The sequence below is a fragment of the Vigna angularis genome, chromosome 9 (genome assembly GCF_016808095.1).
Source record: "Vigna angularis cultivar LongXiaoDou No.4 chromosome 9, ASM1680809v1, whole genome shotgun sequence".
Lineage (NCBI taxonomy): Eukaryota > Viridiplantae > Streptophyta > Magnoliopsida > Fabales > Fabaceae > Vigna > Vigna angularis.
The window spans coordinates 3,306,693-3,419,923 of record NC_068978.1 but is presented as its reverse complement, the minus strand read 5'-3'; the positions used below and the strand labels follow the sequence as shown (position 1 = coordinate 3,419,923).

General features: G+C 30.7%; 15 protein-coding genes across 15 annotated transcripts in view; 2 read left to right on the top strand and 13 right to left on the bottom strand.

The window, feature by feature from the left end:
- Window positions 1-11,502: 11,502 nt before the first annotated feature.
- On the bottom strand, window positions 11,503-12,426 carry LOC108347099 (auxin-binding protein ABP19a). Its single transcript, XM_017586224.2, has one exon. It carries the CDS (start codon window positions 12,315-12,317, stop codon window positions 11,697-11,699), a length of 621 nt encoding a protein of 206 aa, XP_017441713.1. The 5' UTR covers window positions 12,318-12,426; the 3' UTR covers window positions 11,503-11,696.
- Window positions 12,427-18,826: 6,400 nt separating this feature from the next.
- Window positions 18,827-19,650, bottom strand: LOC128194071 (auxin-binding protein ABP19a-like). The gene has a single exon (XM_052868725.1). The coding sequence runs from the start codon at window positions 19,544-19,546 to the stop codon at window positions 18,926-18,928; it is 621 nt and encodes a 206-aa protein (XP_052724685.1). The 5' UTR covers window positions 19,547-19,650; the 3' UTR covers window positions 18,827-18,925.
- A 3,211-nt stretch (window positions 19,651-22,861) lies between these two features.
- LOC128194045 (germin-like protein 8-13) lies at window positions 22,862-23,491 on the bottom strand. The gene has a single exon (XM_052868625.1). The coding sequence runs from the start codon at window positions 23,489-23,491 to the stop codon at window positions 22,862-22,864; it is 630 nt and encodes a 209-aa protein (XP_052724585.1).
- A 6,816-nt stretch (window positions 23,492-30,307) lies between these two features.
- On the bottom strand, window positions 30,308-31,165 carry LOC128194037 (germin-like protein subfamily 3 member 1). The gene has a single exon (XM_052868604.1). The coding sequence runs from the start codon at window positions 31,140-31,142 to the stop codon at window positions 30,501-30,503; it is 642 nt and encodes a 213-aa protein (XP_052724564.1). The 5' UTR covers window positions 31,143-31,165; the 3' UTR covers window positions 30,308-30,500.
- Window positions 31,166-37,467: 6,302 nt separating this feature from the next.
- LOC128194041 (germin-like protein subfamily 3 member 1) lies at window positions 37,468-38,302 on the top strand. The gene has a single exon (XM_052868614.1). It carries the CDS (start codon window positions 37,491-37,493, stop codon window positions 38,130-38,132), a length of 642 nt encoding a protein of 213 aa, XP_052724574.1. The 5' UTR covers window positions 37,468-37,490; the 3' UTR covers window positions 38,133-38,302.
- A 5,314-nt stretch (window positions 38,303-43,616) lies between these two features.
- On the bottom strand, window positions 43,617-44,408 carry LOC128194062 (auxin-binding protein ABP19a-like). Its single transcript, XM_052868688.1, has one exon. It carries the CDS (start codon window positions 44,379-44,381, stop codon window positions 43,755-43,757), a length of 627 nt encoding a protein of 208 aa, XP_052724648.1. The 5' UTR covers window positions 44,382-44,408; the 3' UTR covers window positions 43,617-43,754.
- A 6,697-nt stretch (window positions 44,409-51,105) lies between these two features.
- On the bottom strand, window positions 51,106-51,981 carry LOC128194058 (auxin-binding protein ABP19a-like). The gene has a single exon (XM_052868657.1). The coding sequence runs from the start codon at window positions 51,938-51,940 to the stop codon at window positions 51,314-51,316; it is 627 nt and encodes a 208-aa protein (XP_052724617.1). The 5' UTR covers window positions 51,941-51,981; the 3' UTR covers window positions 51,106-51,313.
- An 8,758-nt stretch (window positions 51,982-60,739) lies between these two features.
- LOC108347233 (auxin-binding protein ABP19a) lies at window positions 60,740-61,563 on the bottom strand. The gene has a single exon (XM_017586399.1). It carries the CDS (start codon window positions 61,457-61,459, stop codon window positions 60,839-60,841), a length of 621 nt encoding a protein of 206 aa, XP_017441888.1. The 5' UTR covers window positions 61,460-61,563; the 3' UTR covers window positions 60,740-60,838.
- Window positions 61,564-64,774: 3,211 nt separating this feature from the next.
- Window positions 64,775-65,404, bottom strand: LOC108318680 (germin-like protein 8-13). The gene has a single exon (XM_017556171.1). The coding sequence runs from the start codon at window positions 65,402-65,404 to the stop codon at window positions 64,775-64,777; it is 630 nt and encodes a 209-aa protein (XP_017411660.1).
- Window positions 65,405-72,230: 6,826 nt separating this feature from the next.
- LOC128194036 (germin-like protein subfamily 3 member 1) lies at window positions 72,231-73,088 on the bottom strand. Its single transcript, XM_052868603.1, has one exon. It carries the CDS (start codon window positions 73,063-73,065, stop codon window positions 72,424-72,426), a length of 642 nt encoding a protein of 213 aa, XP_052724563.1. The 5' UTR covers window positions 73,066-73,088; the 3' UTR covers window positions 72,231-72,423.
- Window positions 73,089-79,390: 6,302 nt separating this feature from the next.
- On the top strand, window positions 79,391-80,248 carry LOC108318813 (germin-like protein subfamily 3 member 1). Its single transcript, XM_017556059.2, has one exon. It carries the CDS (start codon window positions 79,414-79,416, stop codon window positions 80,053-80,055), a length of 642 nt encoding a protein of 213 aa, XP_017411548.2. The 5' UTR covers window positions 79,391-79,413; the 3' UTR covers window positions 80,056-80,248.
- Window positions 80,249-85,541: 5,293 nt separating this feature from the next.
- LOC108323594 (auxin-binding protein ABP19a-like) lies at window positions 85,542-86,333 on the bottom strand. Its single transcript, XM_017556072.2, has one exon. The coding sequence runs from the start codon at window positions 86,304-86,306 to the stop codon at window positions 85,680-85,682; it is 627 nt and encodes a 208-aa protein (XP_017411561.2). The 5' UTR covers window positions 86,307-86,333; the 3' UTR covers window positions 85,542-85,679.
- Window positions 86,334-93,030: 6,697 nt separating this feature from the next.
- LOC128194057 (auxin-binding protein ABP19a-like) lies at window positions 93,031-93,906 on the bottom strand. The gene has a single exon (XM_052868654.1). The coding sequence runs from the start codon at window positions 93,863-93,865 to the stop codon at window positions 93,239-93,241; it is 627 nt and encodes a 208-aa protein (XP_052724614.1). The 5' UTR covers window positions 93,866-93,906; the 3' UTR covers window positions 93,031-93,238.
- A 14,768-nt stretch (window positions 93,907-108,674) lies between these two features.
- Window positions 108,675-109,624, bottom strand: LOC108319324 (auxin-binding protein ABP19a). Its single transcript, XM_017550425.2, has one exon. It carries the CDS (start codon window positions 109,605-109,607, stop codon window positions 108,981-108,983), a length of 627 nt encoding a protein of 208 aa, XP_017405914.1. The 5' UTR covers window positions 109,608-109,624; the 3' UTR covers window positions 108,675-108,980.
- A 3,255-nt stretch (window positions 109,625-112,879) lies between these two features.
- Window positions 112,880-113,231, bottom strand: part of LOC108319323 (auxin-binding protein ABP19a) — a 980-nt gene continuing 628 nt past the window's right edge. Inside the window, exon 1 of the mRNA XM_017550424.1 lies at window positions 112,880-113,231. This exon is cut by the window's right edge and continues 628 nt beyond it. Coding sequence (XP_017405913.1) covers window positions 113,182-113,231 — 50 coding nt within the window. The 3' untranslated portion in view covers window positions 112,880-113,181.

The following is a 113,231-nucleotide window of genomic DNA, read 5'->3' as shown; positions in this document are numbered from 1 at the left end:
TTTCAAAATAAAAGATTTTCTTCAAAAAAAAATGATGTCAATCCTAATCGAGTTCACTTTTCAAAAATCCAAAATAATTTATAATAATTTTCAAACAAACTTAGAAACCTTTTTTTAGATAAAGAACTCCCGTGATATGTGATTGTCCATCATAAATGGATATATGTAGGAGCAAAGTTAATATTTGTCGGTTCATAAAACAAAAAAAATATTTTTTTGTTTCTTAATAGTTTCTTTATATTATTTTTTTTAGGAAAAATTAAACATTTTGAAAATCCACATCCACTTTATACATTTAATTAAAGGTACTGTCTTTGGGCAGGTGCCATAGGGTACTAACACCTTCCTTACGCGTAACCGATTCCCGAACTTAAAATCTAGTTTTCGCAGATATGTCTTATTTTATGATTTTTCATAGTTTTTTCATAATTAAATTATGGTGGCGACTCTCAAAATATTTTTTTCAAACCCATTTATTTTTCGATTCGCCGTCCCGTCGCGATCTTGGTTGCGACACCGGCAACTAACTACTTAGCGGAATTTTATTTTTTTTCACAAATTTCTTATAAATAAATAAATTATAATATATTCATAACATGTAACTATTTATAAAACAAGTATCATTTTATAGATTGATCTACATTCAGTTATAGAAGGATTCATGATCATTTTTTTCTATAATACAATTTTTATTACTGTAATTTTCTCTAACCTATTTACTAATAAATATTATTTCATAAGAAAAAAAATTACACTAGAAACAAAAAAGTATTTTTACAAGATATTACTTTATTTTATAAAATACATAAATTTCAATTAAATATAATTGTTTTGAAATTTAATTTTAATTTTTTAACGGCTAAAATTTAATGAAAGTAATTAAATAATATTAACGAAATACAAAAATTTAATATAACGATATCAGTTTATTGAATGAATTACCATTTTCAATATTTATCCATATTTTAATTATTTTTTTAATAATCTAAAGTTTAATACTCTAAAATATTAATTAATTTTTGTATACATAAAATAAATAATAAAACATATATTTACATAATTTTTTCTTTCATTACTTTTCAAGTATAATAATCATTTTAAAAAATATTAATACAAATATTATATTTATTAATTATTAAAATATCAATAAAAATAATAACACCTTAGATTTTCAATTAAAAGAAATAAAAAATTAAATACATTTCTATTATTTATTGATCTTATAGAAAATACTAAAAAAAATCTATGGTTTCATTCAAATTACATTTGAAATAAATGTTTAAATATGGTTGGTTATGTTATTTAGAATGTACAGTAAATAGAAGTCAAAGCTGTAAATTTAAAAATAATGAATGGTATAAATATATATTTTATCATTTATTGTGTAATTATTTAAAACATTTAATTATTATTTTAAATAATCAAAATTAATATTATTAAAAAAATAAATTTTAGATTGTTAAAAGTTAGTTGAAATATAAATAAATATTATAAAAGTTAACTATATTAATAAATTAAAATAATATTTTCATTAATAATATTTTTTTTGTAATGTGTTCATTTATAAGTAAGAAAAATTTCATAGTATTCCTTTTTATATGAAAAAAGTTATGAAATATGAAGATGAAAAAGAAAATATAACTATTAAATATGAAGATAAAATAGAAAATTCTTAAAAAATATTAATGATTTTTCGAAAAAGAAAATTAAGTGTATTTATTTGCTAATTAATCTTAATAGTCAATTTAAAATAAAATAAAAAATCAAAATAAGAATATATAATTTTATTTATTTGATGTAAAAGTGTTAAAATAGACCATTCGATCTGGTGTAGTCCGTCCGATCATATATTGGTCACTTAAACCATGAGTGAAATTTTATTCTATTTCTATATAAAGAATTAAATCTACACCTATTTATTTGTTAGAGTTATAACATATAAATATACTATAAGTCTTAGTTGAATTTGTGATCATAATAGCGTTATTAATTAGGTGACAATTTACCACGTGACAATTGATCACATGCAGCTTTTATAATTGTGGAATATAGAAGATAAATTTTGAATTAAGTCAATATAAGTATTAAATGAAAATTCATATAAAGGAAGGGTAAAAAAAAGGAAAGGTGGAAGGGTTCAACTCGGTTAACAATCGAAAAAAAAGTCACGATTTTTTTTAATTAAAAAAAATCGAAGCAATAAATCTAACAAAAATAATAATAATTTGATTTTTACCATGGTTCTGTTAGGACATGACACCAGTTTTCAAAACAATCAAAATTAGAGAATTGTCCATAAGACTGTCAACTAAATATCAACCTGCAACGTCGGGATTCTATGATAAAGATTTTGTAGAGAACTGAAGTCATAGACTTTGCATAAAGTTCTATTAGTTGAAAAGTATGAAATTATTAGTTTCATAAGACTCTATGATAATGATTCTACAAATAATCGATGTTATAAACCTTGTTCTAACATTAAATTTGAAAAGTATGGTTATCAACACCTTTTTAGGTCTCGATTTTAATTTAACCGAGGCTTAAAGCAACGCATGGATTCAATTTTTGATGAAACTAAAGCGTAATAGGCACACTAAAAGCCTTTTTGTCCTATTGAATAATAAAACAATGGACGAAAATATTACACGATTTTGGTTTTAGTCTCTACTCGAAATTTTGATGGTTTTTAATTCTCACAGTATTAAAACTATTAGTATTAATCCTTAAAAATGAACGGCGTCAACTTTTAGTTGATCTGGCAAACGGCGAGACCACGTCTTCTTCTTAAGTATCTGTCACGTTGCTTCTTCGTCATCTCAGTTGGGGGCAACGCTGAGTTCTTCTTTTTCGTCATCTGAGATTAACCAATTCACCAAAGGCTCCCTATCATCCTTCTCGTCAATCCTCAACGCCACTTTCAACTCCTTCAACCCTTGTGCTGCAAATTCGAACCTTCCACTCCTCAACGCTTCCTTCACACTTTCTAACATCTTGTTCAACCCCACAACGATTCCAACCAGCCCTAGGAGCTCCTTCTTCACCTTTAGCTCCTCTTTCTTCACCTTCATTTCCGACACAACCTCGCGCACCTCGACATCGATCGGTTGGTCGGAGAGGAGTCGGATAATGGCGGTGACGTCGTCGAAGACCTCGCGAGTCTGTGAAACGGCATCGTTGCAAAGAAAGAAGAGGCGCGCGAAGTCTTCACGGTGTGAGACGAGGTAGGACTGGACCTGAGAGCGGATCTGGAGGGACTGCGACTCGAGGCGCTGGATCAGGAGGTGCAGATCGGGCGCTAATAGAGGGGAGGTTGGGTCCGAGAGGTCCTGCGCCGAGAGAAGGTCGCGGAAGTTGATATTGTCGAAGAGAGACTCCATCGATGGTGCTAGCACGGTGGCGAAGATGGCGGAGACTGCTAACGTGCGCTTGGAGTGCGTGTTTGTGTGGAGGGTGTTAGCTTGATAGGTGCGTTTGGACTTGATGGACTTTTGGTTTCAGCTCTGCGTGACATTGGTTAATCTGAGATGACGAAAAAGAAGAATTCAGCTTTGCACCAACTGAGATGACGAAGAAGCAACGTGGCAAATACTTAAGAAGAAGACGTGGTCTTGCCGTTTGCCAGATGAACTAAAAGTTGACTCCGTCCATTTTTAAGGATTAATACTAATAGTTTCAATACTATGAGGACTAAAAACCATCAAAGTTTCGAGTAAGGAATAAAACCAAAATCGTGTGATACTTAAGAGACGAAAAACATATTTAACCCTAAAACAATATAAAAATTGATTTTGAGTATCATTTATTGTACAAACTTTAATGGTAACATTATTAAAATTAAAAAGGATAAACATTGTTTAAGTATGATTTGACGTGGGGTGTGTTCACTTGAATGAGTATATCTGAGAGGGAGTGGATGAATTTAAAGAAATTGGAGAATAAATTGTGTTGTTTTGTTTTAAGGGATTTGAAGATAATTAAAAGTGAATTTGAAAATAAAATTTGTGAAATATTTGACTTTTTATAGTAGATTAAAAAAGTGTTTTAAATGATATAATATGAAGATACCTAATTGTCGTTTGTGGTAAAAATAATATGAAATGATATTTTAGAGTTATGTATTTTTTGAAATTTTTTATTACAAATAATAATGTAAAAATTTAATAAATAATTAGTACAATAATTTCATAAATATATAATGTTTGGGAAAACCCTAAACATTCAATAATTGTTTAGATGACTAAAATGGAACCAGTTATTGGTGGCTGTAATCGGTTACAGTCCACCAACTCAGATCATGCAATCCATTATATGGATGGAATTAGATACCAGAGTTTGGAATCGATTACAGTGGACCATGCAAATAACCTCAAAACTCCATCAAGCTACCAATGTCAATCGGTTGATCTGAAATGGGATACACTGATACTTAAAAATATAAAGCACTGAATTCGAGGTCAGGCTGCCTCCTCAGAAAAGGCAAGGTAAGAAATGAAATACTTTTTTTCCTCCCCTCTCTCCAATGCACAGTCCAAACATATAAGCTGATGACTCAAAATATTCTCCCGAATAGGTGGCACACAGGCCAAATAACATAATAACAAATCCTAACCAACTCTTTCTAGAACAATGGAAAACCAACAGTATTGGACAAAAAGGTCAAACAGACGTAATCCACTAATGATGAATGAAATCATCCCAACTCAACGGTTTCTTAGACACCCTCTTGGGCCTAGAATCAGCTCCCTTACCAACTTGTGTATCAATACCTTCCCCTTCGACAAGGACCTTGTCCTCAAGGTCATAAATCAGTTTGAGTTCGTCCCACTTCTCCCAAGAAGTATCATCCGGAGACAGCCCGTGCCATTGAACCAAGGCCATATGCGTAGGGGTGCCATCTATGGGCACTGTTTTCAAATCCAGAATTGCTAGAGGGGTGATCAAGGGACTGCTATCCACTAAGTCAGGCGGAAAGAGGTCAAACTGAGTAGGAATTGGCCCTTCATGACGTTTCAGCATTGAACAGTGAAAAACGTTGTGTATTTTGGATGATGAAGGGAGCTCTAGTCTGTAAGCCACAGGTCCGATGCGTTCAATAACTTTATAAGGACCATAAAAGCGCTTGGCTAGCTTATGATACTTGTGACCAGAAATGGAAACCTGCTTATATGGCTGAAGTTTCAAATAAACCCATGTCTTTTCTTCAAAAACCACTTCCCTACGTTTCGAATCTGCTTGTTTCTTCATGCGACTTTGTGCCTTAAGCAAATTGCGACGTAAAAGGGACAAAATCTCTTCGCGAGAAGAAAGGACAGCATCACAACCTGCATTTGATGAAGTACCTTCTATGTATGATGGCAAGGATGGGGGTGGCTTTCCATAGACCACTTCAAACGGAGTCACTCCTGACCCAAAATGCCAAGAAGTGTTGTAATGGTACTCTGCCCATGGAAGATACTTGAACCAAAGACTTGGCTTTTGATGAACAAAGGCACGCAGATATTGCTCAATAGTACGATTCATAACCTCCGTTTGCCCATCCGTTTGAGGATGATATGAGGAACTCATCCGAAGGAGCGTTCCACTGAACTTGAATAAATAAGACCAAAACCGGCTAATGAAAACTGGGTCTCTATCAGAAACGATGCTCTTTGGCAACCCATGATGTTTACACACCATAGAGACAAACAACTCTACCACCTTGTAAGCTGTAAAGCCTGAATTAAGTGCCTCCAAATGGACTGACTTCGAAAATCGGTCTACTACTACCAATAACACCGTGTAACCGTTAGATGGCGGAAGTCCGGTCACAAAATCTAGTGAGATATCCTCCCACACTCTGGAAGGAATAGGTAAAGGATGCAAGAGTCCCCCAGGTCTTGCTATGCTATACTTGGTCTGCTGGCAAGCGACGCACTGAGAAACAAACGCCTTAGTGTCCTTAGCCATGGATCCCCAAAAAAAATTAGTGCTGATCCTCTTCAAAGTTTTGCTGACCCCCGCATGACCCCCAACAGGAGTCTCATGGAATTCTCGTAACAGTAAGGGAATAAATTTGGACTGATTACTGATCCAAATCTTTCCACGATACAGAAGCAAATCGCCAATCCAACGAAAAAGAGGATAAGAGGAGGGATTCGATAGTACTTTATCCTTCATAAGAATGAATTCAGAGTCCAATAATCGTGATTTCTTCAACTCATTTAAGAACACAAACTGTGGGGTAGAGAGCATATGTAACTCACCCTGAAGTGGACAATCGGATCGCGAAAGTGCATCCGCCACCACGTTCAATCTCCCCGGTTTGTACTGCATCTCGTAGTCATAACCCAGCAACTTTACAAGATAGTGTTGTTGTTCCGGGGTCTGAATGACTTGCGTCAAGAGCTCTTTCAAACTTCTCTGATCAGTTTGAATGATGAAAAAATGTCCCAACAAATACTGTCGCCATCGTTTCACTGCACTAGTGATGGCGTAGAGCTCTCGGACGTACGCGGAGGACTTAGACAATCGAGGACAGAACACCTTGCTAAAGTAAGAAATTGGTCGATTGGCTTGAGTCAAAACTGCACCCATGGCTGTCCCTGATGCATCTGTTTGGACATAAAAAGTCTTATCAAAATCCGGCAAAGCTAAGACTGTGATGTTGGTCATGGTAGATTTCAGAGAGTCGAAAGCCTTCTGAGCATGGGTAGACCACTGAAATTGCCCCTTTTTAAGTAGATCGGTAAGAGGTTGGGCTATGGCTGCATAATGACGAACAAATTTTTGGTAAAAACCGGTCAAACCCAAAAACCCACGTAGCCCTTTGGTGTAGGTAGGAACTGGCCATTTAACCATAGCCTCAATTTTTCCAGGATCGGGAGACACTCCCCCATTAGAAACTATATGCCCCAAGTATGCAATCTGTGTCTGAAAGAAGGAACACTTGTGAGGTTGCAAGAAGAAACTATTACTTGCCAAAATCTCGAATACCTGGCGCAGATGAGTCAAGTGTTGATCAAAGTCAGCACTGAATACCAAAATATCATCAAAGAAGACAATAACTGTTCTACGCAATAGAGGCCTGAAAATATCATTCATGGTAGATTGGAATGTTGTCGGGGCGTTGCACAATCCGAATGGCATTACACAATATTCGTAATGTCCATCGTGAGTCCGGAAGGCTGTCTTGGGAATATCAGAGGGTTGAAGGCGAATTTGATGGAAACCTGAAGTCAAATCCAATTTCGAAAAGCATCGAGCAGAACCCAATTCATCCAACAACTCCTCTACCGTAGGAAGTGGGAAACGGTCCTTGACCGTAATGGCATTCAAAGCGCGGTAATCCACACACATACGCCAAGTCCATCTTTCTTCTTCAGAAGGAGAACCGGAGAAGAAAATGGACTTGAACTTGGCTGAATCCAACCAGAGGCAATCATTTTGGAAACCTGTCTTTCAATCTCAAGTTTCTGAAAATGCGGATATTTGTAAGGTCGAACATTGACTGGTTGTGAATTAGGGAGCAACGGAATTGCATGATCAGTATTTCGGGGTGGAGGCAGTGAAGAGGGTTCAAAGAAAAGTGATGTGAAGGAAGAAAGTAAATCACGTACTTTAGGATTAGGATGATCTGGAAGTGTGTTTGGAGTAGAAGAAGGCCTTACCACCAATGAGAAAAACTGGGCTGTTGGATCTGCTCGAGCAACCCGTTTGAGTTGATGCAGGGAAAGAGAGGCGGGCTACGGTCCAGAATCTCCCTTAAGCTCAATAATGGATTGGTTGAATACAAACTTCATAGTGAGTGTTTGATAGTCCATTAAGATGGGCCCTAATTGCTTTAACCATTGGGCCCCAAGAACCACATCGGATCCGCCCATATCAAGCACGTAAAGAGCAATGTGGAACGAATGCCCTTGGATCAATAACTCCACTGAAGGACAAACCTGTGTACACGCCAGTTCTTCCCCACTTCCAACCAAGACCTTAAGGGGGGCAGTAGGGGATTGGGCCAAGCCCAAACGAGTAGCTACTTCTTTTTGGATGAAATTGTATGTGCTACCCCCGTCTACCAACACACGGATCGGGTGAGCTGCAATGTGTCCCGTTAATCGGAGTGTCTCTGGAGCTCCAGTACCCGATAAAGAATGTAAGCTGATTTGGGCTGGAGGGTCCAACAAGTCCACAGGTGAGGTATCCAATTCAGGGTCCCGATCTGAAAATGGTGGATCCGGAAGGGAGCCACTGACTGGATCATCTTCCTCAGAAATAAAAAGGAAGAAACGAGCTGGGCACCGATGCGACCGTGAATACTTCTGATTGCAATTAAAGCACAACCCCTTCTCGCGGCGGTCTGCCATCTCAGCTTTAGTTAATTGGCGGTAACGAGTCTTGGGGGTAGGAGTAGGCAATAAGGGAGGAAAAGCTCTTGGTGGTTGTTGCGGTGGAGCGACGGTAACGGTGCGGGTCAACGGGGGAGAGTACCAAGAGTTGAGTGGCCTAGGTCGCTGCACCCTGGAGATATCCAACAACATCTCCTCTTGTAACCAGGCCAAGCCCACCGCCGTGGACATCGATTGAGGTTGTTGTGCCACCACCTCACGTTGGATCTCCGGCTTAAGACCGGAGAGGAAGCAACTCAGAAAGGAAAGACGGCGACAAACCCGTGACGCGATTCACGGTGGCTTCGAACTCAGTGAGGTAAGAAGAAACAGAGGAAGTTTGGGACAGCTTAAAGAGCTTACCTCTAGGATCTTCAAACGCAGTGGGGGCGAATCTGGCTTCCAAAGCTTGTAAGAGGTGAGGCCATGCGAGGATCTGACCATTCCGATACATCCACTGGAACCAAGCTAAGGCAGCACCATCAAGGTAGAAGGAAGCCACGGTAATGCGTTCTTCTTCCAGAGTATTGTGATACTCGAAGAATTGAGAGATCTTGAATATCCACCCTACTCTGGATCTGTACCATCGAAGCGGGAAACATCTAGTTTCAAGAAGTGGCGTTGAGAAGAGGTATTATCGAAGGAGTGAGGATGGCGAGGGGAAGAAGAAGTGGAATAGAAGTAAAATGTTTAAATGGGAAAAGAAGAAACGTGAAAGTGAATGTTGTTTTGGTTTAGCAAAGACATGTAGCAATGACACATGCAAGGATATGTAAATTCTTTTGGGGCAAAATATACATTTCAAACACAATCCCTTCAAATCACGCTTCTGAATCACTCAAACCGAATACCATTTAATTTCAAAATTCATCTATGCAAATTAACGTAAACAATAAATTCACTTAAAGCGAACACAATGTAAAAGTGGCATATTTGAAAACCTTTTAAATATTAACTATTTTTTCTTCATCTTTTGTTTTAGGTATATATTCTTTGGTAGACATTATTGATATCTTTCAATTTTCCTAGAGTCGTGTGCATATGTATATGACGTGTCTATTAAAAATAACAACATACACACACATATATATATATATATATATATTTTTTTAAATTGGATGCTTGAAAATAACAATATACATTGGATGCTTGAAATTTTTAAATACTAATAGAAATATTTTTATTAGAGTGTCATTAAAAAACAAAATCTTCACGTTTAAATTGAACTAATTAAATTTGTGTGCAGTAAAAAGAAAATTAGACATTAGAAATGGGCTATGTGCAATTTGAAGTATTTTCTTTATCTTTTTAAAAGTGATATTTTAGTTTCTGATTTTGGACAACGTTAAAATTTTGTTCGTTTGGCAAACGATACTCCACTTAGACTGCCACGTGTTTAATTTTATTTTTTAAATTAAAATTAACTTTTTCATAAAAATCAACAATGCTTTTTACCCTTAAAAAAAGGTTTTTTTTAAGAGTAAAAAAACCTTTAAATGGATATTTAAGCAAAAACCTCACTAGACAAGAGGAACCACCACCAACAATCTAAACATTCACATAACACGACCCCACTCGACAAAGTAGGACAAAGTATATTATTGGAAAATTAAATGGATATTTAAGCAAAAAAAAATTCTACTCTTTTTATCAACGAATAAATCCAATGACAATAACCATTTTAAATTATTAATTCTACATGATAAAGGAAGGAAAAGTGAAAGTTGTGAATCGTAGTGATGAAAGTGTTGACAAATGGTGTGTTTGTGATTAGAGCGTGAATGAAATTTCGGAGGTGAAGATGATGGAGAAGATGAGTGAGTTGGATGACTGTCGTGAGGATGACAGAGTGTTGGGTGAAAAATAAAGATGATGGGTGTTGAAAATGAAGATATAAAGATAATGAACAAAAAGATGAAAATGATGAAAAGGGAAAGGGAAGGTGGTGTTGATGGAGAGAAAGAAGATGAAAATGTTGATGGTGGAAACAGGGTGAAGAAAGAAAATAAAAAACCTTAGATAAAGAAACATTTCTTTTTAAGGTTAAAATACATTGTTAAATATAAGTTTAATTAAAAAAATAAATACATGACAACACGTGTCACTATACCTTATTATTTAAGCAGAATGTCATTTATTATTATGTAAGTGAATTTTAAGTTTAAAATCAGAAAATAAAACATTAAATTTCAAAAGATGAAGATTAAAATATAAAAGTAGAAAAATGAATTGGAGGGAAGATATCAAATTTTTATAAAAGTAAATAATCATGTATAATACCATTTTTGGGTGTATCGAAAGGAGACTCACCTGAGAAGACAGAAACACCGATAACTCAATTATATAAGAGATTAACACCACTCTTTCCAAAATCTTAAGGTAATGAATTAACGAGTCTTTTATATTTATATAATTTTCTACTTTTCATTTTTATTTAACGTCAGATTCATACTTGGATTCTTTTGGTGGTGGAGAAAATTAGGACCTACAAAAGTGATCCAAAACAAACTGACAGACCTTGCATCACGTCATCATATGACTGTATTAATAGAGACAATCAACGTATTGAATATTCCTTATATGGAATGTTGTGTGAGAGAGATAGTTACCGATGGGATTTTCGTTCATACATAATTACAAATATAAACAAATTCAGACAGATAAATGATTAAGAATCCGATTCGTGATTGCACACTTGCATTTGTTTAATGATGGAGAATAGAAAACAAAAAAATGAAGCACTAGGAAAAAAAATGTCTTAGGTGAGAAAGTACAATTTCCAATTCTCCGTTAGATGAAATTTACAATATATAATGTTTTAATTTGTAATTAGGATTGTTTCTATTTAATTTCTTTCATATTTTTAATAATAATAATAATAATCATATATTTAAATAGATGTACTTGAGAACCTAATAACAAGTTTTTTTTCCAAGTAGGATTTCTTATTTAAATTCGTTTTTATAAACACAAACTTCGTAAAAAAATTAATTGTCAGACCAAAAGCCAACACACTCTCTTTCGACTCTAATCACTGTGTGAACATATTTAACTTTTCAAATCTGAAAATTTCTTTAAATTGAATTACAGCCAGCTTTTATGTTGACATGCAAAAATTGATAAAATCGTAAGAAGTAAGGAATTGAAATAAAACGAAGAGTTGATAAATTTTTACGATCCGCTGGAATTATTTTTCACGATCAAAAGTCAAACTCAAATCATAAAGTTTCGGATCAAACATAAACATAAAAACAACACTCATAAAAACACATTTATTGTACTTGGACGATTAATTGGTAGAAAAAACACCAGTGGTGGGTTGATTCATAAGCATTCCTAGCCTCTGCCACCAAAACGTCCCTTAACCTTCTTCACTTGGGCAACGTCAAGGAAAGTAGTTTGTGCAATCACGTCAGAAGGTAAGCTATTACCAAACAACAAAAGGTCAAGTAGTTGTGCTCCAGGGTTGGCGCTACTGAAAGCCAGAAATGCAGTGGCTTTTCCCTTTCCAGAGTTCACTTGAAAATGCAGTTGTCCTTGTGGGAAAACCATTACATCTCCTGGTTTTAGTGTCTTCGTATAAACTGCAAATGGTGTCATAAAACCAGCAGTGATTTGACCTTCCACCATTATCAAAAGTTCAGTAGCTCCAGGGTGTGTGTGCATTGGGATTGATCCACCTTTCGCTATGTCTAACCGTGCTGCGGAAACACCAAGACCATTCACACCTGGAAAATCAGTGACAAATGCAGATGTTAATGCAGCATTGAAAGTGTTTGTGGTATTTCCCGCTACCAAGCCAGAGAACACAAAGTCATCCACCGTCACTGTCTTAGGTGGTTTGCACTGATAGCCTGAAGGGCCATCTGGGCCCTTTAGGTCTGCTACACAGAAATCGTTGACAGCCGCATCGGAAGTGCATGATAGAAGAGCCAAGACGACAAAAATGTAAATCATCTTTTTATCTTGAAACTTCGATAAAGGGATTTGGTGTGAAGGTAACGTCGGAAAAGCTAGCTATTTATAGCCCTATTCGTATACTGGACGACCAACTTTGCATATGCAGTAACCAAGAACGAGTTCAATTTTATAATATATATATATATATATATATATATATGTGTATATATATATATATATATATATATATATATGTATGTATTTGCCCAACGTTTGTGCTTCTGTATGACTTCTCTCTTATGTATCAGTTTTACATTACTTTTTTGGTATTAACATATAATAAAGATGGATACGCCTCTTGTTTAAAAATATACATTTACACTGTATATATTTTTGTGGAGATATACATTATTAGGAGAGCGTTTACAATTTTTTTTGACAATATTTTAATATTAATTGGTTCATATTAGTGTTCATAATTATTATTATTATTGATTGTAATTTTAGACCAATTTACATCCAAACTATTTAGGTGATAACAGTGTATTAACATAACCGACAATATCTAAGTACGATAGCGAATATTAGGTTAAAATATGTAAGTGATGCAGGAATACTACATGATTGTTAAAATTATGTAGGATGAAAATAATTGTAGTTTGTATTTGAGTACTACTAGCTGTAGCAGAGTTACAAATTTACTGTTATGTTTTAAAAAGGATTAGTATACCCATCTGATAACACATATCTTCCAAATATTACAGAGGATATCGTGTGTTGTCTTTTTCCCTGAAAAAGATAAAACATTTCAGTTTTTCTTTAGTTTTAGGTTGCACGCAAAACTCGAGAGTTCTGATTTTATCTGCGTTGTTTATGATATTCATATTTGTATTTAAGAAAAAGACAAGTTTTTATTAATACTAAAACAGTAATGTTGAAGGAATTGGACAAGAATTGTGAACCCTTGAACATTGCTACCACATCACTCTTCTCATTATTGCAGCTTAATGATCACACACACAAGCTGGCGCCATCTCATCGCTCAGAACTTATTTTGTGTTTCCTTGGAATTTTGTGAGAAAGGAAATAAACATTTCCATAGTTTTGGCTTAAAATAATAGTGCAGTGTTTCCAATGGGAATCAAAATATGATTGATATTTTTCCCTCGATCATACCGTGCTTCATGTGTTCTGCTGTCATTCTCATTCCCCCACACCATTTCTATAACTTTCAAATTTCATCTTTATCATTTATGTCTCGTTCGTATTTATAACTTAAATTAGTGAGTAAATATAATTATCTAAAACACCAAATTCCTCATAAAACAGTATTTGAATTTATTTTCTTTGCTACATGTACGATTTACTTACTACTGAGTTAACACTCCACCAAAGTTATGAAAGTTATGATTCAATATAAATAAATAAATAATAGAGAATGATGCATACACAATATTAGGTGTTGGCACCTATAAAAAAACTAATATATTGACACGAGAAAGGTACAACAACATTTAAGTATTTAATATATACCTAGAGAAAGAATAAAAATTATAAATTTATAAACTATATACATGGATGCAATAAGAAGAAAAATAAAAGTATACAATAAGTTTAGATAAAATTAAAATGTATATACATCAACTCTAAAAATAATACTAGTTGACATATGGTAAAGAGAGATGAAAAAAATTATAAATAGAATGATAGTAAAATAGTAATAATCTAACATCAATGTAACATCAATGGTGTGCAGGTAAATCAGAAATGGGTAGGTCTTTAGAACCACTTGAAAGAATGATTTTTGGAATAGTAATTTATTGTTTTGAGAAATTCAAGATTTAAGTAAGGTAAAATCACGTAATGGTATTCTAAAAGTGATGATAGTTTAAAAATAGTAAAATTCACTTATTTTAATATTAAATAGTTTAGTTATAAATAGTTTTTTTATAAACGAGTTTCATTATTTTTAAAATGTACTATCTTTTTAAAAATTATTCTTTTAGAGTTCTCTACCTTTTTTTAAGTTGTGTTTGTAGTATAAATTTGGTATTTCTATGATTTATAGACGTTTTAGTGAAATTGATATGACTGGGTAAATGTTTTGTATGTTAAATTGATGTTTTGATAATATGGTGTTGTGTACAATTGGTGTGGTGAAATGGTGATGTTGGATACTCTTATAATTGTGTATGATAATGATGTTTCATTGTTTAAAACTGAATTCAAATGGTTGTTGAAAATATTGATTAAGTCACTTGGGTTCAAGCTTAAAAAGAGGGGGTTTTGGTCAATGAAATTGAGAAATGGATATGGAAGTGTTATAGTAACTGATTTGGTACTGTCATGATGTAAATTATGACTTATTTGAAGGGCTAGATGGTTGGAAACTATTATGTAGCAAAGGAAGAGTTTGTAGTTGAAGTTTTCAAGTGTTTTTGGTGTAAAAAAGAGGTTTTGAGTAGTGAGATTTTGGAATAATGAGTATAAACTGTTTTGGAAGGTTAGATGTCTATTATTATATCTATTAGGACTTGTTTAGGAGCTAAAACCAGTAAAATCTGTTATGAAAGTGTTCATAGCTTCATAAGTTAAGTTTTTAGTCTATTTTAGAGGCTTTAAGGGTTGAAAATGAGAAGTAGGATAGCTGGAACAAGTATAAGGTTTTAGAGAGTGCTAACAAGTGTATCTAGACTTGTTTATACAACTTCTAAACTGATATGAATGTTTAAAAGTGTAGAAATGAAATTGAGTAGCTTGTAAGAGTGAATTTGGGGTTTTAAAGTGTCAAATTGAGTTGTAGCAGTGTTTTCAGAGTTTTCTCAAGGTTTGGAGGGTCTTAGGGGTCTTTAAAAGTTGTGGGGTAAGTGTAGGAAGTGATCTGGAAAAGTATGATATCTTTTGATAGTGTTGAGCTCTCAAATTAGGTGTTGAGTGCCCACTTCTAGAGGCACCAACACTGAGTGCTACTAGGCAGTATAACACCAAGTTTCGGGGGGGTTTTCAGGGTTCTACATGTCTGTTTTGGACGTTCTTTAAGTCGTTTTGGAGATTTTGGTCCCTTTTGGAGCTGTTGGTGAGGGTTTCAAAGGTGTTTTCTGACCCAAATGTGAGTATTAAGATGTCATGAAAAAATTGTGTTATTATGTGATTTTTGATGACTTGTATGAGTGTTTCTTTTTCTATAATGTATGATCACTAGTTTCATGTATTAGTGTACTATGTAAATGTGAGTTTTTCTCAATGGTTTTAAAGGTATGGAAGAGAGTTTCAAAGAAGAACTTTTCAGAGATGGTTTCAAGTATTGTAAGTATGAATATAGGAAGCTCAACCTTTGAGTTCATCCTGACATAATAATGGTCACCCATTCTCAAGTAGAGAGGGGTGAGGCATGTCGTGAAAATAGCAGGAGGTCAGTCTAGGGGCTTTACCTTGGCCTAAGGGGAGTGATAACAGACTAACCTTGTATAGTAGCTTAGGATGGGCCAGCTGTTTCACCACAACAAGTGCATGAACTGCCAAAGCTCGATATTTATACTAATCCGGATAGTCAAGTCAAAGGGTTGTCATGCATAAAGTATTTAGTTGATTTGGTGTGAGATATTTATCATTAAGTAAAACATTTTATATGTTTTTGATGTATTTTGTATCACTAGATTATCCTTGCTTTTGTCTTTGTTTGTTTGTTTGTGCTTTCTCTTTTGCGATGATTACCTTAAATTGTGTGAGTTTAGGAAGGACGTATTTTCAATCGTTCAGTGTGAGGTTGAGAACGAAGCAATAACATAGATAAAGTTTTGTTCTCCAAATATAAGATCTTCTTCATCGGTAGTATGTTGTTTTTGGAAGTTAACATTTATATAATATTTTATTTTAGTAGTTTTATTATACTAAAATGAGGTATTACAACTTAAGTGTTTCGATCAAAAAATTTAAGAGGAAGACTAGTTCTAATTAAAATATTGTAATAGAAAATATTTTTTTAACAAATTTTAAAGGATGAAATTTCAATCCTTTACAAGAATAGGCACATACTCAATTGATAATAAACTATAAATATTATTAGAAACCAACTAAAATACTTAAATTTATTGAAAACTTAAAATTTAATTAAGTGTTTATGATAAAATTGTCAAACAATATTTGAAAAGTCTTGAGAGACTTTATGTTCATATCCTCTAAATGTATGTGTCATGGTAGACAATCATTTATATTTTTTTCTTCATTACAAAATATTAAACATTGTTAATCCATGTTAAGTACAGTGAAAGCAAGGTTAGTCAAAATACAAATATACCGAGAACTCTTCAAACCACGTTCTCATCACATCATCACATCTAACTTTTCTGTAAGTTTTTCAATTTCCTTCCAATTTTTCTTTTACTATCTAGAAAATCTCACGTGTGGACTGACGGGGTAGATGAAGTTATACAAATTTAAAAATAAATATAAAAATTGATTTTTATTAAAAGTAATAATTACATATACTTATTTTTTGGACCTAGACAAATTCATATATGCCCATGAGTGTCAATTATGTTGGGCTGGATTTAATAGATAGATGGGAAAGCCTTCCTGTTACACTAAGGATGTTGCTCTCTCTACTACCCTAAGTGCTTTTGCACATCTTCATTGTTTTCTTTTATTCCAAAAATACCTTATACTTCTTCACTATATTCAATCATCTTTCTTTTTCTCTCTCCGCATTAATGGAGCATTTACATGGCTCATATTTAAACTTGTGATATATTGCAAAATTTTATTTACACTTTTTCTTAAATAAGTTTGATTCAATCTTATTTTCACTATTCAATATTTTTTTTTTCTTCAAATTACTTAATAAATGATAAAGTTTTGTTCTAAATTTCTAGAAAAATGTTTACATTTAATATCTATAATTTTTAATATTATATTATGTTTTAACTTACCTACATGTTTGACTCAAATAACTTGAATAAAGTATTTAATTTATTAGATAAATAATATAAAAATATTATTAAATACTTAAAATATAAAAGAAAAGTTATTTGTTAAAGATTTAGAATTTATTAGTTCTTTCGTCATTATAAAGTTAGTATATAATAATAATAATAATATATTATTTACTATTAATACTATTATGTTTATTATTTTGTATTTCCATCTAACTTTTAAGTTTATAAAATGAAATTGGTAGAAGCACTAATATTGAAGTTTCCTCTTAATTTGATATTTTGCAATATATCACAAGTTTAAATCTAAGTCATATGAATGTTCCATTAATGCAGAAAGAGAAAGAGAAAGATTGTTGAGGATAGTGGAGAGGTGTAGGGTATTTTTGGAATAAAAAAAATAGTAGGAATGTATAGAGTATTTTTGGAATCAAAGAAAATAGTGAGAAAATGTAGAAACACCTGGGGTTGTGGATGGAGCAACACCCTTACACCAAAACCTGATCCAACAGCTCATCTTGCATATGACCATCTATGAAGACCCTCACATACAACACCATACAGAAAATATATCCAGTTTGATCCAAAACTAAGCTTTACTCCTATATAATAAATAAATTTTAAACTTAATTTAATTTTATAAAATCAGTTTATAAAATCTTATTTTTCTTTTATTATAAAATTGTTTTATTTTTAGTTATAATATTCAAATTCTGCATATATATTTTGAGTGAGTGTGAAATATTAATAAGTGATATAATAGTAGATAATACAACAAATCCAATAAACAATAAATTTTAATTTTTTTTAAGCTAAAATCTAACTCATTATTCTAGTTAAGAACTAAATTTTAAAATTAATTTAAGTTTACAAAACCAAACAAATTTTAATTCTTAATCAAAATATATAAAAAAAACTCTAAAGACTCATAAATAAAAAAGTAACAAAAAAAAAAAAAACAAATTCGACACATTCATATTCGTAATTAACACATACTCAACAAATAGAATAAACAACATAAATACAAATTGAAAAGAAAAACATAATAAATGAGGACAAAAAGATTTCTACCAAGAGATTCAATAAAAAGAACTTGTCAAAACTCTTAAAAGAGAAACTCTAGTATGTTAAGAAAAAAAAGAATTAATAGATGAGAAATCAAAAAGAGATAAAAAAATAAAGATAATATTGATTAGACAATAATGATAATAACCAATCACTTTTCTTTTAAAAAAATTATAATTTATTGATTTTTTTTCACTCATTAAATATAATTTTTAATACCAATAAAAATTATTGATAATAGTTTAATTAAATTTTATTAACAGATATAAAATTATAATTAATTTAATAGAGATATATTAATATAAAAAAGAATTTTTTTTCCTTAAATATAATTTTATAATTAATTTAATAGAATTATATTAGTACTGAAAAAAATTGAGTCATTTTTTTCTTAAACAAATATTAATACTAAAAAAATTGTATTTTTTTTTTTTTTACCTAAAACAAGTATTTTAATCAGCTCTGCATTTGAACTGGATCTGTAACAACGTATGCAAAGGTTAAAACATAATTGAAGAGTTGATAGAATTTTACAACTAAAAGTAAAATCCTCAAATCATAAAGCTTGGGATCAAATATAAATATACAAGAAAACACTCATACAAACAAATTTACTATACTTGTAGTTGGAAGAACAAAGACGAAGGGTGATTTGATTCATAAGCATCCCTAGCCTCTGCCACCGAATCGTCCCTTAACCTTCTTCACTTGGCCAATTTCAAGGAAGGTCGTTTCTGCAATCAAGGCAGAAGGTAAGTCGTTACCAAACAATATAAGGTCAAGCAATTGTACTCCAGGGTTTGCGCTACTGAAAGCCAGAAAAGCAGTGGCTTTTCTCTTTCCAGAATTCACTTGAAAATGCAGTTGCCCTTGTGGGAAAACCATAACATCTCCTGGTTTCAGTGTCTTCGTATAAACTGCAAATGGTGTCATAAAACCAGCTGTGATTTGACCTTTCACCATTATCAAAAGTTCAGTGGCACCAGAGTGTGTGTGCATTGGGACTGATCCACCTTTTTCTATGTCTAACCGTGCTGCGGAAACACCAAGACCATTCACACCTGGAAAATCAGTGACAACTGCAGAGGTTAATGCAGCACGGAAAATGTTTGTGGTGTTTCCAGCTACAAAGCCAGAAAACACAAAGTCATCCACTGTGACGGATTTCGGTGGCTTGCACTGATAACCTGAAGGACTATCTGGACCCTTTAAGTCTGCTACACAGAAATCATTGACTGCCGCATCGGAAGTGAATGATAGAAGAGCCAAGAGAACAAAAATTTCAATCATCTTTATCTTGAAACTTCGATAAAGGGATTTGGTGTGAAGGTAATGTGGGAAAAGCTAGCTATTTATAGCCCTATTCGCGTATTGGATGACCAACTTTTTGTATGCAGTAACCAAGTTCGAGTTCATTTTGTTAGAGTATTAGACGAAGTCCTTATAGTAGGTTGATTTGTGACAAAAACATATTGGTCTAATCATCCTTCAGTGACATTAAAAAAATCATATGTAATATTAATTCTAGTGGGGTTCATTAAATCGTCTTATCTTAACATATGTTTTTGTCAAAGAGATATGGTTAGCAGGTGGAACATCGACGTGTACAATATGCAAATTATTTAGGTGATAATGATCTCTATAATGATTAATATCAATTTAATGGAAAAGGGTAAAATGTGTAAGGGATGCATAATACTACATCTTTCTTAAAATTAAGTAGGATGAACAATTGTAGTTTTTATTTGAGTTTCTAATAAATATAGATATTTTTAATTGAGTTTTTATTAAATTTTTATCATTTATTAAATATTAAATAGTATGATATTTTTTAATTGAGATTCTGTCATTTAATTCTCTTAATTTAGTTGTTATCTTTCATATTATTTTGTTTAGTAATTTTATAATTTTAAACCATATTCATTGTTGATGTCATGAAGAGTTAATGTCTAAAAAGTTATTGCAAGTTAACAATTATAAAATTATTAATTAAATGATAGAAAAATAATCGTCTCAATTGATAGAAAAATTAAATGACAAAAATTAAATTAAAAAATATAATGTTTTTAATACTCAATATACAATAAAAGTTTCACAAAAACTTAATCAAAATTTTTAAATTTATCATTAACTTGAAATTTAATTAAGCCTAAGATATACATTGGAGAAAGAAAAGAGGATATTGTGTGTTGTCTTTTTCTATGAAATATATATATATATATATAGAATGATTTGAATTTTCCTTAAGTTTTAGTTTGCACGCTTAAAGGGAGTTTTTAATTTTAGTTACGTTTTTTGTGTTTTAATATTTGTATGTAAGAAGACAAGTTTTAGTTACGTTGTTTGTGTTTTAATATTTGTATGTAACAATGATTTCTGTTAAGTCTTAAACAGAAATATCAGTCTCTTCGTCCACCATTAACCCACGCTATCACCTCTCTCATTATTGCACCTTCATCATCACACACAACCTGCCAACCATCTCCTTGCTCTCAACTTAATTCATTTCTTTCGATTTTCGTTAAAAAGGAAATAAACATAGACGTCTTCAATTTTGGGAAAAGTTCGTCATCTATAGTTTGGCTTAAAATATAATAGTTTAGATGTTTCCAATGTGAATCCAAATAAGCTCTTTATCTTAAATTAGTGAAAAAAAAAATACTTTTTATATCAATTGGAATTCACAAGAGAGTGATATAATAATATCATAAATATGACAAACTTTTTTATACCGATTAAATCTATAATCAGTATAAAAAGTGATACAGTGACAAAATTATAATAAACTATAAATTTTTTTTATAGGAGTTGCAATTAGAACTGATATAGAAAGTCACTTTATTTATATCAATTAGACCTAAAATCAATATAAAAAGTAGCACAATGGTAAAAGTAAGGATGACAATGAGTCGGGTCGGGTACGGATACCTGCTTAAAAAATATCCGCAGATATTTTAAAATTCACAGATATCCGTGAATATCCGCGAATACCCACAAATATTTTAAAAAAATATATTTTAATAAATTATTAAAATAATTTAAATAGAATTAAAAAAATATATAAAATATAATATAAATTAAATTAAATATAAATTTAAATTCAATTTTAATTACATTTAATCTTGTAAAATATAAATTAATGTTAATTTTAATTAAATTTAACTTAATAAAATAAATTAAATTTTTATTTTTATTTTTTGCGAGTAGCGAGTATCCATGAACAGGAATAGTCACTCGACCCATTTATAAGTGGGTATTAAAATATTCTCTACTCGTGGATTATAGATAATAAATATTTGCAGGTAATTATGCATGCGTTGTGAATTTTATGTGCAAATTTTTTGCCATCTCTATGCATCTCTTTCTCCTTTTTTTGTGCTTTTCTTTCTCCTTCGTACTTTGTTTGTCCCGGAAGTTATGTTGTGTTGTTCGTCGTTGCTTCATTGTCTTTGTTGTCGCTAGTCGTCATCACTAGTTGTCATCGCTATGGTGGGTGAAACTCTCGCCACAGTGGGTGATCAAGCTCTCGTTTGGCGTTGCCATTGCTTGTTGCTGCAGTGAGTCACCGATGTGGTGGGTTTTTAAAGTCTCAAGCTAAAGTGCGTGTGGTGTGGTTGGTTGCGCTCAAGTTGTCATGGTGTGGATAATCCTGTTCGTGGTGTTTTTCTGAACAGTGAGAGATAAAGGAGAAGAGAAACGGTGGGGGACTTGAAAAACGAAAGACGGATTTGTACTAAAGTGAATAAATGAAGGGCTTGTGAATGACAAATTCAATAATAAAGGAAACTAAAGAAGAAAAAACGAAAAGTTGTAAATAAGATGCGAAGTAGCGGAGAAGAAGAAGATGAAAAACAAATTGGCTTAGGAGAAATGTTTCAACACTTACCAATTTCTAAAAAATTACAGAAAATTTATTTAAAAAATAAAATAAAAAGTTAACTGCAATTTTGCTTCCTAAAACCGTCGACAAATTATTTCAAAAAAGAAACTAAAAATATAACTAAGGCAAATTATTTAAAAAAAAATTAAAAATGTAACTATAGTTTCTTACCAAAACCGACAAAAATTTATTTAAAAAAATTAAAATTTAATTGTGGTTTTTCAAAAATTAGTGAAGATTTTTAAAACTGTCGAAAAGAAACCCTTTTTATATTATTATATTTTGTAGTGTGTAAGACGATTTTGGATTTTTTTGTTCACTAAGGCATTTATTGTGTCAAACATTATATACCAAAGTTAGCCTTAAGAATTTATACATGGACCATGATATTTCTTTATTTTATACAATTATACATTACTATTTTATTGCAATTTTTTTTTTCATTGTTCTTATACGAATATGATATTATATATAGTTAAAAGGACCATAAAATTTTTGTTTAAAGGAAAATAATTAGTTTGATGCACTTTGACACCTATTTTCATCTTTCTAACAGTAAAAATAGCGTGAAATGAGTGTAAATTAAAGATGTACTACGGAAGTGGTAAGATTAAGAGTGAAACACAGTTAATTGCTGACAATGATTATTGGAAGGAATACAGAGACGAACGCAGAAACAAGTTTATTGCAGAAGACGATTCATTGTCAGAAGGAAAACACAAAACCTAGCCGGTGCCATTGAAACGAGCCTTGAGCTTCCTGACTTGGGCTACATCAAGGAAGCTAATCTGGGAAATGGTGATGCTAGGGACGTCGTTGGTGAACAGTTCTTCATAAAGAAAACGAAAAGAAGGGTTAGGGGAACTAAAAGCGGCAAAAGCAACGGCTTTCCCACGACCAGAATTGATAAGATAATGCAGCAGTCCTTTTGGAAAAAGGAAAACATCTCCCGGTGTAAGTTTATTGCGAAAAGCTTTCCGAGGTGTCAAGATTCCAACATCAATTTGACCTTCAATCACCAGTACTATTTCAGTTGCATCATGATCATGCACTGGAAGAATTCCACCTTCCGGGATCTCTACAATTGCTCCAGAAATTCCAAGACCGTTGAGTATAGGATACTGAGCAACAGTTGCAGGGAATACTAGAGTGTTGGGTGGGACTAGAATGCCTGCTTTTCCATTAAAAGTGTACTTAAAGTCTGCAGCTGTTACTGTTTCAGATGGCAGGCAGAGATAGCCAGAAGGGCTGTCTGGACCGTTGAGGTCAGCCTTGCAGAACTTTTCCGGAAAAGAAGCATGGGAAGTGGACGAAAAAAGGACACAAAGTAAGAGAATCACAATCCTGTTCATCATCTCTTTTGATCATGAATCTATTAGAACAAAAGAGGGATTGTGAGACTCGATTGGCTACCTAATAGTTATATTTATAACAAAGTCAAGATAAAAGTTTTGTCTCCTGTTAAGTTCGATTTAGTCAGGTTTGATTTACAATCAACTTTTTTTATTAACAAAAAAAATTTAAACTCGTTAGCCATTGATGGCTATTAATTTCATTCATTAACTTATTTAATTATAATTTCTTTTAAATATTAAAAAAATTAATTTTTTTATTAATCAAATCTAAATAATTTTTATTTTAAAATAATATTAAACATTAAAAACAATTCAAAATAAAAAAATATCAAACAATCTAAATGTAATCCAAAAACAAGTACACAAGGTGAACAAATAATAAGTTTCTAAAATTGATATTTTTTGTGTCACTTATCTATTTATAATATGAGAATATTGAATAGATAAATTCATAATATTTTTTCTCTTTGAAACATATTTTTTCTATCCCATCTACAAGTATCAAAAAATGATATTTTTTTCAAACTCAACTTGACCTGAATCCTTAATGAATCCTTAATGAACCAAATTAGTACGTGAATTCTAACCTATTTTGACATCACTAAGTTTTGCATAAATTGTCGGTCGTGTATTTTTTTCCTTCAAAAATCTCACTTTCACACCTTTTACCATAAATGTTTTAGTTTTATAACCCATTTTGATAATATATATATATATATATATATATATATATATATATATATATATATATATATATATATATATATATAAAAGTGTGTTTGGTTAATACCATTTTACATTGTACTAAAGATCAACAAAAATCAAGTACACATAATATTTTATACTAATTTACCTAAATTCGTCGTGGACTACTTCAAATACTCCCTGGACAGAAAGTTTTACTAATCAACAAATTATTAGAAATATACAAACTTATCAAAGTTACATCTTCTTAATCTATAAGACTAAAAATTCTCAAGAATAACTACTTTAAAAATAAACTTTTAAATCATTTATTATTACGTCTGGGTAGATTTCAATTTCACTTTAAATTTAATCTGTGATACGTTGTTTGTCAAAGTATTAAACGAGGTCCTTGTGGTAGTTTGATTTGAGATAAAAACATATTTAAAGATCCTGCAATAACACATATTAGAAAGATTGTAATATTAATTGTCATAAATTAAACCTTCTAGTGGGGTTCATTAAATCATCTTATCTTAACATATATTTTTGTTAATAAAAATTATGATTAGCATGTTGAACATTGAGATGTACAATATGTAAATTATTTAGTAGATAATAATCTCTATAATGGTGAATATGAAATTTGTGGAAAAGGGTAAAATGTGTAAGTGATGCATGATATACTACATCATTTTAAAAATTAAGTAGGATGAATAATTGTAGTTTCTAATAAATCTAGATAAATGAGTTTTTATTAAAATTTTATTGTTTATTAAGTATTAAATAATATAATATTTTTGAATTGAGATTCTGTCATTTAATTTTTGTTCTTAACACCGTTGTTATCTTGTTTATTATTTCTGCATCTTAAAAAATAGAAAAATAATCGTCTCAGTTGATTGATAGAAAAATTAAACGACAAAAACTAAATTAAAAAATATAATTTTTTTAATACTAAATATACAATAAAAGTTTCACAAAAAATTAATCAAAATATTTAAATTTATCATTAACTTAAAATTTACGTAAGATACATATTGGAGAAAGAAGAGAGGATATTGCGTGTTGTCTTTTTCTATGAAATATATAGAATGATTTGAATGTTCCTTAAGTTTAGTTTGCACGCTTAAAGGGAGTTTTAAATTTTAGTTACGTTGTTTGTGTTTTAATATTTGTATGTAAGAAAAACAAGTTTTTGTTGATACTAAAGAATAATGTTGAATAAAGAGTACTTTATCTGTTAAGTCTTGAACAGAAATATTAGTCCCTTCTTCCACCATTATTGCATCTTCATCTGACACACACAACCTCCCAACCATCTCATTGCTCTCAATTTAATTCATCTTTCTTTCGATTTTTCTTAAAAAGGAAATAAACATAGACGTCGTAAAAGTTTGTCGTCCATAGTTTTGGTTTAAAGTATAATACTTTAGATGTTTCCAATGTGAATCCAAAACTTTTTATCTTAAACTAGTGAAAAAAAAAATACTTTTTTATAATGAATTTTTATATCGATTAAAATTCACAAAATATAGAAAATTATATTATGACAATATCATAAATTAATTCAATTTTCTTTTAAAAAAATAAAATTTATCTCTATTATAATACAAACAAAAGTAAATTTATGTTTATTATAGCATAAACAAACATTAATTTTGACAAAAAAAAAATATCATACATAAATTTTGGTCAAAAGTTTACATTTTGTGTTTCAATATAATATGTAAATTTATTTTTGTTATAAAATAATCTGAACTAAATTTCCCTATTTTTTATAAACATTAATATCATATATAAATTTACATCTTTCATAATTATGTCGGACATAAATTGAATGTAAAAAACAAAAAATATCATATACATAAATTGAATGTAAAAAACAAAAAATATCATATAGATACATTTTTTTTTTGTCAGTGAATAGAATGATAATAAAAAAAAGTCATATTACAATTTAAAATAGTAATATTTCGTTATATTTATTTTATTTTTTATCTTAAAATTCTAATATGCATTGTTATATATATTTAGTGAATGTATTGTTTTTTAAATATCAAATGTGTCATACCTCATTTAAAACTCACCAAAAAACCCTCTGAACGGACGTCAGGTGTCAAGCGATGAGGATATGGAAATTAGATAGTGGAAGACAGGTGTCGGCAAATGAGCGAACGCTCGTTTTGACGTGAGAAGCAAAACTTGATTTTTCAGAAAATTCATGTCATACTCTCTGCATGCACACTTCTTCCCCAAACTCTGAAAATCTCATTTCTCCTCTTTCTCACTAAAAGCTTTCCCTTCTCTCTACGAAATCTTACCCTTTCTCTTCTCCAATCCCCGTTCAGGCACCGTAGAAGCACTTCCGACGTCAAGAGCTTCAGTTTGAACCGATCAGTTTCGAGTTCTGAACTGGTAAGTTCTTTTTCTCCTTTAGTCGTTCGTTCTCTGACACATGCAAACCAAGTTCTGGTTGCATGAGTTTATAGTCTTGTTCTGAACCATTTTGGTCTGTTGTTGGTTTAGTTTGAAGAATTGTTGAGCGTTGAGGGTAGAAGGAATTGTAGTCAGGCGAATCGTATTTTGTCTATAGGAACGTTCGTTCATGCTCAGAGGTAAGGGAAGCTTATTAATTTATTTTGTGCGTTATTTCTATTGCATGAACGTTCGTTGAATTGACTGATTTAATATGATATATGATGGTTGATATGTTTGGATTGTATGAAGTATGAAAATTGACTATGATATGAATGTATGAAATTATGAAAATATATGTTGAGAAATAAGTTTGAATATAAATGATTCTGGTATGAAATTTCCCCTATAAAAGTGTACGTTCGTCACTGAACGGTCATTGACCGTTCGGTTTTTCTAGTAAACTTGGTTAGAATTGGATTCTTTCATTTGGGAAGAATCTTAGTTAAGGACGAGCATCTTAGTTTCGAAATACTGTGCATGAGCGTTCGGCCAAGCATAGTTGGTTCTTAGTATTCAGTTATAAACTTAAGTATGTATATATGTATTTGTATATTTTCGTTTATTATTAAACACTACTCCAATAAGTATCTTATTATATTTATCAAGATTTCTAATATAAATTTAGTAGTGCTCGGTCTTACACCAATCGCTCTTATTGAGTAGTGCTCGGTCTTACATCAAGTGCTCATTCTCTTTCCTATAATCTATCTTGATGAAAATAACATTCGTCCAAATTCAATAGAGTTTTCTCTCTACCGTGCTCGGTTATTGACTGACATTCGATTTTCTTGATGCTAAACTCAAACAAGCTAAGTATTCACATGCGTTCGGGTTCTTCATGTGAATTCTTCTAACTATTATTCTTTGATGTATTGAAGTGGCTGTATCCATTGGTTCCGGCCTAGAGTCTTAGTACTTGGCATGGTCTTTTTGGTTTTCGGTTGGAGCTCTCAAGAGTCAGTTCATCTAATTGGCTCACTTTGTAATTTAACGTTCGTTCCATTCGTTTCTTGTGATATATGATTGTACTCGGTTTCTTTCTCAATCCGATAGTAACCCTCTTGGTCTAAATCCATTCTGGAACTGGGGATCTCTCGGTCTCGCTCCAAGTGTTTGATCTCGTTCTGAGTTAGGGTTGAACGTTCGGTATTTTGGTATCCTTACAGATCTATGTGTGAAATGTTTAAGTGAGATGATTATTAATGAAAGATGAAGAGAAATGATATGGATGAAATGTGTGGATTATGGACGAGCGTTCCAGGGAGGAATGACTCATGAATGAATATTGAAATTGGTAAAGTATGAATGTGGGCATGCTAAGTTAGCGGTTCATCTTGATGTTCCGTGAGTACTCGTCCTCACGTAGAGGATGGTAGGTCATGTGTGGGAACGGCAGGAGGTCTTAGTCCTTATGGTTAATTTGGACAGATAGGACTAATCTCGGGTGGCAGTTGTTGAGAGTATCCCAGTTACTACATCACCCGGGTGCACGAACGTCGTAGCTACACAGATTTCATACAGTCCGGACAGTCAATCTAGTATTAGGTTTTGCATGAAACGTATGATGAAATTTATCTTGTGTGTTTGATTGTGTGAAATGTATGTTTATACATGAATTAAATTACATAAGCTTTTCCTATGTTTCCTGTTTTGTCTGTTTTGTACGTTCGTCTTTGTCATTGCAATGATCATCTATGTGGATGTGAGCAGAAGGAGACGAGCTGCTGGAAGAGGCGCTAAAGGAAGAAAACCTAGTTGAGGTAGAAGTTAAGACCGAACAGTAGAACGTTCGGTCAGTAGTATAGTTTGATGGTAAGGTGATCGTTCGATCACCTTCTCCTTTTCTTTTGTATGACCGTACGGTATTGGCTTTTGTAAACCGTTCGGTCAGACTTGCTTATCTGTATAGCTTAAATTTGTAACTCTTTCTGTAAGGCCGTTCGACCATAACCGTTCGGCTATAATTTTTACGATTAATATCTATTATCGTTTACATGAAATTCCTTTTATCAATATTAACTAGAGAATTTTCTCGAATATTAATTACAAGATAATTTTACGTATGAAAAAGTTGGTAAAAATTTCTAGTTATTAAAAGTAGCTTTGATCAATAAATTTGTCAAGTATTTATTCGATAGAAGGTGTTAAAATCGTAAGATCTTCTGCCTTTATTTTCTAATATCATACTTTGACCTTATTTATTATTATATTTAAGAGTACTATGTTTGAAAATAGTCATTTAATTCCTTAATATTTTAAAGTGTTTCGAGAAATCAAGAAATATGATAATTTGTTTAACTCTAAAAAAAAGTTATGTTTTTGTATGATTATTTGGAACTAAGACACGAACCTTGTTGATGATGCTTTACCACTACTGAACGTCAGGGATGCTCGCTCTTCCTCCATTGATATTGCCTGTTTATCCTCCTGGAAATTGTTTACACTCCTTTCACTGATGTAATGCGTTCGCCTCAATGGAAATGGGGGTACCTTCGAAGATACTCCGATGCTAAAGTCAGATGTCAGTTATGGAACCTCAGTTATCAAAACAAATGATCTTTTTCTCACAAGAAGGTCTTTCTAGTCTTAGAGCAAAACATAACTTTTTTCCTTAGCCTCTATTGTATTTAACCTAAAAATGTAAAACAAACTGATTACCTTAAAATCCGGTTAGTTGCCCTGGTAATCCGCGATATTAAAGTCAGATATTTTTGACTATTTTTTCTTCTGCTGAACTATTGGTCGAATTACTTAAATGTTGGGCTAATTGGCCCAACATTGTTTAACTTAATTGAGCGTCTGCTGAACCTGGTTTGGTCCAACTGATTGAGTGTGGTTTGACTTTTAACGTGCACTGACTTACTTGACGTGGTTTGAAGAACGCTTTTAACTTTGGTTGAATTAACGAACGTTTGGTAGAGTTGACAAGCGTTCGAGCGTTTCTACAGTAGATAGAGCGATCGGTCTTGGGTGCTAACTGCTCAGGGTAGATATTATACTATACAACCTTAACATCCGATTAGTTCTCCGTAATCGATGTTATTCTTAAAATCTGGTTAGTTGCCCTGGTAATCCACGATATTAAAGTCAGATTTTTTTCACTATTTTTTCTTCTGCTGGACTATTGGTCAAATTACTTAAATGTTGGACTAATTGGCCCAACATCGTTTAACTTAATTGAGCGTCGGCTGAACTTGGTTTGGTCCGATCCGACTGATTGAGTGTGTTTTGACTTTTAACGTGTGCGGACTTACTTGACGTGATTTGAAGAGCGCTTTTAACTTTGGTTGAGTTAACAAACGTTTGGTAGAATTGACGAACGTTGAGACGTTTCTACAGTAGATAGAGCGATCGGTCTTGGGTACTAACCGCTCGGGATAAATATCATACTATACAAGTTATTTAATAAAAATTATATACACGCACTAAAGATTAGAAAAAGGACACTGATAATAAAAAAATAATTGTTATTTTCTTAAATTTTAAAACTCAGTTAAATAAAAAAAAAATCCTTTTTTATATGCGCGATACTTTATAAAAGAGAGAGTATCAAATAAAAAACAGATGTGAAAAATTACTTAAATTTTATAAAATCCGTAGTTGTGAAACAAACAAAAAAAGTCAAAAGATTGATCATTTTGCAAAGTGAGAAAACAAACAAATGTACTCATACTGCCAAAACACATCTTAATACAATATCATTATTTTAGAAAACTGCAAGTAACACACATTAATGTTGACATAACATAAGTAAGTAACTTGATCAAGTACATGATCCAAACCTCCGAATGAAAAAGACAAGGACATAGACAACATTATCATGGACCATGATTAGCAACAAACTTTAGGAATCAGCAATTCCTATGCCACCAAAACGAGCCTTAAGCTTGTTCACTTGTTCTACATCAAGGAAGGTAGTTTGTGCAATCACGTCAGAAGGTAAGCTGGTACCAAACAACAAAAGGTCAAGAAGTTGTGCTCCAGGGTTTGCACTACTGAAAGCCAGATAAGCAGTGGCTTTATCGTTTCCAGAATTCACTTGAAAATGCAGTTGTCCTTGTGGGAAAACCATAACATCTCCTGGTTTCAATGTCTTCGAATAAAGATGAAATGGTGTCATAAAACCAGCAGTGATTTGACCTTCCGCCAGTATCAAAAGTTCAGTAGCTCCAGGGTGTGTGTGCATTGGGATTGATCCACCTTTTGCTATGTCTAACCGTGCTGCGGAAACACCAAGACCATTCAAACCTGGAAAATCAGTGACAAATGCAGAGGTTAATGCAGCATTGAAAGTGTTTGTGGTGTTTCCCGCAACCAAGCCAGAGAACACAAAGTCATCCGCCGTCACTGTGTTAGGTGGTTTGCACTGATAGCCTGAAGGAGTATCTGGACCCTTTAGGTCTGCTACACAGAAATCATTCACAGCAGCATAGGTAGTGAATGAGAGAAGACTGAAGAGGAAAAGAATCTGAGTTATCTTCTTCATCTTTCAACTTTGATGAATGAATTTGATGTGAAGGTAATGTGATGTTGGATAGCTATTTATAAAGTTATTCTTACACGTTTTCAAGGTACGTGGCCCTTAAATCCTCCACGAAAACACTTATACTCTTAAAACAGATAATAAAATAATAACATTTATATTTTTTAATTAATTCATTCTAAAAATAAATGCATGTGTATGAGCTGCATAATTACATTTTGTACACTGTACATTTTGTTCACTATTCTCTCGAAAACCTTTAAATTATTTTTAATTTTTTTTTTGTAATAAATTATATTAAGTACCTGTAGTTTTGAATAGAGGATGGTTTTCATTACTAGTTAATGCACACTTCATAAGCTATTTATCTTTTGAAGGATAATAAATTTTAGTATTTACTTTCCATTACAATAATTTTGTTAATTATTTGATTGAATATTATTCACAGAAACTGTTAATAAACTTAAATTTATTGAAAGATTATTTAAATAAATTTTATATTTTAATTTATAAACAGAAACTTCCATCAATATAAAAGCAATAAAAAATATTAATGGTAAATTACAATTATTATTATTGATATATTTTATTTGTTAATAATTAATTGTTACAACTATGAATGATAGTCTAATCGTTTTTTTTTTATATTAAGGATATATGGATGAAGAAAAAAGAATAACATAAGAGAATAAAATTGTCAAACAATATTTGAAAAGTCTTGAGAGACTTTATGTTCATATCCTCTAAATGTATGTGTCATGGTAGACAATCATTTATATTTTTTTCTTCATTACAAAATATTAAACATTGTTAATCCATGTTAAGTACAGTGAAAGCAAGGTTAGTCAAAATACAAATATACCGAGAACTCTTCAAACCACGTTCTCATCACATCATCACATCTAACTTTTCTGTAAGTTTTTCAATTTCCTTCCAATTTTTCTTTTACTATCTAGAAAATCTCACGTGTGGACTGACGGAGTAGATGAAGTTATACAAATTTAAAAATAAATATAAAAATTGATTTTTATTAAAAGTAATAATTACATATACTTATTTTTTGGACCTAGACAAATTCATATATGCCCATGAGTGTCAATTATGTTGGGCTGGATTTAATAGATAGATGGGAAAGCCTTCCTGTTACACTAAGGATGTTGCTCTCTCTACTACCCTAAGTGCTTTTGCACATCTTCATTGTTTTCTTTTATTCCAAAAATACCTTATACTTCTTCACTATATTCAATCATCTTTCTTTTTCTCTCTCCGCATTAATGGAGCATTTACATGGCTCATATTTAAACTTGTGATATATTGCAAAATTTTATTTACACTTTTTCTTAAATAAGTTTGATTCAATCTTATTTTCACTATTCAATATTTTTTTTTCTTCAAATTACTTAATAAATGATAAAGTTTTGTTCTAAATTTCTAGAAAAATGTTTACATTTAATATCTATAATTTTTAATATTATATTATGTTTTAACTTACCTACATGTTTGACTCAAATAACTTGAATAAAGTATTTAATTTATTAGATAAATAATATAAAAATATTATTAAATACTTAAAATATAAAAGAAAAGTTATTTGTTAAAGATTTAGAATTTATTAGTTCTTTCGTCATTATAAAGTTAGTATATAATAATAATAATAATATATTATTTACTATTAATACTATTATGTTTATTATTTTGTATTTCCATCTAACTTTTAAGTTTATAAAATGAAATTGGTAGAAGCACTAATATTGAAGTTTCCTCTTAATTTGATATTTTGCAATATATCACAAGTTTAAATCTAAGTCATATGAATGTTCCATTAATGCAGAAAGAGAAAGAGAAAGATTGTTGAGGATAGTGGAGAGGTGTAGGGTATTTTTGGAATAAAAAAAATAGTAGGAATGTATAGAGTATTTTTGGAATCAAAGAAAATAGTGAGAAAATGTAGAAACACCTGGGGTTGTGGATGGAGCAACACCCTTACACCAAAACCTGATCCAACAGCTCATCTTGCATATGACCATCTATGAAGACCCTCACATACAACACCATACAGAAAATATATCCAGTTTGATCCAAAACTAAGCTTTACTCCTATATAATAAATAAATTTTAAACTTAATTTAATTTTATAAAATCAGTTTATAAAATCTTATTTTTCTTTTATTATAAAATTGTTTTATTTTTAGTTATAATATTCAAATTCTGCATATATATTTTGAGTGAGTGTGAAATATTAATAAGTGATATAATAGTAGATAATACAACAAATCCAATAAACAATAAATTTTAATTTTTTTTAAGCTAAAATCTAACTCATTATTCTAGTTAAGAACTAAATTTTAAAATTAATTTAAGTTTACAAAACCAAACAAATTTTAATTCTTAATCAAAATATATAAAAAAAACTCTAAAGACTCATAAATAAAAAAGTAACAAAAAAAAAAAACAAATTCGACACATTCATATTCGTAATTAACACATACTCAACAAATAGAATAAACAACATAAATACAAATTGAAAAGAAAAACATAATAAATGAGGACAAAAAGATTTCTACCAAGAGATTCAATAAAAAGAACTTGTCAAAACTCTTAAAAGAGAAACTCTATTATGTTAAGAAAAAAAAGAATTAATAGATGAGAAATCAAAAAGAGATAAAAAAATAAAGATAATATTGATTAGACAATAATGATAATAACCAATCACTTTTCTTTTAAAAAAATTATAATTTATTGATTTTTTTTCACTCATTAAATATAATTTTTAATACCAATAAAAATTATTGATAATAGTTTAATTAAATTTTATTAACATAAGAGAAAGAAAGAAGGAAGAGGAGGAAAAGAAGGAAGAGATGGTGTTCATAGAGATAAAGATGATAGTTTGGTAATAATGATGGTAGATGTTGTCGAAGTTAAAAGGAGCTGAAAGAAGAGGAAAAGAAAACAGAATGACAAAAATAGTAAGAGAACGAGATTCTAAAAGATGAAAATAACTTGGAAATGATGATAATAGCGTTACGACTCAATGACAATCAAAAGAGAAAAAGATGTAAAAACAAAAAAATAATAAAAAAAAGACTCAATTGTGTATTTTATCACAAATTTTACTCACAAATATTTATCATAAAAAATTTAACGATGGATTTATGACTATCAACCCTTCTTGACAATACATCCATAGATAAAGTTTATGAACAATCACTTTATTGACCAATTTTTATTTATCAGTAATTTATTGATTAACACGATTTTTTTATAACTTTTGATACTATACTACGATAATCATTATGTTAGAAATTTTTTGTTAGTAATTAATAAAAATTAATTATTTCTAATTAAGCTTTAAATATCACCACCTTATTATTCAATTTAATGCATAGGGAAGGGTAGGTGGACTGACATCAGGTTCAGGTCCATGAATGTGAAAAAAAACATGTTAACTTGGATATTTTAGAAAACTTAGAATTTTTAAAATTATACTTTATTTAGTTAAAACTAAAATTTGTATACAAATAATCCTTATATATCATTTAAAAAACGTAAAAACTAATTTAATATTTTAAAATTTTATGTATTTAAATGCTAAAATAAAGATTTATATATACATACAAATCCTTATTTATTATCTTGACATCAACCATAAAAAGGACGAGCTTCTTAATTAGTTAAGAATATATATTAAACTGTTGTTTTTTGCCGAATGATAACTCCTATTGTAAGACATCCTGATACAAAATGCAAAAGAATAATAAATATAGTCCTTAAAACAAGGTTAGTTATATAAACCAACTTATTATGATCGTCTTTTCTTGTTGGTCAACATTTAATTTACTTGGTTATATTGATGTATATATTAGATACCAACTCAACTCTATTTTATACAAGCACTAATATCCGGCCATCTAATGTGCATATAGTATAATTGAAATGAATTATACTTAAAAAAGGCTAAGTCATGTATTTCTTAATATAGCTTTGTTTAAAATAAATGAAGATATAATTACACGCATTATGGTATGCACCCCTCGATCAAGTTAAAACATTAGCAAACAACTTTACTATATTTCCTCTCCTTACTTTCTATCTACCATTCTCATGCCTAAAAATAATTTTCTCAACCAAATGTAAACTATGCAGATACAATTATTTTCCATTTTCACGTGAAATATGTATGATGTTTTGTTCAATTATTAAAACTATGACAGAAAAGAGGAAGGCCATCTTTGGTCCATACTCTGGACAATGAAGGGAAAACCCATGCTACCAACTTAATTATATTTTATACAAACCAACACCTACATGCCAAGACTCATATAACACATGGCAGAAACCATTCAAGTGAATCATTAGATGGAATCAAATGACATCTTTTCTAGCCTAGATAAACAACATGTGCACTTATCAAACAAAACTTCTCACAACAAAATGACTAAAGCTGCACGTTTGGAAAAGAAGGAACAATACTCCACCAAATATTCCACCGAAAATATTTTCCTAAAATCATCAATGGCTTAAATAAAATACACTAAAAGATAACAAAAACCAGTATCCTAACACTAGTAAAAAAAATGGTTTTTAACGCATTATACACGCTTTGGTTTTGTAGAAACTGAAGCGTATCAAATCGTGATGATATTTTTGTATCAAAGTATGTACTATCAAAAGCTCACAATCCCTTATTTAGGACGTTCTAAGTTTAATTTGTCGTAGGCTCAACTTCTTCTGTTGTCTTTTAATCAAAACAATATGGTGTTTATACCTCGGTTTTGCAGGAAAACGATGCATATAGGAATTAATAATTTTATTTTCAATATTTTTTAAAGGGTTTACGCTTCAGCTGTAGTTATAACCGAGGTAATAGCCGGTTTAAATTTCAGAAACGCGAAACAAAACCACTCTTGCGATGTTCATCATCTTCCCTGCTAACACTCTCCCTTCTCTCGTCAGAGTTTCTCCTTTGCTTCCATCTACCGTCGTTTACCACCGTCATCTCGACCTCTCTGGACTATCACCACCGCCAACTGCTTTCACCGCTTCCTCAACCACGTTTATCCATTCGCATTGCACCTTTGCTTCCATCTCCGCTACCGGTGACCATTGACCACCGCCGGTGCACCATTGACTATCGTCGGTATATCCATTTATAAAATTCATCATTAATTAGAAATATTTAATTTTATTTAATTACTAACATTATAAGACAATTACTAACATAATAATTATGAGCATAATAACAAAAATTTATCATAAAATCATGTTTATCAACAAATTTCCGATAAGTAAAAATTCGTAGTAAAGTTATCGTTAATAAATTTTATCAATGGATGTACCGTGTTCAAGTATCGATAATAAAAAATCCATTGTTAAATGTTTATTGATAAATATTTTTGAGTAAAATTCGTTGATAAAATATATGATTTTATATTTTTCTTACCTTCTCTTACTTTTATGTTTTGTTTTGTTTTTTCATCTCTTTCCTTTTGATTGTCATTGGGTCGTAGTGTCATCACTGTCACTTTTAAGTTGTTTTTATTTTTTGGATATCATCTCTTATTATTTTTGTCATTCTCTTTCATTTTCCACGTCTTTCACCTTCTTCTAACTTTTCTATAATTGTCACCACCAAGTCATCATCTTTACCACTACTAACAATATCTCCTCCTCCTTTCTTCTTAGGAATTTCTTTTTTCTTCATCCATATACCCTAAATATAAAAAAAAAAACCATTAGATTATTATTCATAGTTGTGATAATTAATTATTAACAAAATAATAATAATTGTACTCTATAAATAACACTTTTTTCTGTATTCATATTGACGGAAGTTTCTGTTTATAAATTAAAATATAAAATTTATTTAAATAATCTTTCAATAAATTTAAGTTTATTAACAGTTTCTGTGAATAATATTCAATCAAATAATTAACAAAATTATTGTAATGGAAAGTAAATACTAAAATTTATTATCCTTCAAAAGATAAATAGCTTATGAAGTGTGCATTAACTAGTAATGAAAACCATCCTCTATTCAAAACTACAGGTACTTAATATAATTTATTACAAAAAAAAAATTAAAAATAATTTAAAGGTTTTCGAGAGAATAGTGAACAAAATGTACAGTGTACAAAATGTAATTATGCAGCTCATACACATGCATTTATTTTTAGAATGAATTAATTAAAAAATATAAATGTTATTATTTTATTATCTGTTTTAAGAGTATAAGTGTTTTCGTGGAGGATTTAAGGGCCACGTACCTTGAAAACGTGTAAGAATAACTTTATAAATAGCTATCCAACATCACATTACCTTCACATCAAATTCATTCATCAAAGTTGAAAGATGAAGAAGATAACTCAGATTCTTTTCCTCTTCAGTCTTCTCTCATTCACTACCTATGCTGCTGTGAATGATTTCTGTGTAGCAGACCTAAAGGGTCCAGATACTCCTTCAGGCTATCAGTGCAAACCACCTAACACAGTGACGGCGGATGACTTTGTGTTCTCTGGCTTGGTTGCGGGAAACACCACAAACACTTTCAATGCTGCATTAACCTCTGCATTTGTCACTGATTTTCCAGGTTTGAATGGTCTTGGTGTTTCCGCAGCACGGTTAGACATAGCAAAAGGTGGATCAATCCCAATGCACACACACCCTGGAGCTACTGAACTTTTGATACTGGCGGAAGGTCAAATCACTGCTGGTTTTATGACACCATTTCATCTTTATTCGAAGACATTGAAACCAGGAGATGTTATGGTTTTCCCACAAGGACAACTGCATTTTCAAGTGAATTCTGGAAACGATAAAGCCACTGCTTATCTGGCTTTCAGTAGTGCAAACCCTGGAGCACAACTTCTTGACCTTTTGTTGTTTGGTACCAGCTTACCTTCTGACGTGATTGCACAAACTACCTTCCTTGATGTAGAACAAGTGAACAAGCTTAAGGCTCGTTTTGGTGGCATAGGAATTGCTGATTCCTAAAGTTTGTTGCTAATCATGGTCCATGATAATGTTGTCTATGTCCTTGTCTTTTTCATTCGGAGGTTTGGATCATGTACTTGATCAAGTTACTTATGTTATGTCAACATTAATGTGTGTTACTTGCAGTTTTCTAAAATAATGATATTGTATTAAGATGTGTTTTGGCAGTATGAGTACATTTGTTTGTTTTCTCACTTTGCAAAATGATCAATCTTTTGACTTTTTTTGTTTGTTTCACAACTACGGATTTTATAAAATTTAAGTAATTTTTCACATCTGTTTTTTATTTGATACTCTCTCTTTTATAAAGTATCGCGCATATAAAAAAGGATTTTTTTTTTATTTAACTGAGTTTTAAAATTTAAGAAAATAACAATTATTTTTTTATTATCAGTGTCCTTTTTCTAATCTTTAGTGCGTGTATATAATTTTTATTAAATAACTTATTTAGAGTTAAACGAATTATCATATTTTTTGATTTCTCAAAACACTTTAAAGAATTAAGGAATTAATTACTATTTTCAAAAAAATTACTCTTATAATTATAAATGAGGTCAAAGTATGATATGAGAAGATAAAGTTAGAAGATCTTATATATGATTTTAACACCTTCTATCAAATAAATACTTGACAGATTTATTTTAACAATATAACTAATTAATAATTTAATTTAATTTAAAATATAAAATACTTAAAGTATTAACATAATTAATATTGTTAAGGTACCAAAGCTTTTCGTATGAATTATGAATAAGGAAATGCATGCCATTTCTTTTAGCAGTAAGTTATGTTCCTTTGCACGATGCTTTCTTAGAAAGACTAAATAGCTATTGTACAAATACCAACTAATTTTACTTATGACTGTTTCTATAATAGAAAAATTTACGTGATCATTTTTAGCATAGTTTTTTTTTTTCAATCATGTTTTTTTATTTATAGAACTTAATTTTAATTCCACATATTTTTAAATATGTTATTTTTAAATGTTAGGACAATAATGTTTTAAGTTATTTATGAATGATAAAGATGGTTGTAGTTAATTTTTGATAAGTATAATAATGTATAAGTTTTGGTTAAATAATACATATTCGTAGCTGTTTTGTCTTTTGATACGTGTTTCCTTCTTTTTTTTAACCCAAGAGTTGTAAATAAACTTATAGAATTTGAAATCCATTTTAATATTTTGTTAAACTTAAAAATTTTAATTATGAAACCAAAATAACTATTATTTTTCCCTATAAAATTTATATTTGTATTAGCTAAATTTGATACTTAAAACATTATAGTCCTAACATTTAAAAATATGTGGAATTGAAATTTAGTTTCATAAATAAAAAATAAACACAATTGAAAAAAAAAACATTCAGCTAAGCTCATGTAAATTTGTCTATTAGTAGAAACAGTCATAACACTACAAAAATTATATATTATAGGAGATGTTTTTTTTCTGCGGCCGGAAAAACCTCTGGAAAATTTCGAGGTTTCAACCGCAACTATATTTTAACTTTTTCTTTTATTTAAAGAATTATGAGTAATAGCAGTGAAGTTTTTTTCTATTTTTTTTAAAATAAATTATTGGTGCGTGTTTAGTGAAATGCTGTGATTTTGTTGGGTGTTGAGTTGGGTGCATTATGAGACCCAAATAGATTTTGACATTTTGGGGTATTTTGGTGAAATTGTAATGATATTTTAAGTCGTAAGGTGTTTGTAAAATTGCTCCAGTGAAAAATCACATTTAATCTAAAACATCTTGCACAATTCTTATTTTATCTTCTTGATGCTTTACGAATCACCTTTTCAATGATGTATGTATGCAAGTGCAACACTATCTCATTTCTCTCTGAATCATGGACACATTCCAATGTTGTGTTGTATCATGCTGCACTTTTATCACTTGTGAAATTAAATACAATTGTTGGTTGCAGGATTTGACTATTGTTTTATCAACAGTTCTACCTCTGATATCTACGAATAATGACGGCAAAGATCAATCAGATTTCTCTGTGGGACTAAAGGTAATACTATTGATTTCATTAGTTGGATACTTAAGTTTTCACACATATGTTTGTAAGTGTTATATATCATAAGGAGCATATGCTTCAGCACTGCCAATTCATATCAGTCTTTGACCTGTTGTTATATTACCCCTTTATAGTAGAATAAGTAAATTGGACTACGCTTTATTAAATGTGCACATGCTATACCTGCTAATATCAATTTTTTGTTTCATGGTTTTGAGTAGGTACGAGATCTTGTTATTTCCCGTGGTCTTAATCTCATCATTGAACTAGGGAGATTACTCATTGCTAACACATGTTGCTTAGTTAACCGGGTGACAGAGGTTAAAACTAATATGGATCTAAAAACTTCATTGTAATTGATGGAAGTATGGCAAAAACATTGCTGGAAGGAGTTGTTAAGAGACAAGTATAAGAGCATAAAGTTGAGGAGTTTAATGCCATGGAAAAAGGAAAGCGTAACCGGAAGCTGGTATCTAATCCATTATTTATGTTATTGTTTTCTTTAATTTATTTATGCTTCTTTTATTCTATTTTCTAGCTAAGCATTAATATTTCCTATTGATATATTGTGATTTACTATTGATATTAATAGCTAAGCATTAATATTGGAAGATGTCATCTCTAATAATAATTATGAAGCAGAGCTTATTGATGGTGATTGAAATTCCATTGGAACTGGAACTACTGCTGCTAAAAGGCCTTATAAGAAAAAAACACATAGTATATATGTGTCATTTTTTAATTAATTTTTTTGGTTGTTGTATTGATATGATGCGCCTACATTATTATCTGTTTGTGATGTTAATATTTAATTTATTAACAGTAGATGGCACAGAGCCACTTCCTCTGATGCAAGGTGAAGGAAAAACATTCAGTTGGGTCGAAGTAGTATCTGCAATTGATAGAGATGAGAAACAATTTGGGAGAAACCCCAGTTTACATAGCAGCTGTTCTTGGAAAGACAGACTTGCTCAGCCTTTTCCCATGCCTTATAGTGATTATTTAAAGAAGATGAGAAAGTATGTTCTTATTTCTCATCATGCTATGTTATTTTTGTTGATGTGGCTTCATTAGATTATGTGTTTACTGATAGCTTCCTCTGTGGATGTACTAGGAGTGGTGAATGGGGTGATCATGTCACATTGCAGGCGACTGTAGATTGGGTACGAGAAAATAAATGTTTTCAATTTTATTTGCCTCCCCTATAATACTTTTCTTTTTTTTTTATTGTCTATGTTGTGTAATGCCTTTGCAAACGTAGTTGAGATGTTAAAGTGGAAAATCTTTCCGAATGTATTAGTTAAACAAAATAGCATTGGTTTTTTGGGCATTTATTTTATGTTCGAAGAGAAATAAGAGAAGAGTTTTTGTATTCTCAAGTACAATGAATTAGCCAACTTACAATAGGTGAGAGACAAGCTGTATATATGTGTCTAACTCTAGGAGTTTAATAAACTATAACAGATTAACATATTATAACAATACAGCTGTCACGAGGCTTAAACATAAAAAAACTAGCACTAGAAATAGTTTACAGAGTAAAATACTACTGTTACTTCTAAGGTTCAAATGTTTCAAGCTATTATTTTATTTCATCACTGGTTTATCTAAGGTTTTAAATGATTATAATTAGAATATTTATATTTAATGAAAAATGATCTGGGGCTTTAAGATTGTTATAGAGATTGGGAGCTAAGAAAGCTCTGTCCCCTTAAGTGAGTCTGTCCATCTTGACTGAAATCAGTGAAGGTACAAGGTGGCTTTAGGATACCAAAGTTGACTAAATATGAAAGTGGTTATGAATGGTGATATTTACTTTCCAAATTTGTTGATGTAAAATTTATAGTTATATTATTGTTTTGGAGATCTATTGCTTGCATTCCGTAGGAATATGAACAAAATGAGTATCCTAGGTAGAATTTAAACGGTATATCATATGTTTGAAATGGTGTATAAAATCTGATAACCATTTTGTTAACGGCTGGAAAGTAATATAAAATGTTTTCGTTGTTTGATTTGTGAATTGATTAATTTTAGAGGCAATGATGATCTCCTTGTCAAACTTTGCCATGTTTAATATAGATGTCATTAGTTTTATTTATTTGTGGCCTAAATAAATATATGATTGATTGTTTTTAGAAATAATGTATTAGATATTTCTTTTAAGAAAATTATATACTAAGTTACGAAAGTACACTATAATTTCATATCAGATCACAAAATGTCCTTTTTTATTTCTGTAGCAAAACTTATTTTAGAATTTCAAATTCTTTAACTTATATATATATATATATATATATATATATATATATATATATGATCCTTTCTAATTAATTATTGTTTTCTTATTTTCTTATTTTCTTATTTTTATTGACAGATATCTCTGTTTATATCACATAATTATAGAGGAAGTAGTCTCCTCGTTACTGTTTTTGTTTATACATGTATAATTTTATTACTGTTACTTAAACTTGTATATAAGAGAATGAAAATAAATCTGATTCAGAACATTTTTTTTTTGTTAATTTTCAGGATTGAACTTATTATTATAATAGTATTTGATTTTGGTTTCAAATTATTTCTTCTGACTTATTATTAAATATATTTTATCTGACTTATTATTAAACATATTTTATAATATTCAAATCATTTGAATTAGAAGAAAATTATCTTCAGCGGTTTTAGAAACTCTACGTAACTCAGTAATTCCCGCTTTTGAAGAATTCTAGAAAATATCAGTGATTTTTATAAGAAACTTATGTAAATAGAGGTGGTTTTTGCAAACTCCCATAAACAGCTGCGTTTATATACAAAACCGCCGAAATATATTTGTCCATGGAGCTTTTCCGAACGATTTTTTCAACCACGAGAACTACACTAGGAGTTAAAACCGCTGATAAAATTTTGAATTTTTGTAGTGTAAATAAAATTAGTTAGTATTTGTACGATAGCTATTTAGTCCCCTGACTTTCTAAGAAAGCATCGTCAAAGGAACATAATTTACTGCTAAAAGAAATGGCATGCATTTCCTTATGCATAATTCACACGAAAAGCTTTGGTACCTTAATAATATTAATTATGTTAATGTTTTAATTATTTTATATTTTAAATTAAATTTTATTATTAATACATTATATTTTGTTAAAATAAATTTGCCAGTATTTATTTGTAGAAGGCGTTAAAATCATAAGATCTTCTGACTTTATCTTCTAATATCTTATATTATTGATTAATACATTACATTGTTAAAATAAATTCGTTATTTGATAGAAGGTGTTATTTTATAAAAGAGAGATTATCAAATACAAACATGTATGGAAAAATAGTTAAATTTTATAAAATATGTATAGTTTTGAAACAAACAAAAAAAAAAGTTAAAAGATCGATCATTTTGCAAGTGAGATAAAAATACAAATGTACTCATACTGCCAAAACACATCTTAATACAATATCATTATTTTCGAAAACTGCAAGTAACACCAATTAACGTTGACATAACATAAGTAACTTAAATCAAGTTTACGTACATGATGGAAAAGACAAAGACATAGACAACATTATCATGGACCATGATTAGGAACAAACTTTAGGAATAATCAATTCATTTGCCACCAAAACGAGCCTTAAGTTTCTTCACTTGTTCTACATCAAGGAAGGTAGTTTGTGCAATCACGTCAGAAGGTAAGCTGTTACCAAACAACAAAAGGTCAAGTAGTTGTGCTCCAGGGTTTGCGCTACTGAAAGCCAGAAATGCAGTGGCTTTTCCCTTTCCAGAGTTCACTTGAAAATGCAGTTGTCCTTGTGGGAAAACCATTACATCTCCTGGTTTCAGTGTCTTCATATAAAGATGAAATGGTGTCATAAAACCAGCAGTGATTTGACCTTCCACCATTATCAAAAGTTCAGTAGCTCCAGGGTGTGTGTGCATTGGGATTGATCCACCTTTTGCTATGTCTAACCGTGCTGCGGAAACACCAAGACCATTCACACCTGGAAAATCAGTGACAAATGCAGAGCTTAATGCAGCATTGAAAATGTTTGTGGTGTTTCCCGCTACCAAACCAGAGAACACAAAGTCATCTACCGTCACTGTGTTAGGTGGTTTGCACTGATAGCCTGAAGGACCATCTGGACCCTTTAGGTCTGCTACACAAAAATCATTGACAGCAGCATAGGTAGTGGATGAGAGAAGACCGAAGAGGAAAAGAATCTGAGTTATCTTCTTCATCTTTCAACTTTGATGAATGAATTTGGTGTGAAGGTAATGTGAAATTGGATAGCTATTTATAAATCTATTTTTACACGTTGAAGGTACGTGGCTCTCAAATCCTCCAGGAAAACCCTTATACTGTTAAAATACATAATAAAATAATCACATTTATATTTTTTAATTAATTCATTCTAAATAATCACATGTGTATCATCACTCAATCTTTTGATCAAACTTGAGCATGAAGTTATGAGCTGCATAATTACATTTTATATATGAGAGAATGACGTGAAACATGAACAGCCACAAGGAAAGATAACTGGTTGTCATATTAAAATTAGTGAGGATATTAGAATGAAACCCTAGATAGAAACTTTTATTTAACATGTTTATGAATTTAATAAAAATATATAAATTGTACACTGCACTTTTGTTCACTATTCTCTTTAAGACGTTTAAATAATTTTTAATTATTTTTTGTTTGTAATAAATTATATTAAGTACTATAGTTTTCAATATAGGATGGTTTCATTATTAGTTAATGCACACTTCGTAAGCTAATCGTATCTAATCTTTTGAAGGATAATAAATTTTAGTATTTACTTTCCATTACAATAATTTTTTTAATTATTTACTAAATATTACTCAGAATAACAAATTTGTTAATAAAATCAAATTTATTAACAGATTCTTTTAATAAATTTGATATTTTAATTTATGGACAGAAATTTCCGTTAATACTAAATACAATAAAAATAATTGTTAATAAATTAAAATTATTATTACTGATCAATTTTTTTCGTCAATAACTTATTATTACAATTATAAATGCCTAATCTAACTAATTTTCATATATTAAAAATATATGGATAGAAAAAACCAAAAGAAAAAGAGAAGAAAACAACGTTTCAAAACCAACGTTCACAATTAACATTTTGAATATAATATTAATATATTATCACAATCCTTGCATATGGCAAAAAAAAGTTAAAAAAAAAAGTCTTTGAATCAAACAGTTTAAAACATTAAAAGAAAAATAGAAAACTTTTATCTTGGGTCTCATAATATATAATGCATAAGCTGATATAGCAATCTTCACATATTGCAAAAGAGAGTTAAAAAAAAGTCTTTGACTCAAACAAGTCTTAGATTGAGATACTTAACTCACAATGTAGTTGGTATAACAAGTTATATGAACCAAAAACATCTTATGTGTGTTAGATGTTTATCAATCACAATATAACCCTACAATCTTTGTTGTTATGGTTGTGTTGTGTTACTAGGTCATGTGCCACTAGTGCAAAAACAGCGTATAACGTCACGTGTTCAACATCCAATCACTGAATAACCAACTTTAAAAATGACCGGTGACATTTTTGTAAATAAATGCAATTATTAAACGTCGTTTATAATTGTAATTCGACCTCAATTTGTTATATTGGGTAAATTTTGCGAAAATGTTTGGCGCAAAAGTGAAAATGTATTTACGTATGACATCGAATTCGCTAGAATTAGACATCAAAAGGATATAAAACGTCGAATGCCCCAACGTTAGATGTTAAAATGCTGGTGAATTCAATAAAAATTTGAGCAGGAGATTGAACATTCATTCACTTTATCTTAGCGCGCGATACCCTATTCTCTGCTCAAACTTTTCTGGAACAAAGCTTGACGACCATCACATGTAATCTTTCTTTCATTTGTTACAAATGCATGTTAATTAACTACTTTAGATATGATTTTCATTTGTTTTAACCAAATATTTTCGTGTTCTTGTCTTTTATAGGCGCATTCTGTTTTGTCTCTCACTGCTGTCAATACTTTATTTCGATGAATATCCATTTTTGAAGATTATTTTTCGTTTTCATTTTGAAGAACTTATTTGTTGAACTTGTTTGTTGTTTTTGTTTGGTTGAACTTGTTTGTTGTTGGTGGTGTTGTTTTGATTGAACTTATTTGTTATTTGTTATTATTGTTTGTTGTTGATTCTACACTACACATTCATAGTTCGTGCTTTATAAAATATCAAAAACTGAAATTTGTTATTTTTCTACTTAATTAAAAAAATAAAAAAAAATTGATTAACGTCGAATATTGACAAATATGTTCGACGTCAATTTAACGTCTCCCGATATGACGTCGATCTCGAATTCGAAGTGAAAGGCCAAAAAACAACAACGTTATACGGTGTTTTGTACTAGTGTGTGTGTCTGGTTTTCATGAGTTTTCTAGAGATCATGCCAAGATCTCATGCAAGCGGCCTCACTCAATACTCTTATAGGTGATTTGATCAAGTGTATGCTTCAAATCATACACCACTCATAAGAGATATGAAAATCATTAAAAAATTTATTTAAACTAAAATTCTTTCACCACATAGAAAATTAATGACAAAGTTTAGCCTCTCAATTATGTAGTCTCTAGCACTTTCACACACTATAAGAATGAACATAATTTATTAAAATCAATTTAGTGCTATCATAACTAACAAGTGACATGTTTTTACCCATATGAACCTTATTTATGGGATCCCCAATCACAAAGATTGGGTTATCATCTCTTGTTTGTTTGTAAGTGGCTTAAGTTTTATTTCTCTCAATGTTTTTAATATCATTTGTCTTTCTAGGGTTTTGGTCAGAGTATCTACTAGATTTCGTTCTGATTTCATATAATCAATGAAAATAATTCTATTCTTTAGCACCTGTTTCACCAAATTGTGTCTCAATTGTATGTCTATTCTTTCCATTGTAATTCTTGTTTTTAGTTATAGTTATTATGGATTGGTAGTCACAATGTATTGATACCGATGTGGTTGGTTTCACTCCTAGTAAAATGTTCACTAAGATCAATCACATGTGTATAATCACTCAATCTTTTGATTAAACTTGAGCATGAAATTATGAGATGCTTAATCACATTTTATATATGAGAGAATGACGTGAAACATGAACAGCCACAAGCAAATAACTGGTTGTCATTAAAATTAGTGAGGACATTTTTATTAAACATATTTTCACATTGATAAAAAAAAAGCGTAATAATACATTAAAGTCAAACCAAAACATTTGATAGTGGTTAATACATATGAAAAAAAGTTATATCTAAATTAGAGAACATTTTATATGGGACGTACTAAATTAAAGAAACGGGTAATTACATAATTTAGTAATATTTAAGGTTGAGGTATAATGTGTGGTAGATCCGAAACCCCAATAACGTGGTTACGTGGCTTAGAAACGACGTAAGGAACAGTATTAATATAAAAAATACCAGGAAAAAATTGACTAAATCTACCAGGATCTGAATCAATTTTGATTTCAACAATAATTATCATTACCAATTAAAATAGAGTTTAGACTCTTTATTATATTGATGTAATAACTTAAATCTCACTCTTTATTGATAAAACAATTAAAATGTTTCTTATTCGTTTATGATAAGACGTAGACTTGTTAAAAATCTCATCGCTTATTTTCATTATCTTTTAAATTTAATAATTTCTCAAACTCTTAACTATTTTTCTCGTCACTATGCAAAACGGCAAACCCGGAGGTGAAGTGGCCGAGGAGAAAAATAACGAGGAAGCTGAAGAAAGAGGCGATGCAACGTTGAAGAGGGAGGTAATGATGAAGAGGAGTTAAACCTACCAGCTGAAGAGGATGCAGATACTGTAGTGAACATAATAGACAAGTCTCTTTTCCCTTATCTTTTGTGTTTAGTTTACCTTGCATACCATAGATGTATGTTAATCTCTCTTGATTGTTGAACATGATATGGTGATGTCCTTATTTTTGTTTGGGTTCCACTAAATGGAAGCCTGAAATACGTAAGTGCTGCTAAGTTTGGATGCCCCCCCAATCCTTTATTTCACCACACTTGTGTGATGTGTACCTTAATCTAGACGTTACTTATAAGCAATTTGCCAGATGGATGAACTGGGATATCATGACCCAACTTAGAACACTTGCACCATTTGCTATAAATATGTAGACTCTTACACTTAGAATATGCCTATGCCAAAGTTATTTGCCTATAACTTGACACGAGTTGAGTAAACATAACGATTACCTATGCGTATTGAGTGAACGAAAGTTCACTCAAGTATATTTGCCAAATGTGATGAGAATTCATGGGGATCGTTCTTTCGCCCATCAGTTAACGCTAAGCATTCACTTAGAACATTCCTAAACTTATATGAGAGATTGAGAGTTCATGGAGAACGCTCCTCAATCATTCGGTTAAAACTAAGAGTTCACTTAAAACGTTTTGAAAGGTTGAGAGTTCACGGAGAACGTTCCTCATCACTCGGTTGACGCTAGGAGTTCACTTAGAACGTTCCCTAGACGTTAAATGAGAGGTTGAGAGTTCACGAAGAACGTTTCGCAACTCTCAGTTAACGTTAAGAGTTTACTTAGAACGTTTCCTAGACGTTACATGAGATGGCAGTACAACACATAATTGATTGAAACTGTCTTGCTTTAGTCATAGAAGATATGTAATTACAAAAGAATTCAACTAAAATAAAGCTTGACAAAAGAATTCAACTGAAATCAAACTTGACAAAAGAAGTCAACTGAAATAAAACTTGAGCTGAATTACATTCCAAGTATTGAGGATGAAAACCTCTATATCTGAACATTCCAAATTCGTTTTGTCAACCTTTGTTGCCTCGGTTCCATTTGAACTAATGTCATAAGACATTTATGTCTTAGTTTAACCGCGAATCGATGTCTATAGTTAGAAATATGTTTAAATTTTGCCATTTATAATTTTATTAATTTTGAATTTTTTTCTGAAAGGTTTACGCATCGGTTGTCTTTAGAACTGAGGCAGTAGAGTCTTATTGTCTCAGTTTTCTACTTAACCGAGGTAATAATTTCTTCGGTAGTCAAAATTCAGACCTTTCATTCTCCCCTTCCACATTCTCACCACCACCATCCTCAACTCGCACCATTCAAACTCAACGTTAGACTCACTTGCACACACAAACGTTCTTCGACATGGTGTCGGAGGAGCATAAATTCTCAGAGTTCAAGCGCCATAAGGTGCAAGATTGACTCTCTAATCTTCTTTGATAGCCCGCCTTGCTCGAGGGAGGTGACATCCAGTTCACAATGGTTGGGATGGACGACCCGAGGGTGTTGATGGAGGTCTGAAAGAGTGTTCTGGCCAAGAAGAGCAGTTCTTCGCGGAGAAGCTTCGCTGCGATGGTGCAGTGTCGAGCGATTATGAGGATCTTAAGGTCAGGTTACATTCCATGGGCGATGGGGTTCCTAAAGTTTTGAGCTTGCTTTCATTTTGATGTTCATTGTTTTGTACATTCTTTTTGTTCTTGTTTCTTGACTGCAATTGATTTTATGTAATTACTTGTATTATTTTGTAGGTATCCCAGCTAGAATATCTACAGATTCATGACTCTGTAGCTGAAGTTCTGCAAAAGATGACAAATATTGCAGGGAAATGAAAGCTTTGTTATTCAAATTTGTTAAAGAGAAATAAAAAATAAAGTCTGACGAAAACAATACCCCATACTCCCTCAATTTAAAGGAACCGAGGCAATAAACCTCACAGGCAAAAAATTATATTAAATACTCTCTACTGTTTCGGTTGCATTTAAACCGAGACGAAAGTCTACTTCTTTTTGCCTCGCTTATATATATTTTGGTTCGTCAATCACTGCGTATAAAAAAAATAACCGTTATTATTTTCTGCACTGGTGATAACTTCTTTTTTATTCAAAACCACAAAAGCCATGTTAATTTCTAACTGTCATTCACACACCATTTGAATTAATCCAAACATATATTCTAAAATAAACGAAAATAAAAGAAAGTCTTCTGATTGTGAAAAGAAGAATATGAGTTTCGGCTCAATGGAGGAAAGAAAGGGATAAAGGGGAGGGGTTTCGAAGTGAGAATGAAGGAGAAAAGAAAATAGAAGAAAACTTCGTCATTGTAGAAAGATGAATAGAAAACCTTGCTTATTTTCTTCCAACATTACCCTTACTGGATATTCGTTGATGTGAAACCCACCCTATATCATTTGAATGTATGATTTTTGGTATGTTAAAGTATCATTATTCTATCCATTTTAAATGAAAAGCTTTGATACCTTAATATTTTAATTATTTTATATTTTAAATTAAATTATATTATTAATACATTATATTGTTAAAATAATTTTGTCAAGTATTTATTTGATAGAAGGTATTAAAATCATAAGATCTTCTGACTTTATCTTCTCATATCTTATATTATTAATTAATATATTATATTGTTAAAATAAATTTGTTATTTGATAGAAGGTGTTAAAATCATAAGATCTTCCGACTTTATCTTCTAATATTATACTTTGACCTCATTTATTATTATATATATCAAGAGTAATGTTTTTGAAAATAGTCATTTAAGTCCTTAATTCTTTAAAGTGTTTTGAGAAATCAAGAAATATGATAATTTGTTTAACTCTAAAAAAAGTTATTTATTAAAAATTATATACACGCACTAAAAATTAGATAAAGGATACTGATGTAAATAATAAAAAAAACAATTAACATTTTCTTAAATTTTAAAAATTACAGTTAAATAAAAACAACTTTTTTTTATATGCGCGATACTTTACAAAAGAGAGAGTATCAAATAAAAACATGTGAATAAATACTTAATAAAACTTAAATTTTATAAAATTTGTATAGTTTTGAAACTAACAAAAAAAAAAGTTAAAAGATCGATCATTTTGAAGGTGAGATAAAAATACAAATGTACTCATACTGCAAAAACACATCTTAATACAATATCATTATTTTAGAAACTGCAAGTAACACCCATTAACGTTGACATAACATAAATAAGTAACTTGAATCAAGTTTACGTACATGACGATGAAAAGACAAAGACATAGACAACATTATCATGGACCATGATTAGCATCAAACTTTAGGAATGATCAATTCATTTGCCACCAAAACGAGCCTTAAGTTTCTTCACTTGTTCTACATCAAGGAAGGTAGTCTGTGCAATCACTTCAGAAGGTAAGCTGTTACCAAACAACAAAAGGTCAAGTAGTTGTGCTCCAGGGTTTGCGCTACTGAAAGCCAGAAATGCAGTGGCTTTTCCCTTTCCAGAGTTCACTTGAAAATGCAGTTGTCCTTGTGGGAAAACCATTACATCTCCTGGTTTCAGTGTCTTCATATAAAGATGAAATGGTGTCATAAAACCAGCAGTGATTTGACCTTCCACCATTATCAAAAGTTCAGTAGCTCCAGGGTGTGTGTGCATTGGGATTGATCCACCTTTTGCTATGTCTAACCGTGCTGCGGAAACACCAAGACCATTCAAACCTGGAAAATCAGTGACAAATGCAGAGGTTAATGCAGCATTGAAAGTGTTTGTGGTATTTCCCGCAACCAAGCCAGAGAACACAAAGTCATCCGCGGTCACTGTGTTAGGTGGTTTGCACTGATAGCCTGAAGGAGTATCTGGACCCTTTAGGTCTGCTACACAGAAATCATTCACAGCAGCATAGGTAGTGAATGAGAGAAGACTGAAGAGGAAAAGAATCTGAGTTATCTTCTTCATCTTTCAACTTTGATGAATGAATTTGGTGTGAAGGAAATGTAAAGTTGGATAGCTATTTATAAAGCTATTCTTACACGTTTTCAAGTACGTGGCTCTTAAATCCTCCACGAAAACCCTTATACTGTTAAAACACATAATAAAATAATCACATTTATATTTTTTTTAATTAATTGATTCTAAATAAAATCCATGTGTATCATCACTCAATCTTTTGATCAAACTTGAGCATGAAGTTATGAGCTGCATAATTACATTTTATATATGAGAGAATGACGTGAAACATGAACGGCCACAAGCAAAGATAACTGGTTGTCATATTAAAATTAGTGAGGATATATTAGAATGAAACCGTAGATAGAAACTTTTATATAACTTTTTTATGAATTTAATAAAAATATATAAATTGTACACTGCACGTTTTGTTCACCATTCTCTTGAAGACGTTTGAATTATTTTTAATTATTTTTTGTTTGTAATAAATTATATTAAGTACTGTAGTTTTCAATAGAGGATGGTTTCATTATTAGTTAATGCACACTTCGTAAGCTAATCGTATTTTATCTTTTGAAGGATGATAAATTTTTGTATTTACTTTCCATTACAATAATTATTGACAGATTCTTTTAGTAAATTTCACATTTTAATTTATTGTGAGAAATTTTTGTCAATGACTTATTATTACAATTATAAACGTCTAATCTAATGTTTTTTTTATATTAAGAGTATATGGATGGGAAAAAAAGGAAAAAAATAGAAGAAAAAATGAGAAGGAGGTGGTAGTGGTGGTAACGATGGTGGCTTGGTGGTGACGATGATTGTGGTTGTGAGAATTAGAAGAAGATGAAAGGAAAGAAAAGGGAAAGAGAAGACAAAAATAGTAAGGGATGAGATCTTAAAGGATGAAAATGACTTAAAAATTACGATGATAACACTACGATTCAATGACAATCAAAAGAAAAAGATGAAAAAACAAAGAACAAAATAAGAAGAGGAAAAGAAAGAAAAATATACAATTGCATATTTTATAAAAAAAAAAATGTTACCCATAAATAAATTGACTAACATTTAAGGATAAATTTATGATTGTGATAGGGTATATCATTAATAAAGTTTATCAATAATTACTTTACTAATAGAATTTTACCTATTGGTAATCTATTGATAAAAATAATTTTCTGATAAATTTTTACTATTACCGATAATTGTATTCGTAATTTTCTTATAATGTTTGTAATTAAATAAAAATATTTATTTCTAATTAAGCTTTAAATATCACCACCTTATTATTATAGGGAAGGGTAGGTGGACTGACATCAGGTTCAGGTCCATGAATGAGAAAAAAAACATGTTAACTTGGATATTTTAGAAAACTTACAATTTTTAAAATTATACTTTATTTAGTTAAAACTAAAATTTGTATACAAATAATCCTTATGTATCATTTAAAAAACGAAAAAACTAGTTTAATATTTTAAAATTTTATGTATTTTAATGTTAAAATTAAGATTTATATACATACAAATCCTGAAAAGGACGAGCTGTTTAATTAGTTAATAATATAAAAGCTTTTAAACTAATAATGCAATTGTGTATATTAAACTCTTGGTTTTTGCCGAATGATAACTCCTATTGTAAGACATCCTGATGCAAAATGCAAAAGAATAATAAATATAGTCCTTAAAACAAGGTTAGTTATATAAACCAACTTGTTATGATAGTCTTGTTGGTCAACATTTAATTTACTTGGTTATATTAATGTATATATTTGTACGTGAAAGTGAGAGTTCCTTACACGCCAATGATCACTTCCAGCAAATCTTATCTTTTAGAAAAAGAATCAATTAAAAATGAGTTTAAACAGTGATCACACTCATCAGATCTATAGTATAAATAAACAGTGATCACTTATCAGATCTATAGTATACATTTGTTTTTGTGTAGGCTTAATAGGTTATTTAGTTTCCAAGTTAAGAGTTAATTTTTATTTAGTATCCGGTTTTAAAAATGAAGACATTAGGTTCTCAAGTTATGAAAATTGTGTAAATTAAATCATGTTCGTTAGAGTGGTAGCAACGGTGTTAAAGGTTAAAAGATATGGCAAATTATTTATTCAACTTCCCTTTTAGGTTTGGCTAGGTATGAAAATGTCCTTTTTATTTGGAAGAACCAAATGCATACAGATTTGGCTCAACATTTTAATCTCCAACGAGCTTAGGGGAAGGAGGTGATTTAAAGGTTTGGAGCTGAGGTGGGGTGTCCTAAGTTGTTCGTCCTAACTCAGTTTGTGAAGTTCGTTGTTTCTGAGGTGGGTGCCCTAAGTTGGGTGGTTGGGATTGAGGTGGTTTTGTAGGTGTCGAGGAAGCAATATTGTGTGGTTGGTGGAGGCAATATCAATGAATCAATGCTCGTCTTGCTCATGGGAGACCTCACGTGGTGGTTCATCAGGGGGAATGGTTGGCAGGCAAATATGTTACTATAGAGAGCTTGCCGTATTAAAAGTCGCAAAAACTGTAAAGAATTAAGGGAAGCATTTTTGGGGTGCCCTAATTACAAGGTATTTTTTGTACGTTGTGTTTTGATTTTGGGGTACATTAGTTCAGTTTATCCTGAGATGTTTTCGGTTGGATGTTTTTAACAGTGGAGTCGAAACGAGGAAGTGCGAGGATGTAATTTCTTCAAATGGCGCACTGAAGATTACATGGATGAAAGGGATAGTACAATTGAATGGCAAAGGAGAAATATAATTTGTTTGGCAAAATCACTTGTGATTTGTCAGAGAAGGGAGAAGGTGTTGTTAGGGTTTTTATGTTTGATGGGGTTGATTAACATCATCTTTGTATGTATTTTGTTTTAATTTTGTTCTAGTGGTATTTGATGAGGTTATAATGTAATGTTTGTTAGTTAATGACATTGTTCGTGTAATGAGATTTTGTTTCTGTTATTGTTCAAGTCAATGTTATGTAATTTACATTGCCCTGTCATTAACAGCCAATGAATGAACATCACATAAAATTATAGACTTTCTTTATTTTTCATCAGCATAAAGGTATACAAACCATCAATATTGATATTGTGTTGAAAGCATCAATATTGACAAGGTCTACAAAGTCATTAAACATCACATAAGAAGGTGCCAAAGCTTCAATTTTAACAACCTGGCAAACATTGCAGGTTATAGTTTTAGAAGATAAAACATCAGAGCTGTTCCAAAATGATATCATATTGATGATTAAAGATCACTTAAGAAATTACATCACAGATCATCCATAATACATGACATCCAAAATATAGTTAGATAGTGCAAAATACATCACATCCAAAATAATATTGAAGGTCAAACATGACCTGAATATGTCTTAGCAAAACTACTTAAAGTTGAAATTACATATCCAAAATACAAGTCAAAGTTCAACAATTTTTAAAGTGTTGTTGCAGTGTGATCGATTTAGGGTTCTTCAGTAACTTGACTTGGTTGAGTGGGTTGTGGTATAGCTTGGTGGTCTTCTTCTTGAGTAATCTAACTTGCTTGAGTGGGTACTGGTGTAGCTTCTTGGTGTTGTTGTTCAATTGGTTGAGTGGAGTGTGGTGTTGCTTGTTGGTGTTGTGCTTGAGGGCAATTAATTCTTCTATGCCCTAGTTGTCTACAAATGCCACACCTCTTTGGGATTCCAGTTTGGCCAAGTTGTGTATCATCCCTTATTTGCTCCCAACTCTCCAGTCTTTTTTTTTCTTGGTCTACCTGGCAACACCCTTTTCGGAGGAGGTAAAACATCAGCATATGAAAACCTTTCCCATAGTTCAGGTCCATAGACAGGGAAAATTAATGGAATGTAGGTTTCTTCATAAGTTGAGGTTCTAAACCAAATTAGGATGTAGTCTTCTGCATTGATGTTTAAAAATCTCATGGCAGTCAGTGCATGACAACAAGGTATTTTTGTTACAGTCCACTTCCTGCAGCTACAATCTCTTTTCTCTACATCAACCACAAACTTTTTAGCAATATTTGAAGTATGGCTGATCTCAAAAACTTGCATACCTGACCAACTGCCAAAGTATTCAAAAACAATATTAGGAAGAAATTTACAATGGAATCAGTCAAATAGAAAATGAGTAAGTGTTTTTGTAGTTTACTTACTTAGGTATCCAATATTGTGTCTGCTGTAACTTCTTGTGTAGTCTCTTTTGAATTTTGGGACAAATGGGACCATGAAACAACCTTATCTTCTCTCTATTGGATGCCCACCTCTTCATCATGTAGCTACGAATCTCTTCCAACATTGTTATGATTGGTTTCCCCCTAGATTCTAAGATGACGTTGTTAAAAGCTTCAGATATGTTATTGACAAGTGTGTCATAAACAGGTGTTCCTGAAAATCTTGACCTAGACTAAAATCTGCAACAACAGAAACTTAAGTATTTGTAAAAGAAATATGCATTCAGTTAAATATGAAATGTAATGTGAACTTGAAATGTACTTGCCTTGGTGGAATAGCTATCAAGTATTTGAAGGCCTCTTCGTTGACTTCCTTGATTTGTCTCATCATTGATTCCCAAGCTTGGGGGTGTGTTGCTGCTGCTGCCTTCCATAGTAATTGTCTTAGATTTAGGCCAAGATATTTCTTCCTAAAATTTGCATAAATGTGCCTTACACAGAAACGTTAGTCCACACCAGGTAAAAGTTGTTGTATAGCTGACAGAAGTCCCTGTCACAATAATGAATGAAAGTCAGTTTTATATTGGGATGGTGAACATCCATAATCAATGAAAAGGTACTTATTTACTTACTTTCTGTTGATCCGACACAAAGGTACACCTTGAACATAATCCCCTCCTCCAAGATTATCAATTAATCATTCTAAAAACCATGTCTCTGTTTCCTTATTCTCTACTTCAACAACAGCATATGCCAAAGGTACCATTTGGTCATTACCATATCTTCCAACAGCAGTTAAAAGCTCACCTCCATATTTGCCTTTTAAAAAACATCCATCCAAATGTATAATAGGTCTACATGAGACAAAATTGTCCTTACATGCTTTGAAACACACACACATAAATTCTTTTGAATATAACATTATCCTCATATTGTTCCACACTCAATTTCACTGTTGACCCAAGGTTTGACCTCAGCAATTCTTGTGCATAATCATACAGTCTTTCATATTGTTGTTTGAAACAACCATCAATGTTGGTTGTTGCCATTGCTTTTGTCCTAGTTTTTGTAGACCTTGAGACACCAATGTTCCATTGTTTAGAAAACTTAGTGTGTAGATTTTTCAGATTTATATCTGGATTTGCTTTCATGCTCTTCTCTAATTTGCCACTAAACCATTTTGAGGTAACTAAACCAATGTTGAATTCTCTACTACACGTATGTCTCTCTATGATCTTCCTTAGTTGCCATGTACTTTGGGTACTCTTATATGCACAGTATGCATACCATGGACATTTCCCTTGTGAACCACAATATTTAACACAAATTCTTCTCTTGTCATTCTTAGAAATCTTCAACTTCCTACCATTATGCACTCCATAAGTACTAATTGCATCAGTGAAATCTTTTTTTCAGGAAAGTAGGTCCCTAGTTGCCATTTATATTCTTTCATACTTACGGGCTCTAAGAAGATCCCAAAATCTCCATTTTGGGGACTTTCATCATCTGAGTCATCACTTTCATATATACTGCCACAACTATCATATTCCCACTCACTATCAGATAAGCCCCTAGCTTGTGCATGGAAGTTTGAACTGCCAAAGCTCGATATTTATACTAATCCGGATAGTCAAGTCAAAGGGTTGTCATGCATAAAGTATTTAGTTGATTTGGTGTGAGATATTTATCATTAAGTAAAACATTTTATATGTTTTTGATGTATTTTGTATCACTAGATTATCCTTGCTTTTGTCTTTGTTTGTTTGTTTGTGCTTTCTCTTTTGCGATGATTACCTTAAATTGTGTGAGTTTAGGAAGGACGTATTTTCAATCGTTCAGTGTGAGGTTGAGAACGAAGCAATAACATAGATAAAGTTTTGTTCTCCAAATATAAGATCTTCTTCATCGGTAGTATGTTGTTTTTGGAAGTTAACATTTATATAATATTTTATTTTAGTAGTTTTATTATACTAAAATGAGGTATTACAACTTAAGTGTTTCGATCAAAAAATTTAAGAGGAAGACTAGTTCTAATTAAAATATTGTAATAGAAAATATTTTTTTAACAAATTTTAAAGGATGAAATTTCAATCCTTTACAAGAATAGGCACATACTCAATTGATAATAAACTATAAATATTATTAGAAACCAACTAAAATACTTAAATTTATCGAAAACTTAAAATTTAATTAAGTGTTTATGATAAAATTGTCAAACAATATTTGAAAAGTCTTGAGAGACTTTATGTTCATATCCTCTAAATGTATGTGTCATGGTAGACAATCATTTATATTTTTTTCTTCATTACAAAATATTAAACATTGTTAATCCATGTTAAGTACAGTGAAAGCAAGGTTAGTCAAAATACAAATATACCGAGAACTCTTCAAACCACGTTCTCATCACATCATCACATCTAACTTTTCTGTAAGTTTTTCAATTTCCTTCCAATTTTTCTTTTACTATCTAGAAAATCTCACGTGTGGACTGACGGGGTAGATGAAGTTATACAAATTTAAAAATAAATATAAAAATTGATTTTTATTAAAAGTAATAATTACATATACTTATTTTTTGGACCTAGACAAATTCATATATGCCCATGAGTGTCAATTATGTTGGGCTGGATTTAATAGATAGATGGGAAAGCCTTCCTGTTACACTAAGGATGTTGCTCTCTCTACTACCCTAAGTGCTTTTGCACATCTTCATTGTTTTCTTTTATTCCAAAAATACCTTATACTTCTTCACTATATTCAATCATCTTTCTTTTTCTCTCTCCGCATTAATGGAGCATTTACATGGCTCATATTTAAACTTGTGATATATTGCAAAATTTTATTTACACTTTTTCTTAAATAAGTTTGATTCAATCTTATTTTCACTATTCAATATTTTTTTTTTCTTCAAATTACTTAATAAATGATAAAGTTTTGTTCTAAATTTCTAGAAAAATGTTTACATTTAATATCTATAATTTTTAATATTATATTATGTTTTAACTTACCTACATGTTTGACTCAAATAACTTGAATAAAGTATTTAATTTATTAGATAAATAATATAAAAATATTATTAAATACTTAAAATATAAAAGAAAAGTTATTTGTTAAAGATTTAGAATTTATTAGTTCTTTCGTCATTATAAAGTTAGTATATAATAATAATAATAATATATTATTTACTATTAATACTATTATGTTTATTATTTTGTATTTCCATCTAACTTTTAAGTTTATAAAATGAAATTGGTAGAAGCACTAATATTGAAGTTTCCTCTTAATTTGATATTTTGCAATATATCACAAGTTTAAATCTAAGTCATATGAATGTTCCATTAATGCAGAAAGAGAAAGAGAAAGATTGTTGAGGATAGTGGAGAGGTGTAGGGTATTTTTGGAATAAAAAAAATAGTAGGAATGTATAGAGTATTTTTGGAATCAAAGAAAATAGTGAGAAAATGTAGAAACACCTGGGGTTGTGGATGGAGCAACACCCTTACACCAAAACCTGATCCAACAGCTCATCTTGCATATGACCATCTATGAAGACCCTCACATACAACACCATACAGAAAATATATCCAGTTTGATCCAAAACTAAGCTTTACTCCTATATAATAAATAAATTTTAAACTTAATTTAATTTTATAAAATCAGTTTATAAAATCTTATTTTTCTTTTATTATAAAATTGTTTTATTTTTAGTTATAATATTCAAATTCTGCATATATATTTTGAGTGAGTGTGAAATATTAATAAGTGATATAATAGTAGATAATACAACAAATCCAATAAACAATAAATTTTAATTTTTTTTAAGCTAAAATCTAACTCATTATTCTAGTTAAGAACTAAATTTTAAAATTAATTTAAGTTTACAAAACCAAACAAATTTTAATTCTTAATCAAAATATATAAAAAAAACTCTAAAGACTCATAAATAAAAAAGTAACAAAAAAAAAAAAAACAAATTCGACACATTCATATTCGTAATTAACACATACTCAACAAATAGAATAAACAACATAAATACAAATTGAAAAGAAAAACATAATAAATGAGGACAAAAAGATTTCTACCAAGAGATTCAATAAAAAGAACTTGTCAAAACTCTTAAAAGAGAAACTCTAGTATGTTAAGAAAAAAAAGAATTAATAGATGAGAAATCAAAAAGAGATAAAAAAATAAAGATAATATTGATTAGACAATAATGATAATAACCAATCACTTTTCTTTTAAAAAAATTATAATTTATTGATTTTTTTTCACTCATTAAATATAATTTTTAATACCAATAAAAATTATTGATAATAGTTTAATTAAATTTTATTAACAGATATAAAATTATAATTAATTTAATAGAGATATATTAATATAAAAAAGAATTTTTTTTCCTTAAATATAATTTTATAATTAATTTAATAGAATTATATTAGTACTGAAAAAAATTGAGTCATTTTTTTCTTAAACAAATATTAATACTAAAAAAATTGTATTTTTTTTTTTTTTACCTAAAACAAGTATTTTAATCAGCTCTGCATTTGAACTGGATCTGTAACAACGTATGCAAAGGTTAAAACATAATTGAAGAGTTGATAGAATTTTACAACTAAAAGTAAAATCCTCAAATCATAAAGCTTGGGATCAAATATAAATATACAAGAAAACACTCATACAAACAAATTTACTATACTTGTAGTTGGAAGAACAAAGACGAAGGGTGATTTGATTCATAAGCATCCCTAGCCTCTGCCACCGAATCGTCCCTTAACCTTCTTCACTTGGCCAATTTCAAGGAAGGTCGTTTCTGCAATCAAGGCAGAAGGTAAGTCGTTACCAAACAATATAAGGTCAAGCAATTGTACTCCAGGGTTTGCGCTACTGAAAGCCAGAAAAGCAGTGGCTTTTCTCTTTCCAGAATTCACTTGAAAATGCAGTTGCCCTTGTGGGAAAACCATAACATCTCCTGGTTTCAGTGTCTTCGTATAAACTGCAAATGGTGTCATAAAACCAGCTGTGATTTGACCTTTCACCATTATCAAAAGTTCAGTGGCACCAGAGTGTGTGTGCATTGGGACTGATCCACCTTTTTCTATGTCTAACCGTGCTGCGGAAACACCAAGACCATTCACACCTGGAAAATCAGTGACAACTGCAGAGGTTAATGCAGCACGGAAAATGTTTGTGGTGTTTCCAGCTACAAAGCCAGAAAACACAAAGTCATCCACTGTGACGGATTTCGGTGGCTTGCACTGATAACCTGAAGGACTATCTGGACCCTTTAAGTCTGCTACACAGAAATCATTGACTGCCGCATCGGAAGTGAATGATAGAAGAGCCAAGAGAACAAAAATTTCAATCATCTTTATCTTGAAACTTCGATAAAGGGATTTGGTGTGAAGGTAATGTGGGAAAAGCTAGCTATTTATAGCCCTATTCGCGTATTGGATGACCAACTTTTTGTATGCAGTAACCAAGTTCGAGTTCATTTTGTTAGAGTATTAGACGAAGTCCTTATAGTAGGTTGATTTGTGACAAAAACATATTGGTCTAATCATCCTTCAGTGACATTAAAAAAATCATATGTAATATTAATTCTAGTGGGGTTCATTAAATCGTCTTATCTTAACATATGTTTTTGTCAAAGAGATATGGTTAGCAGGTGGAACATCGACGTGTACAATATGCAAATTATTTAGGTGATAATGATCTCTATAATGATTAATATCAATTTAATGGAAAAGGGTAAAATGTGTAAGGGATGCATAATACTACATCTTTCTTAAAATTAAGTAGGATGAACAATTGTAGTTTTTATTTGAGTTTCTAATAAATATAGATATTTTTAATTGAGTTTTTATTAAATTTTTATCATTTATTAAATATTAAATAGTATGATATTTTTTAATTGAGATTCTGTCATTTAATTCTCTTAATTTAGTTGTTATCTTTCATATTATTTTGTTTAGTAATTTTATAATTTTAAACCATATTCATTGTTGATGTCATGAAGAGTTAATGTCTAAAAAGTTATTGCAAGTTAACAATTATAAAATTATTAATTAAATGATAGAAAAATAATCGTCTCAATTGATAGAAAAATTAAATGACAAAAATTAAATTAAAAAATATAATGTTTTTAATACTCAATATACAATAAAAGTTTCACAAAAACTTAATCAAAATTTTTAAATTTATCATTAACTTGAAATTTAATTAAGCCTAAGATATACATTGGAGAAAGAAAAGAGGATATTGTGTGTTGTCTTTTTCTATGAAATATATATATATATATATAGAATGATTTGAATTTTCCTTAAGTTTTAGTTTGCACGCTTAAAGGGAGTTTTTAATTTTAGTTACGTTTTTTGTGTTTTAATATTTGTATGTAAGAAGACAAGTTTTAGTTACGTTGTTTGTGTTTTAATATTTGTATGTAACAATGATTTCTGTTAAGTCTTAAACAGAAATATCAGTCTCTTCGTCCACCATTAACCCACGCTATCACCTCTCTCATTATTGCACCTTCATCATCACACACAACCTGCCAACCATCTCCTTGCTCTCAACTTAATTCATTTCTTTCGATTTTCGTTAAAAAGGAAATAAACATAGACGTCTTCAATTTTGGGAAAAGTTCGTCATCTATAGTTTGGCTTAAAATATAATAGTTTAGATGTTTCCAATGTGAATCCAAATAAGCTCTTTATCTTAAATTAGTGAAAAAAAAAATACTTTTTATATCAATTGGAATTCACAAGAGAGTGATATAATAATATCATAAATATGACAAACTTTTTTATACCGATTAAATCTATAATCAGTATAAAAAGTGATACAGTGACAAAATTATAATAAACTATAAATTTTTTTTATAGGAGTTGCAATTAGAACTGATATAGAAAGTCACTTTATTTATATCAATTAGACCTAAAATCAATATAAAAAGTAGCACAATGGTAAAAGTAAGGATGACAATGAGTCGGGTCGGGTACGGATACCTGCTTAAAAAATATCCGCAGATATTTTAAAATTCACAGATATCCGTGAATATCCGCGAATACCCACAAATATTTTAAAAAAATATATTTTAATAAATTATTAAAATAATTTAAATAGAATTAAAAAAATATATAAAATATAATATAAATTAAATTAAATATAAATTTAAATTCAATTTTAATTACATTTAATCTTGTAAAATATAAATTAATGTTAATTTTAATTAAATTTAACTTAATAAAATAAATTAAATTTTTATTTTTATTTTTTGCGAGTAGCGAGTATCCATGAACAGGAATAGTCACTCGACCCATTTATAAGTGGGTATTAAAATATTCTCTACTCGTGGATTATAGATAATAAATATTTGCAGGTAATTATGCATGCGTTGTGAATTTTATGTGCAAATTTTTTGCCATCTCTATGCATCTCTTTCTCCTTTTTTTGTGCTTTTCTTTCTCCTTCGTACTTTGTTTGTCCCGGAAGTTATGTTGTGTTGTTCGTCGTTGCTTCATTGTCTTTGTTGTCGCTAGTCGTCATCACTAGTTGTCATCGCTATGGTGGGTGAAACTCTCGCCACAGTGGGTGATCAAGCTCTCGTTTGGCGTTGCCATTGCTTGTTGCTGCAGTGAGTCACCGATGTGGTGGGTTTTTAAAGTCTCAAGCTAAAGTGCGTGTGGTGTGGTTGGTTGCGCTCAAGTTGTCATGGTGTGGATAATCCTGTTCGTGGTGTTTTTCTGAACAGTGAGAGATAAAGGAGAAGAGAAACGGTGGGGGACTTGAAAAACGAAAGACGGATTTGTACTAAAGTGAATAAATGAAGGGCTTGTGAATGACAAATTCAATAATAAAGGAAACTAAAGAAGAAAAAACGAAAAGTTGTAAATAAGATGCGAAGTAGCGGAGAAGAAGAAGATGAAAAACAAATTGGCTTAGGAGAAATGTTTCAACACTTACCAATTTCTAAAAAATTACAGAAAATTTATTTAAAAAATAAAATAAAAAGTTAACTGCAATTTTGCTTCCTAAAACCGTCGACAAATTATTTCAAAAAAGAAACTAAAAATATAACTAAGGCAAATTATTTAAAAAAAAATTAAAAATGTAACTATAGTTTCTTACCAAAACCGACAAAAATTTATTTAAAAAAATTAAAATTTAATTGTGGTTTTTCAAAAATTAGTGAAGATTTTTAAAACTGTCGAAAAGAAACCCTTTTTATATTATTATATTTTGTAGTGTGTAAGACGATTTTGGATTTTTTTGTTCACTAAGGCATTTATTGTGTCAAACATTATATACCAAAGTTAGCCTTAAGAATTTATACATGGACCATGATATTTCTTTATTTTATACAATTATACATTACTATTTTATTGCAATTTTTTTTTTCATTGTTCTTATACGAATATGATATTATATATAGTTAAAAGGACCATAAAATTTTTGTTTAAAGGAAAATAATTAGTTTGATGCACTTTGACACCTATTTTCATCTTTCTAACAGTAAAAATAGCGTGAAATGAGTGTAAATTAAAGATGTACTACGGAAGTGGTAAGATTAAGAGTGAAACACAGTTAATTGCTGACAATGATTATTGGAAGGAATACAGAGACGAACGCAGAAACAAGTTTATTGCAGAAGACGATTCATTGTCAGAAGGAAAACACAAAACCTAGCCGGTGCCATTGAAACGAGCCTTGAGCTTCCTGACTTGGGCTACATCAAGGAAGCTAATCTGGGAAATGGTGATGCTAGGGACGTCGTTGGTGAACAGTTCTTCATAAAGAAAACGAAAAGAAGGGTTAGGGGAACTAAAAGCGGCAAAAGCAACGGCTTTCCCACGACCAGAATTGATAAGATAATGCAGCAGTCCTTTTGGAAAAAGGAAAACATCTCCCGGTGTAAGTTTATTGCGAAAAGCTTTCCGAGGTGTCAAGATTCCAACATCAATTTGACCTTCAATCACCAGTACTATTTCAGTTGCATCATGATCATGCACTGGAAGAATTCCACCTTCCGGGATCTCTACAATTGCTCCAGAAATTCCAAGACCGTTGAGTATAGGATACTGAGCAACAGTTGCAGGGAATACTAGAGTGTTGGGTGGGACTAGAATGCCTGCTTTTCCATTAAAAGTGTACTTAAAGTCTGCAGCTGTTACTGTTTCAGATGGCAGGCAGAGATAGCCAGAAGGGCTGTCTGGACCGTTGAGGTCAGCCTTGCAGAACTTTTCCGGAAAAGAAGCATGGGAAGTGGACGAAAAAAGGACACAAAGTAAGAGAATCACAATCCTGTTCATCATCTCTTTTGATCATGAATCTATTAGAACAAAAGAGGGATTGTGAGACTCGATTGGCTACCTAATAGTTATATTTATAACAAAGTCAAGATAAAAGTTTTGTCTCCTGTTAAGTTCGATTTAGTCAGGTTTGATTTACAATCAACTTTTTTTATTAACAAAAAAAATTTAAACTCGTTAGCCATTGATGGCTATTAATTTCATTCATTAACTTATTTAATTATAATTTCTTTTAAATATTAAAAAAATTAATTTTTTTATTAATCAAATCTAAATAATTTTTATTTTAAAATAATATTAAACATTAAAAACAATTCAAAATAAAAAAATATCAAACAATCTAAATGTAATCCAAAAACAAGTACACAAGGTGAACAAATAATAAGTTTCTAAAATTGATATTTTTTGTGTCACTTATCTATTTATAATATGAGAATATTGAATAGATAAATTCATAATATTTTTTCTCTTTGAAACATATTTTTTCTATCCCATCTACAAGTATCAAAAAATGATATTTTTTTCAAACTCAACTTGACCTGAATCCTTAATGAATCCTTAATGAACCAAATTAGTACGTGAATTCTAACCTATTTTGACATCACTAAGTTTTGCATAAATTGTCGGTCGTGTATTTTTTTCCTTCAAAAATCTCACTTTCACACCTTTTACCATAAATGTTTTAGTTTTATAACCCATTTTGATAATATATATATATATATATATATATATATATATATATATATATATATATATATATATATATATATATATATATATATAAAAGTGTGTTTGGTTAATACCATTTTACATTGTACTAAAGATCAACAAAAATCAAGTACACATAATATTTTATACTAATTTACCTAAATTCGTCGTGGACTACTTCAAATACTCCCTGGACAGAAAGTTTTACTAATCAACAAATTATTAGAAATATACAAACTTATCAAAGTTACATCTTCTTAATCTATAAGACTAAAAATTCTCAAGAATAACTACTTTAAAAATAAACTTTTAAATCATTTATTATTACGTCTGGGTAGATTTCAATTTCACTTTAAATTTAATCTGTGATACGTTGTTTGTCAAAGTATTAAACGAGGTCCTTGTGGTAGTTTGATTTGAGATAAAAACATATTTAAAGATCCTGCAATAACACATATTAGAAAGATTGTAATATTAATTGTCATAAATTAAACCTTCTAGTGGGGTTCATTAAATCATCTTATCTTAACATATATTTTTGTTAATAAAAATTATGATTAGCATGTTGAACATTGAGATGTACAATATGTAAATTATTTAGTAGATAATAATCTCTATAATGGTGAATATGAAATTTGTGGAAAAGGGTAAAATGTGTAAGTGATGCATGATATACTACATCATTTTAAAAATTAAGTAGGATGAATAATTGTAGTTTCTAATAAATCTAGATAAATGAGTTTTTATTAAAATTTTATTGTTTATTAAGTATTAAATAATATAATATTTTTGAATTGAGATTCTGTCATTTAATTTTTGTTCTTAACACCGTTGTTATCTTGTTTATTATTTCTGCATCTTAAAAAATAGAAAAATAATCGTCTCAGTTGATTGATAGAAAAATTAAACGACAAAAACTAAATTAAAAAATATAATTTTTTTAATACTAAATATACAATAAAAGTTTCACAAAAAATTAATCAAAATATTTAAATTTATCATTAACTTAAAATTTACGTAAGATACATATTGGAGAAAGAAGAGAGGATATTGCGTGTTGTCTTTTTCTATGAAATATATAGAATGATTTGAATGTTCCTTAAGTTTAGTTTGCACGCTTAAAGGGAGTTTTAAATTTTAGTTACGTTGTTTGTGTTTTAATATTTGTATGTAAGAAAAACAAGTTTTTGTTGATACTAAAGAATAATGTTGAATAAAGAGTACTTTATCTGTTAAGTCTTGAACAGAAATATTAGTCCCTTCTTCCACCATTATTGCATCTTCATCTGACACACACAACCTCCCAACCATCTCATTGCTCTCAATTTAATTCATCTTTCTTTCGATTTTTCTTAAAAAGGAAATAAACATAGACGTCGTAAAAGTTTGTCGTCCATAGTTTTGGTTTAAAGTATAATACTTTAGATGTTTCCAATGTGAATCCAAAACTTTTTATCTTAAACTAGTGAAAAAAAAAATACTTTTTTATAATGAATTTTTATATCGATTAAAATTCACAAAATATAGAAAATTATATTATGACAATATCATAAATTAATTCAATTTTCTTTTAAAAAAATAAAATTTATCTCTATTATAATACAAACAAAAGTAAATTTATGTTTATTATAGCATAAACAAACATTAATTTTGACAAAAAAAAAATATCATACATAAATTTTGGTCAAAAGTTTACATTTTGTGTTTCAATATAATATGTAAATTTATTTTTGTTATAAAATAATCTGAACTAAATTTCCCTATTTTTTATAAACATTAATATCATATATAAATTTACATCTTTCATAATTATGTCGGACATAAATTGAATGTAAAAAACAAAAAATATCATATACATAAATTGAATGTAAAAAACAAAAAATATCATATAGATACATTTTTTTTTTGTCAGTGAATAGAATGATAATAAAAAAAAGTCATATTACAATTTAAAATAGTAATATTTCGTTATATTTATTTTATTTTTTATCTTAAAATTCTAATATGCATTGTTATATATATTTAGTGAATGTATTGTTTTTTAAATATCAAATGTGTCATACCTCATTTAAAACTCACCAAAAAACCCTCTGAACGGACGTCAGGTGTCAAGCGATGAGGATATGGAAATTAGATAGTGGAAGACAGGTGTCGGCAAATGAGCGAACGCTCGTTTTGACGTGAGAAGCAAAACTTGATTTTTCAGAAAATTCATGTCATACTCTCTGCATGCACACTTCTTCCCCAAACTCTGAAAATCTCATTTCTCCTCTTTCTCACTAAAAGCTTTCCCTTCTCTCTACGAAATCTTACCCTTTCTCTTCTCCAATCCCCGTTCAGGCACCGTAGAAGCACTTCCGACGTCAAGAGCTTCAGTTTGAACCGATCAGTTTCGAGTTCTGAACTGGTAAGTTCTTTTTCTCCTTTAGTCGTTCGTTCTCTGACACATGCAAACCAAGTTCTGGTTGCATGAGTTTATAGTCTTGTTCTGAACCATTTTGGTCTGTTGTTGGTTTAGTTTGAAGAATTGTTGAGCGTTGAGGGTAGAAGGAATTGTAGTCAGGCGAATCGTATTTTGTCTATAGGAACGTTCGTTCATGCTCAGAGGTAAGGGAAGCTTATTAATTTATTTTGTGCGTTATTTCTATTGCATGAACGTTCGTTGAATTGACTGATTTAATATGATATATGATGGTTGATATGTTTGGATTGTATGAAGTATGAAAATTGACTATGATATGAATGTATGAAATTATGAAAATATATGTTGAGAAATAAGTTTGAATATAAATGATTCTGGTATGAAATTTCCCCTATAAAAGTGTACGTTCGTCACTGAACGGTCATTGACCGTTCGGTTTTTCTAGTAAACTTGGTTAGAATTGGATTCTTTCATTTGGGAAGAATCTTAGTTAAGGACGAGCATCTTAGTTTCGAAATACTGTGCATGAGCGTTCGGCCAAGCATAGTTGGTTCTTAGTATTCAGTTATAAACTTAAGTATGTATATATGTATTTGTATATTTTCGTTTATTATTAAACACTACTCCAATAAGTATCTTATTATATTTATCAAGATTTCTAATATAAATTTAGTAGTGCTCGGTCTTACACCAATCGCTCTTATTGAGTAGTGCTCGGTCTTACATCAAGTGCTCATTCTCTTTCCTATAATCTATCTTGATGAAAATAACATTCGTCCAAATTCAATAGAGTTTTCTCTCTACCGTGCTCGGTTATTGACTGACATTCGATTTTCTTGATGCTAAACTCAAACAAGCTAAGTATTCACATGCGTTCGGGTTCTTCATGTGAATTCTTCTAACTATTATTCTTTGATGTATTGAAGTGGCTGTATCCATTGGTTCCGGCCTAGAGTCTTAGTACTTGGCATGGTCTTTTTGGTTTTCGGTTGGAGCTCTCAAGAGTCAGTTCATCTAATTGGCTCACTTTGTAATTTAACGTTCGTTCCATTCGTTTCTTGTGATATATGATTGTACTCGGTTTCTTTCTCAATCCGATAGTAACCCTCTTGGTCTAAATCCATTCTGGAACTGGGGATCTCTCGGTCTCGCTCCAAGTGTTTGATCTCGTTCTGAGTTAGGGTTGAACGTTCGGTATTTTGGTATCCTTACAGATCTATGTGTGAAATGTTTAAGTGAGATGATTATTAATGAAAGATGAAGAGAAATGATATGGATGAAATGTGTGGATTATGGACGAGCGTTCCAGGGAGGAATGACTCATGAATGAATATTGAAATTGGTAAAGTATGAATGTGGGCATGCTAAGTTAGCGGTTCATCTTGATGTTCCGTGAGTACTCGTCCTCACGTAGAGGATGGTAGGTCATGTGTGGGAACGGCAGGAGGTCTTAGTCCTTATGGTTAATTTGGACAGATAGGACTAATCTCGGGTGGCAGTTGTTGAGAGTATCCCAGTTACTACATCACCCGGGTGCACGAACGTCGTAGCTACACAGATTTCATACAGTCCGGACAGTCAATCTAGTATTAGGTTTTGCATGAAACGTATGATGAAATTTATCTTGTGTGTTTGATTGTGTGAAATGTATGTTTATACATGAATTAAATTACATAAGCTTTTCCTATGTTTCCTGTTTTGTCTGTTTTGTACGTTCGTCTTTGTCATTGCAATGATCATCTATGTGGATGTGAGCAGAAGGAGACGAGCTGCTGGAAGAGGCGCTAAAGGAAGAAAACCTAGTTGAGGTAGAAGTTAAGACCGAACAGTAGAACGTTCGGTCAGTAGTATAGTTTGATGGTAAGGTGATCGTTCGATCACCTTCTCCTTTTCTTTTGTATGACCGTACGGTATTGGCTTTTGTAAACCGTTCGGTCAGACTTGCTTATCTGTATAGCTTAAATTTGTAACTCTTTCTGTAAGGCCGTTCGACCATAACCGTTCGGCTATAATTTTTACGATTAATATCTATTATCGTTTACATGAAATTCCTTTTATCAATATTAACTAGAGAATTTTCTCGAATATTAATTACAAGATAATTTTACGTATGAAAAAGTTGGTAAAAATTTCTAGTTATTAAAAGTAGCTTTGATCAATAAATTTGTCAAGTATTTATTCGATAGAAGGTGTTAAAATCGTAAGATCTTCTGCCTTTATTTTCTAATATCATACTTTGACCTTATTTATTATTATATTTAAGAGTACTATGTTTGAAAATAGTCATTTAATTCCTTAATATTTTAAAGTGTTTCGAGAAATCAAGAAATATGATAATTTGTTTAACTCTAAAAAAAAGTTATGTTTTTGTATGATTATTTGGAACTAAGACACGAACCTTGTTGATGATGCTTTACCACTACTGAACGTCAGGGATGCTCGCTCTTCCTCCATTGATATTGCCTGTTTATCCTCCTGGAAATTGTTTACACTCCTTTCACTGATGTAATGCGTTCGCCTCAATGGAAATGGGGGTACCTTCGAAGATACTCCGATGCTAAAGTCAGATGTCAGTTATGGAACCTCAGTTATCAAAACAAATGATCTTTTTCTCACAAGAAGGTCTTTCTAGTCTTAGAGCAAAACATAACTTTTTTCCTTAGCCTCTATTGTATTTAACCTAAAAATGTAAAACAAACTGATTACCTTAAAATCCGGTTAGTTGCCCTGGTAATCCGCGATATTAAAGTCAGATATTTTTGACTATTTTTTCTTCTGCTGAACTATTGGTCGAATTACTTAAATGTTGGGCTAATTGGCCCAACATTGTTTAACTTAATTGAGCGTCTGCTGAACCTGGTTTGGTCCAACTGATTGAGTGTGGTTTGACTTTTAACGTGCACTGACTTACTTGACGTGGTTTGAAGAACGCTTTTAACTTTGGTTGAATTAACGAACGTTTGGTAGAGTTGACAAGCGTTCGAGCGTTTCTACAGTAGATAGAGCGATCGGTCTTGGGTGCTAACTGCTCAGGGTAGATATTATACTATACAACCTTAACATCCGATTAGTTCTCCGTAATCGATGTTATTCTTAAAATCTGGTTAGTTGCCCTGGTAATCCACGATATTAAAGTCAGATTTTTTTCACTATTTTTTCTTCTGCTGGACTATTGGTCAAATTACTTAAATGTTGGACTAATTGGCCCAACATCGTTTAACTTAATTGAGCGTCGGCTGAACTTGGTTTGGTCCGATCCGACTGATTGAGTGTGTTTTGACTTTTAACGTGTGCGGACTTACTTGACGTGATTTGAAGAGCGCTTTTAACTTTGGTTGAGTTAACAAACGTTTGGTAGAATTGACGAACGTTGAGACGTTTCTACAGTAGATAGAGCGATCGGTCTTGGGTACTAACCGCTCGGGATAAATATCATACTATACAAGTTATTTAATAAAAATTATATACACGCACTAAAGATTAGAAAAAGGACACTGATAATAAAAAAATAATTGTTATTTTCTTAAATTTTAAAACTCAGTTAAATAAAAAAAAAATCCTTTTTTATATGCGCGATACTTTATAAAAGAGAGAGTATCAAATAAAAAACAGATGTGAAAAATTACTTAAATTTTATAAAATCCGTAGTTGTGAAACAAACAAAAAAAGTCAAAAGATTGATCATTTTGCAAAGTGAGAAAACAAACAAATGTACTCATACTGCCAAAACACATCTTAATACAATATCATTATTTTAGAAAACTGCAAGTAACACACATTAATGTTGACATAACATAAGTAAGTAACTTGATCAAGTACATGATCCAAACCTCCGAATGAAAAAGACAAGGACATAGACAACATTATCATGGACCATGATTAGCAACAAACTTTAGGAATCAGCAATTCCTATGCCACCAAAACGAGCCTTAAGCTTGTTCACTTGTTCTACATCAAGGAAGGTAGTTTGTGCAATCACGTCAGAAGGTAAGCTGGTACCAAACAACAAAAGGTCAAGAAGTTGTGCTCCAGGGTTTGCACTACTGAAAGCCAGATAAGCAGTGGCTTTATCGTTTCCAGAATTCACTTGAAAATGCAGTTGTCCTTGTGGGAAAACCATAACATCTCCTGGTTTCAATGTCTTCGAATAAAGATGAAATGGTGTCATAAAACCAGCAGTGATTTGACCTTCCGCCAGTATCAAAAGTTCAGTAGCTCCAGGGTGTGTGTGCATTGGGATTGATCCACCTTTTGCTATGTCTAACCGTGCTGCGGAAACACCAAGACCATTCAAACCTGGAAAATCAGTGACAAATGCAGAGGTTAATGCAGCATTGAAAGTGTTTGTGGTGTTTCCCGCAACCAAGCCAGAGAACACAAAGTCATCCGCCGTCACTGTGTTAGGTGGTTTGCACTGATAGCCTGAAGGAGTATCTGGACCCTTTAGGTCTGCTACACAGAAATCATTCACAGCAGCATAGGTAGTGAATGAGAGAAGACTGAAGAGGAAAAGAATCTGAGTTATCTTCTTCATCTTTCAACTTTGATGAATGAATTTGATGTGAAGGTAATGTGATGTTGGATAGCTATTTATAAAGTTATTCTTACACGTTTTCAAGGTACGTGGCCCTTAAATCCTCCACGAAAACACTTATACTCTTAAAACAGATAATAAAATAATAACATTTATATTTTTTAATTAATTCATTCTAAAAATAAATGCATGTGTATGAGCTGCATAATTACATTTTGTACACTGTACATTTTGTTCACTATTCTCTCGAAAACCTTTAAATTATTTTTAATTTTTTTTTTGTAATAAATTATATTAAGTACCTGTAGTTTTGAATAGAGGATGGTTTTCATTACTAGTTAATGCACACTTCATAAGCTATTTATCTTTTGAAGGATAATAAATTTTAGTATTTACTTTCCATTACAATAATTTTGTTAATTATTTGATTGAATATTATTCACAGAAACTGTTAATAAACTTAAATTTATTGAAAGATTATTTAAATAAATTTTATATTTTAATTTATAAACAGAAACTTCCATCAATATAAAAGCAATAAAAAATATTAATGGTAAATTACAATTATTATTATTGATATATTTTATTTGTTAATAATTAATTGTTACAACTATGAATGATAGTCTAATCGTTTTTTTTTTATATTAAGGATATATGGATGAAGAAAAAAGAATAACATAAGAGAATAAAATTGTCAAACAATATTTGAAAAGTCTTGAGAGACTTTATGTTCATATCCTCTAAATGTATGTGTCATGGTAGACAATCATTTATATTTTTTTCTTCATTACAAAATATTAAACATTGTTAATCCATGTTAAGTACAGTGAAAGCAAGGTTAGTCAAAATACAAATATACCGAGAACTCTTCAAACCACGTTCTCATCACATCATCACATCTAACTTTTCTGTAAGTTTTTCAATTTCCTTCCAATTTTTCTTTTACTATCTAGAAAATCTCACGTGTGGACTGACGGAGTAGATGAAGTTATACAAATTTAAAAATAAATATAAAAATTGATTTTTATTAAAAGTAATAATTACATATACTTATTTTTTGGACCTAGACAAATTCATATATGCCCATGAGTGTCAATTATGTTGGGCTGGATTTAATAGATAGATGGGAAAGCCTTCCTGTTACACTAAGGATGTTGCTCTCTCTACTACCCTAAGTGCTTTTGCACATCTTCATTGTTTTCTTTTATTCCAAAAATACCTTATACTTCTTCACTATATTCAATCATCTTTCTTTTTCTCTCTCCGCATTAATGGAGCATTTACATGGCTCATATTTAAACTTGTGATATATTGCAAAATTTTATTTACACTTTTTCTTAAATAAGTTTGATTCAATCTTATTTTCACTATTCAATATTTTTTTTTCTTCAAATTACTTAATAAATGATAAAGTTTTGTTCTAAATTTCTAGAAAAATGTTTACATTTAATATCTATAATTTTTAATATTATATTATGTTTTAACTTACCTACATGTTTGACTCAAATAACTTGAATAAAGTATTTAATTTATTAGATAAATAATATAAAAATATTATTAAATACTTAAAATATAAAAGAAAAGTTATTTGTTAAAGATTTAGAATTTATTAGTTCTTTCGTCATTATAAAGTTAGTATATAATAATAATAATAATATATTATTTACTATTAATACTATTATGTTTATTATTTTGTATTTCCATCTAACTTTTAAGTTTATAAAATGAAATTGGTAGAAGCACTAATATTGAAGTTTCCTCTTAATTTGATATTTTGCAATATATCACAAGTTTAAATCTAAGTCATATGAATGTTCCATTAATGCAGAAAGAGAAAGAGAAAGATTGTTGAGGATAGTGGAGAGGTGTAGGGTATTTTTGGAATAAAAAAAATAGTAGGAATGTATAGAGTATTTTTGGAATCAAAGAAAATAGTGAGAAAATGTAGAAACACCTGGGGTTGTGGATGGAGCAACACCCTTACACCAAAACCTGATCCAACAGCTCATCTTGCATATGACCATCTATGAAGACCCTCACATACAACACCATACAGAAAATATATCCAGTTTGATCCAAAACTAAGCTTTACTCCTATATAATAAATAAATTTTAAACTTAATTTAATTTTATAAAATCAGTTTATAAAATCTTATTTTTCTTTTATTATAAAATTGTTTTATTTTTAGTTATAATATTCAAATTCTGCATATATATTTTGAGTGAGTGTGAAATATTAATAAGTGATATAATAGTAGATAATACAACAAATCCAATAAACAATAAATTTTAATTTTTTTTAAGCTAAAATCTAACTCATTATTCTAGTTAAGAACTAAATTTTAAAATTAATTTAAGTTTACAAAACCAAACAAATTTTAATTCTTAATCAAAATATATAAAAAAAACTCTAAAGACTCATAAATAAAAAAGTAACAAAAAAAAAAAACAAATTCGACACATTCATATTCGTAATTAACACATACTCAACAAATAGAATAAACAACATAAATACAAATTGAAAAGAAAAACATAATAAATGAGGACAAAAAGATTTCTACCAAGAGATTCAATAAAAAGAACTTGTCAAAACTCTTAAAAGAGAAACTCTATTATGTTAAGAAAAAAAAGAATTAATAGATGAGAAATCAAAAAGAGATAAAAAAATAAAGATAATATTGATTAGACAATAATGATAATAACCAATCACTTTTCTTTTAAAAAAATTATAATTTATTGATTTTTTTTCACTCATTAAATATAATTTTTAATACCAATAAAAATTATTGATAATAGTTTAATTAAATTTTATTAACATAAGAGAAAGAAAGAAGGAAGAGGAGGAAAAGAAGGAAGAGATGGTGTTCATAGAGATAAAGATGATAGTTTGGTAATAATGATGGTAGATGTTGTCGAAGTTAAAAGGAGCTGAAAGAAGAGGAAAAGAAAACAGAATGACAAAAATAGTAAGAGAACGAGATTCTAAAAGATGAAAATAACTTGGAAATGATGATAATAGCGTTACGACTCAATGACAATCAAAAGAGAAAAAGATGTAAAAACAAAAAAATAATAAAAAAAAGACTCAATTGTGTATTTTATCACAAATTTTACTCACAAATATTTATCATAAAAAATTTAACGATGGATTTATGACTATCAACCCTTCTTGACAATACATCCATAGATAAAGTTTATGAACAATCACTTTATTGACCAATTTTTATTTATCAGTAATTTATTGATTAACACGATTTTTTTATAACTTTTGATACTATACTACGATAATCATTATGTTAGAAATTTTTTGTTAGTAATTAATAAAAATTAATTATTTCTAATTAAGCTTTAAATATCACCACCTTATTATTCAATTTAATGCATAGGGAAGGGTAGGTGGACTGACATCAGGTTCAGGTCCATGAATGTGAAAAAAAACATGTTAACTTGGATATTTTAGAAAACTTAGAATTTTTAAAATTATACTTTATTTAGTTAAAACTAAAATTTGTATACAAATAATCCTTATATATCATTTAAAAAACGTAAAAACTAATTTAATATTTTAAAATTTTATGTATTTAAATGCTAAAATAAAGATTTATATATACATACAAATCCTTATTTATTATCTTGACATCAACCATAAAAAGGACGAGCTTCTTAATTAGTTAAGAATATATATTAAACTGTTGTTTTTTGCCGAATGATAACTCCTATTGTAAGACATCCTGATACAAAATGCAAAAGAATAATAAATATAGTCCTTAAAACAAGGTTAGTTATATAAACCAACTTATTATGATCGTCTTTTCTTGTTGGTCAACATTTAATTTACTTGGTTATATTGATGTATATATTAGATACCAACTCAACTCTATTTTATACAAGCACTAATATCCGGCCATCTAATGTGCATATAGTATAATTGAAATGAATTATACTTAAAAAAGGCTAAGTCATGTATTTCTTAATATAGCTTTGTTTAAAATAAATGAAGATATAATTACACGCATTATGGTATGCACCCCTCGATCAAGTTAAAACATTAGCAAACAACTTTACTATATTTCCTCTCCTTACTTTCTATCTACCATTCTCATGCCTAAAAATAATTTTCTCAACCAAATGTAAACTATGCAGATACAATTATTTTCCATTTTCACGTGAAATATGTATGATGTTTTGTTCAATTATTAAAACTATGACAGAAAAGAGGAAGGCCATCTTTGGTCCATACTCTGGACAATGAAGGGAAAACCCATGCTACCAACTTAATTATATTTTATACAAACCAACACCTACATGCCAAGACTCATATAACACATGGCAGAAACCATTCAAGTGAATCATTAGATGGAATCAAATGACATCTTTTCTAGCCTAGATAAACAACATGTGCACTTATCAAACAAAACTTCTCACAACAAAATGACTAAAGCTGCACGTTTGGAAAAGAAGGAACAATACTCCACCAAATATTCCACCGAAAATATTTTCCTAAAATCATCAATGGCTTAAATAAAATACACTAAAAGATAACAAAAACCAGTATCCTAACACTAGTAAAAAAAATGGTTTTTAACGCATTATACACGCTTTGGTTTTGTAGAAACTGAAGCGTATCAAATCGTGATGATATTTTTGTATCAAAGTATGTACTATCAAAAGCTCACAATCCCTTATTTAGGACGTTCTAAGTTTAATTTGTCGTAGGCTCAACTTCTTCTGTTGTCTTTTAATCAAAACAATATGGTGTTTATACCTCGGTTTTGCAGGAAAACGATGCATATAGGAATTAATAATTTTATTTTCAATATTTTTTAAAGGGTTTACGCTTCAGCTGTAGTTATAACCGAGGTAATAGCCGGTTTAAATTTCAGAAACGCGAAACAAAACCACTCTTGCGATGTTCATCATCTTCCCTGCTAACACTCTCCCTTCTCTCGTCAGAGTTTCTCCTTTGCTTCCATCTACCGTCGTTTACCACCGTCATCTCGACCTCTCTGGACTATCACCACCGCCAACTGCTTTCACCGCTTCCTCAACCACGTTTATCCATTCGCATTGCACCTTTGCTTCCATCTCCGCTACCGGTGACCATTGACCACCGCCGGTGCACCATTGACTATCGTCGGTATATCCATTTATAAAATTCATCATTAATTAGAAATATTTAATTTTATTTAATTACTAACATTATAAGACAATTACTAACATAATAATTATGAGCATAATAACAAAAATTTATCATAAAATCATGTTTATCAACAAATTTCCGATAAGTAAAAATTCGTAGTAAAGTTATCGTTAATAAATTTTATCAATGGATGTACCGTGTTCAAGTATCGATAATAAAAAATCCATTGTTAAATGTTTATTGATAAATATTTTTGAGTAAAATTCGTTGATAAAATATATGATTTTATATTTTTCTTACCTTCTCTTACTTTTATGTTTTGTTTTGTTTTTTCATCTCTTTCCTTTTGATTGTCATTGGGTCGTAGTGTCATCACTGTCACTTTTAAGTTGTTTTTATTTTTTGGATATCATCTCTTATTATTTTTGTCATTCTCTTTCATTTTCCACGTCTTTCACCTTCTTCTAACTTTTCTATAATTGTCACCACCAAGTCATCATCTTTACCACTACTAACAATATCTCCTCCTCCTTTCTTCTTAGGAATTTCTTTTTTCTTCATCCATATACCCTAAATATAAAAAAAAAAACCATTAGATTATTATTCATAGTTGTGATAATTAATTATTAACAAAATAATAATAATTGTACTCTATAAATAACACTTTTTTCTGTATTCATATTGACGGAAGTTTCTGTTTATAAATTAAAATATAAAATTTATTTAAATAATCTTTCAATAAATTTAAGTTTATTAACAGTTTCTGTGAATAATATTCAATCAAATAATTAACAAAATTATTGTAATGGAAAGTAAATACTAAAATTTATTATCCTTCAAAAGATAAATAGCTTATGAAGTGTGCATTAACTAGTAATGAAAACCATCCTCTATTCAAAACTACAGGTACTTAATATAATTTATTACAAAAAAAAAATTAAAAATAATTTAAAGGTTTTCGAGAGAATAGTGAACAAAATGTACAGTGTACAAAATGTAATTATGCAGCTCATACACATGCATTTATTTTTAGAATGAATTAATTAAAAAATATAAATGTTATTATTTTATTATCTGTTTTAAGAGTATAAGTGTTTTCGTGGAGGATTTAAGGGCCACGTACCTTGAAAACGTGTAAGAATAACTTTATAAATAGCTATCCAACATCACATTACCTTCACATCAAATTCATTCATCAAAGTTGAAAGATGAAGAAGATAACTCAGATTCTTTTCCTCTTCAGTCTTCTCTCATTCACTACCTATGCTGCTGTGAATGATTTCTGTGTAGCAGACCTAAAGGGTCCAGATACTCCTTCAGGCTATCAGTGCAAACCACCTAACACAGTGACGGCGGATGACTTTGTGTTCTCTGGCTTGGTTGCGGGAAACACCACAAACACTTTCAATGCTGCATTAACCTCTGCATTTGTCACTGATTTTCCAGGTTTGAATGGTCTTGGTGTTTCCGCAGCACGGTTAGACATAGCAAAAGGTGGATCAATCCCAATGCACACACACCCTGGAGCTACTGAACTTTTGATACTGGCGGAAGGTCAAATCACTGCTGGTTTTATGACACCATTTCATCTTTATTCGAAGACATTGAAACCAGGAGATGTTATGGTTTTCCCACAAGGACAACTGCATTTTCAAGTGAATTCTGGAAACGATAAAGCCACTGCTTATCTGGCTTTCAGTAGTGCAAACCCTGGAGCACAACTTCTTGACCTTTTGTTGTTTGGTACCAGCTTACCTTCTGACGTGATTGCACAAACTACCTTCCTTGATGTAGAACAAGTGAACAAGCTTAAGGCTCGTTTTGGTGGCATAGGAATTGCTGATTCCTAAAGTTTGTTGCTAATCATGGTCCATGATAATGTTGTCTATGTCCTTGTCTTTTTCATTCGGAGGTTTGGATCATGTACTTGATCAAGTTACTTACTTATGTTATGTCAACATTAATGTGTGTTACTTGCAGTTTTCTAAAATAATGATATTGTATTAAGATGTGTTTTGGCAGTATGAGTACATTTGTTTGTTTTCTCACTTTGCAAAATGATCAATCTTTTGACTTTTTTTGTTTGTTTCACAACTACGGATTTTATAAAATTTAAGTAATTTTTCACATCTGTTTTTTATTTGATACTCTCTCTTTTATAAAGTATCGCGCATATAAAAAAGGATTTTTTTTTTATTTAACTGAGTTTTAAAATTTAAGAAAATAACAATTATTTTTTTATTATCAGTGTCCTTTTTCTAATCTTTAGTGCGTGTATATAATTTTTATTAAATAACTTATTTAGAGTTAAACGAATTATCATATTTTTTGATTTCTCAAAACACTTTAAAGAATTAAGGAATTAATTACTATTTTCAAAAAAATTACTCTTATAATTATAAATGAGGTCAAAGTATGATATGAGAAGATAAAGTTAGAAGATCTTATATATGATTTTAACACCTTCTATCAAATAAATACTTGACAGATTTATTTTAACAATATAACTAATTAATAATTTAATTTAATTTAAAATATAAAATACTTAAAGTATTAACATAATTAATATTGTTAAGGTACCAAAGCTTTTCGTATGAATTATGAATAAGGAAATGCATGCCATTTCTTTTAGCAGTAAGTTATGTTCCTTTGCACGATGCTTTCTTAGAAAGACTAAATAGCTATTGTACAAATACCAACTAATTTTACTTATGACTGTTTCTATAATAGAAAAATTTACGTGATCATTTTTAGCATAGTTTTTTTTTTTCAATCATGTTTTTTTATTTATAGAACTTAATTTTAATTCCACATATTTTTAAATATGTTATTTTTAAATGTTAGGACAATAATGTTTTAAGTTATTTATGAATGATAAAGATGGTTGTAGTTAATTTTTGATAAGTATAATAATGTATAAGTTTTGGTTAAATAATACATATTCGTAGCTGTTTTGTCTTTTGATACGTGTTTCCTTCTTTTTTTTAACCCAAGAGTTGTAAATAAACTTATAGAATTTGAAATCCATTTTAATATTTTGTTAAACTTAAAAATTTTAATTATGAAACCAAAATAACTATTATTTTTCCCTATAAAATTTATATTTGTATTAGCTAAATTTGATACTTAAAACATTATAGTCCTAACATTTAAAAATATGTGGAATTGAAATTTAGTTTCATAAATAAAAAATAAACACAATTGAAAAAAAAAACATTCAGCTAAGCTCATGTAAATTTGTCTATTAGTAGAAACAGTCATAACACTACAAAAATTATATATTATAGGAGATGTTTTTTTTCTGCGGCCGGAAAAACCTCTGGAAAATTTCGAGGTTTCAACCGCAACTATATTTTAACTTTTTCTTTTATTTAAAGAATTATGAGTAATAGCAGTGAAGTTTTTTTCTATTTTTTTTAAAATAAATTATTGGTGCGTGTTTAGTGAAATGCTGTGATTTTGTTGGGTGTTGAGTTGGGTGCATTATGAGACCCAAATAGATTTTGACATTTTGGGGTATTTTGGTGAAATTGTAATGATATTTTAAGTCGTAAGGTGTTTGTAAAATTGCTCCAGTGAAAAATCACATTTAATCTAAAACATCTTGCACAATTCTTATTTTATCTTCTTGATGCTTTACGAATCACCTTTTCAATGATGTATGTATGCAAGTGCAACACTATCTCATTTCTCTCTGAATCATGGACACATTCCAATGTTGTGTTGTATCATGCTGCACTTTTATCACTTGTGAAATTAAATACAATTGTTGGTTGCAGGATTTGACTATTGTTTTATCAACAGTTCTACCTCTGATATCTACGAATAATGACGGCAAAGATCAATCAGATTTCTCTGTGGGACTAAAGGTAATACTATTGATTTCATTAGTTGGATACTTAAGTTTTCACACATATGTTTGTAAGTGTTATATATCATAAGGAGCATATGCTTCAGCACTGCCAATTCATATCAGTCTTTGACCTGTTGTTATATTACCCCTTTATAGTAGAATAAGTAAATTGGACTACGCTTTATTAAATGTGCACATGCTATACCTGCTAATATCAATTTTTTGTTTCATGGTTTTGAGTAGGTACGAGATCTTGTTATTTCCCGTGGTCTTAATCTCATCATTGAACTAGGGAGATTACTCATTGCTAACACATGTTGCTTAGTTAACCGGGTGACAGAGGTTAAAACTAATATGGATCTAAAAACTTCATTGTAATTGATGGAAGTATGGCAAAAACATTGCTGGAAGGAGTTGTTAAGAGACAAGTATAAGAGCATAAAGTTGAGGAGTTTAATGCCATGGAAAAAGGAAAGCGTAACCGGAAGCTGGTATCTAATCCATTATTTATGTTATTGTTTTCTTTAATTTATTTATGCTTCTTTTATTCTATTTTCTAGCTAAGCATTAATATTTCCTATTGATATATTGTGATTTACTATTGATATTAATAGCTAAGCATTAATATTGGAAGATGTCATCTCTAATAATAATTATGAAGCAGAGCTTATTGATGGTGATTGAAATTCCATTGGAACTGGAACTACTGCTGCTAAAAGGCCTTATAAGAAAAAAACACATAGTATATATGTGTCATTTTTTAATTAATTTTTTTGGTTGTTGTATTGATATGATGCGCCTACATTATTATCTGTTTGTGATGTTAATATTTAATTTATTAACAGTAGATGGCACAGAGCCACTTCCTCTGATGCAAGGTGAAGGAAAAACATTCAGTTGGGTCGAAGTAGTATCTGCAATTGATAGAGATGAGAAACAATTTGGGAGAAACCCCAGTTTACATAGCAGCTGTTCTTGGAAAGACAGACTTGCTCAGCCTTTTCCCATGCCTTATAGTGATTATTTAAAGAAGATGAGAAAGTATGTTCTTATTTCTCATCATGCTATGTTATTTTTGTTGATGTGGCTTCATTAGATTATGTGTTTACTGATAGCTTCCTCTGTGGATGTACTAGGAGTGGTGAATGGGGTGATCATGTCACATTGCAGGCGACTGTAGATTGGGTACGAGAAAATAAATGTTTTCAATTTTATTTGCCTCCCCTATAATACTTTTCTTTTTTTTTTATTGTCTATGTTGTGTAATGCCTTTGCAAACGTAGTTGAGATGTTAAAGTGGAAAATCTTTCCGAATGTATTAGTTAAACAAAATAGCATTGGTTTTTTGGGCATTTATTTTATGTTCGAAGAGAAATAAGAGAAGAGTTTTTGTATTCTCAAGTACAATGAATTAGCCAACTTACAATAGGTGAGAGACAAGCTGTATATATGTGTCTAACTCTAGGAGTTTAATAAACTATAACAGATTAACATATTATAACAATACAGCTGTCACGAGGCTTAAACATAAAAAAACTAGCACTAGAAATAGTTTACAGAGTAAAATACTACTGTTACTTCTAAGGTTCAAATGTTTCAAGCTATTATTTTATTTCATCACTGGTTTATCTAAGGTTTTAAATGATTATAATTAGAATATTTATATTTAATGAAAAATGATCTGGGGCTTTAAGATTGTTATAGAGATTGGGAGCTAAGAAAGCTCTGTCCCCTTAAGTGAGTCTGTCCATCTTGACTGAAATCAGTGAAGGTACAAGGTGGCTTTAGGATACCAAAGTTGACTAAATATGAAAGTGGTTATGAATGGTGATATTTACTTTCCAAATTTGTTGATGTAAAATTTATAGTTATATTATTGTTTTGGAGATCTATTGCTTGCATTCCGTAGGAATATGAACAAAATGAGTATCCTAGGTAGAATTTAAACGGTATATCATATGTTTGAAATGGTGTATAAAATCTGATAACCATTTTGTTAACGGCTGGAAAGTAATATAAAATGTTTTCGTTGTTTGATTTGTGAATTGATTAATTTTAGAGGCAATGATGATCTCCTTGTCAAACTTTGCCATGTTTAATATAGATGTCATTAGTTTTATTTATTTGTGGCCTAAATAAATATATGATTGATTGTTTTTAGAAATAATGTATTAGATATTTCTTTTAAGAAAATTATATACTAAGTTACGAAAGTACACTATAATTTCATATCAGATCACAAAATGTCCTTTTTTATTTCTGTAGCAAAACTTATTTTAGAATTTCAAATTCTTTAACTTATATATATATATATATATATATATATATATATATATATGATCCTTTCTAATTAATTATTGTTTTCTTATTTTCTTATTTTCTTATTTTTATTGACAGATATCTCTGTTTATATCACATAATTATAGAGGAAGTAGTCTCCTCGTTACTGTTTTTGTTTATACATGTATAATTTTATTACTGTTACTTAAACTTGTATATAAGAGAATGAAAATAAATCTGATTCAGAACATTTTTTTTTTGTTAATTTTCAGGATTGAACTTATTATTATAATAGTATTTGATTTTGGTTTCAAATTATTTCTTCTGACTTATTATTAAATATATTTTATCTGACTTATTATTAAACATATTTTATAATATTCAAATCATTTGAATTAGAAGAAAATTATCTTCAGCGGTTTTAGAAACTCTACGTAACTCAGTAATTCCCGCTTTTGAAGAATTCTAGAAAATATCAGTGATTTTTATAAGAAACTTATGTAAATAGAGGTGGTTTTTGCAAACTCCCATAAACAGCTGCGTTTATATACAAAACCGCCGAAATATATTTGTCCATGGAGCTTTTCCGAACGATTTTTTCAACCACGAGAACTACACTAGGAGTTAAAACCGCTGATAAAATTTTGAATTTTTGTAGTGTAAATAAAATTAGTTAGTATTTGTACGATAGCTATTTAGTCCCCTGACTTTCTAAGAAAGCATCGTCAAAGGAACATAATTTACTGCTAAAAGAAATGGCATGCATTTCCTTATGCATAATTCACACGAAAAGCTTTGGTACCTTAATAATATTAATTATGTTAATGTTTTAATTATTTTATATTTTAAATTAAATTTTATTATTAATACATTATATTTTGTTAAAATAAATTTGCCAGTATTTATTTGTAGAAGGCGTTAAAATCATAAGATCTTCTGACTTTATCTTCTAATATCTTATATTATTGATTAATACATTACATTGTTAAAATAAATTCGTTATTTGATAGAAGGTGTTATTTTATAAAAGAGAGATTATCAAATACAAACATGTATGGAAAAATAGTTAAATTTTATAAAATATGTATAGTTTTGAAACAAACAAAAAAAAAAGTTAAAAGATCGATCATTTTGCAAGTGAGATAAAAATACAAATGTACTCATACTGCCAAAACACATCTTAATACAATATCATTATTTTCGAAAACTGCAAGTAACACCAATTAACGTTGACATAACATAAGTAACTTAAATCAAGTTTACGTACATGATGGAAAAGACAAAGACATAGACAACATTATCATGGACCATGATTAGGAACAAACTTTAGGAATAATCAATTCATTTGCCACCAAAACGAGCCTTAAGTTTCTTCACTTGTTCTACATCAAGGAAGGTAGTTTGTGCAATCACGTCAGAAGGTAAGCTGTTACCAAACAACAAAAGGTCAAGTAGTTGTGCTCCAGGGTTTGCGCTACTGAAAGCCAGAAATGCAGTGGCTTTTCCCTTTCCAGAGTTCACTTGAAAATGCAGTTGTCCTTGTGGGAAAACCATTACATCTCCTGGTTTCAGTGTCTTCATATAAAGATGAAATGGTGTCATAAAACCAGCAGTGATTTGACCTTCCACCATTATCAAAAGTTCAGTAGCTCCAGGGTGTGTGTGCATTGGGATTGATCCACCTTTTGCTATGTCTAACCGTGCTGCGGAAACACCAAGACCATTCACACCTGGAAAATCAGTGACAAATGCAGAGCTTAATGCAGCATTGAAAATGTTTGTGGTGTTTCCCGCTACCAAACCAGAGAACACAAAGTCATCTACCGTCACTGTGTTAGGTGGTTTGCACTGATAGCCTGAAGGACCATCTGGACCCTTTAGGTCTGCTACACAAAAATCATTGACAGCAGCATAGGTAGTGGATGAGAGAAGACCGAAGAGGAAAAGAATCTGAGTTATCTTCTTCATCTTTCAACTTTGATGAATGAATTTGGTGTGAAGGTAATGTGAAATTGGATAGCTATTTATAAATCTATTTTTACACGTTGAAGGTACGTGGCTCTCAAATCCTCCAGGAAAACCCTTATACTGTTAAAATACATAATAAAATAATCACATTTATATTTTTTAATTAATTCATTCTAAATAATCACATGTGTATCATCACTCAATCTTTTGATCAAACTTGAGCATGAAGTTATGAGCTGCATAATTACATTTTATATATGAGAGAATGACGTGAAACATGAACAGCCACAAGGAAAGATAACTGGTTGTCATATTAAAATTAGTGAGGATATTAGAATGAAACCCTAGATAGAAACTTTTATTTAACATGTTTATGAATTTAATAAAAATATATAAATTGTACACTGCACTTTTGTTCACTATTCTCTTTAAGACGTTTAAATAATTTTTAATTATTTTTTGTTTGTAATAAATTATATTAAGTACTATAGTTTTCAATATAGGATGGTTTCATTATTAGTTAATGCACACTTCGTAAGCTAATCGTATCTAATCTTTTGAAGGATAATAAATTTTAGTATTTACTTTCCATTACAATAATTTTTTTAATTATTTACTAAATATTACTCAGAATAACAAATTTGTTAATAAAATCAAATTTATTAACAGATTCTTTTAATAAATTTGATATTTTAATTTATGGACAGAAATTTCCGTTAATACTAAATACAATAAAAATAATTGTTAATAAATTAAAATTATTATTACTGATCAATTTTTTTCGTCAATAACTTATTATTACAATTATAAATGCCTAATCTAACTAATTTTCATATATTAAAAATATATGGATAGAAAAAACCAAAAGAAAAAGAGAAGAAAACAACGTTTCAAAACCAACGTTCACAATTAACATTTTGAATATAATATTAATATATTATCACAATCCTTGCATATGGCAAAAAAAAGTTAAAAAAAAAAGTCTTTGAATCAAACAGTTTAAAACATTAAAAGAAAAATAGAAAACTTTTATCTTGGGTCTCATAATATATAATGCATAAGCTGATATAGCAATCTTCACATATTGCAAAAGAGAGTTAAAAAAAAGTCTTTGACTCAAACAAGTCTTAGATTGAGATACTTAACTCACAATGTAGTTGGTATAACAAGTTATATGAACCAAAAACATCTTATGTGTGTTAGATGTTTATCAATCACAATATAACCCTACAATCTTTGTTGTTATGGTTGTGTTGTGTTACTAGGTCATGTGCCACTAGTGCAAAAACAGCGTATAACGTCACGTGTTCAACATCCAATCACTGAATAACCAACTTTAAAAATGACCGGTGACATTTTTGTAAATAAATGCAATTATTAAACGTCGTTTATAATTGTAATTCGACCTCAATTTGTTATATTGGGTAAATTTTGCGAAAATGTTTGGCGCAAAAGTGAAAATGTATTTACGTATGACATCGAATTCGCTAGAATTAGACATCAAAAGGATATAAAACGTCGAATGCCCCAACGTTAGATGTTAAAATGCTGGTGAATTCAATAAAAATTTGAGCAGGAGATTGAACATTCATTCACTTTATCTTAGCGCGCGATACCCTATTCTCTGCTCAAACTTTTCTGGAACAAAGCTTGACGACCATCACATGTAATCTTTCTTTCATTTGTTACAAATGCATGTTAATTAACTACTTTAGATATGATTTTCATTTGTTTTAACCAAATATTTTCGTGTTCTTGTCTTTTATAGGCGCATTCTGTTTTGTCTCTCACTGCTGTCAATACTTTATTTCGATGAATATCCATTTTTGAAGATTATTTTTCGTTTTCATTTTGAAGAACTTATTTGTTGAACTTGTTTGTTGTTTTTGTTTGGTTGAACTTGTTTGTTGTTGGTGGTGTTGTTTTGATTGAACTTATTTGTTATTTGTTATTATTGTTTGTTGTTGATTCTACACTACACATTCATAGTTCGTGCTTTATAAAATATCAAAAACTGAAATTTGTTATTTTTCTACTTAATTAAAAAAATAAAAAAAAATTGATTAACGTCGAATATTGACAAATATGTTCGACGTCAATTTAACGTCTCCCGATATGACGTCGATCTCGAATTCGAAGTGAAAGGCCAAAAAACAACAACGTTATACGGTGTTTTGTACTAGTGTGTGTGTCTGGTTTTCATGAGTTTTCTAGAGATCATGCCAAGATCTCATGCAAGCGGCCTCACTCAATACTCTTATAGGTGATTTGATCAAGTGTATGCTTCAAATCATACACCACTCATAAGAGATATGAAAATCATTAAAAAATTTATTTAAACTAAAATTCTTTCACCACATAGAAAATTAATGACAAAGTTTAGCCTCTCAATTATGTAGTCTCTAGCACTTTCACACACTATAAGAATGAACATAATTTATTAAAATCAATTTAGTGCTATCATAACTAACAAGTGACATGTTTTTACCCATATGAACCTTATTTATGGGATCCCCAATCACAAAGATTGGGTTATCATCTCTTGTTTGTTTGTAAGTGGCTTAAGTTTTATTTCTCTCAATGTTTTTAATATCATTTGTCTTTCTAGGGTTTTGGTCAGAGTATCTACTAGATTTCGTTCTGATTTCATATAATCAATGAAAATAATTCTATTCTTTAGCACCTGTTTCACCAAATTGTGTCTCAATTGTATGTCTATTCTTTCCATTGTAATTCTTGTTTTTAGTTATAGTTATTATGGATTGGTAGTCACAATGTATTGATACCGATGTGGTTGGTTTCACTCCTAGTAAAATGTTCACTAAGATCAATCACATGTGTATAATCACTCAATCTTTTGATTAAACTTGAGCATGAAATTATGAGATGCTTAATCACATTTTATATATGAGAGAATGACGTGAAACATGAACAGCCACAAGCAAATAACTGGTTGTCATTAAAATTAGTGAGGACATTTTTATTAAACATATTTTCACATTGATAAAAAAAAAGCGTAATAATACATTAAAGTCAAACCAAAACATTTGATAGTGGTTAATACATATGAAAAAAAGTTATATCTAAATTAGAGAACATTTTATATGGGACGTACTAAATTAAAGAAACGGGTAATTACATAATTTAGTAATATTTAAGGTTGAGGTATAATGTGTGGTAGATCCGAAACCCCAATAACGTGGTTACGTGGCTTAGAAACGACGTAAGGAACAGTATTAATATAAAAAATACCAGGAAAAAATTGACTAAATCTACCAGGATCTGAATCAATTTTGATTTCAACAATAATTATCATTACCAATTAAAATAGAGTTTAGACTCTTTATTATATTGATGTAATAACTTAAATCTCACTCTTTATTGATAAAACAATTAAAATGTTTCTTATTCGTTTATGATAAGACGTAGACTTGTTAAAAATCTCATCGCTTATTTTCATTATCTTTTAAATTTAATAATTTCTCAAACTCTTAACTATTTTTCTCGTCACTATGCAAAACGGCAAACCCGGAGGTGAAGTGGCCGAGGAGAAAAATAACGAGGAAGCTGAAGAAAGAGGCGATGCAACGTTGAAGAGGGAGGTAATGATGAAGAGGAGTTAAACCTACCAGCTGAAGAGGATGCAGATACTGTAGTGAACATAATAGACAAGTCTCTTTTCCCTTATCTTTTGTGTTTAGTTTACCTTGCATACCATAGATGTATGTTAATCTCTCTTGATTGTTGAACATGATATGGTGATGTCCTTATTTTTGTTTGGGTTCCACTAAATGGAAGCCTGAAATACGTAAGTGCTGCTAAGTTTGGATGCCCCCCCAATCCTTTATTTCACCACACTTGTGTGATGTGTACCTTAATCTAGACGTTACTTATAAGCAATTTGCCAGATGGATGAACTGGGATATCATGACCCAACTTAGAACACTTGCACCATTTGCTATAAATATGTAGACTCTTACACTTAGAATATGCCTATGCCAAAGTTATTTGCCTATAACTTGACACGAGTTGAGTAAACATAACGATTACCTATGCGTATTGAGTGAACGAAAGTTCACTCAAGTATATTTGCCAAATGTGATGAGAATTCATGGGGATCGTTCTTTCGCCCATCAGTTAACGCTAAGCATTCACTTAGAACATTCCTAAACTTATATGAGAGATTGAGAGTTCATGGAGAACGCTCCTCAATCATTCGGTTAAAACTAAGAGTTCACTTAAAACGTTTTGAAAGGTTGAGAGTTCACGGAGAACGTTCCTCATCACTCGGTTGACGCTAGGAGTTCACTTAGAACGTTCCCTAGACGTTAAATGAGAGGTTGAGAGTTCACGAAGAACGTTTCGCAACTCTCAGTTAACGTTAAGAGTTTACTTAGAACGTTTCCTAGACGTTACATGAGATGGCAGTACAACACATAATTGATTGAAACTGTCTTGCTTTAGTCATAGAAGATATGTAATTACAAAAGAATTCAACTAAAATAAAGCTTGACAAAAGAATTCAACTGAAATCAAACTTGACAAAAGAAGTCAACTGAAATAAAACTTGAGCTGAATTACATTCCAAGTATTGAGGATGAAAACCTCTATATCTGAACATTCCAAATTCGTTTTGTCAACCTTTGTTGCCTCGGTTCCATTTGAACTAATGTCATAAGACATTTATGTCTTAGTTTAACCGCGAATCGATGTCTATAGTTAGAAATATGTTTAAATTTTGCCATTTATAATTTTATTAATTTTGAATTTTTTTCTGAAAGGTTTACGCATCGGTTGTCTTTAGAACTGAGGCAGTAGAGTCTTATTGTCTCAGTTTTCTACTTAACCGAGGTAATAATTTCTTCGGTAGTCAAAATTCAGACCTTTCATTCTCCCCTTCCACATTCTCACCACCACCATCCTCAACTCGCACCATTCAAACTCAACGTTAGACTCACTTGCACACACAAACGTTCTTCGACATGGTGTCGGAGGAGCATAAATTCTCAGAGTTCAAGCGCCATAAGGTGCAAGATTGACTCTCTAATCTTCTTTGATAGCCCGCCTTGCTCGAGGGAGGTGACATCCAGTTCACAATGGTTGGGATGGACGACCCGAGGGTGTTGATGGAGGTCTGAAAGAGTGTTCTGGCCAAGAAGAGCAGTTCTTCGCGGAGAAGCTTCGCTGCGATGGTGCAGTGTCGAGCGATTATGAGGATCTTAAGGTCAGGTTACATTCCATGGGCGATGGGGTTCCTAAAGTTTTGAGCTTGCTTTCATTTTGATGTTCATTGTTTTGTACATTCTTTTTGTTCTTGTTTCTTGACTGCAATTGATTTTATGTAATTACTTGTATTATTTTGTAGGTATCCCAGCTAGAATATCTACAGATTCATGACTCTGTAGCTGAAGTTCTGCAAAAGATGACAAATATTGCAGGGAAATGAAAGCTTTGTTATTCAAATTTGTTAAAGAGAAATAAAAAATAAAGTCTGACGAAAACAATACCCCATACTCCCTCAATTTAAAGGAACCGAGGCAATAAACCTCACAGGCAAAAAATTATATTAAATACTCTCTACTGTTTCGGTTGCATTTAAACCGAGACGAAAGTCTACTTCTTTTTGCCTCGCTTATATATATTTTGGTTCGTCAATCACTGCGTATAAAAAAAATAACCGTTATTATTTTCTGCACTGGTGATAACTTCTTTTTTATTCAAAACCACAAAAGCCATGTTAATTTCTAACTGTCATTCACACACCATTTGAATTAATCCAAACATATATTCTAAAATAAACGAAAATAAAAGAAAGTCTTCTGATTGTGAAAAGAAGAATATGAGTTTCGGCTCAATGGAGGAAAGAAAGGGATAAAGGGGAGGGGTTTCGAAGTGAGAATGAAGGAGAAAAGAAAATAGAAGAAAACTTCGTCATTGTAGAAAGATGAATAGAAAACCTTGCTTATTTTCTTCCAACATTACCCTTACTGGATATTCGTTGATGTGAAACCCACCCTATATCATTTGAATGTATGATTTTTGGTATGTTAAAGTATCATTATTCTATCCATTTTAAATGAAAAGCTTTGATACCTTAATATTTTAATTATTTTATATTTTAAATTAAATTATATTATTAATACATTATATTGTTAAAATAATTTTGTCAAGTATTTATTTGATAGAAGGTATTAAAATCATAAGATCTTCTGACTTTATCTTCTCATATCTTATATTATTAATTAATATATTATATTGTTAAAATAAATTTGTTATTTGATAGAAGGTGTTAAAATCATAAGATCTTCCGACTTTATCTTCTAATATTATACTTTGACCTCATTTATTATTATATATATCAAGAGTAATGTTTTTGAAAATAGTCATTTAAGTCCTTAATTCTTTAAAGTGTTTTGAGAAATCAAGAAATATGATAATTTGTTTAACTCTAAAAAAAGTTATTTATTAAAAATTATATACACGCACTAAAAATTAGATAAAGGATACTGATGTAAATAATAAAAAAAACAATTAACATTTTCTTAAATTTTAAAAATTACAGTTAAATAAAAACAACTTTTTTTTATATGCGCGATACTTTACAAAAGAGAGAGTATCAAATAAAAACATGTGAATAAATACTTAATAAAACTTAAATTTTATAAAATTTGTATAGTTTTGAAACTAACAAAAAAAAAAGTTAAAAGATCGATCATTTTGAAGGTGAGATAAAAATACAAATGTACTCATACTGCAAAAACACATCTTAATACAATATCATTATTTTAGAAACTGCAAGTAACACCCATTAACGTTGACATAACATAAATAAGTAACTTGAATCAAGTTTACGTACATGACGATGAAAAGACAAAGACATAGACAACATTATCATGGACCATGATTAGCATCAAACTTTAGGAATGATCAATTCATTTGCCACCAAAACGAGCCTTAAGTTTCTTCACTTGTTCTACATCAAGGAAGGTAGTCTGTGCAATCACTTCAGAAGGTAAGCTGTTACCAAACAACAAAAGGTCAAGTAGTTGTGCTCCAGGGTTTGCGCTACTGAAAGCCAGAAATGCAGTGGCTTTTCCCTTTCCAGAGTTCACTTGAAAATGCAGTTGTCCTTGTGGGAAAACCATTACATCTCCTGGTTTCAGTGTCTTCATATAAAGATGAAATGGTGTCATAAAACCAGCAGTGATTTGACCTTCCACCATTATCAAAAGTTCAGTAGCTCCAGGGTGTGTGTGCATTGGGATTGATCCACCTTTTGCTATGTCTAACCGTGCTGCGGAAACACCAAGACCATTCAAACCTGGAAAATCAGTGACAAATGCAGAGGTTAATGCAGCATTGAAAGTGTTTGTGGTATTTCCCGCAACCAAGCCAGAGAACACAAAGTCATCCGCGGTCACTGTGTTAGGTGGTTTGCACTGATAGCCTGAAGGAGTATCTGGACCCTTTAGGTCTGCTACACAGAAATCATTCACAGCAGCATAGGTAGTGAATGAGAGAAGACTGAAGAGGAAAAGAATCTGAGTTATCTTCTTCATCTTTCAACTTTGATGAATGAATTTGGTGTGAAGGAAATGTAAAGTTGGATAGCTATTTATAAAGCTATTCTTACACGTTTTCAAGTACGTGGCTCTTAAATCCTCCACGAAAACCCTTATACTGTTAAAACACATAATAAAATAATCACATTTATATTTTTTTTAATTAATTGATTCTAAATAAAATCCATGTGTATCATCACTCAATCTTTTGATCAAACTTGAGCATGAAGTTATGAGCTGCATAATTACATTTTATATATGAGAGAATGACGTGAAACATGAACGGCCACAAGCAAAGATAACTGGTTGTCATATTAAAATTAGTGAGGATATATTAGAATGAAACCGTAGATAGAAACTTTTATATAACTTTTTTATGAATTTAATAAAAATATATAAATTGTACACTGCACGTTTTGTTCACCATTCTCTTGAAGACGTTTGAATTATTTTTAATTATTTTTTGTTTGTAATAAATTATATTAAGTACTGTAGTTTTCAATAGAGGATGGTTTCATTATTAGTTAATGCACACTTCGTAAGCTAATCGTATTTTATCTTTTGAAGGATGATAAATTTTTGTATTTACTTTCCATTACAATAATTATTGACAGATTCTTTTAGTAAATTTCACATTTTAATTTATTGTGAGAAATTTTTGTCAATGACTTATTATTACAATTATAAACGTCTAATCTAATGTTTTTTTTATATTAAGAGTATATGGATGGGAAAAAAAGGAAAAAAATAGAAGAAAAAATGAGAAGGAGGTGGTAGTGGTGGTAACGATGGTGGCTTGGTGGTGACGATGATTGTGGTTGTGAGAATTAGAAGAAGATGAAAGGAAAGAAAAGGGAAAGAGAAGACAAAAATAGTAAGGGATGAGATCTTAAAGGATGAAAATGACTTAAAAATTACGATGATAACACTACGATTCAATGACAATCAAAAGAAAAAGATGAAAAAACAAAGAACAAAATAAGAAGAGGAAAAGAAAGAAAAATATACAATTGCATATTTTATAAAAAAAAAAATGTTACCCATAAATAAATTGACTAACATTTAAGGATAAATTTATGATTGTGATAGGGTATATCATTAATAAAGTTTATCAATAATTACTTTACTAATAGAATTTTACCTATTGGTAATCTATTGATAAAAATAATTTTCTGATAAATTTTTACTATTACCGATAATTGTATTCGTAATTTTCTTATAATGTTTGTAATTAAATAAAAATATTTATTTCTAATTAAGCTTTAAATATCACCACCTTATTATTATAGGGAAGGGTAGGTGGACTGACATCAGGTTCAGGTCCATGAATGAGAAAAAAAACATGTTAACTTGGATATTTTAGAAAACTTACAATTTTTAAAATTATACTTTATTTAGTTAAAACTAAAATTTGTATACAAATAATCCTTATGTATCATTTAAAAAACGAAAAAACTAGTTTAATATTTTAAAATTTTATGTATTTTAATGTTAAAATTAAGATTTATATACATACAAATCCTGAAAAGGACGAGCTGTTTAATTAGTTAATAATATAAAAGCTTTTAAACTAATAATGCAATTGTGTATATTAAACTCTTGGTTTTTGCCGAATGATAACTCCTATTGTAAGACATCCTGATGCAAAATGCAAAAGAATAATAAATATAGTCCTTAAAACAAGGTTAGTTATATAAACCAACTTGTTATGATAGTCTTGTTGGTCAACATTTAATTTACTTGGTTATATTAATGTATATATTTGTACGTGAAAGTGAGAGTTCCTTACACGCCAATGATCACTTCCAGCAAATCTTATCTTTTAGAAAAAGAATCAATTAAAAATGAGTTTAAACAGTGATCACACTCATCAGATCTATAGTATAAATAAACAGTGATCACTTATCAGATCTATAGTATACATTTGTTTTTGTGTAGGCTTAATAGGTTATTTAGTTTCCAAGTTAAGAGTTAATTTTTATTTAGTATCCGGTTTTAAAAATGAAGACATTAGGTTCTCAAGTTATGAAAATTGTGTAAATTAAATCATGTTCGTTAGAGTGGTAGCAACGGTGTTAAAGGTTAAAAGATATGGCAAATTATTTATTCAACTTCCCTTTTAGGTTTGGCTAGGTATGAAAATGTCCTTTTTATTTGGAAGAACCAAATGCATACAGATTTGGCTCAACATTTTAATCTCCAACGAGCTTAGGGGAAGGAGGTGATTTAAAGGTTTGGAGCTGAGGTGGGGTGTCCTAAGTTGTTCGTCCTAACTCAGTTTGTGAAGTTCGTTGTTTCTGAGGTGGGTGCCCTAAGTTGGGTGGTTGGGATTGAGGTGGTTTTGTAGGTGTCGAGGAAGCAATATTGTGTGGTTGGTGGAGGCAATATCAATGAATCAATGCTCGTCTTGCTCATGGGAGACCTCACGTGGTGGTTCATCAGGGGGAATGGTTGGCAGGCAAATATGTTACTATAGAGAGCTTGCCGTATTAAAAGTCGCAAAAACTGTAAAGAATTAAGGGAAGCATTTTTGGGGTGCCCTAATTACAAGGTATTTTTTGTACGTTGTGTTTTGATTTTGGGGTACATTAGTTCAGTTTATCCTGAGATGTTTTCGGTTGGATGTTTTTAACAGTGGAGTCGAAACGAGGAAGTGCGAGGATGTAATTTCTTCAAATGGCGCACTGAAGATTACATGGATGAAAGGGATAGTACAATTGAATGGCAAAGGAGAAATATAATTTGTTTGGCAAAATCACTTGTGATTTGTCAGAGAAGGGAGAAGGTGTTGTTAGGGTTTTTATGTTTGATGGGGTTGATTAACATCATCTTTGTATGTATTTTGTTTTAATTTTGTTCTAGTGGTATTTGATGAGGTTATAATGTAATGTTTGTTAGTTAATGACATTGTTCGTGTAATGAGATTTTGTTTCTGTTATTGTTCAAGTCAATGTTATGTAATTTACATTGCCCTGTCATTAACAGCCAATGAATGAACATCACATAAAATTATAGACTTTCTTTATTTTTCATCAGCATAAAGGTATACAAACCATCAATATTGATATTGTGTTGAAAGCATCAATATTGACAAGGTCTACAAAGTCATTAAACATCACATAAGAAGGTGCCAAAGCTTCAATTTTAACAACCTGGCAAACATTGCAGGTTATAGTTTTAGAAGATAAAACATCAGAGCTGTTCCAAAATGATATCATATTGATGATTAAAGATCACTTAAGAAATTACATCACAGATCATCCATAATACATGACATCCAAAATATAGTTAGATAGTGCAAAATACATCACATCCAAAATAATATTGAAGGTCAAACATGACCTGAATATGTCTTAGCAAAACTACTTAAAGTTGAAATTACATATCCAAAATACAAGTCAAAGTTCAACAATTTTTAAAGTGTTGTTGCAGTGTGATCGATTTAGGGTTCTTCAGTAACTTGACTTGGTTGAGTGGGTTGTGGTATAGCTTGGTGGTCTTCTTCTTGAGTAATCTAACTTGCTTGAGTGGGTACTGGTGTAGCTTCTTGGTGTTGTTGTTCAATTGGTTGAGTGGAGTGTGGTGTTGCTTGTTGGTGTTGTGCTTGAGGGCAATTAATTCTTCTATGCCCTAGTTGTCTACAAATGCCACACCTCTTTGGGATTCCAGTTTGGCCAAGTTGTGTATCATCCCTTATTTGCTCCCAACTCTCCAGTCTTTTTTTTTCTTGGTCTACCTGGCAACACCCTTTTCGGAGGAGGTAAAACATCAGCATATGAAAACCTTTCCCATAGTTCAGGTCCATAGACAGGGAAAATTAATGGAATGTAGGTTTCTTCATAAGTTGAGGTTCTAAACCAAATTAGGATGTAGTCTTCTGCATTGATGTTTAAAAATCTCATGGCAGTCAGTGCATGACAACAAGGTATTTTTGTTACAGTCCACTTCCTGCAGCTACAATCTCTTTTCTCTACATCAACCACAAACTTTTTAGCAATATTTGAAGTATGGCTGATCTCAAAAACTTGCATACCTGACCAACTGCCAAAGTATTCAAAAACAATATTAGGAAGAAATTTACAATGGAATCAGTCAAATAGAAAATGAGTAAGTGTTTTTGTAGTTTACTTACTTAGGTATCCAATATTGTGTCTGCTGTAACTTCTTGTGTAGTCTCTTTTGAATTTTGGGACAAATGGGACCATGAAACAACCTTATCTTCTCTCTATTGGATGCCCACCTCTTCATCATGTAGCTACGAATCTCTTCCAACATTGTTATGATTGGTTTCCCCCTAGATTCTAAGATGACGTTGTTAAAAGCTTCAGATATGTTATTGACAAGTGTGTCATAAACAGGTGTTCCTGAAAATCTTGACCTAGACTAAAATCTGCAACAACAGAAACTTAAGTATTTGTAAAAGAAATATGCATTCAGTTAAATATGAAATGTAATGTGAACTTGAAATGTACTTGCCTTGGTGGAATAGCTATCAAGTATTTGAAGGCCTCTTCGTTGACTTCCTTGATTTGTCTCATCATTGATTCCCAAGCTTGGGGGTGTGTTGCTGCTGCTGCCTTCCATAGTAATTGTCTTAGATTTAGGCCAAGATATTTCTTCCTAAAATTTGCATAAATGTGCCTTACACAGAAACGTTAGTCCACACCAGGTAAAAGTTGTTGTATAGCTGACAGAAGTCCCTGTCACAATAATGAATGAAAGTCAGTTTTATATTGGGATGGTGAACATCCATAATCAATGAAAAGGTACTTATTTACTTACTTTCTGTTGATCCGACACAAAGGTACACCTTGAACATAATCCCCTCCTCCAAGATTATCAATTAATCATTCTAAAAACCATGTCTCTGTTTCCTTATTCTCTACTTCAACAACAGCATATGCCAAAGGTACCATTTGGTCATTACCATATCTTCCAACAGCAGTTAAAAGCTCACCTCCATATTTGCCTTTTAAAAAACATCCATCCAAATGTATAATAGGTCTACATGAGACAAAATTGTCCTTACATGCTTTGAAACACACACACATAAATTCTTTTGAATATAACATTATCCTCATATTGTTCCACACTCAATTTCACTGTTGACCCAAGGTTTGACCTCAGCAATTCTTGTGCATAATCATACAGTCTTTCATATTGTTGTTTGAAACAACCATCAATGTTGGTTGTTGCCATTGCTTTTGTCCTAGTTTTTGTAGACCTTGAGACACCAATGTTCCATTGTTTAGAAAACTTAGTGTGTAGATTTTTCAGATTTATATCTGGATTTGCTTTCATGCTCTTCTCTAATTTGCCACTAAACCATTTTGAGGTAACTAAACCAATGTTGAATTCTCTACTACACGTATGTCTCTCTATGATCTTCCTTAGTTGCCATGTACTTTGGGTACTCTTATATGCACAGTATGCATACCATGGACATTTCCCTTGTGAACCACAATATTTAACACAAATTCTTCTCTTGTCATTCTTAGAAATCTTCAACTTCCTACCATTATGCACTCCATAAGTACTAATTGCATCAGTGAAATCTTTTTTTCAGGAAAGTAGGTCCCTAGTTGCCATTTATATTCTTTCATACTTACGGGCTCTAAGAAGATCCCAAAATCTCCATTTTGGGGACTTTCATCATCTGAGTCATCACTTTCATATATACTGCCACAACTATCATATTCCCACTCACTATCAGATAAGCCCCTAGCTTGTGCATGGAAGTTTGAGGTAGTGCATCCACTTCCTGTACCCATTTCAAGAAACACATTACCTTCGCAATTTTGTTGTTCAAGTTGTTCATCAACATCCACACCAACATCCACAAATTCATCTTTACTCAAAGAAGCCTCTTCATCAGACCCTATCCAACTACTAACATCAAACTCCTCTTGCACTTCGTCAACACCTACTGTCTCATGGCCAACTTCACCAACATCTCCAACTTCAGCACCTTCACCACCTTGTCCAACTTCATCATCATCACCCCCTTCACCCTCTTCTCCAACTTCAAAAATACCACCACCTTCACCCTCTTCTCCAAGTTCAGAAACATCACCAACATCTCCAACTTCTCCAACTTCAGCACCTTCACCACCTTGTCCAACTTCACCATCATCACCACCTTGTCCAACTTCACCACATTGTCCAACTTCACCATCATCATCACCTTCGCCTTGTTCTCCAAATTCAACAACATTTCCACCTTCACCCTCTTCTCCAACATCTCCAAATAAATCATGTTCTGTCTCATCACCATCATGTCCAACATCACTAACTAAACCATCTTGAGCACCTTCACCTTCACCATCCTCACCACGTTCTTCTTTAACCCCTTCAACAAGTTTACCTTCACCATCCTCACCTTCTTCACCAACATCATATTCCAACCTATTAATATAATCAGGTTCGGATACCATGTGAACCACAAACAAATGAGCTTTACCATTCAATAACGCAATGCTCACGATATGCATTGCTCCTATGTCATCACTTAATAATTCCAACCAATCTTCTAATACACGACCGCCCAGGGAATACCACAACTCCTTAACATTTCTATATCCCATCTCCTTTAGTATGACCAAGATTTCAAAATAACTCCATCTATTCGTGTCAACGACCAAGGTACTAGTTTCACCTCCATGGTATCTAAATGACCCATCATTTAGAAACTTACCCCCATGGTGAAACACATTTCTTGCACACCTCACATCCACACTCAGGTCAACGTTTTCAATTTTAATGCCATTAAATGATGATGACTTAATTTACACAATTTTCGTAACTTGGGAACCTAATGTCTTCACTTTTAAAACCGGATACTAAATGAAAATTCAGCTCTTAACTTGGAAACTAAATAACCTATTAAGCCTTTTGTGTATTCCAATGCAAAACATGGATTTTGAATGCATATTTTCTCACCACATATGTGCCTTTAATTTTAAAATTTTCGAAAACACCATTCAAATTCTAAATTTATGAAAAAAGGCTTTTTTATTTATTTATTATATTATTTGTACCTGAAAATAAATAATAAATCACTAAACATTTAATATTTCATTTTAATAACATATCACTAATAAAATAAATATAGCATATTTTAATATTTCAGAAAAAGATAATTCACAAGTAAACGAGGCTATTACAATTAATTTAAAAAATAAACCATAATAATTTAATGTGCAAAAAGATAAATTCTAAGAAATTCTAAATGTGTATAACCAAACTACAAAAGATAAATATAAACAAAACAAACTTTGTTCCAAGTAAGTAATGACACCATTGCTCTCTTAAAACATCAATTTTTACTTCTTCACCTACTCATACTAATTAATTAAGGTGTTAATTATAAAATAAGAAAACAAAAAAAAAACCTTAACAACACAACAAAAGATAAACTAATTTATAAACAAAGTTTTCATATAACAAAACACAAGTTAAAATCAAACAAATATATCTCAAGTAAAGATTAAATCAAACTCAATTACTAGATACATGCATTGGTATTAGACCTTAGCAAGTTTTGTACTTTTGGTAATATCTATTGTTCATTACACTAATACAATAAAGGGAAACAAGAGCGGTTATTTTTGTTTAGACGCAGCGGTTCCACAACTGTGGCATATACAAGCGAGGCATATACAGGTGAGGCAAAAAGGTGTGTGCTTTTGTCTCGATTCAAATCCAGCCGAGGCAATAGAGGGATTTTTTTATCTTTTTTTGGTGTTTTTTTTTTTTTGTTTTCACAGAACCAAAACTAAAACCCTAAAATCACAGAACCAAAACCCCAAATCATAGTGCCATTTTTTACGTTGCCATCACCGGATACTCAGTCCTTCTCCCTCGTTGTTGTCACCGGAGGTTACTCGCGATGCGTCACCGTCATCTTTTCTCACCACTCCAACGTTGTTCACACAAAGGCTCGGTCCTGAACTCGTGTTTGCTTCGAAGGAGGAAAGCATCTACGATCCCACCACCACAAGAACACCCACTGAGACGCCATAAAAAGAAAACCATCCTTGCGACGCTTGAACCAAGATGAAAGAAAAAGAGGAAAAGGGGAAGAAGAGAGTGGCGCTACCTCCTCTTACATTGCAAGCCAGAAAAGAAAGGGGAAAGGAGAAGGTCTACCCGCGCAACCAAGGACCCTGGAAGTCCACCACGGCAGAGGGGACCGAGACAATGCGGGCGGTGGTGCAGTAGTAAGGCGGCAAGGCAAAGAGCAGTGGTGAGCGGTGAGGCAGCGTTTCGCGCAAAGATTTTGGAAGAAGAGTAGTGAAACTGAAAATGAGTTTTGGTTTTGAACCCTCAAAGATGCTATTACCTCGGTTAAGTAAACAACCAAGGTAATACGTCCCTTATTGCCTCGGTTAAAATTAAAACCCAGGCATAAACCCCTCAGAATAATATTCAAAATAATAATAAAATGACAAATTTGAAAATATCTTCCACTATAGGCATCAGTTCGCAGTTAAACCGAGGTCGTATCCCCATTCGAAAAAGTGATTTAGTTCAAAAGTTTGATCTACAGTGTCAGTGGCAAGGGTTTCTGCCTCAGTTCTTTGAGCAACCGAGGCAGTAAACCTATTTCCAAAAAGCTATCAGATCAAATATTGATTTTTTAAGAAGTCAGCAGGGTTTTCTGCATCGGATGTTTATAGAACCGAGGCAGTAGCCTCCTTTAGACATTGGTTCATGTACAACCGAGAGATATATGTTTTCTAAAACTACGAAAATGTCATCGTTCTTTGTACGCTTCGGTTTAAGTAAAACCGAGGCGTATATAGCGCATTAAAAACCCTCTTTTTTACTAGTGTTACCAATAAGTTTCACTCTATCAAACACAAGGTTAGTCATTTCTCATCTTATGTCAAGGTAAAACCTTTAGACTAGGACATTTTGCTACTCTAATCACATACTTTATCCTCTTCTACATGAATCTGTTACCAATGAAGAGCATTGGTATCTTGAAGTTACTATAAAATTTTGATGATGATAAAAGCTGAAGAATTGAAGACTCTAAATGCATCTTTGTTAAACGCATTTTGTAGAAACAAATGTATAGGATAAAATGTAATGATGTAAAAACTCTTAGAAGTTTTCGTATTTAGTAAGTCATTTCACAAATAATCGATTATCAAGAGGAACAATCGATTATCACGAGCCAATTTAGAAAAGAGTTGCTTGCGCAAATAATCGATTATTACACAGAATAATCGATTATCACTATTTCATTTAATTCTGTCAAAGTCTCTGGAATAATCGATTATTGCTCAGGATAATCGATTATCACTTTTTTGAAAACCCCATAACGGACACAAATAATCGATTATCACTTTTTGATAATCGATTATTAGTGGCAGTTGGAAGATGTCTTTTCAGTTTTTGACCTTGCACGAAACTAGGCTTATAAATAGAGGTCTTCACAGCTCTTAAAAAAACTTTTCAATTGAGAGTATTAGAGCTTTGTGCCTAAGGGAAGCTCTTTGTGAGTGAAAAGGATCTATGCCATTTTGAGAATACAATTTGTCTGAGGAAGTTCTCAAAGTGATAGAGTGCTCTTTGTAACGCCCCGGCAACTCACAGGGACCGTCGACTGCCCCCACAGATCACCACCATGAGTAGTCAAATCAATTCCTTTAAGCTATCCTTCAACCGTATAGTCCCATACCTATACAGTCTCCAAATCCCTCTCATTCCGGTGTATGTTCGATTCGTCCATGTACCCCTTCCACCCGAAGCTGCCAGGAGCCGCTCCTTGTCTGTGCCCCCTGCACCATGCTTCTTGCACCGGCGTCACTCCCCGCCCTCGTCTCCGTGCCCGGGTGTCACATGCCCACCAGCTTTTGCTCTGGTTCGTCCTCGAACCACACCGTACTGGGAGAGGCTAGGCTCTGATACCATCTGTAACGCCCCGACAACTCACAGGGACCATCGACTGCCCCCACAGATCACCACCAGGCTTTCCAGTGTGCTTTGTCCTCACTCGCACACTTTCCGAGAAAACTTCCCAAAAGGTCACCCATCCCAGAATTGCTCCAGGCTAAGCACGCTTAACCATGGAGTTCTTATGAGTCAGGCTACCAAAAATGCATTTGCTTTTCGGTAGCCTGACTCATAAGAACTCCATGGTTAAGCGTGCTTAGCCTGGAGCAATTCTGGGATGGGTGACCTTTTGGGAAGTTTTCTCGGAAAGTGTGCGAGTGAGGACAAAGCACACTGGAAAGCCTGGTGGTGATCTGTGGGGGCAGTCGATGGTCCCTGTGAGTTGTCGGGGCGTTACACTCTTGTCTGGTCTTATGAATAGGAGAAGCTCGCGCTTTGTGTGTCAAAGGTCGGAGCAGTTCTCTTCAAGTTGACAGAGCTGTTGCTTCCAGTTCGTACGTCGAAGGAAGCTCTTCCGGTTCGTTTGTCGAAGGAAGGTGTTTTCTATTCTTTGCTCATTTCATTTATCTTGTAATCTGTACAACTATATTTTTAGTGAAAAAGGTTAATCATTATTTATAGTGATTAACGACTGGACGTAGAATCTTTTGATTCGAACCAGGATAAAAATTTTGTGTTGATTTTCTTGATCCCTAAACTCTTAGCACATCAACTGTTCGATAAAAGTTTGCTAAGAAAATCAATTTTTGAACCCGACTATTTTAACTTGTGTTGTGATCGTTACACACTTTCCGCTTTATTAATTTATTCCGCTGCGCGACTCTATAACGGTACCGATTGTTCCGACAGAATCTAGATGGTTATTAGAGTATAAAGATATCTTCCTATACTGAATCCTTAAATCAATGCATAAACTAAATAACTAATGCTTAATCCAACTTAGATTAGAGCACACTAATCTCAAACAACTTATGCTCATAGGATTACAATGCTAACATCCAACTATCATTCAAATAACAAATAAACTTTTATATAATTGAAAATACTGAGAAGCTCTACTAGTCTCGCTTAACGAAAACATACACTAGCCCTGCAAGTAGTATTAGAAGGTTGACTTGCTCAGTGCCTAGAGGTCTTTCGCAATGACTTTATCATTGAAACAAATTTCAAAATAAATCACCAAATGAGAGCACCACTGAAGCTTCAAGGAATTTACGTGCCAAAATTCTCCCAACGAGAACAACAGATAAAGCTCTCTGGAAATTAATTTCATTTTCGCCCAGTGGAGCACTTTTACTCACTCGGTGAGTCTAGTCACCTAACACTACTTCTAGCAATCTCGCCTAACGATCAAGTCTCGTCCAATAACCAAATCACTCCCAATAACCAAATCTCTCCCAATGACTAAAAGTCTTTGAAAAATTAATTATGTGAACTCATATAACAAGTCTGCATAATTTCATAAAGAGAAATCTGCAAATTCTAGACAATCTCAAGCAAACAAAATTTCATTCAAAAGCTTCATACAAACCACAAAACATACCAAATGCAAATTGACAAATGAAACTAACAAAAATCACCAATCCATATCTAACTCACTATAGAACAATAAAGATTTCACGATACATGCATACATCTCAAAATGGAATGCTTCAAACCAAGATTCATAACTCAATCTAACAATTCATGTAATTCAATCATACTTTTATAGTCTCAAAGCCAAATTCCAAAGTTGAACAGTTCCAAACTTAAAAAAATCAATATTAACTTCCCTTACCTAAGAAACAACTTAAACAACTCTAAGAACTCAAATCACCTTAAGACTCACAATATGTTCTTTTATACCTAAGAATAACACAAACACAATTGTATCACTTATTTGTAAAGAATCGTATATAAATGATTCTAAAAACACATACAAATAAAAATAAACTCACATGTAAAGAACTAGTTATGAAGATTACTCTTGCAATCTCCAATCTTCAAACAAATGAATGAAGAATGAGAAAGCTTTAAAAAAATGAAAGAACTCTAAAATTTGATTTTAGAAAAATAATGTGTTTCTAAATAATAAACTCGAATATAATTTTTCTATCATAATAAAATATTTTAATATTAAAATAAATGATATTTTAAAAACATTAATCCTAAAATTCCATTTTTATCACGTCTTTATAAAATGAGAGTAATTTTTCGTAGCTTTTGCTTCTACAATCATCACTAAATGCAACCCTACATTAATAGAAAAAAAAATAAAATATCATTTTTCACTTTGGTGTGCATTTACATATTAAAATATCATTGTCTGAAACGAATTTCATGTATTTTGAAACGGTTTTCTGAAAACCCATTCCAGAAAAATAATTCCTAATATACGTTTTAGAAAACTTGTTCCAAAATTCTGTTATGGAAAACTTATTTCAAAATACTTCATGCTTTTCAGAAATTCTATTTTAAAGAACTTATTCAGAAAAATTGATGGGTGTTGCTGCATCTACCACCCTAACTGCTCTCTAGACCTCCTTATTAATTTTTTTTATTTCAAAAGTATTTTACATCTTTCCAACAATTTTTCTTTTTCTCTCTCTCTGCATTCACGAAACATTTACATGGTACTGCATATCAGATGTTAGGAAGAAATAAATCGTATTAAAAAGTGATCGTGCATTATTTGATTGTCAACCAAATAACTCAAGAGACCATCCAACCCCTACCAAAGGTCAAAATGCGACACATATGACAGGAGAAAATTATTGTCACTGTAGACACAAACAAAACAAATAAACGAAATAGTGTAAGCAAAAACAAATTCTCTTCTCGGAACCACACAAATCCAGCATAACGAAAGTCCAGATTGTCAAAGTTTTGGGCACAATATACAAGACAAGACAGTAAAATACAATCATTCAGAAAATTAAAAACTAGAAGTTAGTCGTAAATATGATATGTGGTTATGTAAAGTTGTCATGTAAATGCTCTGTCAATACAGAGAAAAAAAAGAGAGAGACGGTTGTGGAGAGGTGTAGAGTATTTTAAAATAAAAAAAGTTAATAAAGAGATGTAGAGAGCAGTTGGAATAGTGGAGGGAACAAATCCCAAAATTGATTAGTGTTAAAACTCATATTATTAAAATTCTAAAATCCTTGTTCTGAAATTTTTCAGAACAGACTATTCGGAAATCACTTTCATAAAAAAAGTAAAATAGCCATTTTGAAAATTTAGGAGGTGTGCCAAGAAATTGTGGGGCTTCAAGAAGCCAAAACCCTCTTTCAATTTGCTCTATTTGGCCCAATCAGTTATCGTGTGACTACCAAAATTTTGACCCTATATCCATCTTTCCCCCAAAAACGCAATTTATAAGATACGATTTTGGTGCACGAAAAAAAAAAAAAAAAACTTAATGAGTAAAAGAGTGTTTATTGAAGACAACTAGTCAGATTCTTTTTTCGGAAATTAAAACAAATCTTAGAGACCAAAAGGTTTATAAAATGGTTTAGAAACCATTTTCAAATGACTGTGACTGATTTAAAAACCAAATTTAGAATTGATTTGAGATACTGATTTTTTTTTTTTCATTTGATGCTTAATAGTTGCAATCACTAAATCAGCTAGTCTGATATTATGTAATCTAGGATAAAGTATAATTTGCATATAACATCTTATTTCACATTGATAAAAAAATGCATAATAATACATTAAAATCAAACCAAAACATTTGGTAGTGGTTAATACATATGAAAAAATTATATCTAAATTAGAGAACATTTTATATGGGACATACTAAATTAAAGAAACGGGTAATTACACAATTTAGTAATATTTAAGGTTGAGGTATAATGTGTGGTAGATCCGAAGCCTCAATAACGTTGTTACGTGGCTTAAAAACGACGTAAAGGAACAGTATTATTATAAAAAATAACAGGAAAAACTTGACTAAATCTACCAGGATCTGAATCAATTTTTGATTTTGACAATAATTATCAATACCAATTAAAATGGAGTTTAGACTCTTTATTATACTGGTGTAATAACTTAAATCTCACTCTTCATTGATAAAACAATTAATTTTTTTCTTATTCGTTTATGATAAGAGATAGACTTGTTAAAAAAATCTCTTCGTTTATTTTCATTATCTTTTAAATTTAATAATTTCTCAAATTCCTAACTATTTTTCTCGTTATTAAAAAACTATTATTTAATAGAAGTTTATTTTTCAATTTGTGAACGATTTTATCCTTCGCAGATTAATTTGCGCGAGTCTTTTAAACCTTCATAATTAGAATCATTATAATTGATTTACAGTGTCATTTTAGTATTAAATTTATATTATGGAGATTTTTTTTATGAAGAATTTTATCTGTTTATTAGTGGATTATTATTTTGTGGAGGGTTGAACCTTCTTTATTTATATTACTCATTTATATTCATAATTTCTTTATTTAATGAAATTTAAGATTTTTAGAAATTAAAAAGAAATATTTGTTTTTATTTTCTTTCTTAAATATCAAATATCTTATAGATAACATAATGCATAAATTAACTATATTATGTAATATTGATGTTGTTAAAAAATATAGGTCTATTCTAACCTTACATTTATTATCGGTTAAAAAGGTTACACATTTCTTCAATTTTCTCTTAAATTTAAAACCATATTTTCAATCAAGTATATGCATATTATAAACATATTGTTAAATATTTAAAGTTTTTGGATTACACATATTTACGTATGATTTTAAAATTTTAAAATATTTTAAAATTTATATTTATGTGAGTCTTAATTTAAATTTAAAAAATCTATGTAATAATATGTTTAGATATTTGTACCCCTCTTATGTAATCTGTAATTAATAATATTAATTTTTTTTCACCTCCTTAATTCTTAGAATTTTATTAGAGTGTATTGATATGCAAATGCACTATTATTTGGCTTAGTTGCAAATCATCTACACAAGACACATCTTGGTACAAGTGATACTACGACATCATTCTTGAATAACAAAAGTAAACAATATCAGATGGAAGATATAATTAAGTAAACTAATCAAGTTGAAGCAGATCTTAACTTAACCCTACTTCCCAACGTGCTCCCTATTTCATGAAATCTTCAACATCAAAATGGAAAATACATGCAAAACATCATTATTGACTGTGATCAGAAACAAAACAAACATAGGAACGATGAACGATGAACTCATGAGAAATATTCCTATCCTCTGCCACCAAAACGAGCCTTAAGCTTCTTCACTTGTTCATAATCAAGCAAAGTAGTTTGAGAAATCAACTCAGAAGGCAAGTTGTTGCCGAATAAAAGAAGGTCAAGTAGTTGAGCTCCTGGGCTTGGATTACTGAAAGCAAGAAAAGCAGTGGCTTTTCCCTTACCAGAATTCACTTGGAAATGCAAGAGTCCTTGTGGGAAAACCATAACATCTCCTGGTTTCAGTGTCTTCTGATAAGCTGCAGAAGGTGTTATGAACCCTGCAGTGATTTCACCCTTCACCATTATCATTATTTCACTTGAAGCAGTATGTGAGTGCACCGGAACAAATCCACCTTTGGCTAGGTCTAACCGTGCTGCAGATAAACCAAGACCGTTCACACCTGGAAGTTCAGTCACAAATGCAGGTGTTACTGCAGCATTGAAAATTCCTGAGGTGTTTCCAGCTACAAAACCTGAGAACACAAAGTCATCCACTGTCACTGTGTTGGGTTGCTTGCACTCGTAGCCTGAAGGGCCATCAGGACCCTTTAGGTTTGCTACGCAGAAATCATTGACAAAAGCATGGCAAGCTGATGACAGAAGAGCGAAAAGAAAAAGAGTGTAAATCATCTTCATCTAAGAATTTCGATGAATGACAATGGATTTGGTGTGAAGGTGGTGTGGGATTAGGAAGCCTTTTATAAGGCCATTGTTACAAGTTGGAGAGTAAACTAAGAGATGACCATGCAGTAACGTACAATTTACTTCCACATGGCATTAACTATCAAGTCAAATCATGTTAATTAATTTCATAATATATATGAAAAATGTTGAACATTGACTGGAAGAATATAAAAAATATCATTAGGAATTGTAAATCTTGATGAGAAAACACCATAGAAGTAAAAGGAAAGTAAAATACATTGCTGCAAAATCTTTCGTGAATTTTGCTGCATAATACAAATACGGTGCTATATGCCATCATGTGCCATAGTTGTGATTTTCTTTTTCATTTTTTTAGCGAGACTGTTTATGTTATTATGAATAAACAAGAATTAAAAAATGTGGTAGTATTCTAATAATTTGAAATAAGAATTTTCCGTTAACTTTAACCTATAGAAAAATTACTTTCACTTGTTTCATTTGAAGTATTATATGTGCTAGATCCAAAGCTCGGAAAAAGTGGCTTAAAGAAGGAGGGATGGTTGACATTAGGGTCATGAATTATCATTATCAAAATATTAAAATGATGATTCATGCATGATCACTATAATACAATAAGATAAACTGCGATTATATAAAAATATACTGCACCACTAGAGAAGAAATACAACTAACAGTTCTTTTAGATATTAAATTCCGATTCTACAATCAAAATATAGTAAAATGAAATAAAAAGAAAAAAAAATTGACTTTGGTTATAACCACTTACCGAAGTAGTGTAGTCTATCTTGATAAATTAAAATAAAACCAAAAATTGTTTGGACATGTGACTAGAAAAATATACAAACATAAACAAATTATTAGGTTTGATTTCTAATTTCAACTAGAACCACTTCAAAAGTTAATTTTTTTACAACATTTTTTTAAAAATAAACTCAACTAATTGAAAAAATAAATTTTATTTAAAAAGTGTTGAGGATATAAGTATAAGTTTAATTCTCACATGAGAAAATTAAACATATTATATAATATTAGACCCTTAAACTAATTGTATTTTAAAAGGAAAGTTGTGTCAATTTTTTATATGTAAGTCTTATGGATGTTATATTTTTTGGTAGTACCTATTCATCAGAATACTTCCAAAAAAAAATTATATTAATATAAAATGAATTCACTCTTATAAAAGAATCTTGAAAAATATAAATATAAGTTTAAGTTTTACTTGAATAAAAAAAATGTGGTTTCAAAATTGATTTTATTAAGGTTTGACTTGGTCCATATTTTTTAAAATAAAAACTTCAAGTAAAAAACCAAAAGGTAGTTTTTATAGGAAAGAATGATTTAGTTTTGAAATTTGATTTACATTTATATGCATGATTTTAATATTGAAAGAAAAAAAAAGACAAACCATGCAAAATGACTAGTGTGTAGCCTAGCTTTTTACATAGAAATCCAATTTTGCATGTGATACCTTTATCTTCTGTCGCATTCCGAGCAACAAATGGTCCATAACCATATCACTTGTAAAAGGAGATAAACATTGGCATTAATAATTTATTTTTTTAAAATAGAGTTTATGTTAAAATTTAAACATTTTACATTCCACCTGATAAATGAGATACATTGGGAAAATGCTACTCCTATTTTGCTGTTTCCTAGTTTCCCTATTTTTTTTAAATGTTTAATTTCTTTAAATAATTAAGTGTCAACACATTTGTTAATATATGTTTTTTTTACCGATATTCAAGTTTATAAATATTATTTCTCTCTTTTCCCTTTATCACCAAACTAACTTTATATCATCTTTAGGTTTTCTTAGAATATTTGACATACTATTACTTAGTTCTATTACATAGTTTCATCATAATCCTTAAACTTTTGAAAACAACTCCGATTTTGTGCATACAAAGCATAAATTGTTCAATAATATAAAGAGATATTATTTATTTTTGTCTCTATTCATAATATCAACTATTTCAGATCTTTATCATCCTTATCGTGTACACTTTATAGATATCAACTTCTAGGATGTAAAAATGTAGTGATTGAATCACTTTCATTTGTCCACATTGCATACCCAAATTTAGATATCTCAATTTGGTTTCTTTTATATTATTTGAAATCTCTCATTTAAAAAGTCTATAAAACAAAAATATTTATAAAAGTTTTGTGGATCAGGGTCAATTCATATACATTCTTTTTAAAAAAAAATATTCTTTTATAATTCAGAAAATATATATAATTAATTCTTAATCTATTGTAAATATAAGTGTTTTTAATTTATTAAAAAAATACATACAAACATTTTAATCACATTCATATAGACTTTGGAATAAACTTTGTTGTATATAGAAGAATTACTCATCAAAAGACATTAAAATCATTGATTAGCTAAAATTATTAATTTTCTTTTAATTCGTTAAACATCTTTTTTCTTAAAGTATATAAGATACATATTTAATTTTGTTATGCCAAAAATACATCCAGATCTAAATCAAAATCAAAATTAAATAAAAATGAAGTTTAAAATAATGAATTTATGAATAATAAATTTATGGACTTTTTTATTATATATTCTTTTTTTTATTTATGACTTAAATTTATACTTAAATCCTACCAATTGTTTATTTCTCTTTAATAATTAATTAATATATATATATATATATATACACTAATTATAAAATTTTAGTGAGAATTTTATTAGAATTAATTCTAACATTTTCATATTTTGGTTAAACTTTATATTTCTTTTGTTATGTACAGACTTTATCACAATATCTTATTTACTGCTTTCTTAAACACTATAATTTTTTTTCTACGGTAAAATTAATAAATAGATTATAGTTAATAACGATATTAAATTATATATTTTATTTAATAATATAATAATAAATATGATATAAAAATATTAATTTAAATTCTTTAATAAAATATATAATTATATATATTTATATATAAATAAATACATAAATGATATTGTTTTGAAAAATTATATATTATCATGACCGACTTGATACATGAGGCTTTGTGGATAGAATTCTTTTTGATCTCCACTTGATATATCCTCTTAAAAAAGAATTTTTGTAAGAATGGACTAAGCGATTAAATTATAAACTCAATCTGCGTCACATTTGTACACTTACTTAATCTCAAAATTTAAGGGGTATAATTAAAAAAGGTATTATGTAAATATAACTAGTCAAAAAGTTAAGAAACAAGACTCAGAACGAAACACAATTACGAGATAGTAAAAAGGACAAGCAGAATCTTTTTTGAAAAAGAAATAGCACACCAGAAAACATTGGATAAACTTGTTCAGCAATTAACAGTGGCAAACCCATCTAAACATGGTCATGCTCAAGTCTCAAGAGACATTCTTCACCTTTGGAACAGAGATGAAAAGCAAAAATCAAGCACTCCGCATGACACGAGTAATTCAATGACCAGAAGACCTGACAAGTCTAAGGAATCTAAACAACACAAGGTAATGGATTAAGCAATATAATGAAGAATTCATAAATCATAACCATGAGACTGCTCTAGCTAATTAACCACTGCCCCCAAGAACACCCTTAAGCTTCTTGACTAGAGCAGGAT

What these genes read in the sequence shown, in the direction of transcription:
- LOC108347099 (XM_017586224.2), bottom strand. Translation starts at nt 12,317, where the DNA reads ATGATTTACATTTTTGTCGTCTTGGCTCTTCTATCATGCACTTCCGAT.
- LOC128194071 (XM_052868725.1), bottom strand. Translation starts at nt 19,546, where the DNA reads ATGATTGAAATTTTTGTTCTCTTGGCTCTTCTATCATTCACTTCCGAT.
- LOC128194045 (XM_052868625.1), bottom strand. Translation starts at nt 23,491, where the DNA reads ATGATGAACAGGATTGTGATTCTCTTACTTTGTGTCCTTTTTTCGTCC.
- LOC128194037 (XM_052868604.1), bottom strand. Translation starts at nt 31,142, where the DNA reads ATGAAGAAGATAACTCAGATTCTTTTCCTCTTCAGTCTTCTCTCATTC.
- LOC128194041 (XM_052868614.1), top strand. Translation starts at nt 37,491, where the DNA reads ATGAAGAAGATAACTCAGATTCTTTTCCTCTTCAGTCTTCTCTCATTC.
- LOC128194062 (XM_052868688.1), bottom strand. Translation starts at nt 44,381, where the DNA reads ATGAAGAAGATAACTCAGATTCTTTTCCTCTTCGGTCTTCTCTCATCC.
- LOC128194058 (XM_052868657.1), bottom strand. Translation starts at nt 51,940, where the DNA reads ATGAAGAAGATAACTCAGATTCTTTTCCTCTTCAGTCTTCTCTCATTC.
- LOC108347233 (XM_017586399.1), bottom strand. Translation starts at nt 61,459, where the DNA reads ATGATTGAAATTTTTGTTCTCTTGGCTCTTCTATCATTCACTTCCGAT.
- LOC108318680 (XM_017556171.1), bottom strand. Translation starts at nt 65,404, where the DNA reads ATGATGAACAGGATTGTGATTCTCTTACTTTGTGTCCTTTTTTCGTCC.
- LOC128194036 (XM_052868603.1), bottom strand. Translation starts at nt 73,065, where the DNA reads ATGAAGAAGATAACTCAGATTCTTTTCCTCTTCAGTCTTCTCTCATTC.
- LOC108318813 (XM_017556059.2), top strand. Translation starts at nt 79,414, where the DNA reads ATGAAGAAGATAACTCAGATTCTTTTCCTCTTCAGTCTTCTCTCATTC.
- LOC108323594 (XM_017556072.2), bottom strand. Translation starts at nt 86,306, where the DNA reads ATGAAGAAGATAACTCAGATTCTTTTCCTCTTCGGTCTTCTCTCATCC.
- LOC128194057 (XM_052868654.1), bottom strand. Translation starts at nt 93,865, where the DNA reads ATGAAGAAGATAACTCAGATTCTTTTCCTCTTCAGTCTTCTCTCATTC.
- LOC108319324 (XM_017550425.2), bottom strand. Translation starts at nt 109,607, where the DNA reads ATGAAGATGATTTACACTCTTTTTCTTTTCGCTCTTCTGTCATCAGCT.